This window comes from Suricata suricatta, chromosome 7 (genome assembly GCF_006229205.1).
Source record: "Suricata suricatta isolate VVHF042 chromosome 7, meerkat_22Aug2017_6uvM2_HiC, whole genome shotgun sequence".
Classification (NCBI taxonomy): Eukaryota; Metazoa; Chordata; class Mammalia; order Carnivora; family Herpestidae; genus Suricata; species Suricata suricatta.
In genome coordinates this window covers 60,958,588-61,065,201 of record NC_043706.1, presented here as the reverse complement: position 1 = coordinate 61,065,201, position 106,614 = coordinate 60,958,588, and the positions used below count along the sequence as shown (strand labels likewise).

General features: G+C 38.5%; 2 protein-coding genes and 1 long non-coding RNA gene across 4 annotated transcripts in view; 1 reads left to right on the top strand and 2 right to left on the bottom strand.

Annotated features, from left to right (window-relative positions):
• Positions 1-9,399: 9,399 nt before the first annotated feature.
• Positions 9,400-87,536, top strand: COL9A1 (collagen type IX alpha 1 chain). Of its 2 annotated transcripts, XM_029945508.1 has the most exons (34): positions 9,400-9,621; positions 21,699-21,782; positions 22,523-22,543; positions 23,958-24,032; positions 24,361-24,396; positions 24,515-24,577; positions 30,389-30,442; positions 30,705-30,740; positions 32,888-32,911; positions 33,744-33,797; positions 35,063-35,116; positions 35,737-35,769; positions 36,719-36,775; positions 38,200-38,253; positions 42,401-42,454; positions 44,920-44,973; positions 48,712-48,765; positions 50,589-50,642; positions 50,782-50,835; positions 50,963-51,016; positions 51,408-51,461; positions 52,434-52,478; positions 53,575-53,628; positions 53,734-53,787; positions 62,609-62,662; positions 63,275-63,346; positions 63,886-63,921; positions 64,827-64,871; positions 66,414-66,446; positions 69,704-69,850; positions 70,082-70,136; positions 71,857-72,045; positions 78,475-78,552; positions 86,995-87,536. In XM_029945508.1, exons 1-34 carry the CDS (start codon positions 9,475-9,477, stop codon positions 87,177-87,179), a joined length of 2,217 nt encoding a protein of 738 aa, XP_029801368.1. In that variant the 5' UTR covers positions 9,400-9,474; the 3' UTR covers positions 87,180-87,536. The 2 variants fall into 2 exon arrangements, with proteins under 2 accessions (XP_029801368.1, XP_029801369.1); XM_029945509.1 differs by lacking the exons at positions 9,400-9,621; positions 21,699-21,782; positions 22,523-22,543 and adding an exon at positions 22,302-22,454.
• On the bottom strand, positions 62,745-83,474 carry LOC115297029. Its single transcript, XR_003911221.1, has 4 exons — positions 83,326-83,474; positions 82,269-82,371; positions 67,334-67,449; positions 62,745-63,326 (listed from the first exon to the last, which is right to left on the bottom strand). It is a non-coding gene; the product is annotated as an uncharacterized LOC115297029 (long non-coding RNA).
• A 9,348-nt stretch (positions 87,537-96,884) lies between the features above and the next one.
• The window catches only part of COL19A1 (collagen type XIX alpha 1 chain), a 309,028-nt gene continuing 299,298 nt past the window's right edge, over positions 96,885-106,614 (bottom strand). Inside the window, exons 49-50 of the mRNA XM_029943181.1 lie at positions 103,669-103,797; positions 96,885-97,003 (exon numbers count right to left, since the gene is read on the bottom strand). Of these exons, the coding sequence (XP_029799041.1) occupies positions 96,885-97,003; positions 103,669-103,797 (248 nt within the window). The remainder of the gene's footprint in view (positions 97,004-103,668; positions 103,798-106,614) is intronic.

The window sequence follows — 106,614 nt, the reverse complement described above, 5'->3', positions numbered from 1 at the left end:
GAAACAACATAAAATAAAAAAATAACACCATTTATCTTGCAATTTAAAAATTGATTTAAAAAACTAAAGAAACTTCAAGAAAATAGAACTACTTTATGCTAGATACCATAACTCATTAAGATCATTAGATCATCTGAGCCTGAAAGCCTGTTTTTGGGTTGGACACTGATGTCAGCAGACTATCCTAAGTGGGTGGGGTAGGGGTTCTCTCTTGAAGTACTCAGGTTTTGGAGAGAAGGTGGGTATGTGTGTCATGGTGCTGATAAAAACCTTTCTCTTCAGGCAAGGCTTATTGAAACGTGCTTGCAACTTGTTTACAGAGGATAATATCTTGCTTATTTCCAAGTATATTCTGCTTACCTCTGGTAATTATAGGGTTTAGGAAGCAGTAAAAACTAGGAGCCTTGATGTTACATTTTACCAAGACTTCCAGCCACCATGTACGGAGAGCTAGCATGTACCAAGTCACTAATTAGCCGTGCAACTTTGATCAAGTCACAAGTTACTTGATTTTCTGGGCCTCAGTTATCTTACCTATAGAACAGGAATAATTTTAGTTTTAGTTTATAGTGTTGGGAGAATTAAATGTTATCAGGCTTCAAGCATGTTCAACATGGCAGGGGGCAAATAGTAAATGAAGTGTTAGCTATGATGATAATGATGATGGGGAATAATGATTGTTCCCCTTAGCTAGGCATTAGACTCTGCTTTGTTACCTTGTTTAATTCTCAAAAAAAAATGTCTTAGGTAACTGTTTTCAATCCATTTTTCACCTAAGCCAACAGAGTTACAGACATTAATTAACTTGCCTCCAAACATACAACTAGTAAACTTCAGAACAAACAGGAATTCAAATCTAGGTTGGCTGTGAACCAAGGCCCCCATGAGTTTCCACATCTCTGCTTTCCAATGAGTCCCTCTTTACCTTGGTCCTCTAAAAACACTCACTGTATTCCTATAGCAGTTCTAAAAGCTTCCACTGTATTTCTATAGCAGCTTGCTGAGTTTTTCTGGTGGTTTCTCCACATCCTGACCTTTTTTTTTTTTTAGCAGACTTTCCCTTGCTAATCCCTCCTTCAGTGTAACCTTGTTAGCTTTGGGGACACACCCCTGGCTAGGCCTGGGTTTACAGGGCTGCCTCTCCCCACCCCTTCCCTCTGCTGTGGTTTAAAGTGTCACCAGATGCCTCTGGTTCACTCCCTTTGCTTTAACCCCTCACAAGGGCAGGAGGAACCAAGGCTGGGCCCAGAATCCATTAGTCCCAGAGTGACAGTGAAGGGGTCTTGGGGGGAGCACTGACCCCCCTGCAACCCCTTCATCACTGGGACTGTTGGCAGAAAAGAAAACCAATTGGGAAAATGAAGAACTTCTGGTAAGACCTTGACACTGGAAAGAATGGTGGGGAGACTGGGTTGGGGGCCCTTGACACCAAGGGTCTATCTTTCTGCAGTGGTGGTAGAAGGAGAGGAAGTGAGGGGAGATGGGAGAGGGGAAAGGGGAGGGCGAGAGAGACTCAGACAGAGACACAGACAGAGAGAGCCATGGAAAGACAGATGAGAGTGAGGCAGAAAAGAACAAGCACAAGAGACAAGAGAGAGAGACAGAAAAAGGAGAAAGAGCTACTAAAGTTAAGAGAGAGGAAAACTAGATATAGGTAGATGTAGAAACAGTGAGATGGGAAGCTATGGAGAAACTGAGATAGAAAAACCAACAGTCTCATGATCGTTTTAGTGTAGGAGCTGGAAACATGAGAATTCATTAGATCTCTGAAGATTTCAAGTCAAATGGAAAACATAAACTATACTGAGATTTGATCACCTACATTAATTATGTTTACCATATTTTAAAATATTTAAGTAGTCCCCATCTGGAGGGACTCCTGTTTGAGTCATTTTCTTTTCTCCTCTTCAGGAAAATTCCAGTTTTCTTCTTTGTATGCAGTTTCCTGGAATCATGGGCATCTGCAGCTGTCAAGCGTCGCCCAAGTAAGGGCCATAGTTTCTGGGTTTTGAAAAATCACTTGTGCGCAGAAATGATCAGGCAGGGCTGACTGAGGGAGGACTCAATGAAGTATCCATGGTCCTTCACAGCCTCACTCTTCAATCCTGTTTTAGCCATGGGTTTACTCCATGGCTGGTTTTATGTGGTCGTGCTGGGTATGGAGAAGTCCTGGCTGCAGTCATAGTCAGTAGGAAAGCCAATCTGTGTACTCCAGTGCCTTCCACAGTGCCTACTTGGTTCACATGTGGTCGGTAATGTAGGATGGGTGGATGGATGGATGAATGACCTGGGGTCAGGATAGGTGTAAAGAGTACATTTGATGTACTGGGATGGATAGGACAAAACTTGCAGCTGGAAAATGTTTTTTCTGAAGTTAGAAAGTCTCTGTTGTCAGGTGAGTCTCATCAAGGTGCTGGGGTTAGACAGTCACAAGAAGTCTTCTTAAACTTTTTCCCTGCCACTTTCTACCTGTTTAATGAGCATCTAATTTAATTCTAGGATTTCTCATGGAATTAAGGGTTTAATCATTTGCATGATTCTTTTCTTCTTCTCATTACTCTTCCCCATTCTCAGATGCTAACAATAGCCTAGTTTGTAGCCCTTTTTGATCTCTTGGAATGAATTTGTAAGATTAAAAGCATTCTATATATTTTATTTTGGATTAATGAATCCCGTCTCCCCCCAAACTCCTATTTAACAAAGATTCTTAAGAACTCCACTCTCCAGAGGTCCCACTGAACTGGCTCAAGGCTGGCTCTGGATTCTCCTAGGAATTCTAAAATTTGTGGTGTTTAAGGAATATTTTCTAGCCCAAGCCACCAGAAATTTTCCAAAAAGGTATCTGACACTGTGCCATTCAGAATATTGTGCTGCTCTGGTTCCAAAAAGAACAAATTCCTAACTTCCCTCAAACGAATATTTTCCCAGCACAGATTATTAAAACAACTTTGCACCTTGCTTCCTTTCCAGGATGAGTTGAAGATGAAAGAATTATAATCATAGAGACAAAGAGTTAAAGCCAAATACACTATAAGCAAGCTGTTTGGTATACTATTCTCTTTTAAACAGTTGTTCAGTTCTTATTGTTATCGATCTACCCTCATGATCTCTGTAGGGGTTGGGGTACAATGAAATGCTATTTCTTTTGCAGGGTTCCCTGTTAATTCAAACTCTAATGGTGGAAATGAACTCTGTCCAAAGGTCAGGATTGGCCAAGATGATTTACCAGGCAAGTAGCCATATACCATATTGAAAACACATGTTTTCTACAAACTTATCTGATATAGTCTTTTATTTGGGAAGGGTGTGGAAAGGAATATAACCAATCTCATTTTAGACTTTTTATTTTGTGTTCCCCTTCTGTAGGGTTTGACTTGATTTCTCAGTTCCAGGTAGATAAAGCAGCATTTAGAAGAGCTATTCAGAGGGTAGTGGGATCAACGGCATTGCAAGTGGCTTACAAATTGGGAAATAATATAGACTTCAGGATTCCAACAAGGTATATAAAAATATTTTATCTAATTATCTGCCTAAGATGCATTTTTAAAAAATGAAAAGCTGCGCAATGTTAGAGAATCTTCTCATGATCAATGCTTCTTAGATCATGATTTTATTTAAAGATGAAGGAATTTATTTACTATCTATCTTTAGTGTCTAAACTTATGAATGCTCTTCATATTTTCAGTATATAATTTACTTTTCATTCCAGGGAGAAAAAAAAATCACTGAGACCATTATACATTGATTCAGGACATGTTCTTACTATTTTCCTCTCTGTTTTTGTATAATGTGTCTGGTTTGGGCTGAAAGGACCCTCTGTGAAGAGTGCCAGAGGTTAAGCATAAATTTAACTAGGAACCACGGAGTGGTTAGAAGGCTCACAATGGTGCTGTTCAACCATCCAGGTGCTGAAATTCAGCACACATCTACTGCCTGTCTCCTTGCAGGAATCAAACAAAAGCAAAACTAGAATAATGATAACTGACACAATGGTAGTGATAATAATTTTAAAATTCTCTACTTCATTTACCTCCCTCTCTAGAACTATGTTTTTTTATCCTTTAAATTATTCGTAACTGTGGTGCTTCAGTTTATGTATGTGCTGAGTCATGCCATTATGAGCTTTTTACAGTTTTATACCACCTAAATACCTTATATGTAATTATAACTATGCATGTTTCAGTGCACTGCAAAAAACTGAATTAAGATTCCTTTGATAGATGAACAAGAAAACTAAGGCTTTGATAAAAATTAAGTTGTAAATAATGATTAATTTGAACAGTAAAAGAATATTACAAAAGATCTAAATATTTATAATAATGAAAAATTTGTTCAAATTAGAATATTCTGATACAGTGCCAGATTGTAGATAGAAATTCATGTTTTGAACATATGAACTATATTTTATTTTTTCTAAATATGAACTATATTTTATAAAATGACAATAGTGCATTGTTTAAGCTCTCTTTATAAACTTACTAATTAACATTAAATCTCATCTTCCCCACAACCCTGTGGTAAACACATTATTATCCATATTTTATGAAGGAGGAAAGTGAGCTCAGAAAGTTTAAGGTACTTACATGAGGTTCCAGGGGCGGGAGGTGCTAGAACCCTTGACATTCAGGCAGAATGGTTCTTCAACCACTACGCAATACTGATGCTGGAAAATTATTCACAGGGCATGATAACAGATACTGACTCTTTCACTCTTGCTTATATTTTCTTTTCCTGTATGGAAGTGCTAGCTGTGTCCTTAAATAATCTTTAAAAACATTAATTTTTTTCTGTCTTTAATAAAATAAACATGATGGAAGACACCCCACCCCCAATGCTGACCTAATTCTCTCTTCTATCATTTGAAGTGCAATCTGGATTGCCATTAACTACCTCTAGGTTCAGAAACTGACCAATTTGAAGCTGCGTAAGCTCCCACCTCCTGCTCATCTTTGCTGTTGCTTTTCTCTAAGTGCCTAGAGCTGTCACTAAATATTTTTTACAGGATATAACCAATGTCCCATATTCTCTATCTCCCTGACCCCTTGCCTCCACAAAAACTAAAAACTGTTTTACTGACAAAGCTTATTAAAAGTTGAAAAAAGAATTTGGCAGGAAGTAGAAAGAAGTAAAAAGAGAAGGAGGGGAGAGCCAGAGCACTGACTCTCAAATAGGTAATAAAGTTTATTTTGGGGCAAGTTGCTTACACTGTCTCTGTTTCAGTCTCTTCAGCATAAATTAGGAATAATAATAACAGAATCATAGATTTGCCAAATGTTAATAAAATGGAGAGGGTTTGGATAGAGGCTGGCACACAGTGGTATTAGTTGAGTATTTATTCTAACTAGAGGAGAACACAGGAGAGAGTGTGTGCTTATGGGAACCTTCTCTCCTTAGCAGATACTTTTTCCAAGCTGCCCTCCTAGTCTTACTCACTCAAAAACCAGATGGCCAGAAATGCTCTCAGACCAGGCAGGGAGTAGACTGTCTTGATTTAAAGGAAATTTCTATGTTGAAGAATATAGGTTCTGAGGGAATGAAAAGAAAACCTCAATAGAATTTTTGTGGGAGGTGAATAAGAGTATCACATATAAAGCTGATGTGATAGAGTCATAATTTACCTCTATCTTTTCAATTTTTTGGAAGATTATGAGACATAATTTTTTGCTACTTTTTATGCTCTCTTTTAGACATAATAGTATCAGAGTCTCAACTCAAACTTACATTTTGTGTGTTGTTTACCTTAACAAATACAATTCTTATTTGGGTTAAGGTCATAAATAAATGTTTCAAGGTCTTATCTTTTATTTAAGCCTTACAGTTCTTCTTTTGAAGGTATGCTGTGCAGATCATAACATAATGAAATAAATCATTTATAGATCCAGCTTCTTCTACATTATGTATGCTGTCAAGTTTATTTATCGATGTGCATAGCATATTTGCAAGAACAGAATCTCGGGTGTTCAAAAAGACAATGGTACTGACTGCGATATAAACTAGACATGTGAGGACTTTTAAAGGGTCTTAAATATACACAAATATGTATATGTTTTATTAATCTGACTACTGAAAGGAGTTGTCTCCTCTTATTTGTATTAACCTAAGTTTAAAAGATTAATTAAATTTTAGACATTTGTATTAATTAGCCTAAGTTTAAAAGATTAATAACATGATAATCTTGATTATACTTGTATACTTACATGAACACACACATATATATTATCTTCATGTATATGAAGAAAGAGAGCCAATGGATACCTTTGATTTAACAAAATGTCTACAAATGAATTGTTCTTCTAGCAACCTTAGTCACAAAAACTCATTTTTTAAAAACGTTTTGGGTAATACATAACCAAGTCAAAGGTAAATGCGGACATTATGTTTTAGTCTTCTTTCAACACAATCTCTTTCCTCATTAAGCAGGAAAGATGAGATAAAGCATAAATTGGGTGAGATCCCTCATGAAATCATCAACCTCATGATATCTTTGCAAAAAATCACTTAAACAAGTTACAGAACCTTGTGGAACCAAAGCAAAATAGACTTGTTTTATCTAGGGACTGATGAAATTCTATAACCTTGTTTGGTACATCTGTTAACAAATACATTGGTAAAATAAGTTTACAAAAATCTAGAAAAAGAATGCTTTACTGAGAGAAGAGGACAAAATATTAAGAGTTATCTTCCTTCTGTGAAAGCCTCACACCTCAACAATAACTATATCAGATGAAAAGAAAAGTAAATTCTTTAAGCATCTGGTTAAATTCAGATCATTAAGTGAAAAGAATATGAAAATAACATATTCATAATTTAAATGGATTCTTGTCAAATTTTACCATTGAATAAAACTTTAAAACTTATCCCCCAACTCCAAGTTAATTGAGGTCAATTAAATGAAATATATAAACTTATGTGGGGTTTTCTAATTACATAGTAGGCAACATATTATACTGTCATCGGTGAACTTCAGCCTCTTCTCTAGAAGTTAGTCTGCAATATGTATTATTTTGAAAAATTTATAGTGAAAGGAAATATGTCAAACAATATCTATATTAAGTAAATATCAAAATAGATATGGTAGACATGTTCATTCTAGGAAAATTGTTCTTGTACACATTTTTTTTCCTTCTTTAGCTCCAAGCTGAATCTTTTTAAATGTATGTGTTAAAACCTCCTGTATACTTGACAAACATTTAATAAATTGAAAATTTTGCAATGAGTATAATACATTATTAGTGATCATTTATGAATGTGTACTAACAAAGGAATTCACCCAATATTATAAATAAAAAATAAAGTCATTTTAGAAGATAATGATTAAAAGAAGTATTTGGATGCTAAAAGGGTATTCAGATGAAAAGTTTCATATTTTTGTTATTTTTGTAAAACCATATTTTTTTAAAAAGCAATGAAATTTGATATAGTTGATCCATTTTATTGAAGGTGTGCAAAAATATATGTATTAAAGAGTTATATGTTTGTTTATGCTATTGTAAGGGATGATAAAGTTTTATAGTTGAAGTGAAGGCAGAAAATCTTAGCAGGTTGAGTATTTTACCTATTGCTAAACATTCTTGCAACTGAAGAAATTTGGGGTTTAGAAATTCTTGACCTCTGGGGCGCCTGGGCGGCTCAGTTGGTTAAGCGTCTGACTTTGGCTCAGGTCATGATCTCACGGTTTGTGGGTTTGATCCCTACATCGGGCTCTGTGCTGACAGCTCAGAGCCTGGAGCCTGTCTTCAGATTCTGTGTCTCCCTCTCTCTCTGACCCTCCCCTGTTCATGCTGTCTCTCTCTCAAATAAATATTACCTTAGGGGTGCCTAGATGGCTAAGTTAGTTAAATGTCCAACTCTTGGTTCTGGCTCAGGTCATGAGCTCACGGTTTCGTTAGTTCAAGTCCCACATTAGGCTCTGTGCTAACAGTGTGGAACCTGCTAGGGAATTTCTCTCCCTCCCTCTCTGTCTACCCCACCCCTGCTCATGTTGTCTCTATCTCTCTCAAAATAAATAAATAAACTTAAACATATGTGTGTGCGTGCGTGTGTGTGTGTGTGTGTGTGTATAAAACCTTCAAGCTTATGAGAGATGATGCTTACATTTAATATGTTCTGATTTTTAAAAATTGCAGTCTTCCGCTTTTAGCAGCTTGGCTTCAACAAACGATGATCCAGGTAGTTATTGCTGCTCCAGATCACAGTTTCTGCACACAATGGAGATGCCTAGGGACACTGACAGTCTTAGGTTGCCATTTAAAGCAATAAAAGAAGGAGCAGGGGCACCCAGGTGGCTCACTCGGTTAAGCATCTGACTCCAGCTCAGGTCATGATCTCATGGTCCATGAGTTAGAGCCCTGTGTCAGGCTGACAGCTCAGAGCCTGGAAGCTGCTTCAGGTTCTGTGTCTCCCTCTCTCTCTGCCCCTCCTCCCTCATGCACTCTGTCTCTTTATCAAAAATTAAAAAAAAAACATTTAAATAAAGCAATAAGAAGAGAAATAATACAGACTTAGCTGTCAGACTGTAGTACAACTGGGCTGGAGTAGAGAATTAGGAACTGGCCACCTTTCACAGCAACATGCAACCAGCTGCTACTTTAACACTATGCTTTGAACGCCCTGGAAAAAGATGAATGTGCTCAGTGTGAAGGAGCTTCTCAAGTCTGCACAGTTGCTGATTCTCAAAATGCATATGTGGGTCTAGGATACGATTGTGGAGGGGGCGTATGGAAGTAATTATGGAAATAAATAATTCTAATAACATGCTACATTAAAATAAAAAATTTAAAAGCTGCTTTAATGAAATGGTTTTATTAACTAGTAGAGCTGTTTAGACTCCAAACGATCTCTTCTTTAATTTGTGGAAGAAATGCTGCCAGGAACCTTGCAAGAATATGTTTTTTGGCTGAGATGGAATTGCTGAACAGGAACTCTGTAGGTAGCATAAATAGTGATATTGTTGGGGAGTATGTGGCATTGGGAACCTTCCTTAGCTATGAGGAAGGGCTTGTTTTTTCTAATGTGTATTTTAGGATGGAGCATTAATGTACATGAATGATTGAACTTCTGTGAAGGCCTTTATGGATAGTCATGAAAGAACAAATGGCACATAGTTTTTCACACTGTAGCCTTTCTGTAGGTCTAGAATCTAAAATAGCATAGTAAGAGAATACAGTAATATGCATGGGTACAGAAAACAAGAGTTTTATTTACTGTTTTAAAATTTTACTCAGGCATTTATATCCCAGCGGTCTGCCTGAAGAATACTCCTTTTTAACTACGTTCCGGATGACTGGAAGCACACTTGAAAAGAACTGGAGCATTTGGCAGATTCAGAATTCCGCAGGGAAGGAGCAAGTTGGCGTGAAGATTAATGGCCAAACCAAATCTGTTGCGTTTTCATACAAGGGACTGGATGGAAGTCTCCAAACTGCAACCTTTTCAAATTTGCCTTCCTTGTTTGATTCCCAGTGGCATAAGATCATGATTGGTGTGGAAAGGAGAAGTGCCACTCTTTTTATTGATTGCAACAGGATTGAATCCTTACCTATAAAGCCAAGAGGCCAAATTGATGTTGATGGTTTTGCTGTGCTGGGAAAACTTGTGGATAATCCTCAAGGTTCTGTTCCGGTAAGTATAAAATCATATACTATGGTAGATCAAAACAAAATTAGATTGCTAAAAACTAATATTTCAGGTATCTTTGATAATCATTTGAATGTCTTAAGCAATGAACAGTTACTCACCTTTTTAAAAAAGTTTATTTAGTTTTGAGAGAGGAAGAGAGATAAAGTGTGAGCAGGGGAGGGGCAGAGAGAAGGAGAGAGAGAGAATCCCAAGTAGGCTCTGGGCTGTCAACTTGGTATCTAACTCAGGGCTTGGTATCATGAACTGTGAGATCTTGACCTGAGCCAAAATCAAGAGTCAGACACTTAACTGACTGAGCCACCAAGGTGTCCCAAGAATTTTGTGCTTCTTGAACACAATGAACCTTGAAATGGAAGGATTTGAACTGGCAAAAGTGTATTCAGCTGAGGGGAAGAGCATCACATGAAAGGGAAGTGGAGAGTAACAGGGCCCATTTGAAGGTCTGGTTTGGATGACATATGAATGTGTCAGTGTGTGTGTGAGAGAGAGAGAGAGAGAGAAAGAGAAAGATGGGGGAAGTGGAGTGGGAGATACTAACTGCTGGCTAAGAGAGATAAGGTTAGGAAGCCATATGGTGTCTGTTCAACAAGAATGAAACGCAAATAGATGGTACAATATTTACTTAATAAGTCTCGCATGACATATTATTAAAGTAAAGGATTTTAGAGCTCTATTCATGATTTTACTGTAGAGTTCCATGGATAGAAAGCAAGGAATTATATAGTGACAGAGTAATTGTGCCAACTTATACAATACAGTTCTATCATTTTGAATTGTTAAACTTTTATTGAACAATCCTTTAAAAGGGTATTTTATAATATTATTAGAGGAATTTAAAAAATATATCTTAGATGATAAGTGTTCTTTGTGGGAGGGAATCTAAAAATTTAGAGCTCAATAAATAAACTGTTGATGCCAACATTCTCTCTCTCTCTATCAGAGCTATTAAATTCTAGTCACAAAACTCATATCATGGCATGTAGCAGGGGTGATACAGTGATTCTGAATTTTTCCTGTGTACTTCTCCAGGCACTCAGTAATGGAATTGTTCAAATAGCTTATTTTTAAGAGAAGAATTGTGATTAGTGTGAAGGGTAGTGTGAAATTTCTATATTCTGTGATGGATAGGAAGCAATTTGTAACTGCCACATTACTGCTCTGACTTGTAGACACTTGAGAAAGTATTTCTTCAACTAATGAATTATCACACCTCAAGTGGCTGGATTAAAAAGCCAGTGGGACCACTATTGTGCCACCTTGAAATTTTGTGAGGCAAGATTGTTGCAGTGGTAGGAGATTGGGATTAGTTTGCAGGCAAAACCAAACTTCTGCAACATCTGTGTCATTTCGGGACCATGGGTAAGGGTGGGGAGACCTTACAGTGCCCCTTCACTATAATGAACATCAATCAAGTGCTTGCAAAATTGATTATTCACTGGCCTTGAATTACATTTTGTTTGTTTTTGTAGTCTCAAGTTTTGACTTAAATCATAATTAGTTAACATACAGTGTAATATTAGTTTCAGGTGTAGAATTTAGTGACTCATCACTTAACACATAACACCCAATGCTCATCACAACCAGTGCCCTCCTTAATGTCTATCACCCATTTAACCCATCACTTGAAAAACATTTCAAAGAATTATAATTCTGGATGCCAGGATATTATTAAACTCTTTGATTGTCAGAGTGATAAAGTCTCAATCTTACTCCAATACATGATAGTTTAGCCAATACTGTTATAGCCGATTGTAGCTTTTCTGCCAGGTGTAGTCTCATATCACAGTGGAGACCAGTCAGGACCAGTTGGTCTCTATTTTATTCTGCCACGTGCAGGCAAGCAGCAAAGAACCCGGCCGCTGGTATGATATTTTGCTTCTGGTCCACCAAGCAGCTTTTTCAAAGTCAGTACCCTGTAACCAATGTTGAAAGTAATTGAAAGAGGCATGGACAATTTTTTCCCTTTATACTGAATTCTGATTCTCCCACAAGGAAAGACAAAAGGGACTTGAACTTAAAGATTCATTAAAGGTTTATATTTGGTGATTGAGTAGTGGTGGTGGTAATAACTAAAATAAGTCAGAGTTATAGGCCAAGAAAAAAATCCTACTTACATCCAAGGACTGACAGTGACAATGTCAAACTCAAACTTGTCACCAACATGTATTCTTCAATTTTTACTCTATATTGGACAAATAAACAGAAAATTCTACATAAGAAAAGTCCATGTATGCTTTTTAAGCACTCTTATACCCTTAATATGCCAATTTAAAGTTTCCAAAATACTTTCATTCCCACTAACCTATCTTATTCTTGCAACAATTTTATAACATAGCAAGCACAGATAGAATTATTTCCATTTCTCAGTTGAAGATGTGACCTCAAGTGGGCTTCCTGATTTGTAAGAAACCATGTTAGGCACAAAATATAATCTACCCATTTTCTGCTGTGCCAACTAACTTTCTTTTGAGAAAAGAAAAAAATATATAATTGCATATCTTTCCTTATAAAGCATTTCCTCACTTTCATTTTAGAAAGCTTTTGTGATTTGAGATTTTTTCAGAATTCACTTTGCAGTAATAGAATAAATGTTTTCTTTCTTAAAGAGGGAGGATTATACAGTATAAAACATGTTCTCAGAAATGTATTTGTTTATCAATTTAGTAAACTTTCATCATGTGCCTATATACTGGCTATGCAAAGTTAAATAAATCACAGACCTTGTCTTTTTCAGTTAAGTGTCCTTAGAGTGACGGGTTGAGGACAGTAAACAATAGCGCTAACAGGCAGGACCATGGCAGTGACTGGAGGCACAGGGAAAAGGCTCCTCACTCAGATTAGAGGCATGAGAGTAGAGGTCAAGCATGTTTACTGTGGAAAGTGATGTCTAGAAGAACCCTGGGGATGAATAAGTATTATCTAGTTGAAGACAGAGTCCATCTGGGAATTTCCACATTGATCAATTCTTCCTGTTTCAAATTTTATTAGTCTTCCCACACTGCTCCTTACATTTTAAGGCTAAGAATAGTCAAATACTCATATAAGTCCCCAGACAAAGCCCAAGTGCCCACCACTTGTCCTTAAGCCCTTGGGTTTTTTTTTGTTTGTTTGTTTTATGTTTTGACGTCTCACCAATTTGACTGAAATCTGAAGTTGCTGGCCATTACTGAAGATCAACAGTGACCATAGGTCCCTAAGAAGACTTAGAGAGTGATGAATAATAGTTTCCATGTATTCTGGGTGGTTCAAGTGTACTGATAGGGGACCCTTGTATCCACCTGAGGACAGCAAATATTCAAGATTGATGAATGACAAATTTTAAATTAAAGTAAAATGTACCAATAACATAAAACCAATTAGCAACAGTGTATTTTTCTATTTTTCTTCATGAAATTAGAGTCATTCTAATCTTTGACACTCTAGATTAATTGAATACCTTTTTCAGGATCAACACTGGCTTTTCTTTAGTAAATAAATCAAAAGCAAACATCCCTTGTAAAGGTATTAACAGATGTCAAAAGGTAGCCTTAGGAACTGCATAATAAAAAATGCAATTGGAAACATTTGATGGAGCACTAATGCTAAAAGACTCATTTATATTGTACTTGCTTGTGATTTTCCCCTGTCTATCCTATCTTGTGTCTCTTTCCCTTTTCTAAATTGGAAAAGGAAACCAATTTCAAGAGGTTTTCATAAAGCTTGCAATATAGCTGCTCACGTGATCTACAGCTCAAACACCTTCTCATCATTCCTGGTTATTTAGTGCGCTCAGAGCATTTTACATTTTTTCCCAGCGCACTGCTGTAATACATTGTTAGTTTGATTTTAAAGCAATAAATCCCATATTTCCTATTCTCCTTTGTGCCCATATTTTAGGATGGTGCCATTTATCCCACTGCAAAGCTCAGTTTCCTGGCAGCATACCATAAACCCACGTTACTTTATGACAGGTTCTTTATTGTTTGTTGTCAGTACGATTGCCTAGGAGAGTTATTTGGTGCAGCTCTATTAGAAAACAGTGTTAGCCTTTCTCCCTTCTCAGGGATGTACGGGAGGGGTTTGGGCTTAAGGAAGGATACAAGTTTGTGCGGTTTTACAAATACATGATTCAAAACCTTCTTCTTTTTACCTATGCATATTTAAAATAAACCAAAGTAGAAAATCATCAGAAGATATGATGCCTTTCAAAATATATTTAGAACGTGCTGCTCTATTATTTTTGTTAAAATCAGAGAAGAGGTGAGAGCAAATAGAAAGAACTGGCAGAACCAGTGACAGAGGAACTATGTGTCCTTTATTCTACTCTACACAATTAAATCCCAGCAACCTCCACGTGCAGAAACACGGAAAGTTTTATAAATGATAACAGGGAAAATTCACTATGAGGTTGTGGTAAATATAATTTTTGGTATTTAAGAAATATTGTAGGAGGGGCGCCTGGGTGGCTCAGTCGGTTAAGCCTCCGACTTCAGCTCAGGTCAGATCTCGCGTTCGTGGGTTCGAGCCCCGCGTCAGGCTCTGTGCTGACAGCTAGCTCAGAGCCTGGAGCCTGCTTCCGGTTCTGTGTCTCCTTCTTTCTCTGCACACCCCCCTCCCATGCTCTGTCTCTCTCTGTATCAAAAATAAATAAAACATTTAAAAAATTTAAAAAAAAGAAATATTGTAGGAAAGTTATGTTTTCAGTGATTTAAGAGATGCATACTATGACTATATATATCTAAACTATTACGTTTGCTTAAGTTGTTTTTGACAAGTACACCTTTTACAAATACTCTTTCACTTGTAAGTATGAAATAAATACAAAAGAAATGGTTATATTAACTACACATATCCATAGGAAATACTTTTTATAGCACTTTGGTGTGGTTTTGATTGGAATACTTTTGAGTACTGACTCTGAAGACAATGTTTTGGAGATAAAAACTGCTGCATTATAAACTGTATTAACAATATCAGCTGGATTTTCCACTAGGTGGCGATGGAATGAGACGCACACAGAAAAGAAAAAAGGTCTGCTAACATAAGAGGAGCCATAATTGGAGGAAGGGACTATGGATAACTAGCACTAGAACAAAAACTAGATGATGGTCAAACTTGCTTTCAATGGAAAATTGAAAACGCTAAAATTCTTTATTGGCCCCCGCTATGCCCATACTGTTGCAGGTTTTAAAAAGTCAGTGCTGTTAGTTTGTCTGTTTCTACTAAAATGTGTGTGGTCTAAGATCATGAAGAAATCTTTGTTATGTAGACTGGGTGGTTGTAAGGCAAGAGATGAACTCAACAGCATTTTTCCTTCTCTTTTTGTTCATCTCTGTATTTGATTTCTTTGGTTACAATGTAGTGTCAGTAGATCATGGAGTTTTCCAAGCTGAAGGAGACTTTGATTGTATCCACTCCAAATCTCTAAATTTACACATGAAGAAATTGAAACACAGACAGAAATTAAAACCCAGACAGGGGAAAGGGTTTGCCCCCAAGCCATAAGCAAATGAGAAGATAAATACTATCAATTTTAATTCACTATATTTCTTATTCATCTTTATATTCATTAATTAATATTTGGTAACTATTTATTGAACATCTCTTAAGTTATAGACAGAAATTAAAGCTCCAATGCAATTTAAGTTGAATTGGGGCAGGGGATATGGACACAAGTGATAAATGAGTAAATGCATAGTGTGCCCGTAAACACTATGGACACAAAGGAAGCAGGAAATTGGATGCCTGGGGAAAAGGCCTCATTGAGAAAAGAACATCGTAACAGAAACCTGAAGGGGCTGGGGGTATTCACATGTGGCTCTCTGAGGGAGGAAAGTTCTGGAAAGAGAGGATATGGAGTGGAAAAAGACTGGTGTTGGTGTTGCGTGTTCTGTTTGAGGAAGGCACGGAGACCAGTGTGGCTGGGATGAGACTGAGAGAAGAAGGCAGTGGCCTGGAGGCTAACATGATGGAGTGAGGGTGGGGAAATTGCCTTAGCAAATTTGACTTTCACTCTGTGTGAGATGGGAAGGTATCAAATGGTTTTGGACAGATAAGTAAAGTATTCTCATCTTTTGAAAGTATCTCTTTGGCTGCTATTTTGGTTATAACGTAGGGAGAAAGAAGGGAAGAACACTTAGGGGTACAGTAAAAGGAGACCTTTAGAGACTACTGCAGTAACTTAGGCAGGGGTGGTCTTGGTTTGGAACAGGGTAGTAGTGGTGAAGGTAGTGCGGAGGTCAGATCCTGACCCTTTTACTTTTATAAAGATTTTAAGTATTTATTTTTGAGCAAGAGAAAAAGAGGCAGAAGCAGAGAGAGAGTGGAGTAGAGGATCTGAAGTGGGCTCTGCGGGGACAGCAGAGAGCCTGATGTGGGGCTCAAACTCATTAACCAAACGGTGAGATCATGACCTGAGCAGATGCTTAACTGAGTCACCAGGCGCTCCAGATCCTGACCCATTTTGAGGGTAAAGTAAACAGAGCTGAAGTGTAAGAAAAAACAAAATCAAGAGTGACACCAATATTTTTGGAGTGATTAATCAGAAGTATACAGTTGCCATTTATTGAGATGGGAAAGACTATGGGAAGCACGGGTATCAGTGAGAATATCAAGAGTTGGCTCAATCCGGATTCTGAGCACTACTGGACAGCTAAGTGAGGAAACGAGCAGGCAGTTAGGTTCTGTTCTTCTGGAGTCCAGCAGGCAGGCCAGCTGGGGACAGAACTCTAGGAGCTGTCAGCATGTATGTGGTATTTACTTAAAGCCATGAACCAGGAGGAATCACTGAGAGATGAATGCAACGGACATTTAGAGGTTGCTGAGATGAGGGAGATTCAGCCAGAGAGCGCAGGAAGAGCAGCCTGGGATGCAGGAGAGGACCAGGGGATCGTGGCACTCTGAATCTCAAGGGAGAACAGAATTTTAAGGAGGATAGAATGGTCAAGTCACTCAAGTGCTCTAGATAGATCAGATAGGCTGAGGACTGAGATTTGACCATTGGATTCAGAGACTCATGACAGTGACTTTGAGAAAAGACTCATTGGACTGTTGGGGGTGAGACATTTTCCAGTTGGAAAGGGTTCAAGAGAGAATGGAAGAGAGAGGAATTGGAGGCAACGAATTTAGACAGCTCTTTTGAGTTTTAAATGGAGGGAAGCTGAAAACCCAGATGGCAGCTGAAGGGGGATATGGCCTGAGGGGAGGATTTTTTTTTTAAATGGGCAGAAAATTCAGGATGCCTCACCACAGTTCAAAGTTTAATATTCTTAGGCTCTACTAAAGTAGCCTCTTTTTGATTCCAAGGACTGGGCATTTATTACCACATGAATCCTCTTTAAGTGGCCTTTTAAATTAGGGCACCTTTCCCCATCTATATCCTTGGTGCAGAAAAATCATTGATGACAGTCCTAATTAGTGATCCAATACTACTCAAAGTCCTTATCTTAGAATTCAACAGAGGAAAAAAAATCTAATGTCCACTATTTGCCACAGTGAGTCTGGTCCCTTCTCTATATATCACTTCTTCCTCTTACTGTCACCTCTTCAGAACTCTGACCTGACTTTTACCCTCCCCATCTCTGCTTATGAAAATTTCAACTGCTCTTCCGGGCCTCACTCACACGTTACATGCTATTTGACCCCCTTGCTGATGACCTTAGCTATGTTGCACATCAACTGCAATGGTGTATATTGTCAAAAGCAGTTCTGGCCTAGATGCTGCCCTATGTACTCAACATTTTGGTGTCTTCCACAGTATCTATCTCAAAGCACATGAATGTGTTCTATAAAGATATGTTGGATAAAAAGATGAATAAATTATTACATGCCAGGTGTGCTAACTCTATGTTTACTGCTCTTTCACTGTTCTGCCTTTGCCCTTGGTGTGATTCAAATGACTGTCACCTTCTCATATTTAGTGACAATTTCTAGCACTGTGTCTGGAACTGCATGGCCTAGTCTACAGACAGTTGGGGAAATTTCTGATTTTGAAGCAACTCAGAACCTCTTACTTAGCAACTAGGAAGCTTCACTTGGAGGAGGTCCCTTGTGATGGTAGAAACCAACATTTTGTTATAAACTGAAAAGAAAAATGAGATTTCAGGAGTCAAGTATTTCTTTAAATCTCTGTTGCCACTGAGTAGACAAAAGCTTGATGAAATATTTCTCTTGTTAAAAAAACTTTATCTATGAAGAGCTAGTTTTTAGGTATTTTATACTTGTAAAATCTAATCATAATTCTGTAAGTAAAAAATCAAGCCTTGTGCTATTCTCATTAATTTTGAATCAAGTTCTATAGTTTGTCATTAGAATTCTCTTAGGAAGGAAAAGATAGTTGTCTGCTTTAGTTTTTGCTTAATTTTTATGAAGACCTTAAATACCTTAGTAATCTTTCTCAACAATCTAGGGAAATAAGTAGAAATCACTAGCCCTATTAAAAGAATACAGAATTGGTGCCAAAATTCCTTGTGTTTTTTTTCTAAGTTTTTTTTAATGTTTGTTTATTTTTGAGAGAGAGAGAGAGAGAGGGAGGGAGAGAACGAGGACACAAGTGGATGAGGGGCAGAGAGAGAGGGAGACACAGAATCAGAGACAGGCTCTAGGCTCCAAGCTGTCGGCACAGAGCCTGATGTGGGGCTCAAACCCACCAACCATGAGATCATGACCTGAGCCATAGTCGGATACTTAACTGAATGAGCCACCCAGGTGCCCCCAAAATTCCTTGTTTTAAAATGTTGTCTTCTGGACACTACTCATAAGCATTTTATGTTGAAAAGGATGCATTACAATAGGGCATTTATGTTCTAACGAGTTAAAAAAACACCCTTCTTATTTCTCAACTTGTATTTTTCTCAAATCTTAAAAACTGTAAACTCATTAGGGAGAGAAGAATATCTTTAGTTTTCCCTAGAATGTTTCCCTAGTGTATGGCTTATATTAGGACTTCAAAAATGTTGACTGAAAGACTAAATTAAAATATCTGTCACATATACTTTGTCAGTGGATGTTCAAAGACAAGAATGATTCCAGGTATGGAAATGAGAAACATGTGGAAATCAGCATTTTAGATGTGTAATGAAAGTGACTTTTAGTAAGGAACTCTGCCAATCTTCCTTCAAAATAATTAACATGCAAATTGGAATTCATATTGCATGCCGAGAAATGGGTGTTGTATAGATGGTTATTAGTGCGTGGTGGTGTTTCTGTGGCTGCACAGATGTGTTCAGAAACCTCTGATCTATGTGCACTCTGAACAACGCAGCTGGTATTCACAGATGAATTATAGTTCATTCCCCTATTATCCTGTGCCACAATTGCATCTTGCATATTTAAACAGGTGTACCAATTTATCCGGAGAATTACATTTTTGAGAAAATAGCTTAATGAATTACTTTGCATTTTACAATAAGTAACTTTAATGAACTATCTAAACAAAGGATATAGGTTTCCTGGTTAGCCATATAATTAACGTTTCTCAGTGTGATTAAGTTATGAATTATTTTGAGAACCAAAATATCACACATATACAATGCACACCTTGTGTGAGTCATCAATTCACAAAGGACTATGTGAATAAAAGTATTTGAATGGTCTTTCTTATTTTGAGACTTAGGAAGGGGAGAGACATCTTTTCTTATTCTGGTAATATTTTTATCTAATCTTTGAAGACAAAGCATTATAATCTTCTTTCCTATTGATATTTTATTATACAGAGGAATATGTAACTGCATGTAGAAATACTTGTCAGTTTTTGGAGATGCATTAGAAATTTGCTTCTAGGGGGCGCCTGGGTGGCTCAGTCAGTTGGGGGTCTAACTTCAGTTCAGGTTATGATCTCACATTTTGTGAGTTTGGGCCCCATGTCGGGCTCTGTGCTGATAGCTCAGTCTGGAGCCTGCTTCAGATTCTGTGTCTCCCTCTCTCTCTACCCCTCCCTTGCACACACTCTGTCTCTCTCTCTCTCTCTCTCTTTCTTTCTCTCTCAAAAATAAATAAACATTAAAAAATTAAAAAAAAGAAATTTTGCCTCTGGATATATTTCCGTAACAAGCAAATAGGGAGAGGACTGATTTCTTATGGAAGTTTCTTAATCTTGTTCTGAAGGTTTCTAACAGATGTTGGAAATAAGCTCACAAAGTTTTGACTTGTAGATCACTTTTCTTTTCTATTCATCTTTAATACGAATGTTCAATCACCAAATTCTTTGGTTGGTTGGCTTAGAAAATTATGGCTGTTTATAGAATTGGGATATATTCTCGGGGAGGCTGAGTGGGGGGTGGAGAAGGCCCTTATTTTACAGTCAGACACATTTGGAATGCGAGTTCTGTCTTTTACTAGCTGTGGGACCTATGGCAAATGATTTAATCCCTCTGCCTCACTTTACTCATGTGTGAATGGCTTCAAAGAGTTGTTTGAGGCCCCGCCAGATATTTTAATAGTCATTAAGGAAAATGTTCCATTCTTTCTGTTACCTTCCTATTAAAATTTCTATTGCAGTTTAGAACAAAAGCAAAATAAAATCCTCCCAAGCAAATGAGACTACTCTAATAAAAATAAAGTATTTGATGAAAGTGATTTTCTTAACTGGAAAATAATCATGTGGCTTAAAAAGCAATTCTTTTATATGATGTCAGTGTGCTATTGTTAAATAATTCATACCATGAAAACATAGACAATTTTGATACCATTTATAGAGAAGTTTCCATCTTAAAATATACCTTGGTTTAGCTCTTTCTTTTCCTCCCACTTATCTCATTTTCCCAGATATCCATATTTTCTGGAGAAAAGCTATGGTAGGGCTGAGAGCAATGAGGACAGTTAGAATCATCTAAGAAGAGGTGCAGGAATCTGAAAACTTAGTGTCTTACTTTTACCCTTTTATAAAATGGAAAACTTCCTTTTGTTTAACTTTCCCTTCCTTATGGGTAGAAAGGAAGGATTTCATCCTTCATCCTCTCCAATTCTGATCTTCCCATTCAGGACCCTCAACTCTGGATGTTTCTGTAACAATGAAAAAAGAAATGTATCTAACTTAATGTTAGATCCAGTAGATCTAGAGTCCATTTGGCAGGTGGGATGGAGTGTAAATCACTACTGTGGAAGAAAAGAGATAATGTTTTAGAGTTGGGACCCTGATACTTTAAACTAGACATCTGCATAATGCCAGGAGAATCAACTGACCAAGAAATATGGATATGAGATGACTAGCAAAGAACTTCCTCAATCTAAGAAGACAGAGCCAGCGCAGTGCCATGATGCATGGTGGTGTACATTTTTTTTTACCTTGTCACCTGAGGCCTTCAGCTTCAGACCTGGTCACTCTTCCATTGTCCTGTTTCCTTCTTCTTTCTCCCTTAACACCTGCTAAGATGTAAGAACTAATCAGGGCACATTTGACTTTCAAGTGGCTGAAAATTTTATATCTCTTCAGTCAATAACACCAAATGTCTTCTATTATCTTGTTTTCCCCTGAGTTCTAGATTTCCCTCTCAGCCTCTCCATTTCTAGTCCTTCCAATTTCCATTTTAACCTGTGAGTATTCCATGGAGAATGTCTTCTGTAGTATGCAAATTTCTTTTGAGACTGGATTTTCTTTCCTCTTCTTTCATCCTGGGGGTCAACTCTTTGGCTGCCTCTGTCTCTAACCTTCTCCCCTGTAAACGCTCAGCACATGTGTGCTGTGTCACTCAGTAGGCCTGGGTTCCAACACAGACCCTCACATAGGCTTGTGACTTGGACATTTCTTTGTCCTCTCTGAGCCTCATTTGAATAGAGAGTCTACATCTTGAGGATTTGGTAAGGACAGAAATGGAAATTCAGTGCCAGATGGCTGTTTCCTGCCTCGGGCTATGCTGGAGAAATGCAGAGCTACCGACATCTACATTCAATAATCTGAGAAATTTGGAAAGGGCTTCCAACCCATTTCCAACAGAAAATCTGTATTCAAGGAACAAGACTACTGGTCCACTGAATTGGTCTCCACCCATTTAACAACTGGACCACACTTACAAACTTCTCTTTCTTAAATGACCCATTTCTGTCCTCCAAGACAATCTGAACTGTCCGCTGTCTTTCTCCAGTTTGAACTTCAGTGGATGCTGATCCATTGTGACCCACTACGTCCGAGGAGAGAAACCTGCCATGAACTGCCAGCCAGGATAACTGTGAGTCCTTTGACCACCTGCGAAGGTCACTGCCTCCCAGCCTACCCCTCCCCACCTCCTCACTCTTTTTTTAAGAGTTCAGGCTTTACTGTACTGACCAGATAAATTTCAAGGAAGCACAGGTCCCACCCACAGGCAAGTAGAAACCACCTTGGGGTGTCTGGTTCTATCCTTGGTGGTTTACGACCCTCACTCCCCCTCCCCCAAACACCTTTCCAAGAACACTGGCAGTCCGTTCGCTGCCCACGGAGGACCCGGAGAGATTATCCTGGGGCAGACCCGCAGAGGCAAAGGCAGAGAGGCATGCATTCAGGCCTTGCCGGTGTGGCGGCCGGGAAAGGGTTAAGGGGGACTGTTGTCATTCTATCCGTCCTCCAGCTAGCAAGCTCTCCTCCAATCCCCAGGACCCTCTCCAGGGCCATTCATAAACTGGAGGAACGTACGCCTCCCAGGGCCGGGCACCTTAGCAAAGACTTCTTCTGGGGGCGCTTTTTGCTGGGGAGAAGGGCCACTTGATGCCTGTAACGGGTCCGGAAGCCTAGCGGGGCGGCTGGAGGCAGAGTCCGTGCAGGGGATTAGCTGATGGTGGCGGGCATGGCCTGGACAGCACGGGATCGAGGGGCCCTAGGACTGCCACTGCTGCTGTCTGGGCTCTGCTTGTGTTTGGCTCAAGTAAGTTGTGCTCGACTTTGGGCGGTGGGGAGAGCCTTCTCACTTCCTCCCGGTCTTTTCCTCTCCAGGTCATTGAAACCACCGACCAGGTAAGCGGAGGGCGAGAGGTGCAATTTGCAAGTGCACGCAGGGCAAAGTGGGGAAGCAGCCGTCGTGGGAACTGTGGAGAAGGCGCAGAGCTTTCCCTGGGCTCTGCAGCCGCGTTCTTGCTGCAGCCTTGAGCACCTGCAGCGAGTGGCCTCGGAGTCGGTGACCCTAAATGACCCTCTGGTCATCTAGGAAAGGCGTCTCCTCCTCGACTGGCCCCCAACACTGCTAGCAGATGCTCTAAAGGCCATGACTTGAGATCTGGGTTTAATTGTTAGCCTGGCTGCATCTTAACTCGCCCACCGCGCCCCTCTAGGTCTCAGTCAAAGGCAGGCCTGGCTGGAGAAGGCGGGAATTCAGGCTGGCTGCCCTAAAGCTCCCTCTCCTTGAGTCCTGCTAGCGGTGCTCGCAGCTCCAGGAGTGGAACCGGGCGGCCTTGGCTGGCACCAGTCAAAATTTTAGCAATTTCCCAATGGCTCTGGCATCTGCCTCCTGCTGGGAGAGGACCAGGCGGGGGCCCTGAGCCCAGCCTAGGTTTGAGGTTTCACTTACAAAGACCCCATTGTAACCTGTCTGGTCACTGGAGTTTAGAAAAACAAAGTTTTCCTTGATGAAAGAAGCTCCCCCCTCCACTTTCTTTTTCTTTTAAATTAGAAGAGAAAAAAAATTCCCACATTCCCTGAGCTACATACTCCTACCATTTTCAGTACGCCTCTAGCACTATCAAAGCTTAGCTGTTTGCAAGCAGTAAAAAAAGGTAACACTTTAGCGTCAGTCTCAAAGTTGGTATAGTTTTAAAGCAAGGTGCAAAGACCTTATGCAAGAAGAGTGTTACTGCAGGTAAATCTGAAATGAGACCAGGCCCTACTTGGGTTTCAATGCTCTTTTGCCCCACTCCTCCCCAGTGTTTCCCCCTGATTTTCACAGTTAAGTACAAAGATTCACAAACCGATCCTGTTTTGTAAACAAACCAAAATCCACCTGAGGTGGAGCACCTCCATTCTGGGCAGTTCCATTTTGGCCAAAACACTGTCAATTGCTAATCAAATCGAGGTATTGAATTTGCTGCATCCCTTAAAAAAAAAAAAAAAGGAGTCAGGCCCTCCCTTCTTCAAAACCCCCTTTTGTTTGGTTTAATTTAATGCGCTCTGTAGTGGTGAGCCCCTGTGACCCCAGTGCCCACCTTGGGGCCTACATCCTGCTCTAACCACATCTTAAGCCTCATTCAGAACTTGGTGAAACCAAAGAAACCTGAGGTCGCTTGGGAATTTGATACCTGTTTACCAGGTTTCAAAACTTCCCTCCTTCACTGGGAAGTGTTCTTACCGGGTGGAGGTGGGGGCCTCAGGACATCTCATTCAGTTTCTCCTTGTTGCTCTACGTGCTCCATTAACCTGTGTGTGCTGCTTTTGTCAGAGAGGTCCCCCGGGCCAACAGGGTCCCCCTGGGCCACCGGGCCCCCCTGGAGTTCCGGGCATCGATGGCATCGATGTAAGTTTCTATCGCCTCTGTTTCTTCAGTACTGCCTTTTCCTACCCTTTCTCCACGGGATTTTTTTTTTTTTTTTTTTTTGGACCGGGCCAGCCACCTAAAGGACTAGAGTGAGAGCTGGGGTTGGTTGGGTCTTAGAAGCCTGGAGATTTTCAGAGGGATGAGGTAGACACGTTCAGTTGTCCCCGTTGGTCAAGAGTCTCCACCATTTAGCTTTACCCTGTCCCTGTCCCCGATGTGTGCGGTGAACCCGCGCGGGAGGCTCCCAGAGGGCTCCCCAGCGCCTCCCACTCATGGACTGCACTTCCCTTTTCTCCTACCCCTCCAGGGTGATCGAGGTCCAAAGGGTCCCCCGGGCCCCCCGGTAAGTTAATCATATTCGCTCTAACTTTGCTTCCTTTAGACGTGGTTTGCCGACCCGTGAGTCCCAAGAGTCTCAACTTTGCATCTTTCTCTCTCTGCCTCGCCCTCTCCCTGCTTAGGGTCCTGCTGGAGAACCGGGCAAGCCAGGAGCTCCAGGCAAGCCAGGCACTCCGGGCGCCGACGTGAGTAGGCGCGGGTGCACGGGAGCGCGCGCAACCCGGGGCGCGCGCGCGGGGGAGGGAGCGACGTAGAGACACGCTGGAGGGGTGCAGACTGCGGGAGTCCACGGGGAAACAGGGCTGTTGACCAGCACTGGGCCTTGCACTCCGCGCAGCTTCTGCAAAGGGTCCTGCGCAGGTGGAGCGACCTCGCGGCTCCCTGGGGAGAACCTGCAGCGCTAGCATTACCTGCGGTCAGAAAACACCCGAGAGTCAGGCCCGGAGCGGAGCGCACTCACCGCCCACCCGCCGGCACTCTCAGCCCGACTTCCGGCACTGGGGCTACGGAAGGGGGAGGAGTCTTACCCGGCTCTGCGGGGGCTTCCCCGCCCGTAGGCTTTGCACCTGCCCGTTCCCCGGGCAATTCCTAGATTTAGAAAAGGACCTGCCCGCAGGGAAGGTGCAGAGTACTCAAAAGTCTTAAGGAAGAGAAAAAAGATACCTTTGAGGGGATGTCTTGAATTGAGTGGGAATGTGGGGAGAAGGGGAGGGGCAGGGAAATGGCCAACACACACAGAACAGAAAATTCAAAATTAGTTTTCCCTCTTTCCGTGTTTTCTTGACTGGCGTCACTGACCGAAACAGGGGATAGGGTTGCTTAAAAACTGCGAACTAGAAACCTTTCTTCAATTTATCCACCTCCACACTTCCCCCTACTGAGGAGGAAGCTCATACTGAGTTGTAGGATACACCTAACAGTAAATAATATTTTCTTAGACTGTCATTATTTCAGGACTCTTGGCTTCCCCATCTCTATGTGGTGGATTAATACTTATTGAGGTCCTACTACAGGCCAGCCCCTGACTGTAAAACTGGGATACAAAGTGAGGTAAAACAAGGATATCTGTTCTCAGAGAACATACAGTGGTGCATTCCTCAAGTTATCCTTCAAGTTACTTTATGTTGTTTCCAAAACCCGAAGACTTTTCTAAATCAGAGAAAGCACCTGAAAACCTATGATTGTAATTCCCAAGAATTTTTGACTAGAGTGTAAGGCATTTTGAAGGAAAAAAAAAGCTAGGTTTAGTGATTATTAAGATATGCTTTATAAAGGTTACCATTATGAGGCTATTTGCTTATGTTATTTAGTACTTTAGGAAAGACTTTGTTTTACATTTCAAAGCCTAAGTTTGAACTTGGCCGTGGGATGCTCCATGGCATTGCTGGAATCCTCCAAGAACTAATATTTGGATAGTAGGAGCTGAATATCAAACTAATGTTTGTATAAAACAAATGAAATTATAGAACTTGTTGGCTTTCAAACTCTTTCTGACACACTAAATTACTTGGAACTGTCACATCATAATAAAAATGTCTGATGCATACAAGGCCACTCAATAAATCAGTAGCCCAATATGGGTTGGATTTATTTCTGCATACCTATGAAACTTGGACCTGCCTTTTGTAAAAAGAAAATTTACGATTACATTATTATTATTGTTGTTATTGTTGTTATTGTTGTTAATTTTGTAGCGGTTGAAGCATAATCACCTAAAATCTTCTCTTGGCATTGAATGGAAATGATTTGTGATAGAGGGCCTGAGTTTCTGTGCTTCAGTTTAATGCTGCTTTGGTAGCATGCTCAGCCTGCTACAAATTCTTCCTCACCTTTTACCATGAGGTCATAAAGACAATTACCTTGTAAAGTAATTCCTGCTCTTCAACAGAAATTTTGGGTAAACAAATGAAAGTGCTTCACGATGTCTAGAACTACAGTGTGGTTGACAATTAAAAGGAGTTTTCATCTTCGTCTATAGCTGCAGAACCGTAGTAAGACCTCCATGTGTGTGACAGGATTTTAGTCATTTCCTAGAACAAAAGTTAACTATACTAAGCAAAAAGTTAACTATACTAATATGTATCTGTGTAGAACTTTCTTCCTTAAGTACAGTCACAAACATTATTCCCTTTAATCTTATAATAACCTGGAAGGCAAGTTTGGCTAATATTATTCTTCACAGTTAAGAAAACAGAATAATTTTGAGGACAACTTGGTCCTCAGGGACCAAGATTTATATAGTGGTTAAGATAGTGAAAGAAACTAGATTTCTTCATTTTTAACCTCACTCTTTCCAGATAGTTTTGCCTCCTGCAGATACAAATGAAGATCTTAAATAGATGAATAATCAGAGAAAACTGAGAGAAAAGGAATGATAGTGAATTATTAGCTGAGTTACCACCAAGAAAAATGATATGGGTAATTCAATGGGTAATAAAAAATTTATAATTAATATTTTATAATTATTTGTAAATATTGGTACAGTTCCACCAGATTTTGAAATGGAGCCATAGGGGACTTATAAGGTTCTGGCTTATGCTATTCTTTGGCTCATTTGACATTTTAAATAAGTCTTTTACCTAAATTGAGACTACACATTGAGAATAATGAAATATCAGTAACTAGATCAGAGTTTGATGTTTGTCCCTGGACACAGGGAGCTAAATACTTAGGACAGCTTCAGTGATCTTTTCTTGTCAGATGAGCCTGAGTGTACTGGTGGGACCTTGCTTCCAACCTCCTCGTTGTCTTCTGCTCTTTGGTTAATTGCAAAGCTGTTCTTCTTGGTAATGTTAACAAGTGGTTAACAGAATATAGAAGAATATAGAAGGATCATGATTTAAAGGGTAATTATCCTAAATGAAGTGGATTTTTTAACAGAAAATGTAAACGATTCATGGCAATTATGCTTGTAGAATTATGCCTCGAGTCTCACAAGCTGAGTAGTTGGGATGCTAGAAAGAAAGGACCACTGAGGGCTGGTGTTCTCTGCCAAGCAGCAGCATGAAAGTTCAGCGCACAGTCAGCCTCAGCATCATCCCAAATAGAACTTTATCTTCATAAACATTCATATGAAAGTTCTTTCTGCCACTGGTAATATTTTTCCTCTGTCAATTCTTTGACAAGAATAACTGCAAATTGAAATTTGCAGATATAAATGTAAATGTGGGAGATTATATATTTGTATATAAAATTATGTATATACACACACACACACACACACAAAATTGGAGAAGTTAGAGCTTGGTTAAAACCCTGCACCCAAAGGACAACTGTGTTCTATCAATAATCAACAGAGATAATCTTATAGGCACTATTTGCTGTAACATGGTCAGTGAGCTTGTAAAATAGTATTTTACTTATTCTTATAGCATCCATCTAAGATAGGGAGAAGAATTATTAGAATTAAATATAGGAAGTATAGTTGACTGATGTCACTTTTTATAGGAAAGAGGTTAGAACATCCTTTGGATGTATACAACTATTATTTCTGGCAGAAGTTATAGGATTAGAATAGTGAGTTGTTAAGAAATTACTCTGAAAGGCCAGTGTAAGTGGAAATAGTCAGACATTAAATGTGAGGAAGCCATGAAAGACAGCATTTTGCATATATCATTTAATTTTTAAAATTATATCAGGTAGATATTAATATTATGCCTATTTTGCAGATGAGGAAACTGAGGCACTATACAGTCAAGCAACTTGTCATGGTTGTACAGTTAATAAGTGGGAAAGTTAGGATCTGAACCCAAAATAAAGATGATGTAGAGGAATAAGTGTAACTTCCTTCCACCTAACAGGGTAACCTAAATTAAGCGTTAAGTACTCAATTATTGAGTTCGTGTTAGATGCCGGGGGGGGGGGGGGGGGGGGGGGGGGGGGAATGTGCCAGAGTTATTATAATGGACATGCAGTCCTCGTCCTTATGGAGCTTATGCTTTTCTACACAGCTATTTCATAACAGAGTTCACTGTAGCATCTGACACTAAAATGTATTTTCAATTTAATTCAGAGACCTTCCTAGAGATAGGCATATTTTATCATGTTGACAAGAAGTAACCTGGAAGCAGCCTCCATTTGTTCAACAGTTTACTTGGTTCTGCTTTATTATCATGCAGCTGAATTCTACCATATATAATAGGTATTGCCCACAATCTTGTCACTTATTCCAGTCACAGATCAAAGACTGTTAGTTGGCTGCATGTGTGGGAATTGACTGGGATTGATTTCGGAGGGTAATCGTGTGAGGGGGAGTTAGAGGTTCCGTTAGGCACCTGTGCTCTGAGGTATGTAAATCTGGGTGCCTCCAGGGAGCACTCCTGGATGTTTGCTTTGTTTGCTGGACTACAAGAGCCACATTCCATTACTACCGGTGCTCAGGAACTGAGATGCTGGGGCTTGTTCCTTGTTGTATTTAAAGACTAAGGTGATTCAAAGTCAAAGTCTGTGAAAAATTGTTTTATGTGTGTTTAATAATGTTCTTTGGTAAACTTCCTATAATTAGCATTTTCAACTCATTTTTTTAAACTCTGGAGTTATGAAGAAAATGGATTGATGTAGAGAATTGTAAAAAATGGCCCGTGAACTAGTTTTCAAGCATTTTAATGATATTTATGAAATGAAAACATTTTAGTGATATTTATGTAAACTATGAAAGATTAAATAAAGATTTTGTTGATCCATTTTTAAGCTGGGCTTTCATATTTGCAAGAAACCCCTCCTTCAATTAATACCATTTGAACCTTTTTCAAAATCTTGGTAATAGTTTTGTGAGATGTTTATGCACATATGTGTATATACTTTATCTATCTATATAGACACACATACACATATTTATCTTTGGCAAGGTATATTTCAAGATTACATTATAATTACACCTAAACGTGTAAAAGAGTAAAGGAAAAATTTTAAAGGCGAATCTTCACTAAATATGGAAATTCAGGTGTACACATAGTGTTATTATGCTTTATAATGTATCTTATATTGAGGATGGTAAAAAATGTATTGGTAAGGAAAATGGAAATGTTTGGGGCATATGCTTTAGTATTAAATATGACAGATATAAAATGTGTTTGACTGTAATTGGTTTAAATTCCATGTACCGAGTGACACACATGAAAATATATACTTAATTATACCTATTTGTACTAAGGAAGATAATGTAGAAACATGCATGCTTTCAAACATTTTATTTAAAAAAATTTTTTTAATGCTTTTTATTTATTTTTGAGAGACAGAGAGAGACAGCTGGAGCAGGGGATGGTCAGAGAGAGAGGGAGACACAGAACCAGAAGCAGGCTCCAGGCTCTGAGCTAGCTGTCAGCACAGAGCCCGACGCGGGGCTCGAACCCACGAACCGTGAGATCTGACCTAAGCCGAAGCCGGATGCTTAACCGACTGATCCACCCAGGCGCCCCATCAAACATTTTATCTTAAAAGTTAATGTTCTTCAATAAGCAATTGTCATCGCTGGAAGATGGCTAGACGGCTTTAGATAGCTATAAGGCAATAATGAGATTGAGTATTTTTAATTCCTACTGAAGAAACATTTTGTTAACTCTCAAGACACTATTAATAGAGAGTTATAGAGACATATAGTATTTCTATTTTATAAATGAAGTGAAGGAGGTGCATAAATGTGGGTAATTGACAGAGTCAAGATCTGTTGTCCCATTAGACTTAGCTATTAGAACACTATAATTGTTATGTTGCATATTTCCAAAGTGGAGACAAAAAAATACTAATTTACTAGACCCAGTGATAATGCAAGTAGAAGGAAGCTAGGAGCATGATAAAATTTATCAACAGAAAGTAACAGGCAGACTTCATTGTTAAACATTACCTTTGAGTAAGAATATAGGAAGTATTTCTTTGTAAATATTTGCATCATACAAAACTTACCATGCTGTACATAATAAATAGACAGAATGCAATTATGCACTTAGGGCATTGCCTAAGGATGCTGTGACAGTTCTGCCATCATCTTGCTTTGGTAGGGGTTAGCAGGACCTGATGGCCCCCCTGGCTCTGTTGGACCAAGAGGACAAAGAGTGAGTTATTAATTGGCATTAATTGCTGGTATTAGTTAGATGCTGAAGCATAATTTTATTGTGGTGTTTGTCAGTCAACTGAAAGATTAGTTATTTAATAATGGGAATATACTCGTCAACTAAAATCATGTTTTAGTTGAATTACATTAAATTAGAAACACCAAGATGGAGTATTTTAATGATTTCAAAATTCATGCAATTTACATATTTAATTATTCATGCTATAAGAAGCTAAGTACAATAAAGTTATTTTTATTTTTAGGGAGAACCTGGTGTTCCGGGATCTCGTGGATTTCCTGTAAGTAATTATAAAGTGACAGAATTGAAAATCTCCTTTCTCTGTCATTGTGAAATTTTTAAATGCAGTTTTGACATAATATGCATCACAAAGGAGTTCATGACTTTTCTGCTATGGTAAGCATTCTCTGAGCAGAGAAATTTTTAGAGAAATTTGAATGCACACTATAAATATATATGTCTGTTTGCAGGTGGTTTTTCCAAATAGACAACTCCGCCTTTACTCCCCTTGCTAGAAAACATTTCTTGCATAATAATAGTGAATCTAAATATGCAGTATTTAGACCTTAATATCACACCATTCCTTCACAACTGGTTTTATCTCTAATGAAATGTCAGCCATCAGATATAATTACCGACCTGATTCTCTGGCTAGTCTTTGCCTGCATTGCCTAATGTCACAATTTGTGTTATTTTTTTATCTAATTGAGGGTTTGGTTCTTAGGCTGCTTTTCCTTTCCATTTTACTCTTTATTCCTCTTTTGTTCTTATCATTAATCTGTATCTCTCATCTTTGTTTTCTATTTGCACTGTTTTCATGGCCATATTTCACTGTCTGTCAACTTTTCCATTATAAACCTACTTTCAGAAGTGAATAGCTTTGCTGGCCTTTCTCCTATATTTTTCTACTCAGAGCTCAACATTTTAGAGAGATGCTTTTTTAAAAATTTTTTTAAATGTTTTATTTATTTTTTATACAGAGAGAGACAGAGCATGAGAGAGGGAGGGGCAGAGAGAGAAGGAGGCCCAGAATCCAAAGCAGGCTCCAGGCTCTGAGCCAGCTGTCAGCACAGAGCCTGACACGAGGCTCGAACCCACGAAAGTGAGATCTGACCTGAGCTGAAGTCGGAGGCTTAACCGACTGAGCTACCCAGGTGCCCCGAGAGATGCTTTTTTAAAAAAAATTTTGTGAAATTTGAAATTTGTCAAACATGCAGATCTATGATAATGAAATAAGTTATTGTTTACTTTAGTATTTTCAAGCATGACACTTATTTCCCAAATTGATTTACATATTAAAATGTTCAAATAGGAATAATTCTTCAAATGCCTTGAAATGCCTTGGAAGAGCCCCCACTTACTATTAAAACATACTGCTCATGTGAAATTCTTGTTTGTTTTAGTTGCCTAAATAATTAGAAATAATATATCATAATCATAGGGTGTACATTGATTCTACTAAATGCTTCATATATGGATGTTTTAGAAAAGGGGATCTAGAATGAAAAGCTAACATGAATATTGGTATTAGAGATAGCTGTGAATAAAAGTTACTCAGGTCAGTATAGGAGAGAAAGGAGTAATAAGGATTCCTAATGGGGGAATATTGAACCTGGAAAGCAAAGATAGAGAAAAAGGGATTCTAGGCAGCTTATGTTCAGTTTTAAGAAGTTCAGCGAGCACATAGTTAGGGTTTAGCATATACTTGGCCCTGTAGTAGGCATGGAGGCTAGAAGGATGAATAAGATGTGGTGTCGGTCCTTGATTATATGCAGTTCAGTGTTGCTAAAGACATATAAAGTATAAAGGAGAGGGAGATGAAATAACTAGCTCTAAGATCAGATTCAGATGTCAAGTTAGGATCCTGTCATAAGTCATTTCAAGAGTGGCACCATTTTATTTTCACTATCTACTGGATTTGGTGTCTAGAAATGTAGTCTACCTGTCAAGAGGGGGTGGTTTCTGGTTTCCCCCCTTTCTTTCTGTGCTGAATGTTTTGGGAATTTTCAAACATCACATTATAAATTATAAAGCACTACACTATATTGCTTTTAATGTAGATTTCTTACAAAATATGATGAAAAAAAATCTTTAAACTGTTAGGATGTGATGTGTTTTGTGAGCGAGAGGCTAAATTCTCCTGAGGACAAGAATGGATGACTTCTTTACTTTGATTTCTTATAAGAACGTTTGGAAAAAATATTGGTTAGCTTAGACATCAAAGGAACATTTGAAATGCTGAAACAAACTTCTTCCTTATAAGTAGAGCCAACTTTGCTTTTCTTTATCCACTCCTTTGTTTATTAGAATGAGCATCATATATTTATTGACAAAGTTTATACTTTGTTCTTGCACTGAATTATGTCTGTCTGTATTTATACTATGTTTAAATCACATACCATAAAATTTTTTATTTTGATCTTTTAGGGCCGTGGTATTCCTGGGCCCCCTGTAAGTATCATCTCCTGGTGTGTTTCTACCATCTATAACAATGGCCAGTTTCTCAACTCCCAAGCTTACTCTCCAACCAACAGTACCCAGTGGTATCTGTAGTGTCTTACATACATCTTAGGTGGCTACTATGCCAGCACTTCTATCCTGCTACTAATTTTAAGTAATTAAAATTAGGCAAATGAGTTATTGCGGTATTAGAAACCAAAACTGACACAGATACATAATTCTAAATCATCATATTTGATAACATTCATGATATATTGTGAAAAATATCCATAAGTCACCACGTCCCTTTATTTATTTAGAATTACCTTTTTTTAAAAAAATTGAAGTATAACCAACATTCATTAACATTAATTAACATTAACATTGAATATTAATTATACTTAGTTTTAGTTGTACAATGATTCAGCAGTTCTGTACATTACTCAGTCCTCACCACAATAAGTGTGCTTGTCATCTGTCACCAAATAATGTCATTACCACCTCATTGACTATGTTCTCTATGCTGTACTTTCCATCTCTGTGACTTATTTGTTTTATAACTGGAAGTCTGTACCTCTTAATCCCCTTGATCTATTTCACCACCTCCTCCCTGCCCCACATCCACCTTCCCTTTGGCAATCACTAGTTTTTTCTCTGTATTTAAGAGTTTGTTTTGTTTTTTAGATTCTATATATAAGTGAAATTATATGGTATTTGTTTTTCTCTGTCTGAGTTATTTTATTTAACATAATACTACTTACTAGGTACATCTGTATTGTTGTAAATGGCAAGATCTCATTCTTTTCTATGTCCAAACCATATTCCGTTGTATGTCTACATACAGGGTCCTCCTGGGGCAGCAGGACTCCCTGGAGAGCTTGGTCGTGTTGGACCAGTTGTGAGTACCAAAGTGCATTTTGATAGACAATTACTGATTTAATAGAAGACGTTACTCAGGAAGGCCAATTGCCCTAACTGTATGCTTTCCTCTGCAAATCCAAAAAATGGCAGATGAATTTCATTCCAGTTCACAATATTGATGGGAATCAGGGATAATAAAGCTACTTCATTTTTGTAGAATGGTTTTAATTTTTTTCCAAGGTTTTCAGCTAAACTTATCTTCCCAATTTTCAGAGTTAGTGATCAAGTCAAGAGGTGTCACCTCCATTTTATAGACTCTCAGCTGGAATTAAGGTCCAGTATTTTTTGTATTAGGCTCTCTGTATAAAATGAATAGCTGAAAATTATTACCAAGTATATTTATGTTAGGATCATTAAATTATAATTGAACCAACAGAACTTAACATTAGGCAATAATGAGCTGAACTTCATAGCAGAAATTGTTGGTAATAAACTCTTGATGTTACTATCTAATATTTCAAAAATGTTGAAGTAGTGACACTATGTGGAGGATAGATAATTGTAAATGCATTGAGATTAGAAGCGATGTATTATATACTCTTTCTTGCTTCTCCATATGTCTTACTACTTGATACAATTATTTATTGAACAAATGAATAAATAAGAAATGGTTTTAACATTAAATTAATTGTAAGATGCTTTTGACTTCTTATGGTAGAATATTCAGAAGGAAAACATACCCAAGGAGTAAACTCTGGATGTTAAGGTGAATTGAAACCATTTTTCATTTGAATGGCTTATTTGTATTTAGCCATCTTTGATCTTCTGTCTCATTTGCAAGACAGTATGGTGACCGGCCAAGTAATAGCTTGTGGGTAAACAGTACCAGGGAGAGCCTGGCATTGCAGAGATTAACCTTCCATTCCATAGTTTCAGGCTGGGTGCAAGCCTTCTTTTGCCACCATTATCTGGTTGGCTGTTTCAGTTCCTCTGTAAATCAACTAGAAAAATACGTAGTGTTTCCAGAATAAAGCGATCATTCTATAGAAAAGAATTGGCTTTGCTTTTTACCCCAAACTTCCTTCTGCCTTGTTTTATTACTTTGGTGAGACTGCAGCTCCTTTATTCTTCCAGTTTTGTGGAGCTAATTGGATTAGGGGCCACCCATCGATTTTAGTGGCAGGTGTATGCAAGACTGAGCTCTGTAGGGGTTTCTAGTAATATTCTCTCATGCCTCACCAGTTTTATGCACTGCATTTTGACATGTGTATAACCACTGTGTAACAATTTTCAATAACTTAGGGTGACCCTGGGAAAAGAGGACCGCCTGGCCCCCCTGGCCCCCCAGGACCCAGTGTAAGTTATTTGCAGCTTAAATTTTCCTGTGTCTGCAAGTTGAGATTAAATAAACCTAAGAACCAAAAATGAAAGTACTTGTTAATCGAGTCATTGTCCTAAAATTCCAAAATGGCTACCAATTTTTTCACCCATTCAGAACATGAGTCGTCCTAGGACAGAAAAGTAGAGGAATAACAATAATTTAAAAAGTTGTTTCCTCAGGTAATGACTTACTCATATATTTTAAGTCCTTTGACTTTTGTGATTTCTCAAATGCTCAATACTGGGATGAATAAAAGGGACTTTTTCAAATGAACTAGTTTTTACAACAGATTTACAGTAAGCTCTTTAAAACAATAGGAGTTTAAGTAGGAGATAATTCATATTTTAAATTTATATTTGGAGTACCCCATATTTTTTTCTGTCTCTTGTTTTATTTCCCTTCCGTCTCCTGAAAGAAATAATATACTGAAATTTAGGGGTCTCCAAAAGGAACATACATATTATATGCAGCTCTTTGTTCCTTATATTTTATTGAAAAAATATATTGTATTTTTGTGCAATGAACTTTCTATTATTAGTAGGTCTGAATTCCATATTTAACTATATTCTTAACTTTAGTATTTTCTTTACTTTAGGGAACAATTGGCTTTCATGATGGAGATCCACTGGTAAGAATGAAATACAGTTTAAGTCAAAGACCATGGAATCTTCAGATGAAGTCTCCTTAAAATTACCTTGCTGGAATACGTTGTATTTCTTGTTTTACTTTACTTGGATGGCAGAGCAATCCATAGAACTAGTGGGCTGGTGGTTTGCATACACTCCCGCTGTAACTGGTTTTCAGTTTAGAAATGTTTTGTTTTTCCATAATATCTTTACTTATTGGCTTTCCCCAGAGCACCCCTCAATTTTGGTAGAATTCAAACAGTTCCTTTGAGATTTGTTTTACTTGGGGCACCTGGGTGGCTCAGTCGGTTAAGTGGCCGACTTGGGCTCAGGTCATGATCTCGCTGTTCCTGAATTTGAGCTGCACTTAGGGCTCTGGGCTGACAGCTCAGAGCCTGGAGCCTGCTTCGGATTCTGTCTCTCCCTCTCTCTCTGCCCTCCCCTGCTCATGCTCTGTCTCTCAAAAATAAATAAATGTTAAAAAAAATTTTTTTAAAAGAGACTTGTTTTACTTATAGATTGGTATTCAAATGATGTTGGTAAACTGTACTAAAATGCATTTTTGCCCCATTTGACAAGGGTATATGGATCTCAAGATACAGCTATTCTAGTGGGGGGAGGAGGGTCAGTTCATGGTACACTAGATTATCTGGGAACATTTTATTTCTTTAATAAATTAAATCTGGAATAAATATGGCAACCTATTAACATTTATTAAATCTAGATGATGAATACATGGGGAAAGCTTGTGATATTTTCTGTACTTTTCTGTGAGCTGGGAATATTTCTGAGTTTGTAAATGAAATACTGAAAAGAGAGGTAGTTAAAGTTATTCAACGAATATAATTATTTTGGGATTCTGTAGCTGGAATCCCTAAAAAAATACCATTTTGTCATAAAGGGACACTTTAATTTATGCTTTCCCTACCTGTCTCTCTCTCCTTTTGGCAGTGTCCCAATTCCTGTCCTCCAGGTCGCTCAGGATATCCAGGCTTACCAGGCATGAGGGTAAGAGAATAATTTCAGCATTTTATATTCAAGACTATTATCCATAGAAAAAATAGAGCCTTTCCTCTAAGCACTGGCCTTCCTGATGACAGACTGCATTCCGATGAACTTGGCAAGTCTGTGTTCGCTTATTCTGTGGCTTAGTCTGTGGTCCTTCTTCAGTCCTAGGAACTCCGGCTGGTGCCCCTGACAGGTACTCCTGTGGAGACGTGGATGTTTGATTACACAGAGCTTTCGTTGTTCAGGGAGGAAATACCAATACAATGTATTGGCTTGAGAGGCTCCATAACACCAAATTGATGTAGAGAAGTTTGCTTTCTGTGGAAGAAGATTGGGGGTAATTGCACACATAATGACTATTTTAGGGATAAAGGATAGGGAATACAGTGCAGAAGAGGCAAGAAAAAGACTTCCCCAAAATATTTCCTCTCACTCTATATCATAATTACTTCAAAATTTTCCATAACAATAAAAAAATACCAAATGTTGGGATTAGGCGGAATTTTCTCTAGTCTACGAGTCTGAAGTTAATTTGAAAATTCCAGACAAATGGAGTTGTGCTACGATCTGAAAGGCCTCAGGGCACTGCTTTTCCAGTCATGCTTTTCTCTAAGGTTAGTTTTAATGGGTTCCCACAACGGCAAAAGATTTGGTCCTGGATTGGTATCTTATTTTTCACAAAGACCTACACTCTTGGAACGAGCGTGGCTCTGAGAGAGAAAGCGCTGATGACTTAATTTTGGAATGTTCATTTCCCATTTGCCTCATGTTTCCACCAAAGGCACACATATGCTTAGAACAGGTGGCCAGAGACGAAGAGAGAGGAGATTTTCTTCTCGTGCTCTGTAGCTCTCACTGACTGCCCTTTATAGCTTTCCCTTTGCATCTAAAATTGTGTACAAGAAGAGGTGCAAGTTGTGCATCGGGGAGCTCCCCTCCGCTTCCACGGACGAGGTGGGAAGAGAGGAGGCCGAAGGGTTTCTGAGCCGCACTGAGAGCAGGAGGTGGCCAGCTGAGCTGGGTCAGGACTGTCATCTTTGGGGAAAATTTACTAATGCTGGAGAAGATTTAATGCTCTTACCCCACCTGTGAAAGGCAGATAGGGTAGAGGGACCTAGGGACCGGCCGGTAATAAATCATGTTACTGAACCAGGGAAAGAAGCTTTTGCTATTCTAGACCAGTTTTTTTTTTTTCTGTTGACTAAAACTTATATTTATCATCTACAACAGTCATGTAATACACATGGTATATTAAGGTCATTTAAGACAGTCATTTTTCTTGTGACATAACCTCTTTCTGTGTAGCATACTGACACAGATTTAGGGAAGCAAGATCACTTTATGAGCCTTCCGACCAGTTTCTGTACAAACCCAGTATAGTTATTTTATACTAACCAATTAATTTATTTATTATGCACTTTTAGGGTCATAAAGGGGCTAAAGGAGAAATTGGTGAACCGGGAAGACAAGGTCACAAGGTAAGGAAAATGAATATATAGTGGGTAAATTGTGATTAGGAGGAAGTGATTACTTTTATTACAAGGAATTACATGGAATAATAAAGTATATTTTATCCTTCCTTTTCAAATGATGATTGACAAGTTTTCAGTAGATGCATTAATATTCTAAGTATAATATTCTAATGTTGTTCAATTACAAAAAACAGTAACTTACCATACATTCCATTCTTTCCTGTGTTGCTACCCCTTGCTTTTCTTTTGAAATCAATCACAGTCAGCTTTTTCCCTTGATGCTTTTGATAGTCAAACATTTTTCAGCTGGTTTCTCCACTCCATCAAACAAAATTTTATGACATGTGAAAAATTTTATGACGAGGGTTGCTGACATGAGCAAACAGGAAATTGATAGCTGATAGCTTCTCATCTTACATTCTGAAATAATTTGTTTCTGATTTCATTTCAATAGAATTTAGATGTTGAGTAATCTGGAAGTTAGTGATAGGACTTCTGTTATTGTCTGGGTAGAAACATGGCATCCACAGCACAGCCTATATTGAGGCTGCCATGCCCTGCAGAAAAACCAACACAGAAATTTAAAGTAAGATGACTTACTTGCTTTTTTTTAAATCCACTAATGTCAATTCCTTTTTACTGTCTAAGAATTTGACTTTCTGCATAATAAAAGTTTTGTCCCTGTTAATTGTGTAATATTTTACAAAGTCAAACTGTTCTTATTCATGCGGGTTTTCTAGACTTTGTAGACTATGTCTTTTTACAACTTAATGGGGTGAAGGCAGAAAATTAGTCATTTTCTTTGGAGGAGCCGGAGAGGCAAGTTTTAATATTGTCAGGCATTAATATCCTTGAACTCTTTAGCTAAAATCAGTCTGTTGAGCAACCTCAAATAATCAGGATAAGTAAGCCCATTTTCTGTTCCTTATTTCAGTTTTGCTATTTATTTTTAAAGTCTTTTGTTGCTTAGGTGCTGAGTAATTAAGGCATTTTATTTATCTGGAATGTAACAGCTGGGTTAATGTCAGGTTGGAGAAAGTAGAAAAAAACTGAGTACTTTGGAAATTTTCTGCATGCTCATTCCTCCATTAAATCTTAAAATTCACAATAGAAAATATCCAACAATTATTTATTACGTTTCTGCTGTGTGCCAGGGTTTGTTCTACGTGCCAGGGGCACAGAAATGGAAAAAAAATGTCCAACCACAAGAGACTGCTAAATTAAGTATGGCAAGTCCCTATAATAGAATATTATCTAGCCACCAAAGAAAAGGTGTGTAAGAATATTACATTGCACCAAAAGGTGTTCATGCGGTAATAGTAGTAAAGCAGATACAGTAGACTTCTGTTATTTTTGATGCCATGCATACCTTCTTCCATCTTTTGGTGACCCCTTTTCTTCATGGAATTTTTACTTCCCCATCCCATGGGATTTAAGGATAGAGCTGTCAATCAGAGTATTTTTCCTCTCTTCCCAAGAAACCAGTATTTTTGATACCTATACACGTCAGTTATCCAGACTTTCAAATTTAGTTTAGATTTTAGTGAGGAACCTGAAAATTGTTTTGGTGTGTGAGATAACTGGCCAAAATTTTATTGGTAGGTGTTGAAAACTCCTTTAATTTATTTCATATTATGTCACTTACAATGCTCAGTGGTGTCTTTGAAAATTTACAAATGAAGATAGGATGACAATAGCTCATTAAAGAATGAATCTTGAAAGGGTATTAGATGCACTCAGCTGTAAACTTAAAGTGGATTCACAACTCTGCCTTGAATTTACAAATTAATTAATGAAGATTTTAAAATTAGTTGATAAATATAGAAATGAATAGTCAAAAATATTTCCACAAAATGATAATAAATTATTATTCCTAAATTTGTCATTTAATGCAGTGCTTATTGATTAGTTGTGTGCTATTCATCTGCTGGTGACATATTTAAATCAACTATGTTACTCCCAGGTTTATCAGGAATCTGTTGGAAAATATCCCAAACCTTGCTAATGGAAACTTACTGTGTACATATCAATCACTGTTGTCTTGATAGGTAGGGAAGTATAAGTAGCATTGAATTATACGCCTGTGTTGATTATCCACTCCAGTAGCTAATTCGCTGGCTTTCCCATTGGAACTGCCTCTCCTCGCCATCAATCATATGTTCTTACGGAATATAATCTGAATATAACTATGAGACTAAAACTGCTACGTAATACCCTCTTAATTCTTTCAAACATCAAGTATAAATGATTTAGGCATAACTTAGTTCTTTGTATTATATGCCCAAAGTTTCTATATTAATATTGCTATTCAATTTTTTATATTTCTGTGTGTATATACGTGTGTGAAACTCTCTATAAAGTATAGTCTATAGAGCAAGTACATGGGTGAATTGAAATGTAATAAAGAAACAACAGAAATGGGTTTTTATCTAATATTATATACATAATATTAAAAATGGAGAATTTTTCTCATGATTAATTTTACAATTTAAGATATCCATTACCACAGGAAATATAGGGCAGTATATTTATTCTAAAAAATAAAACGTTAGTCACAGGGAAAAATAATTTTTTTCAGAGTCAATAAAGTAATCTTTCTGTAAGAAATAGCAGTTGGCTTTCTTTTCAGAATATACTAACATTTTAAAGTATACCAGAGGTTGTAAGATTAATATCGAAAAGTTAAAACAATAATTATTTAGAAAACAAAATGGAAGAAGATTCGATTGGCAATTGTTACCAAAGAGTCAAGATACCTTAGAACAACTTAAATATTCAAGACTAACACGAAGAAAAGAATAAAACTTTACTGATAGAAAGAAAAAGACTTGATTAAGTAGGGAGATACACTGGGTTCCAGGATAGAAAGGCTCAATATTGTAAATATTCTAATTCTCTCCATATTAATTTCTTAATTTAGTGCTTAATACAAAGCAGGTAGTATTTTTGTGAAGATCTTCTTGATAATTCTAAAGTTCATCTGAAAGAGTAAGCATTTAGGAAAAACTGAAAAATAAGAGTAACTATAAATGAAAAATAAAGATAAAGGAATTCTGTCTATTTGAGATTAAAATGTATTATAAAATTTCAATAATTAAAATGTGGTAGTATTGGCAACATTATACAAAAGATCAGAAAAGCAGAAAGGGAAATCCAAAAACAAGTATATTTAACAAGTTAGTATGTCAAATATGTTAATTTTCCAGCCTGTGTGGAGAGATATCTGTTTGGAGATATCATTCAACAAATTATATTAGAGAATGTGGCCAGGAAAATACCAGGAAAAAAAGAAAGTGACAGATTTCTACCTTATATTTTACATTAAATCAATTAAAGATTTTAATGTAAGAAATTAAACTACAAAATTACTAGAAGAAAAATTCAGATGAATATTTATATATTTTTGGGGTGGAGAAAGCTTTTCTGTAGGTGACATCAAATGTATGAGCCATGAAAAAGTGATTTAAATACCTTAAAAGTTGTAGACGGCAGAAAAATTGTAATAAGAAAGGTTAAAAATGAAAATCTTGAGTTGCGGTGCCTGGATGGCTCAGTCAGTTAAGCATCTGACTCTTGATTTTGGCTTAGGTCATGATCTCACTGTTCACGGGTTCGAGTCCTGTGTCAGGTTTTGTGCTGACGCATGGAGCCTGCTTCAGATATTCTCTCTTACTCTCTCTCCGCCCCTCCACTGTTCTCTCTCACAAAAGAAAGGAAGGAAGGAAGGAAGGAAACCAAGATTGAATAATATTGTAGTTTATGGAAAAGTTTGCATAGCATGATACTTTCCTAAAAGTACACCTCCCCCCCGACACACACAACATACACACACATACTTGGAACATGAATGTATACATATTCTCTGTCATTTCCTCTCCCACCCCCACCCCTTTTTAGAGAAAGCATCTAAGATGTTACAGGTATTGATAGTTGAAATGTGGGACTTGGGTGACTTTATTTGTTTACTTCTCTGTATTTTCTGAATGTTCCACAAGTAATGTGGATTATTCATATAAGCTAGTTTAAGAAAGTACAGTAGCATAACTCAGGGGATGCCAAATGAATTTAAAATGTGCAGAGTTAGACTGAGCCTTTACCTATCTATGCTCATTTGCTGCAATAACATTTGGGGTGCTTTTCTGTTGTTTATTAGGGTGAAGAAGGTGACCAGGGGGAACAGGGAGAAGTTGGAGCTCAAGGACCTCCAGTAAAGTATTGTTTAAAAATATTTAACTAGGATATGCAAATATTCTTTTTTCATGACTTTTGGAATATTTCATGTTTAGCATATGGATTACTGGTATTATATGAACATGGTATTCTGTATTTTTCCACCAAGCCAGCACTGGGAGATTACAATTTTTTTTGAAATAGGAAAGAATCCCATTGTACATTCAAGCACCATTTTAACAAAAAAGTTATCTATAATTATATACAGCCATTTATTAGATTTCAGGGCTAAGCTCTCTGAAAGCAAATACTGAATGCAAGAAGATGGTATATGTCTTTCATATTCTATGGTACTACTACATGATATGGAAAATTTCAGGTACCCTGAATCGGCAGCAGATCATCGACTGGCTTTGATGTACCTATGCCAGCAATGTAATCATTATAATTAGAACATTCTTAATTGCTTATCATCATGGGTATTTTTTTTAATAAAAATTTGGTCCCTTGTGCTTTGGCAGATTGCTGCAATTATATGCACAGTGAAGTAATTTGGGGCATTGGCATACTTCAGTTTAAAGTGTTTGCTACATCAAAATTTACATGACTTTTGTATATGAAAGTAGAATTGTTACACTTTTTTTCTTGTCAGGATGAGTAGTAACAATTATGGAAATAATTTCTGAATATTCATTGAACATTGCAGCTAGCCACGGTCTTTACTATGTAAAGCACAAACTCAGGTCCTATTTCCAGAAACTAAAGAGTGAGGGAGGACAAGCATGGGGCCACCATTTCTTGCCCTGCTCTGCTGTTCCCCAAACAACTGTCCTTCTATGAACAAGTTCAGGGGGCTGTGCAGACTAGTGTTTCCCCAGAGCTTAAGGGAATGCCAGCTAAGGGAAGTAAGTCTGAACATTTGTAAGAAATGGCCTCAGCTTTTAAGCCACTTAAGAACTTTAAGGAAATCTGGAGGAGTACAAGAGATTTATTCCAGAAGCTTGTCTTTCCTGAGCCTTTGATAGGAGACAAAAAGGAGATGGACTCTATTTCACAGGAGGAAAATAGAAATAAGTAGTGTAAGAGACATATGCTTTTTTTTTTTATCTGATGGAAATTGGTAGGAACTTGGAGTTATTTTTAAAGCCATACCCTCAAATCCTCAGAACAGGATTTTGCAGGCAGCATTTAAAAGTGTCTTCATGGATTAAGGCTATCTGTCGGGTGTTGCACGGCTCAAGCATGGGGCTATCTTTAGCGCTTGCTGACCTTCTGGTGTTTGGGAGTGGGTTTGCCAAAATGTTTCTGGAAAACTCACAAATTTTCACTTTTTAAATGTACATCTTTAAAGTAATGCACAGATTTTTTAAAAATATGCTGTTTGGAACATTTATACTTGAGCTCTGCCCTTCAAAGTAGTCACCTTGGGAGACAATACATGGCATTCCGATGTCACTGCCATTGGCTCAAATATTTTTGAAATTCTTTTTTAGAATTACTTTCAGAAAGAGCAATTTAAATCTGAAATGGCCATATCTCATTCTACATCCCAAGTGGTTCTCCTAAGTGGATCATCTTACGTATCCGGGTCATTCCTAACTAGTCTGCATAGAATTTGTCACTTGTCTGGCCACGGAATTGCCCCGTTGGGCCTAAGAGAGAACACAAGAGAATGACTAGCTGAGGGCTACCTTATTGTAAGCCAGTTCGAGTGGACAGTTAGCAAATGGCTCAGAGCGACTTTTCCACTTTCCTGAAGGAGCACCCACTTCCCGCTGCTCCCAAGAGAACACCCAGGCCCACTCCTTACAGGGTCCACTCCTGGAGCCCTGCTGCTGTGACCCGAGAATTGAGAATGGTGACATTTCAGAATTGAAAGAAGTTCTGGAAATCACATCATATCCTTATTTTTAGAATTACCCACTCTCTGGCCTGGGATGGGCTGAGATGGATTCTTACTGCTCCAGATGGGAGTTAGTGTCTCTGTCATGGAGATGGTGTAGCGAATAGTGACTCCTAGTGGTTAGTAAAGACTTTAGCTCCATTTACAGGCCATAAGCTTTTGTGGGCCAGCCTGGAAACCTAATTGGCTTTGATAGCATACATTGGTGGGAAAAAATTATTCCAAAGTTTAAAATCACAACCATCTTACGTGTAACCAAGTTACAAGCCATGAAGGAGGTAGAAATGACAGTGTGTTCTCTACCTAAGTGAAACGATAAGTCCAATACACGATTACAGTTCTTTTATGCTAATGATGTTTCCTTTTTGTCATCAGTAATTGCTTCAACTCAGGTTTGTGTATGTCTTCAGGGTTTTAAAATATTTCTACCATCAGAATTCTCCTTGTTTTTTCTTTCCAAACTAGAAACGTTTGTTTATATAATGTCACTATTTCTCAGTGTTACCTTTGGTTATGTTAACATCCTTCTGGATCAGCTTTTGTGATGAGATAAACAAAACTAAACTAAAACAATTCACTGTTCTTTTTTGTATTTCCAGGGAGCTCAAGGATTAAGAGGCATCACTGGCATAGTTGGGGCCAAAGGGGAAAAAGTAAGATGATGATGATGATGTTGATGATATGATATCAAAATATTTAATATTTTGTAAATATTTAAATTTTTGGCCGTTTAAAAATATCTTATTTTCAGCAACACTTAAAAAATTGTTTGTTTATTTTAGAGACAGAGAGTGCACACAGTGGGGTAAGACAAGAGAAAGAGAGAGAAACAGAATCCAAAGCAGGCTCCAGGCTCTGAGTTTTCAACACAGAGCCTGATGCAGGGCTCGAATCCACAAATCACAAGGTCATGACCTGAGCTGAAGTCAAACGCTTGACAGACTGGGCCACCCAGGCACCTGAGCAACATCATTTTTTATTTTAGTTGTTTTGTAGATGCGTGGTTAGGTTTTCACATTTCTGTTATAAACATAGATGATAGAAATGAGTAGTACGTATGATACGTATTATATATTTTAAATTATCTTGAGTTAATAGGAATAAGCAGAGCTGTTACATTTCATCATTATCAATAGTTAATACTGACCACACTGACACAATACCTGGAAATCAAAGCAAAGACAAGGAAGGAATGGAAGGGAGAGGTAAGAGAAGGCAGGATATCCACAAGGGCACTAGGGACATCCGGTAGATGGCTGAGCTCTGCCCTCAACAGGGATCGTACACTTGATGGAGTTTAGGCTGGAGTTTATGAACCTGTCCTTAGCCCAGTCTCAAAGACCAGATTCTCCTTGCAAGGCACTGTGAGATTCTGGGGAGATTCAAAGAGGAATAAGGACTTCAAATGTGTTATTTACTGGGAGAAATAAGTGAGTAGATAGCTAACTACAATGTAAACAAAAGACCCATAAATTTGAGGGCAAGTGGTTTGAGGGAGTGAAGATGAAGGAGTGGTTACTCTTGATCAGGTAACCGGGAGGCCTCACAGAGGAGGTGGCATCAAAGGGACGCCAGACCTACCGGGATGACAAGCTCCCACTGGTGGAGGATGGAGGCTAGCGAATGCTCTGCTGAGTGAATATCATGAACGAAAACACTGGAAACCTGAACATTCATGCTTATGTGCTCAGAAATGTTTTTCTCACTGTGTGTGTGTGTGTGTGTGTGTGTGTGTGTGTGTGTAGGGGTGTGTCTACCTTTTCTATAAGATTTTAAGAAAACGGTTACTACTTACAGAGTATGTTAGAAAAGCCACTTTGTAGGATTCAGAAAAGCACTTTGCTTGAAAAGCAGTGACCCTCGCCTCTTTCCCTTTCGAATCTCTAGAGCTAATTTGTGTCATTTCACACAGAAACACAGAGACTTTTATTAACAGCCAAGTGGGAGTAACTTACACATTGTAGGTGCTCAAGAAATAAAATGAAATTTTTTAAAAGAAAGGCCTTTTTGGAAATTGAAGGAAGTATTTTGTGACTAATCTCTTCATTTTTTTTTTCAGCCTCCTTGTCCCTTCTGGGTATTCTTATTCTGCCAGTATTACTTTTCCAATTCCTCTATAATATTTCTTTTCTAAAAACACTGTATTTTATTTTATTTATTTATCTTTTTAAACGTTTATTGTCAAATTGGTTTCCATACAACACCCAGTGCTCTTCCCCACAAATGCCCTCCTCCATCACCACCACCTTTCCCCCCCTCCCCCTCCCCCTTCAGCCCTCAGTTCATTTTCAGTATTCAATAGTCTCTCAGGTTTTGCGTCCCTCTCTCTCCCCTCAACTCTCCTTCCCTCTTCCCTTCCCCCTGGTCCTCCATTATTTTAAAAAACATATTTCTATATTCATGTTACCTTAAGTAACATTCTGTGTGTATCTCTTCTGTTATTAATAATACATCCCATTTGTTTTGAAGTTGCTTTTTTGGAGTTCAAATCATCTAAAATATGTGACCCCACACTTTGAAACCAATTACTATGCTCTTTATTTGAGGCGTTTTTTTTTACTTGGCATTTTTCAAAATTTCTCATTTCCTCTGAATTCTGTCAAATTGCTTTCAATAAAAAATAAAAAATAAAGCAAGCTCTTCTCATGAACTCAGACCCCTGGAGTGGTTGCCTAGTAACAGCATTTTGGGTCTCAGCTCACGCTGAACAGCAATAAGAGAGAGGGTGAGTGCATCACAGCCGTTTCTATAATGCAAAGGCCGGCTCCGCTCTCACAATGCAGGGTGAATGATGAATTCAAGGTCTTTTTTGGGGTCTTTCAAACCTCTCCTTTCCTGGTGAATGTAAAATGCTTTCTGCTCTGTTCTAGTTTTTAGGGATCAAAGAATTTCAAGGCTCTGTGGTGCCTCTGCTTCAGTTGTGTCCTTTCTTTGATTCTCCCTTTTCTGAACTTTCTATCAAAGGTTTTCTAATTCTTAATTCTCACTACAGATACTGTCCACCTGGTTTTCTTGGGCTGATATCCATCCAATACTTTTTTGACTGTTTTCTATGTATTTTATCATCTCCTTATCTCAACCCATTTCATTAGGAGATGGCCTGTGGACTCCAGTGGCTCTTCTGCCTTGTCCTTCACTTAGCAGATGAGAAAAATATGTAAAGGGGTTTTTATTTTATCATGTAGCATATGCAGAAAGCACTAACCCCTCCATATTTTTGTTTTAAAATCACATTTTGATTCTTATAATTAAATAAGAAGGTGAAATGTACGATGTAACCAAGTCAGAATTGACTTCAAGACAAATAAATTTATAAAGCTCTGTAGTTTTTATGCCATCATCACTTGGGAGGGTATTTGTTGTTAAGTAAATAGAGGGGTTATTTCATATACACTGAACCTAATGTCTATCTGGGATGGAGGAGGGCATACTCAAATCCTTATCACAGTTCATTCTTCTAAGTCACATGGCTGGACTTCTGATTCTGGGTCTTGGTGGAAGTCTAGTGTCACAGAACCCTGCTCCCAGCTGTGGCAGCAGCAGATCCCTGCAACTATTCTTTGGGTGGCCCCTTGGTCTTCACTATTAATGAATTCCCATAGGAATCCTGAGAAGCCTGCAGGGTGAGTACCAAACCTCTTCCAGTCGGTTTGCCAAGTTCTCTAAATAGGCACTAGTGTTTTTGGTTCATATCATCAATCAAGAATGGATACAGTGTTAACTTAAAATATCTGGAGTGGTATCAAAGATTGGCCGTAAGTACTTTGGGTGGGATGAGAGGATGCAAACTAGTGTTTTCATATCTGAGGTGTCTGATTAAACACTCACCACGGGTGCCTGGGTGGGGCAGTCGATTAAGCAACCAACTTTGGCTTAGGTCTGGATCTTGCAGTCTGTGGGTTCAAGGCCCACATCAGGCTCTGTGTTGACCGCTCAGAGCCTGGAGCCTGTCTTTGGATTCTTTTCTCCCTCTCTCTCTGCACACCCCCACTCTTTCTCTTTCTCTCAAAAAATAAACATTAAAAAGATTAAAAGAACCACAACACCCCCTGGAGTTCACTGATGATTATGGTATATGTTGCAAACACAAAACCTCCTTTTTATCTGGCGATTAAAGTTCTGTAGAAAGACTGATGTGCCCTTTAACATAAATGATTAATCTCGGGGCCCCTGGGTGGCTCAGTCTGCTAAGTGTCTGACTCTTGATTTTGGCTCAGGTCATGATCCCATGGTTCATGGGACTGAGCCCTGCATTGACAGTGTGGAGCCTGCTTGGGATTCTCTCTCTCCCCTTACCCCTTTCTCACTCTTTCTCTGTCTCTCAAAATAAATAAATAAACTTTTAAGTGGCTGATCTTAATTTCATTTTTCTTTGTCTTGTTTTTTTGTAGGGTGCTAGGGGCTTTGACGGAGAACCTGGGCCCCAAGGTCTTCCTGGTGCACCTGTAAGTAGTATTCCTTTTACAAGACACAATGACAGATACTTTAGCAATGATCAGTAAAGAGTATTCGCTCTGTGTGTGTGTGTGCATGTGTGCGCCCACACGCAAGTGTCCTTCACATGTGAATAAAGTAGTAAAATGGGCAATAGTTTTTATATGTATTAAAATATTTTAATTAAGGCAAGCATCACTTTTGTGGATAAAGAGAATGTTTTTTTACTTGATATGGGTTTTTGTTTTTCTCATGGGTGAAGTCAAATTGTTAAGTTTTTGCATTTGCTGTTTTCCTTTTGTTCTGGTTGCCAGGATGCTTAGAATCATGGTAACTGTCTGTTACCATATTTTAGGTGCTTGGGTAATTCTATCTTTTTCCTTTTCTATGATTTCTGACCCCATTATTCTATATTTTGACTGCTGCGTGCACATAGGTCATTATTATAGGCTGCCTCACACCTTTTCTAGAAATAAAAAGCCATCTATTAATAACCAATTTTTTCCTTTTTTAATAAATAGTTTATTGTCAAATTGGTTTACATACAACACCCAGTGCTCTTCCCCACAAGTGCCCTCCTCCATCACCGCCACCTCTTTTCCCCCTTCCCCTTCAACCCTCAGTTCATTTTCAGCATTCAATAGTCTCTCAAGTTTTGCGTCCCTCTCTCTCCCCAACTCTCTTCCCACTTTTATCACAGAAAAAGTAGAAAAGGTATAACTAAAATAGAATCTCCAACTGTCAAGCTCCTATGGCCCAGTGGGAAAGACAGAATGTAACTACATTGTACATTACAAGATCAAGCACCAGAGTATGTGGTAGAGGTAACCCATGCAAGAGGATCTTAGAGGCAGGTTGACCTGGAAAGCCATTCTGGGGTGGGGAAGGGCAGCAGAGTACAGGTGAGAAGGAACACTGTTGGGGGTACGTGTTGCCGTAGGGGCTGTTACTATCTGGCATCGGAAGTTTCTATTGAGAGGGTGAAATTTAATAGGTAAGGTAGAATCATATTATGGAGTGCTTTTAATGCCAATCTGAGCAATCTGAACTGATATAGGAGCAATAGGAAGCCATTTGAGGTTGTAAAATAGTTATGCAATTCAACTAAAGCTGTATTTTAGGAAGACACATGCTCTCATCTATTACCGCCTATACCATAAATCAGTATTAGCCAGATAATTTTGACAGGAACCACTATTATTGCCTGGAGAATGAAATAATATGGAGAAAAGATTGGCAGCTGATCCAAACCTCAACCCACCAAGATAGTCAATGAATTTAGCTGATATGTAGACATAATTACTGGTGTCAAGGTTATCTGCAGCATGGATCTTAATTTTAGAATACCTATACATCCAAAGAGCACAGAAGCTTTATGCATTTAAAATGAAATCAAAACACAGGTAAGTCTCAATTATCCCTATGGCAACATAAAATTTTAAGACAATGTAATTTTTATAAAAAGATTTTTTGAGGGGCGCCTGGGTGGCTCAGCTGCTTAAGTGTCTGACTTCAGCTCAGGTCATGATTTCATGGTATTTGAGTTTAGCCCCGCATTGGGCTCTGTGCTGACAGTTGGGAGCCTGTAGCCTGTTTCAGATTCTGTGTCTCCTTCCCTCTCTCTCGCTCTGGCTCTGCCCCTCCCTTTCTCTCACTCTCTCTCAAAAATAAACATACATTTAAAAAAAAGATTTCTTGGGCTAGGCATCCATGACAGAGCAAAGCATTGGGTTGAAAGAGCAGCAGTAAGGTAATATGGATAGGGTTTTATAATTTCAAAAGCCTATCAATAAGTGACTTTTGGTCATATTAATAACATTTTATTTTCATACAGGGTGATCAAGGACAGCGAGGACCTCCAGGAGAAATAGGTCCCAAGGGAGAGAGAGTGAGTTCAAATTAGTGTTAACCACTATAAACATGGTGCTTTGTGGTGTCCTCTGCTGATTATGCTTATCTCTTTGGTGTGTTCCAAGTGTTGTGATAAATGAGCATGTCTTGTCTGTCCTTTCCTTTCTGCCCTGCAGGGACCTCAGGGTTCAAGAGGAATTCCTGGTGTTCCTGGGTCCAAAGGAGACACGGTATGTCCTGAGCCACAGTCATCAAGCACATTTTCAGTGATTATGAACTTGTGATAAAACTTTAGAAAATAAGGGAAGAAGACTGTGACTATTTCTGTGAGACAGTTGTTTCTTTGTCTGTCTTCAGGGCCTGCCAGGTGTGGATGGCCGTGACGGGATACCTGGAATGCCCGGAACGAAGGTAGCTGTGTGGCCCTGTTCAGCCAAGCACAGCATTTCCATTACTACACTCCTGGGAGACGTATTTCGCTGTTTTTGGCTTTTCTTCTCCTTTTAATTTTTAAATCAAGTGTCAACTCAAAATACTATTAGAATAGTAAGTTTTTTATACTTGGGATTTAGGAACTCTGTAAAATTGCCGTTAATGAAAGTCGCCGAAAGAAACATTAAATTTATGACCCAAGTCCATCGTCCTCCTCCCCCTCCCTGAACTGGATCATATTATAAAAGTGCCCATAAGGTCAGCTGTAGGGATAATCCTTCTACTTAGAAGGTCTGTGTCCTTTCTTTTCTTGAAAGAAATAAGGCAGTTCTTACACATTCAGTGATGCAACAAAAGCTTCTTTTTTCAGGGTGAACCAGGGAAACCTGGGCCTCCTGGTGATGCAGGATTGCAAGGGTTACCTGTAAGTACTTACATCTTTAAATGTTTACTGGTTGGGATACATATTTTGAAAATATGAATTTTAGGGAGAAATAATTTGATAAGTTCTGGAGAAGATATATGATGCTTTAATTTTGTATTTTTATAGTTTTACATTTTCAGTTTTTCTGAATAACTAGCTATTTCTCTAATAACTTTACTACCCTTTAATTTTATCTTCTGTCTTCAGTTCACTTAATCTGTTTTATCTTTTTACTAAGTCTGAGCTATGGGCCAGGGTCATATACTTCTTCCTACTTTTAACCAGTTCTGAAGTTCTTGTCAGCAGAGCTGAACCATAAGAGGATTGAGAATATGCTCATGAACAATGTGAGATATAAGATGCTGCTTATTTGATGTGTGGTATTTTGAATTATTCAAATTGGTGTTTCCCTGGAAGGGAAATGCTGGAGGTTAATGTAGATTATACAGATGAATTCTTGGAGACACACGTTTCAAGGTATTAAAGGAATACTTGGTGATTTGAGGACTGGCCACACTTTATTATGTTATTTGACATTTCAAAATAATCAGTGAGAGAACATTAGGATTCCCAATAGCACCAGATTTTAGTTAAAGCCAGCGTCCTCCTGCGATTTTTTTTCCTACTTAGGCGTTAGTGATTAGTATTCTGTACCTGAAATCCTGCTGGTAGTAGAAGCCCCCACTGACCTAAAAACAGTATTGGATTATAATTTAGAAATTCATGCTTGAAAAGTAACTTTAGTTTAGAGGTAGGATTTGCCTAAGGTGTTCAGACTTAACATGCCAGAGACAGGCAAGTACTTCCTTCTGAAGAACGGTTCAGAACTCGGGAACTAGGGAGAATCTCCCTCACACCAAAGCTCTGCGCTGTCGCGATCCCCTCGCCCCTCCCCCTCGGCATGCAGTGGGCGTGGCATCTCGCAGGTCCTCAGATGAAGTGTTTCAACCCAAGCTGTGTGCGCTCTTTCAGGGTGTGCCTGGGATCCCCGGCGCAAAGGGTGTTGCTGGTGAAAAGGTAAAAGGATGAGAACTTTTTAACTAATATTTTTCACTGTTTATTTCTTCATTACTGTGTTTTATTTATCACTTTTAGTATTTCCAACCTGACTTTTACTTTATTTTTTACCCTAAGAAGAAATGAAAAAGGTTTTATGGCTTCAAATCCTATTCTCTTTCCTAGCTGCAGAGAGAATACTTTGACAAAGTGTTGCTTATTAGACTTCCTTCCTGAAAGTGTCATCCTTTGCCAGTAGAAAACAGAACGTGTTACTGTTCTTTACCACTTAAAATAAGGAAATTGTTATTAAGCCATAGAAATTATGTCAGTGAATATTATTAACATGACTTCGCTTAAACTAAAAAGAGGTTAGACATTTTGTTCACAGACTTATCAACCAGGGCTTATAGTCCAGCAATTAAAAACAACAGGTGAAAGAAAAATTAAGGGAATAAGATATAGCTTTACTTTAAATAAAATAGATAAGATGTGAATAATGTAGAATTTACCAGGTCATTACCAGGCTATATGGCTACAGCTCTCCAGTTATAGGGGTCCACAGCATCTTTAAAGAGCAGAGATGTTCCCTAATAAGTGGACCGTGAGAGACTGATGGTGGAGGTGGCATCCCCAGACATGCGCTTCCCCGGAGCCTGTGGGCAGGGCTTTTCTCCACAGCACATCCTCTCATTCCTCATGTTCACAGGATGCTTTTTAACTTTAATAGTGTTGGTGTCAGGTAAAAGGGCACAAAGAAGGGTACTGGGGACAGAAATGGTAAAGGAAAGACACATATAATTAATAGTGTAAAGAAAGAAAAATTTTCTCATACTCTTGTCTGGCTAATGATCTTCATTATTTGGACATTTGATCTTCATTTTTGGACATTTTTTACACCTTTATTATACTTCTGGGAATAACAGAACATTACCCTGAATCTGAAAACTTTTTAATGTATCCACTAAGAAACAGATTCTACATCCTTCCAAATTCTCAATCTGAAATTGGGAAATTAATGCTACTTAGGTGTCAGAAATGCCTGGGTGGGCTAGACAGGTTGTGACTGTGCTTACTCACTGTCTGAATTGCTTTGAATGTTGCATTTTACCTTTAGGGTAACACAGGTGCTCCAGGAAAGCCTGGCCAGTTGGGGAATTCAGGCAAACCGGTAAGATGCCATGAGTTACCTTTCCTTATGTTATAACCTGTTGCAATCAGTAAGCAAAGAATTAGTGAGTGTTAAGTTTTTCTTTCCTTGCCTTCCTCATAACAGGGCCAACAGGGGCCTCCAGGAGAGGTGGGACCCCGCGGACCTCGGGGACTTCCCGTGAGTACTCCTTCTCTGTAGAATCTGCAAGGTGCCTTCTTAGGGTTTTTCTGGGTGTTCTTCCAATCATTTGTTCACTTTTCCGTGAATATGTTCTGGTGTTTGAGCATGTGCTTTTTTATTCAGAAAGTGGAAATAAAACTTTAAAAATGTTTAAAATATGTTTAAAAAGCATGATGACCCTTTTTGCTTTGATCTCATGTTGGGGAAATGTTTTAGTGTGGTTAAAGAACAACTTTCCTGAGATCTAATTCATGTACTATAAAATCCCATTTAAAGTATACAATTTATTGATTTTTAGCATATTTATAGAATTATGCAACCATTACCACAGTCCATTTTCAACATTTTTGTTATCCAAAAAGAAACTGTCCACTTTCAGTCACTCAACATTTCCTCCCAATCTTCTCTGCCCTGTACAACCACTAATCTACCTTCTGTCTCTGTAAGTTGACCTGTTCTGAAAATATCATTTAAATGGAATCATACAATTATGTGGCTTTTTCAGTGGTTGGTTTCTTTCAACATGTTTCAAGGCTGTGGCACATGTATCTGTACTTCATTCCTTTTTATTGCTGAATAATGTTCAATTGTATGGATATACCACATTTCATTCTTTTGTCCACTGATGGACATTTGGGTTGTTTATGCTTTTTTAGTTTTAATTTTTTTATGTCTTTATTTTATTTTGAGAGAGAGAGACAGAGAGTGAGTAGGGGTGGGGCAGAGAGAGAGGGAGACACCGAATCTGCAGCAGGCTCCAGGCTCTGAGCTGTTTGCATAGAGCCCGACGCGGGGCTCAAACCCACAGACTGTGAGATCATGACCTGAGCTGAAGCTGGCCGCTTAACCTACTGAGCGCTTAGGCATGCCAGGTTGTTTCTGCTTTTTGGCTATTATGAATAATGCTGCTATGAAAATTTTTCTATGAATTTTTGTGTGGACACATGTTTTTATTTCTCTTGAGTACAATACCTAGAAGTAGAATTCCTGGGTCATGTATTAAGTATGTTTAATCTTTTCAGAAACTTCCAAACTTCTTTTTATGGGAGTTTCTAAATGTGTCTAATTTGCAGCAAATACAGGAATGTAGATTTTCTCACTAGATACACTTTAACCTTTAGAGAGAAACTGATTAGGAAATTAAACATGCCTTTAATGTGAACTTTTAAAAATTCTCTCTGGCCTTCAGTGTCAGTTCTTGTTTTCAAAATTTGCTGGGTAACAAAAAGAATTCCAAGTGAGAATACAGAATTATTTCCAACTATTATTGTTACTTCTTTTAAAGCATTTCATAACCATGTTGAATGAGGACTTTCATGTTTCAGGGAAGTGAAGTATTACAGGTGTATTGTGACATGAGAGGGGAATTTTTCCACTTCTCACGGATGTTTGTCAACTGACCTCTACCAGGGGGTTTCCAGAAGTTTCTCTGCAGCCAAAGAAACTAGCTATTGACCCTCATTATGCTCACTTGCTGCTCACTTATACTTTTCTTCTCTCTTGCTTGAAGCCTGCAAATTTCTAATTAAAATACTTTCCTTAAATTGACTGCCAAAGCAATGAGTTTATAGCTTAGATCGCATTCCTAAAACAATGAAGATTCTCCATGACTGGTCCAGAAAGACTTAACAGTGTGGGAAAAGAATACTGGAACTTTGAGAATGTTGGCTATTAAGTCTAGTGCTCACTTTGTAGAGGACAAAACAGTAAAGTTGAAGGAGTACCTGCTGTGTGTGAGGACCATGCCCTGAGCACAAAATGTGACTCAGCAGAGAGGGCTTGGCCCATCATCAGTTAAGTGCCATGGGATATACAGAAGTCAGAGGCGCAACCGCAGAAGGAGATGGGGTGGGGGTGTTGAATTCCTTCGGGTGAGGGGAGGCACATCTGTTATGCCTTTATCTGTTCTGCCTATGTTTGAGCCTGATCCAGGATTTGATTTTTGTGTTTCTGTAAATGTCTAGGTTCTCACTGTGGCTCAAAACTTTGGTGTTTTTCTTCCGTCATGTTTCCTATCTCTAATAGGACCTGCTGATTCTACCACCTCCTTTTGAAAGTTTCTTACATTTGACTCTTCTTTTCTAAGCCCACTTCCACTACTGTAGCTCAGATCACTAGCTGCTGCTTGGATTATCCGTTGTCTCCCCAGCCTGCCTTTCCTTCCTCTCCCAGTGCTTCCCAACAAGATACTCCTGGCGTCTTGGCTGGGATAGTTCTGTGCTCCCCAGGACCTCACCATAGAATGCCAGGAGTGTTCCCACAGTCCTGGTGACACACAGAAGTATCGGACACCATTTCAGAGGCCTGGGGACTGGCTGTGACCCTGGCTGTGCAGGCTGCCATACTGGTCTTTTTGAAGTACACCTTCTGTCATCATTTTTCTTCTTTATTTACAAATCCTCCATGGACCGCCACTGGCAATTAAAGAAAGTGCCAAATTTTAAACTGTTGGTTTACCCTCTAGTTTTACGTTCCACCTCTGCCTTGCTCAGAGCCAGCCTGTGTTCAAGTCAACTGGACTCCGTGCTAATTTCCAAATAGTCTCTCTACTTCTCACCCTGCCTACTTTGTTTTGTCATGCTCTGCACTTAGATGGCTTTCTTCTCAATATCCCATGTACCTTCTTAGATGTGATCAAAATGTTAATTCTACAGTGAAACCATCTCTGACTATGCCCCATCCCCCACATAGCAGTGCTCTCTCTTTATTCTGAACTCTGCAACCCTGGATCCCTTAAAATTTTTTTAAAATTAATTTTATTTAAATCCAGGTTAGTTAAGATATAGTGTAATGATGGTTTCAGGAGTAGAACTTAGTGATTCATTACTTATAACACCGAGTGCTCATCCCAACAAGTGCCCTCCTTAACACCCATCACCCATTTTGCCCTCCCCCACCCACCTCCCCTCCAGCAACCCTCAATTTGTTCTCTGTATTTAAGTGTCTCTTATGGTTTGCTTCTCTTTTTGCCCCCTGCTGTGGAAACAGCAGGGGTGCAGGGACACCTCTGATCCACCTTTGTGGTCCCTACATCTTTTTACTCCAGGCCTGTCACAAGGTGGTGCTTAATAGATATTTCTTAAAATGAAGTGAATTGAAGGTATAATAAATCTTGCTATGCTGTGTATGTTGGTAATAACCAACATCTCACCTACTCTAAATTTTACAGAAAATTGTCACGAGAGGTTCTAAGTATTATAGTTCTGGAGCAGAGTTTTAACATCAAATCTCCCTACTGAAAGATACATTTGTTCTTTCATTTCACATCATTAAATTTAGTTTCATAGATAAACGTTCACACATTTTCAACTACTCCTCACAAGTTTTAGCAGTTTTTCCTGCAAATGTTAAATTGAAAAGCTGAGTAGAAGGAATGAAAACCTATTTCTAATGTGTCCTACTAATGGACTGGGCTGATTGGAGCATGTCTGTGAAATTAAGTGGTATTCCCCTTTCCAAACCATTGTTCTAACAGCTTAGCCAATGCCACAGCAAGACATATAGGACTTTTTTTTGGCACCTCCAGTGATGACATATGAGCACATATCTTCACCACTTGGCTCATCCTTCTGACTTTCTCAGTCACACTCAACTGCTTTTCACTTGGATCTGGGTGACTCCTAGTTTACAGCAGGCTTATGGCTGGGGCCTTAGGTGCAGTGGCTCTCGGTCCATCTCCATCTTTCAGGCTTCTAGAACTTTTGCCAGGGCTTTTGTTGAGTGAGTTGTGTTTGCTCTGTTCTCATGATCCCAACTGGGATGAGCGCCATGCTGATCTGCTTCCAGCTGTCTGAAGATTATACACCCCTGGAGTACAGAAGTCTCTCTCATTTTCTCTTGAAGTCCCCACCCCCACCATCATCAACAGCTCGGGGCACAGAGGTCCCCATATGGTGTGCTGTTGAAGGGTCCAAACTGCCTTCCTGTGCTCCCCAGGCCATAGATTATTATCCCTGTCAGTAATTTGTGAAGCAGTTGTGATGGATATAGATTTTGATCTGCCTCTATGTGCAAGAAAATTTAAACCTACACCATAGAGAAATACAAACTGTATAATACTGTAAAACTGAATAGATTTTTAAAATATCTTTGTGGCAAACCTAAAAATTATCATTGTTGTAGGACTAATATCCTCTTCCAATGTTAGTATGAAAATGGTTTTATAAAAGCAACAATCTGTAGAAATCATAATTGATCTTCTGGGTTAATCAGCATCCTTTTTCCCAGAGAGAAGCACGTAAGTATATACTCCAGACTAAGTATAATGATTTATCATTTCCCACTTCCAAAATTAGCACGGAACTAAGAGTAATGTTCATTCTTCAGCTAGTTAGCAATTTGGGTAATCAGGCAAATGCAACCACCTCCACAATCTTGCGCACAATGGAATAAAATCCAAAAATTGTTTTGCAAAATAATTATTACAAACAAGTACAATAAAATAGACTTTTTTCTGTGATAGTTTAAAATTCTAATAGCTCTACTTTAAAAGGGAGACTTCCAAGTGGAATTATTTGTATTTATTGAAATTAGTTTCACAAAACAGCTCCCAGTACTTATTTATAAAGAACGTCCTTCTTGGTGATCAGTGGTCTTGACAGAAACGCAGATTACAGACTTTTTTTTTCCAAGAGCAACTTTTACTTTCAAAGAGATGGGAGATTTGAAAGGCAAAGAACAATTTAATTAAAAATTGGTTAAAAAACACAATTCTGACTGATTTCTTTAGGCTTCGGGTAAAACCTTGGGTAAAAATAACTAATGCTTTTACAGTGCTTACTGTGAGGCAGACACTGTTCTAAGTGCTTTATGTATCTATTCAATCCTCTAAAACCCGTAGGAGATAGGTACTGCTTTTATCCCTACTTTATAGGCGAGGAAACTGAGGCACAGAGAGGCGAAGATACGAACCTGGAGCTGGCTGGTGCACAGCGGGGCCGGGACCTGGCGGTGGGGCTCCGAGCCTGTGGCCGCATCTGCAGTGCCCTGCCAGCTCTAGTCAAGGCTCTGCAGGATATTTGAAGTTAGCTTGGCAGATTCTAATGGTACAAGACATATTTAGCTAATTTAAAATTTTGGTGTTTGGGGTGCCTGGGTGGCATAGTTGGTTAATCATCTGACTTTGACTCAGGTTATGATCTCACGTTTGTGGGTTCAAGCCCTGCATCGGGCTCTGTGCTGACAGCTAGCTCAGAGCCTGGAACCTGCTTTGGATTCTGTGTCTCCTCTCTCTGTCCATCCCCCTCTCATACTCTGTCTCTCTCTCTATCAAAAATAAATAAAACATTAAAAAAAATAAAATTTCGGTGTTTATGGAATTTTCAAAAGTCTAAGTAAAGCTAGTTAAGACGAATATGACATAAACCCACACAGATTCCTGGGTCTTACCTCAGAACTACAGAACAAAAATACAGAGGAACAAGGGGGCGAGGCGAGCAGAAGGAAGAGTAGGGAGATGGAGTGGTGGAAGATGTCTGGTGAAATATAGTTTTTTTAAGTTTATTTAGTTTAAGAGAGAAAGAGCATGCGTGTCCATGAGCATGGGGGAGGGGCAGAGAGAGAGAGAGAGAGAGAGAGAGAGAGAGAGAGAATCCCAAGCAGGCTCCATGCTATCAGTGTAGAGCCCAGGGCAAGGCTTAATCCCATGAATCTTGAGAGCACGGAACTGAGCCGAAATCAAGAATCACTCAACCGACTGAGCCGCCCAGGCACCCCAAGTGGACTATGTATCTAAAACACTCTTTCGGAGGTTCTGATGCACAGCCGTAGTTGGGAATCACTGGTAGAGGGCCTGCATCATTTTTAAAGCCTTGACTGGCTTCTTAAACAGGGAGGAGTTGTGGCAGATGTGCCTGAACATATTGGAGATATATATGGTGGTGCAGAGCATCTTATGTTCCTCATTTTCTAATGGTAGGGTTCTGCCTTTTTTTCTGGTCCCTTACAATTTTTTTTGTTACAAATCAGAACTCTTAGTGTCACAGGGTGTGTAAATATTAGCCACTGAGCAGAGGAGCCGTATTCCTAGCAGTCTCCCTGACCATATCTGAGAATATGATTATCACGACAGCTTTTGAAACATAGGAGATTTACCATTTATTTAGCACACTTGTGTAACAAGATCATGTTTAATTGCTCCCTACAACATGCATTTAAATCTATGTTTTTAAAGATAACTATTTATATATTGAATACTCATGTTCATCTTACTCACAAGTGAAATTCTAGAACTCAGAGAATGTTTTTAGAATACACAGAAATCCTAAGAATGGCCATCAGAAAATCTTGTCCTACCACTTTAGTTGTAATTACTTGGTTATTGTTGTGAAAATAAACTTTTTTCAAACTTGAGATGATTTCTATAAAAATACCCATGTTTAAAATGGCCGAGAACTGGGGCACCTGGATGGCTCAGTCGGTTAAGTATCCATGCTCTCTTTCTCTCAAAATAAAATAAATAAAATTGATCTTTTAAAAAAGTCAAATAATATTGGGCACCTGGGTGACTCAGTTGGTTAAGCGTCCAATTTTGGCTTAAGTCTGATCTCACTGTTTGTGAGTTCGAGCCCTGTGTCAGGCTTTGTGCTGACAGCTCAGAGCCTGGGGCCCACGTCAGATTCTGTGTCTCCCTCTCTCTCTCTGGCCCTCCTCTGCTTGCACTCTATGTCTCTCTCTCAAAAATAAACATTAAAAAATAATAATATGGCCAAGAACTTAAAGGGTGGAAGAGAAATAAAAACAGGCTTACGCACGCTGAACAAATGCTTGTAATTTTACTGGCCATCTAGTCCCCTGTGTGCTGGGTTCTCATGGGCACAGGAGTTCACCAGAACAGACTGTCTACACTGGAGTTCAGAGCCACTCATATGTGTTACCAAGGACCTGCCAGCAGCTGGAAAACACTTACAGATTGACTACTAAGAGCTCATGAAAGAAAATAAGATACTAGGAGAGAAAATCTTTTAGTTTGACTGGAAAAATAATCATTTCTTAGCCCTTTGGCTTAAGAAAGAGAAAAAAAGTACACCAATCATCTTTATTTTGGCATAATGGTTCACTTATTTAGAAGTGAATACCTGAGGTTGTGTCAAGAACTGCTTTCCCCTTCTTTCTTTCCCCTACTTCCCCCATTAATTAGTTTCCCCACCAGTGACTATTACTTATTCTGTGAATTAAAGTCATGTTAGCCCTTTGATATTTGGGATCTTAATCATGATGCAGTTCAGAAATTATTGAAAATGACAACAGAGCAGGCATACTGAAGAAAATCTGTCTTGGACTTTCAAGTGCTGGGATAAATTAATGGGGCAGAGTCCAATCTTTATATGTATATTCACAGATGGATAGATCTATCACAGTGGCTGGCTTCTTACATCTTTTCAGTGCCCATCCTCAGGCTTCTAAGCTGCCCACAAGGGTTAAGGGCCAATGTACCATCCAAGCTTAAATACTAGACAAATTGCTTATGTAAAATTTTTTGTAAAAAATTTAAGAGATTTTCATTTAAATCACCTATAATTCATTTGCCACTTAATTATAGCTCCAAGCTTATAATTTGGCAAATATTTCTTAATCCTTTAAAAAAAGCAGAAAGTTCAGGATGATTATGGATCCTGACATTTAGTTCAACTTTTAGATAAATGAATAGTATATGGGGGCCAAATCAGGATAATTTTAGCAGAAGTATTTTTATATATCAAAGGGGTGCCTGGGTGGCTCGGCTGGTTAAGCGTCCAACTTCGGTTTAGGTCATGATCTCGCGGTTGGTAAGTTTGAGCCCTGAATGGGGCTTTCTGCTGTCATCCTCTGTCCCCCTCCCCTCTCTGCCCCTCCCCTGGTTGCACTGTCTCAAAAATAAACATTAAAAAATATCTATAACTATCAAAAATTAATATGAAGTTTTTGTGTCATTGTAAGTAAAATGAACTCAAAAGACTACTTTTATTTTTATATATACCATCCAAAAATGTGATTATTTATCCAATAGGCTCATGTTCAGCTGAGTTGAACATGTGTTCAAAATAAAACAAACTTTTATCAGACTGCGTAAAACTGTGTGAGGTTCTTGGGGAAAGAAATTGAAGAATTCATGCCTCCTTTTCTCAAAGGCTTAGAGTTTGAAATAAAACAATTGAAATTGGCTCAAAAAATAAAATGTTGCTTTTGGTGTATTTTCATTATAAATTGTACTTTCCAAAGGTTATTTAATCTTTTAAGATATGTTTAGAATAAGAATGTATAGAACAAAGAATTTTGTATGTCAGAAACTTCGTAAATTTCTATTATCTCTCTTTTTGAAGTTGCATTAGTAATTTAAAGGCCAACATCCCTGTCCTGTTTCTCTTTATTCACTCTTTTGCGGTTCAAGATCATTTACCAGATGCTGCATTAAAATGTACCATTGACCTGAAATTCACTCTGTGTTTTAGGCATTCTGTGGAATTCAAATGTAATATACCTATACCTCAAGGGCACATAATCTAAATGAGAGGGTTAAACATATACACATAGCCATAATATAAGTTATATTGTGATTTAGATGCTGAAAATTACTAATTGTCGTTTCACATGGATGTATCAGACATCATTTTTATCTAATGGTCTGTAATCACATTGAACAGTTAACACATTCACTGATGGACGGACACTGGTGAGGCTGTGGGCATTTTATGTAAAAACGTTAAACATGGGGAGAATACTTTGATGACTTTTATATTTAAACAAAAACCTAAGCAGAATGTCATTTTATTGACATAGTAATTAAGCATTTGGGTTTTGACAAGCTGTCCAGTTGATAGTCACATTTGTGTTTTTCCAGGGCAGTAGAGGTGAAATAGGACCCGTGGGACCCCCAGGACCACCAGGCAAACTGGTAAGTAATATTTCCAGTCTCTAGCAGTTTATATGCTTCATACAAAACATGGTAAATTTGTAAAAATAAGCAAAGAGAGAAAAACAATGCACAAAGTGATTTTAATCATCCGTGCTTGATTTCTATTGTGATGTGAATGTGTGAAAATGTAAATGCGAAATTTCACATTACATCTAGGATACCATCAGAGGGTATTTGAATCAGTATGGTTTGTAGCACACATTTTGAAATGAGGAGAGACATTAAGTGCTACATTTGACCTCTGGTTGTTCTTGAAATTGAAGAGAAGCATGCATGAATGCTGCCTTTGACTTTTCGGAGTAGGGCTTGTTTACACAGAGAAGCACGACAATGTCCTGGCCCCACTGAAAGAGCTCACTGTTGGGAGGGGCGCAGACCTGGGAGGTGAGGACCTCAGAGGTGGGCAGAGCTGGTGGAGGGACTGGCCTAGTTCTTCCTGAGAGTGTGGGAGAGGCACATTTGAGGAGCAGAGCTACACCAACCACAGCACATTTATTTAAGACCGGAGTCAACACACCCGAGGTTGTGTGTCTTGTGTGCTTACGGTGTTGCCGTAACAGTGATTCAGGAGACTCCATGTTTGTTTTTCAGGGTTCTCTGGGCAATCCTGGCCTCCCTGGCTTGCCTGGCCCTCCTGGACTTCCTGGAATGAAAGGTGACAGGGTAAGCTAGCCCTCCAAAATGTTCCTTATTTGGAAGGGATGATTTTTACTATGACAAACCAAGCTTTGTTTGGCCCAGTGGAGATTTTTATAGCCATGGTCATAGACAGTGATCAAGAAAGAGATCTTAAACTACTGAGAGTTGGGCTCAAGAAGCAAAAAAGAAAAAAACCTCAAAGAAACCAAAAAAACCCCACCAAACACCTAACATGATAATTTCTCAGAAGGAAAAAATAAAAGGTGAGAAAAATAAAAATTTCAGTTGCAATCATTCTTCCTGTTTAGTTTTAAATTTACATTCCTACCAGTCCGATTTTATGTGGGCGTGGTCAGAGAACACCCCAAGTTGCCAGTTTTTGGACAATTGTCAGTTTCTCCGGGTCTCACCTGCCTGTTGTTAGGCTGTGAGGAAAGGAGCATCTGTCACATTATTCATACATGTCCTTGCCTACCAGCCTGATGTGGGAAGTTGGTTCATTTGAAATTATGTAGTTGAGTATCTCAAAATATTGAAAAAGTATTATATTTTATTCAATACAGGGAGCAGTCGGTGAACCTGGTCCAAAGGGTGAACAGGTAGGTCCAATCAGAAGAGTATGAAATGCAGTGAGCAATGGGCATGAATGTGCCTCACCAGCAGGGGGCACTGGCTGGTTTATGGTGAGAGTAAAAAGACAGAGGCTAGCAGTTTTTCTCAATGTGCTTCATGGTGAGTGAAACCTAGAGTTTAGTTTGGTCTGTAACCTTATCTACTATTTTAATAAGCTGGTGCTAATGATGGCTCTGTCTCCAAAACTACACACTGTCCGTCCTTTAAGAGGAGTGTCCCTGGCTCTCATTTGCTGGTGTGTGTGACTGATAGAGCCTTCTCTGGCCACATCATCATATTTTGAGCCCTTCTGTATCAAGACCTTAACAAATAAACTGTGAACATGAATTACAATTAATCCTTTCTCTAGGTTCCTTTTTCTATAGTAAAAGTCTTTTTTCAATGAATACTAATTTTATTTACTTATTTTTTTAAGTTTATTTATATTGAGAGAGACAGAGACAGTGTGAGCAGGTGAGGGGCAGAGAGTGAGGGGGAGAGAGAAAATCCCAAACAGGCTCCATGCTGTCAGCACAGGGTCCTTGAACTCAGGAAATGATGAGACCAAGACCTGAGCTGAAACCAAGAATCAGACATTTAACTGACTGAGCCACCCAGGTGCCCCCAAGGAATACCTAATTTTAAAATTGCTGGATACAATCATTAATCCTTAAGTTTCGGAGAAACTCACCTCACCTTCATCTATTCTCTAGGCTCTCTTCTGATTTGGACTAGCAACTGACAGACTGAAATGTCACTGGGAGCATTTCGTATTTCTGCATGATGGAGGGGGGCCCTGTGGGCACTCAGGAATGCGTATCAATGTTGACTGGTTAAAACTGAGGCAAGGGACTAACAATTCAAAAATGTGACTTTCAATCTTAATTTTTAGGGTTCCTCTGGTGAAGAAGGTGAAGCAGGAGAAAGGGGTGAACTTGTAAGACATTTTTTTTGGTTAATGATGAGCTGTACTGATTTCTAACTGTATTAGAAACATATATTTTCTTTGCTTCTGTCACTTGCTAACTTCAATAGTGGCTACAATGTTTCCTATATAAACTAATGAATGACTTCTCAAGACTAAGATTAAGTAAAGCAGAGGGGAAACACCCTAAAATTGATAGACCTGGCCTTATGCCTTTGGAGAATAGAGTGTACTCTTATAGGTGATGAATTTTCCTATGGCTTTACACCTAGACATTCCAAGTGATTATTTTTTTAAACATTTATCTTAGAGAGAGAGCGCATATGGGGAAGGGGCAGAGAGAGGGAGACACAGAATCCAAAGCAGGCTCTAGGCTCTGAGCTGTCAGCACAGAGCCCGACACAGGACTTGAACTCACAAACTGTGAGATCATGATCTGAGCCAAAGTCAGACGCCCAACCGACTGAGTCACTCAGGCTCCCCACAAGTGATTCTTATATGACTATAGAAAGTGTATGAATAGTGCCTATCATGGAAACAAAATTAATTTTATTAGAGTTACAAAGCTGTGGCTCACAAGTTTGACTGTAGGTATTCTCTGTAGTCTAAAATCTTCCAAAGAAGTGACCTTCATCTCCAGAGGATGTTGTTGCTAAATCTCCACGAAGGCAGTAAGAATGAGAAAAAATTATCTTTACTGCGAGAACTGCTAGATCTGCTGGCTCATCTTTATGGTTTTGACACAATCTAACATGACCTAATGTGAAAACTTATGTTTGGTCTCTTGGAGTGGTGACAGATTTCTCATAAAATAGTTCCAGAGAGCACTTAGTGCAGTAAAAAATTTTAGTAATGTTGTTTTATTCAGATTTTTCAGGATTTAGAGCTAATATAAATGTAGTATCTGAATTAGGCAAAGCTCTCTATCAGGTAAATTTAAAAAGGATTATTTTAACTTTATTTTCTGTTAAAAATTTCCATTTTATGGACTAAGAGGATGTTTTAAGTCATTCTGTTTTGTAGTGGAGATGAACTGAGGTGCTAAAACTTGAGCTGAATTCACATCTAGAATTAGGGGTGGGAGATTTCCAAGTTTTATAAAAAATAAAGCATAAAACCATTCATATTTGGTTTGATAGACTTTTGGGGATGAGTTTTAAAATACTGTTAAAGTTTCAAAAATGAAGTCATCAGGTTAAAATGTCTACTGTGTTTTAAAATAGCATGCTAGTTTAGTATCTTTTGACTTACACATTTTAATTCTCACACCTAGCATTTTAGATCTATTTGGAGCCTTGTAGAGCTCTGATTTAGCCCTGTTATTTGACAGGTTAGCCAAAGGCTAGGAGGTTACAAAGCTCACAAAAGGTCACAAAGTTAAGTGGCAGAACTGGGACTAGAATCCAAATTTTTAATCTAATGTTTTTCTGCAGCGCCAGGATCCATCTGTTCATAGTTTTCTGAGTTCAGCAGCACAATAACCTTTGAAATGTTCTTAGTAAACAATCAAATGTGAATGCATTGTTCTAATATAAGTTTGTTTTATTGATTTAGGGAGATATAGGATTACCTGGGCCAAAGGGATCTGTAAGTACAATGATCAATAATGGTATAAAAATAAAAATATCAATAAAACTACAGAAAATGCAATATTCTGCTTTATGAAATCACTCTGTAAAATTCAATTCTTAAAGGACTTACCTTCAAGGAAATTAATGTATAAATTTATTCTTTGAGTAATGGATTCATCCAAAGGAAAAAAAATTCCTCATAACAGTGTAAATGGATCTGCCTTTTGAACTAATTTCATAAATGGCTCAATGGAATACATGGTAATTTCTTTCACAAATGGGTTATTTTTTAAATGTTTATTTACTTTTGAGAGAGAGACAGAGAGCATGAGCAGGGGAGGGGCAGAGAGAGAGGTAGACACAGAATCAGAAGCAGATTCAGCCTCCAAGCTGTCAGCAAAAGCCTGACATGGGGCTTGAACTCATGAACCGTAAGATCATGACCTGAGCTGACGTTGGACACTCAACCGACCAAGTCACCAGGTGCCCCACAAATGGGTCATTTTAAAAGAAGTGACTTGTCCTTTGTGGTGACAAGAGTATAAATAAATTTCATTGAAAGTCATACTGTTGCAAATATTTCAGCAACTTTATCAATCTCCTGCATGTTCTGGCTTGGGAAGTAACATAAAGTCATAATATGTAAGAGAATATAATAGACAATTATTAAAGCTCGAAACGATCATCTCATTAATCATTTTACAGAAACTAAATTGATGTCCTTAGAGATTAGATATATTCAGAATTATAGAACCAATAATAGAACCAATTATTAGAACAAAGTTAACAGAACCAACTATAGAACCATCAAACCTGGGGCAATTTGCTAGTTTGAAAGGAATGCACATCTAATACAAAGAAATTTAAGAGTACAAGGAGGAAAGATGAAGCTCAGACTCTAACCTCAAACGCCACTGCCACCAGCTTCCAGTTTATCTTTTTTCCTTCCTATTTCTGGAATCTCCTCCACTGTTCTCTGTCCCTGTACAAGACATTGTCCTCAGAGCAGCCAGTGTCATCTAGATAAAAATATAAAGCCCACAATTAATCCCTCCTCTGCATAAACCCTTCAGGGATAACTTTTGGTAGAATAAAATCAGACACTTAGCAGGGTATAAAAGTCTTGGATGAAGTGGACTCTGCCTTGCCAGCCTCATCTCTCCCTCTCTGGAAGAAAGTAGTGTTGAGTGCGTTTTACTAGGCCTGCTGTGTAATGCCATGTGCTGATCTCCTAGCTTGGAACACTCTTCCTCCTTCCTTAGAACAGCTAGCTCCTACGTAAGCAGTTAGCCCTGTCCGCAGCCCCGCTTTCTTTCATCAGACTTGGTTACGATGCCAGCCCTGGGCTCTTTACATACCATGAGTTAAAAATTATTACACTGTATTAGCTCACCTGTTTACATACTGCCTCTGAACACCACGGACAGTCTCAAGCTTCAAGTAACACCATTACGCCTAATGGCTTAGGCTTGACAAAAACATAGAGTAAACCTTGGTAGGATTTTATAATAGAAATCCTACTTCACTCTAGAATAATCAGTAATGTTCCATGGTAAGAATTCAAGTTGTAAAAGGAAAGAGTGAATGAACAATGCAGTGATCAAAATGAGTTAGTTTCATTTAAATTAGGGTATGCTACCAGGAGTTAACTCTTAGCACCTCCTTTCCTACCCCTCTCTTCTCTGACACCACCCACATAATACTGATGCAGATGAAGTGTATTTTCCCAGAATCAGGAGAAATAATTATGAGCAGACACACTTCACCTTCCTCGGTGATGTCAGCATAGACAAACCCGGTAAGTAGGTGAAGTCTGTACCCCAGTTTCTACTTTGTCATACCAGTCTTCAACTGAAGGATTCTTTCCAAGGACTCAGGGCCCTTGTGATGTCTTGGCCATGTTGGCCTTTGATTTCTTCATAAAAAATGTCCTGTCACTTGTTCTAGCAGTATTTTGGACATTGTCAACAAGATGATAGGCTCTGATTTGGTCTCTTTTGTTCCCTGCTAGTTCTTTAGTGCACTTCCAAACTCACTTTGGCTTCTCCTCTGGGTTGCTTTAGAAGCTGTTACAGTTTTGCACTGTAGTCATCCGATAACGCCCAGCCCTCCACAGCACATCCTTAGCGCTCTCTGCTGACACGGTCTTTCAGGAAGTCTTTAAGCCATAATTTTTTCATAGAAGCAATTCTGACAGCTTGACTTAGATGAGTACCATTTTTTTTTTCATAAAGCAAAGATTGGAAAAGACACTTGTTGAGCTGTATTCAGATGTGTCTAGTGAAAGCCCTGCCTCACCACCTTCTTCCCTTCGGTGTACAACATTTGAATGTTTGAAAGAGTTGGCGCTCTCTGAATGTTGCATATGAAAAAGCAGGATTAAGTTGCTTTATGAACTTTACCATTATCTTGAGCACTAGCGTTCCTTAATGCCTCCTGTCCTTTTTATCTTCTCATTCTTATTCTACAAACAATGGCACATTGTAACTACTATGCCAAAAATTCTACCACAGGGAGTTTAACAGAAAGTGAATTAAATTAGTCTCTTTTAAAGCAGTTATTGTAGATGGGAAATTTAAAAAATGCTTTTAGTGGTCTGCTTTCAGAAAAAAGATCTGTTATATGCTTTTGTGCTAAGGACAAGGTTTATTTTTTTAACTTCTTTGGTATTTAGATTTTAAATTTCCTCGATGCTTAGATAAATTATGGACTCACTATTTGTTCCATTTTAAGTGTATTCATGTTAGGTGCAGCATTTTAAATACATTTAGTTAATGTTAATATTTTAGAATTCTTGGATACATCTGGCTTCTTCAAATTCACCACTGTTATAAAGCTAAATAACCTATGTTCTTGGAAATATCTTTATTTTATGCTTTCTATATTGGTGATATACACAGCAACATGTCTTGTAGGAACTCAGTGGCCTTTCTGTGACCAGAAAGATGAACAAATCTTTATTAAAAAATAACTTGTTCTTAGGAAGTGGCTTAAAGTATAAAAACTGTGATTTGAAATATATTATTTCACTGAATATTTTGAAATAATAACTGTATCAAAAGGAAAGATTTTGAAAAACTTTACTTGAACTGGAATTCTCAGAGATAGAAGCATAATGTGTCTTTATCTTGAGAATTTGTAACCTCTGAGCAAATACCTCTTGGGAGATAGAATGTAAGCAAACCCAAAATTTCATATAAGTCTTGTATTAATACTAAGCAGACACATTACTCGTGGATAACCCTGGTTTTATAATGTGTCGTTGTGTTCTAGGTGGGTAACCCTGGGGAACCTGGCTTGAGGGGGCCTGAAGGCAGTCGGGGGCTTCCCGGAGTGGAAGGCCCGCGAGGACCACCTGGACCGCGAGGCGTGCAGGGAGAGCAGGGTGCCACCGGCTTGCCTGGCATCCAGGGCCCTCCAGTGAGTGGTGGACGGTCCCCAGGGTTTCTCTTGGAGACTCAGTCTCACAGCACCGGAAGGGGCGGGGGTTGGGGAGCCAGGCTGGCCCAGACATGAGCTCCTCGGGAGTGGGGCTGAGTTCTCTTGTAAATCCAGCCACCTGGTCGCTTGCCGAGTCTGTCAGGTTACCATTTAACAATGTCTTCTTTATGGTTCTGTGTATAAACCGTCTTTTTTTTTCCCCTGTCCCAGGGTAGAGCACCAACAGATCAGCACATTAAGCAGGTTTGCATGAGAGTCATGCAAGGTAAATAAATCATAATGTCTTAACTTTGGGTGTGCTTTAAAAGTGGGAGATCTTAAATAATGTTAATATTGTTTCATCCAGTTTGTTGCCACTCAAAACCTTATAGCCTCAAAAAAGTGTTACACACACACACACTTTCCCCCCTCTTTGGAACATGAATTACCACTTAGTGTATATCTGGCACTGACTGTGACTCTTTCTGTAACTTATGTGAGAAATAATTGACAGTCTTCATGCCCATAAGAAGCATAAGGACATTGTCTCTACTCATGCATAACATGTAGAAAATTAATAACTAGTATTTTACCAAAATGGTGATATGTTTTTACATTTGCTAACTTTTGTCTAAATTCAACATGGCGACAGCAGCTGTTTGCCAGAGCTGTTTCAGAAATGATCTAGTTCTAAAATCAGACAGCAAAGGAAACTGGGGACAAAGAAACCGGGGAGATCCTATAACATTGGGGCCTTCTAACAAATAATTAACTTATTCTGGTTGGAACCAATTTCGTCATGATACTCTTCTTTTGTATGCTCACAAGAGAGTCTAATTTGTCTGGTAGATTTGCAGAGTTTTCCTAGAATGAAATTGTCACTTCTATATTTGAAAACCAATGTCTCTTCATTGCAGACACTTAATCTTGAAAGAATATTTCAGGGGGAGGGGGAATAAAGAGTCAGGGAGAGGGAGGGAGGCAAATCATGAGAGACTCTTGAATACTAAAAACAAACTGAGGGCTGAAGGGGGAGGGGGAAAGGGGAAGGGGAATGATGGTCATGGAGGAGGGCACTTGTGGGGAAGGGCACTGAATGCTATATGGAAACCAACTTGACAACTATATAAAAAAAGAATATTTCAATTTTAAATGTTGTATCTCTATAAAATTATAATTTTATGCTAAGTCTTCCATAAGGCAAACTAGAATGTTCACATTTAAACAATTTTAAAATGTTGGTTAGAAATTTGTTTCCAAATCATAGTCTCCTTCACACCTTTAAAATATATTATAATGGCATATTTCCCTTAGAGTATTTTCATAGGAAGGATTTCTTATTCTTCATTATTTTAGTGGATGATTCTTAATCTATTTAATGGTTCCTGAAAAAGCCTACACAGTTATTAATTTTTAAGACAGACTATGAACATTCCCAGGAAGCAAGCTATTTTTAATGTCAGTTGTCTATTTCAAGCATAAAAAAACTTTTGAGAAGGGAATTTATAAGAAGTTGTGAATGCTCAGGGTATTTTAGGTTATTTCATGTCTTCAAACTAAAACTATGGGCTAGGTCTCAACTACTGTCTGAATGTGAATTCTGGACAATGTTCTTGGCTTTTCAAAAGCTTTGTTAAGAAACTCATTTTCTTCCCATACTGGGTTTTCAGATAACAAGTCAGAACTCAGGTGACATACTCCTCCTTTTAGCACACTACCCACCAGAAAGCCTTGCAGTGTACTTTTTTTTTTTTTTTTTACCCCTCCCCTGTCTCAAAGCAGCAGGACCAAATCTATCTAGGGATAGCTGAATAAGACAGCACCAGTGAAGCTTCTTGGCAGAAAGTCCATGCAAAACTGATCCAACTTTATTCATTTCTCACCACCAATTTTGAAACTCTGGGGACACATTTAGAAAAAAAAGACACTTGAAATACCCCTTTTATCATTTGAGTCACTTTCATGTTTCTGACTCCTCTTGGGCTGTTTTGTTTATTATCTTTTAGAGCATCTTGCTGAGATGGCTGCTAGTCTCAAGCGGCCTGACTCTGGAGCCTCTGGTCTCCCTGGGAGGCCTGGACCCCCGGGTCCCCCAGGGCCTCCTGGAGAGAATGGTTTCCCAGGCCAGATGGGACTTCGTGGCCTCCCAGGCATTAAAGGCCCTCCTGGTGCTCTTGGTTTGAGGGGGCCTAAAGGTAAGCCATTTTGCCCAGGTGGAACAAAAGAACATACACTGTCCTTTTTCAGATGTATTCACACATCCTTCCAAGATCAGGAAACGATGATATGTCACCTTCTTGACCTTGCTGGATTACAACAGTGGACCAGAAACTAGAATTAAGGTCCCTTGACTTTTAGTACTGATCTTTTTCAGTTACCCTGTGCCTCAGTCATAGTTCAAAATAAATTTTACAGGATCTTGTAAAAGATCATTCAGCTTTTTTTTTTTTTGAGACTCTAAAATCCTCGTAGAGTTCTTCTAAGATGGCAACCAGCCTTAGAATGTTTGTATCCTTTACTTAAACTAACAATTTGTTAGCAGGACATAAGACCAATTACATCGTGAACTGAAGCTGCCTCCCTCTTCTATTAAAAAGTGACAATCGATATTTAGTTGTGATGGATTTTTTTCAGCTCTGAGGTACAATCTAACTTTTTTCCTTCTTTAACATGTAAGGGAATGTGAAAAGGTTTGTTTCTTCCTCTTTTATTTAAAAGCAAGTTAAGCCCTTAAAATCAGTATTTTGCAGAAAGATAGGATTGTGAGAGTGTGTTAGGCATTCAGCAGGACCTGCAGAAGGACTGGTCGCCTCAGATGGTGTTTGCTGGTTGAGGTAAGTATGTTTGTGTGGGTGTGTGCCCTGGAAAATTTACAGAGAGGGCTGAATAAAATCAGGAATTTCTATATTATGGTGACTGACCCACACTTCTCTCAGGAACTTCAGGGAGACATGGCATCAGAAACCAGAGAGGGACTTTTTTTTTTAATGGTGGTGTTCCAATTAGGGGTAAATATTATGGTGTGAATGGTCAGAGGGCAAGCAAGCTGCCTTTTTGGATCTATAAATGAATTGCTGATGCATTTGGCTAACTACACTTTCAGCTGGAACAATTTTGTTAATTATATTTGATTCTTTTTTTTTTGGCATGTGCATTGCTGTATGTGAAAAAATGAGCCCTAATTGGAACCTCTTGTAAGACTGGCACAATTTCCAAGCTTTCAGGGGCTGGACAAAATGAAATATGGAGAGAGCTCGGAGCTCCTCTTACAGGGAACTGAATATTTTCTTTGAAAGAATCACATAGTCATTCATCTTTGTCCTGCTTTTAGCTACTGGTTCAGGAACTCACGAGCAGGTACTCTGTGGGTAGTCCCCATTCACTCTGTTAACAATTTCCAAGGAACTCTGCTGCCTCCAGTGGATTGCTGACGTAGTTGGCTCAGGTGCACCAGAGCCCACAGATGACTCCTCAGCCTTTCTTGTAAGTTCCCTGTAGAGCGGTGGTTCTGCGAGAGTGCTCCCTGGAGCACCTGCACCACCGGGGACCCCGTGTGGAACACGGATTCTCCAGCCACCCCAACCCCGCTGATCTAATCAGAGACTCTGGCGGTGGGTCCAGCAGTGTGCGCTCTAACAAGCCTCCAGATGATTCCGATGCTGCCGAACGCACTAGTGTAGAGCAGTCACCCATTTTCCTACTGAAAAGAAACATCTTGTAGGGGCTATAGAAATTACAGTCCTGTTTTCTCTGGCTACAAGGAAATCTCTGTATGTGGGGTAGAACTTAATTTTGAGTTAGTAAGAGAACTCCTCTGAAGTTCCATCTTATTTTCTAAGAAATAAGAATGTCTGTTTACTTACTCTGCTAGTACAGTCTGCCGAAAACTGTGTTTCTCAGCCTGCGGTGCACAGTGGGGTTACCTGGGAGCGTTAAAAACTGTCCACCGCTGGTCCCGTTCTCAGGGATTCTGATTTAATAGGTCTGAGCAGGAGGATTTAAATATATTCCCCATGTGATTTTAATGGACAACCATGGGCTGGGAGCCATAGGACACAAAGGTGAGATGTTCGGGAAGCTCTCTTGGAAGCTCTTAGCAGCACTGAATTGTGACTGGGTCGGGCTGAGTTGCTCTAGCAGATAAACTTTATTTTGAAGGGAAGAAAAATATATTTCTATATTTGGAATCTCGAAAATGCCTCTAGCACTAAGTTTATTCACCAAGTGTAGTTTGATCATATAAAGCACTTCCCCCTAATTTTTCTTCAGGATTTATGACATAGTTTGTACTCTAGAAGTCTTTTTTCTTTTTTCTAAAGGACTTTCTCTCCCCACCGTCCTTCCATCCCTCTATCACTGGGTTCCTTTAAATCAGCATATTCTGTCAATTTTACTTCTTAAAATTTGGGGTATAGGAAGAAAGGAGTACTATCCTCAGATCTCATCCACTAGTGCGATCATGAGTTTGGAAATGTATGATTCCAGGTAACCGGACCCGACCTTACTTGCCCTACCACATCCATTATAACAGTAATATTTAATTAAAAACATACAGTGTTCCACTAGCCAAAGGATACAGATCAGTTTTTCCCTGAGAACAAATAGTTCACCATTTGGAATTTAAATGTTCAGCTAATTAGAGAAGAGATGTATTTCAGTGTCACCTGCTGCCTTCTTCCCATGACTAATAAAGAAGGGACAGGCTGAATCTTGCTTGGCCATATTACTTTGAGAGTTTTTTTCCCAAGGATATTACTACATAAATAATGAACAAATACATTTTACTAAAGCTTTTAGCAGTTCAGGCAAGGCCTTTAATAAAAGCATTTTTTTCCCTAAAAAACTACTCTGCAAAATGCTGTGAAACATTTTCAGTGGGAGCTGGTAGTAATATGCCAGAAATTATACTCGAATCTTAAATCATATTCATACTGACATGTTTATGCAGTGCCATACAAACGTGTTAAGACCACGGCCCCTGCTGCGTGTACATTTTATAAATACTCAAGCGGAAACATGAGAGACTTCTAATTGACGTATGTTCACTTTGCCTAGTATTAAATTAATCTTCCATGTCATCAATACTGCTTTTAAATGTTCATGGTTTGGATCACCTCTAAGTTTTTTGGAGTAAGGTCATATACATATTTTTAGATGTGTCAATATGTAAACGAGGGCTTGAGAAAATACACATCATAACTGTGATTAGCATGTTTTTCAGTATTAATCTCCTCACATGGAGTTGGAGGATCAGTTATAGCTTTGTAATATGTGAAATAAATAGCAACTCTGGAGCAATGATGATTTCTCCCATGTTAGCCACTCTGTTCACAGGGAGCTGTTTTTCTTGTTACACTGCATATTTCCCTTCTTACCTTACCTCGTTTATTTTACAAGCTCTTCATGTATATTTTCCCATAGAGTAGGCTAGCTATTAAAGGTAGACCTGGAGCCGGTTTTCATCCATGTCAAAAGGAGACATGACTGGGTTTTGAGGAAGTGGGTTAACCCCGGGGATAATGGAGCCGGGGTGCAACACACTTTGCTATGGACTAGCAGCAGCTCGCATGTGGCGCGCGCTCTCTCTCTCTCTCTCTCTCTCTCTCTCTCTCGGAGCCCATCTCTAAAAATTGTTTGTCTATGACTGATCACCACAAGACAGCATCATGATGAAGACAGTAGTCTTAGTCCTTGAAAGCGACATTTTAAAGTTGATGTGGCTTTGCTCTATGTGTTTAACTTTCACTATCTGTGTGGAAGTTACATTTTAATTTATAATCTTCATCTCACAGCTTCAGAAAATGTGGCACATTTATTGGTTCTCTTCTCATTGCGAGCCTCCAGAATTACAGTGATATGACATTTAAATTGCTAAGTTAACAAGAGCGCTTAGGTTCTAGTTTTTAAAATGCTAATTATCATATATTCCTAATATAGTAAGGCCATATTGATGATGAGTGTAAAAAAATAGCTTATGTGAATGTGAGTTAAATTTGAGCTCTATATCCCTAGATGGTATTTATATAAATTTAAATTGTTTTTAAAATACAGTTATTCATGATAAAAATATTCATATGAGGACATTCACAGCTAAAATCAAAGTATAGTGACTATTTAAACATTCACTTCATAATTAGATTTTTTTTTACTATTTCAGCATGCATGCTTTTGTTTTTCAAATTATTATAAATGTGAAACAATACTGAATGAAGTGAGCTGATACAAATGCTTGGGAAAATGATTATATATAGAATTTGTTGCAAAATGCCACTGCATCCTCTGAATGAGTAGCAGAATAATAATGTAATACTGTACCGGTGATATAGTAGAATAATGCCTTCTCTGGGGAACAGGAGGACCAGTTGACTAAGGTATTAGGGCACTTTGTTAATGAGGCCAAGTTTCTAGGTTTCTCTGCAGGGGCCAGGATAATTAATGAAACTTGGTTTTCTGGCTGCTGAATCCCCAAATTCAATCAACTGTCTTGCAAATACACATGTTGGTTGCAGGCCAAAGCATTTTCCTTATAAATAATGAATCACAAGCTAAATGTAGGCACTTGTGACAGCACACTTTAAATTTTGATTCATTAATTTATTTTTAGTGACACTAAGTTTACACTGTTCAAGAATTTTAAAATATATTAACATATTTAGTGAGGAGTTATCTCCCACCCGTCTCCCATCTGCTTAGCTTCCTTTCCCCTTCCCATTGGGTAATCCCTTTTATTAGTTTCCTGCCTATCCTTACCAGTGACAATGGACAATACACGATTCTATACATTCCCTACCTCCTTTTAGAGGTAAGTCCTGTTGTCCTTTGGTATTGATCTGGACCTTGATTTTCTTCAAAGAACAGTATGTTTTGAGGTTATTTCAAAGGCTCCCTGGTTCTTCATAGCTGCATAGTATGTCATTCTATGGAAGTGCCATCATGCACGTAACCATTTCATGGACAGTTTCTAGTCTTTTACCATTATAGCAAGGCCGTAGTGACTATCACTGTGTATTTCATTTTTGTACAAATAAAACATAACCTCTGTACTTCTAGAATAAATTCGCAGAAGTGGAATTGCTAGGTAAAATGGTACTACCATTTGTAATCTTGACAGATATTCCAAGAAACTGCCTCGATTTACAGTCTTACTAGCAACAATATTGTATTTTTCCACAGACTTACTAGTATATGTTTCATTAAACTTTGTATTTTTGCTGATCTTATAGTTCAAAGTAGCTGTCTTGTTATTTTTAATTTCCATTTATTTTGTTGTAAGAGTGATGTCAGGTAATTTTTCACATACTTCAGAGCTACTTGTTTCCTTTTAATGACTTTCTTGTTTCTATATTCTCATTTTTTAATTGTTGTTTACCTTTTTTGTGTTGATTTTAGGAACTCTTCATATTCTGAATCATAATGTAAAAGCTAACTCAAATCTGAGGTTATAAAATAATTCTCCTTATTTTCTTCTGATTCTTAAGTTACATTTAAATATTTGATCCATTTGTAATTTATCCTAGATCATATTGTGAGGAACAGATTCAACTTTTTTTCCAGTTGGCTACCCATTTTTTCCAACACTATTTATTGACTTGTTTGACTGTTTTTCCACCTTAAGATGGCACATTTATTATAAAACAAATTCCTATATATAGTGGAGCCTGTTTTTGGGCTCACTGGTCTATCCAAGTGCCAGTGCCGCACCATTTTAATTGGTTTAATACATGGTAGGACTAATTCCCTTCATGTTGCTTTTCTTTTTGGAGTTCTTGTGGCTACTCTGACTTACATGTTTTTCTGTACAAACTTCAGAATCCTTTTTTCTGGTTAAAAAAAACTTTTTATTGAGATCATGATGAAACTTCAGCTTAGGGAGAATCATACCTTTTTGTGATGATGTCATTCCACCTAGGAACAATTATCAGTCTTTTGTATCTTTTAGAGATGTAAATTTTTTGTTGGATTTGCACATTTCTGATTAAATTTATTCCCAGTTATTAATTTAATTGCTGTTTTAAATGGGATCTATTTTCATTGCATCTTATTTCTGGTTGTGGTTTACAAATGTAAAAACTCCTAATTTTCATATGTTAATTTTATACTTTGCTATTTTACTGAATTCTCTCATTGTTTGTAGATTTTGAGTTGAATTTAAAGGATTTAAGACATACACCTATATCACCTGAAAACAGGAATGTTTTTGACTCTCAAAGCAAATGACAATAGTGATAACGTAGGCATCTCTGTAACGTTCTGTCTGTAGTGGGAGCACTTCTCGTGTTTCCCATTAAGCATGATGCTAGCTTTTGGGTTGAGGCAGATATATTTTATCAGGTCAGGGAGGTAACCACTGATTCTTATTTTACCGAATGATGTATCAGGAATGCATGTTTTATTTTGTCATATGTCTTTTCAGCATCTATGCATACAGTCATTTGATTTTTTCCCCCTTGGATCTCTTACTATAATTAACTGACTCAATTTTTGCCTTACTACATACTACAACCAAGTTTGTGGCAACTTCATGGCATTTTGCTTTCTCAATTTTGGGTTTGCTTAAAGTTTAAAAATATAGAACTTTCTTTTAATAAGCACACAGACAATAACATTTCTCTAATGAAATGCAGGTGACTTGGGAGAAAGGGGGGAACGTGGCCCTCCAGGAAGAGGTCCTAAAGGTTTGCCTGGAGCTACAGGTCTGCCAGGTAAGTGGGTTCTATGGCAACAGAGGGCTGAGGAACCGGTAGCAAGTGGGCAGTCTGAATAGGATCATATCTTAAAGAATTGCTCTTTGATTACTTAAGCATATATGTAATTCTCAATAAAGGCCAGCACAGATTTTTTAAGACCAACTTTAATGAAGAGTTAAATGATCTGTAAATCATGCCTGTCTGTGTTCCTTATGAGAAAAAAAAGTCAGAGCTTAAAATATTAATTTCTTGAATAGATATATTTTTTAAAAATTGTGTCAAAGTCCAGCCACAATGTACTTTCTAGAAAATTCTGAATGAATGAGTTCCTATCCATTTTTAGCCTAATTGATGGGTTTTATTTTTTAACCAAAATGAGCAACAAGAAAGTGTTTAAGTTTTTAAACTATTCATGTTGCACAAGGAGTAACTGAAATTTTCTTTTAAAAGCTACTGTTTCAAATATCCAGACCCTCCAGAAACCCAAATCCAAAAAAAATAAACCTGAACATTCCTACTCATATAGTCACAAAGAGCCATGCACAAGCTGCGTACCGCAGCTGCGCTGGCGGAGGTAACAAAGTCACCTCTGTGAGAAGAGCCTGGATCCCCTCACTGAGCGTCTGTTCTCTCTTTACACACTGGCTTCTCTGTCCGCACAGTCCCGGCTGCCACACACGCATCCACTGGGAAATGACAGCAGCCCAACCGCAGCAGCAGCATGGGCGGGGGGTTGGGGGGGGTGGGGGGGTGTCAGTTGGGTTTGACAGCATGAATGACCTGCAGCCTCCCAGCGAACCACAGCTGCTGAGGCAGTGGTTAAGGGAGGCCCCCGACCCTGGGCCCCTGGAGCTGAAGAGAGTCAGGATGAGAGGCTGTGCGCTAAAAGGTGGTCCACGCTCACTTGGTGGATTTGGAAAACTTGGTTTAGGGAAATTTACAGAAATAAATGCTCATTTTCTCATTCTGACAGAGGCTTACATATTCAATCATGGCTCTAATTGCAGCCAAAACCATCACTGCTTTCTCATTATCCATTTCGTTGCTCCTGGGAATTGCTTTCTCATTTAAAAAAAATTTTTTTAATATGAATACATTAGGAGATAGCTCACTGCTTTGCTAACACTGCGATTCATGAGTCTGTCAGGATGCTTTCACGAGCTGATAAATTTTTGTGATTGGAAAAGGAAAGAAAATCTGGTTGAAGATATATGGAACCAAGAAGATTTTAAGTGTTTGATAAAGTCTATATTCATGATGGATGTTCAGAAGAGGGAAGGGAAATGGAATTTTCTGAGTGCGTTCCTCCTTTATCAGTGGCAGCAATAGGTAGTTTAAAGCTGATAAAAATATCATAACAATGTACTTAATTATCTATATGTTACAGGATTGCCTCACAGTTTCTCCTTCTCCCATATTTTTGAGAAATCATGTAACAGCTCTTGGACCAGAAACTTGCACTCTTGGCAAGATTTTCCCTTATCAGAAATATATTATCATTTCTGGTGACTCTTTAAAAAAAATCTGTTGATAAGCCATGTTTTAAGTTTAAAGTGTAAAGCCTGACGCAAAACCAGCTCTGTACGTGCAGTGCCCCAGGCTGTCACGAGGGACACGTGTCTGCCGTGTGCAGGCCCCCGCCCAGAGCCGCCCAACCTGGCTGGGAGGGTGTCCATGTGCCCCCGGCCATTTCTCTGACCAGAAAGGGGCTCCCGTGATTTGCTTTTTAGTCCATCAGTCATGTCTGTGTGGGCAGATGGTTAAGGCAGGACAGGCGTATCACTGGCAGCACTGACGATGACTGGTCCTCACCTTGTCCACCTTATGAAAACACATTAATTTGTTATAGCTGGTCTTTGGTTTAAAGCCTAAATATGATTAGTTAAAAAATGTTATGGGCTATTTTAAGACTCCTAAACCTGTCCTTTTCCTTTTCCCCTGCCTTTTGTCAGTCCTTACCCCTTCCTTCTTGGTTCAATTTTGAAATCTCGGTCTTCTTTGTCATTATTTAAGAGGATATTTGACATTATTTAGTGAGAAATCGGGCTTCAGATTTAAGAAAATTTTTATTTATTTTTGAGAGACAGGGAGAAACAGCACAAGCAGGGGAGGGGCAGAGAGAGAGGGAGACAGAATCTGAAGCAGGATCCAGGCTCTGAGCTGTCAGCACAGAGCCCAACGTGGGGCTCAAATCCACAAACCATGAGATCATGACCTGAACCAAAGCCCGACACTTAACTGACTGAGCCACCCAGGTGCCCCTCAGATTATTTTTTAAAACTTGAGGCTACCTTTCAAAAGCATGCAGTTTTCCAAGTACTGTAGCACACAGGCACCGAGGCACCAGCTGGGTGCTTTGGTTTTTAGGCCAACTCACATTCCCTTGTCTACACTATGAATATGCTTAGCTAACAATGTCCAATCCATCGGTCCCTGAACAAGAGCTTTTGGGATCATTTCTCCCCTAAAGCTAGTACTCGGAAAGCAGGCTGTTTGGAGCTCCACAATTCAGACATCCTGGGTTCAAATCTAGACTCTGTCACTTACTAGCTTTCTGACCTTGGATGACTTCGACTCCAAGTCATAAATGCAAAGAGCTGGTTTACAGTAAATTATTCCACTATTCCACTTGTTCACTGAGCGGCTGAGCCCTTTAATTTCCCTGGCAGAGCCTGGAATGTGATTAGGAATGTGGTTTCTGGTCTCTCACAAACATAATAATAATAGGACGTGAGGGCCTGGAGTAACTTCTGATAGGACTCTGTGCAGGGATTTGTCTGGAGCCTAAAAGAACGAGCCTGTAGGACAGGAAATCTATCCTACATCCTTCTTTGTTATCTCTGTTGTTGGACTGAGGATGTAAATCCCCCTGAATAAAAACCGTTCACTTGATCATTCTTCCTGGTGCAAACATATATATTTAAAAAATATATAACACATTAATTATCTACCAGTAATCAGAATTCCTTGATGCTTTGTGGACAGTTTTAGTTTTGTTCTCCTCTCTGTATCTGTTTAACATTAACTATTACACGGCCCAGTGGGGTTGTAATGGTACATTGCCTAATATGGACCATAGGTCGTTATTATAACCATCACACTGACTACTGTGTTGGCTGTAGTGTTCAGTTGTTTAAAAAGTGCCCATAAATCATCCAGTTTGCTTCTCCCAGCCAGAGGTAGGCAGAATAGGTATTTAAGAAGGATGGGCTCTGGAGCCAAGCTGCCCAGGTGTATGCACGGCTCTTCATTTATTTTCAGTGACTCTACCTCTTAGCGCTTTAGTTCTCTGCTGCATCCCAAGGACAAGAACCACCTCTACCCTATGGAGTTACTTAGGAGGATCACATGTTACTACACGTGAAACACTTAGAACAGTGCCTGGCAAATGGCAAGCATTTTGCAAACTTAGCTGTCATTATTTTGTTATTCCTCTGTTTATATTTGAGGAAGTGCAGACTTACAAAGGCCACTGGCTCTGACAAAGACCTGTCAGCTAACAAGTGAGAGGCGAATATTCATGCCTTCCGTGTCCAGGTTCATGTAGTGGACAAAATGATGAACTGGCTGTCTAGTAATGTGATTAGCTTGCCCCTGCCATGCTAGCCACATAACTTCGTCATGTTTCATAACCGCGTGGGGTCTTGATTCCTTTTCTGCCTCTCACGAAGCAGTGATGAGAGATCGCTGGGACTTTCGATGCCTCCCCACCCCCACCTTCAGTTTCTTACCAGAGGCCTTTGTGGTAGTGCTTGATTGGGTTGTCTCATTAAGAGTAACTCTCTGTGCCTGCTGCCAGCAAACTTGCCCACTTGGGGCCAGTTCCTCGACGCTCTGGGGATTTTAAGGGAATATAGTTAATAATAGGTCCTGATCTTTCCCGTGCAAACTCATGAAGGAAAGGAGCAAGTTAAATAAGGAATCATATGTATGTGACCACCAGGAATGTGGCTTGTGAGCTGACATGCTTTCCCTTCTCAGAGGAGAGGAAGGTAGAGCTGGCTTTGTGCTGGGTCACACTAGGCAACTGGGCTATTCTGGTTTCTTACGTAAAGTTGGATACGGGTGAGCTTTGCTTGCGAACACTGAGTGGAAAAAACCCCAACAAACCCCAAACCAAGAGCACACTTGGTTTAGGCGTGTTTAGCAGTAGCCATTTATCCTATTTCCATTACTGCAGCGGTTTTATTTGGTTGTGGGGATCTCCTATAAAGAAACGCTTTACGCCAATTCCTTAAACATATGTGCTTTGTCAAACACACAAATGTAAGCAGCATTAAGGTGAGAAATGTAAGAAAGTCCCTGGAACACACATTTTACATAACCAATGGACAAATCACCAAATTAATGCTGAAAATTACTTGCAGGGTTTTTTTCCCCCCTAAAGGCCTTTTTACACAGTCCCTTTTACTTTGCAGCATGGAGTAGATCCTTCAGAATGTTCCAGCAGGGACTGGCCTCCATCAACGTAACATGACTACCCTCTAGTGTTCTCACAGAGAATGGCACATTCATTTTTAAAAATAACGAAATGTTTGGCAATAACATTTTTATAGGTCCTTGAAATTTCAGAAAACTGGGTAATCATTAGCCAGCTACTGCAGCTAACACACCCGTGAGGCAGACAAAGCATATGTTTTCTGAGGGGCTGGAGAGTTTATAGGTATTCGCTAATGTAGCTGCTAGATATCTTGAATGATTTGGACTGTGACGTTGTATCACCCCAAAATTATGCTCCGAAACAATAACAAGAACCTTGGAGAGTAAATGCCCAAGGTCTGGACTCACCAGAAACTGAAGATTTGTTAGTGAAGGCCGATGGTTTCCCTCTGGCCATTTTTACAGGACAAAAGCTCAGAGAAAACATCTTTAGTTTCTTTTTATAGTTAGAGCTCCAGAAGAATCAATACTAAGTCTTGGTTATGGTGCCGCTTTTTACTTCCTAGTTACTTTCAGGCTCCTTGAATTAACGCCCCACTACACACGCAGGCACCCGCGCACGCACACGCATGCACGCACATGAGTACGCGCACGCACGCACATGCGCACGCGCTAGGCAGCGTTAGCTACTCAATCGGTACGGAAATACCCTTAGGTTGAGTAGTGGTAAAGAGCCCTACTTTCTAGTTCCAACACCCTCTCGCTGTGTGATGATGGACAGTTATTAAGCCTTTAAAATTTTTTTAAGGCTAAATATTTTTACTTATTTTTAAGAGAGGGAGGGAGAGACAAAATGAGGGAGGAGCAGAGAGAGGGAGACACAGAATCTGAGCCAGGCTCCAGGCTCTGAGCTGTCAGCACCGAGCCCCAGGCGGCTTGAACTCAGGAACCTGGAGATCATGACCTGAGCCGAAGTTGGAGGCTTAATCAGCTGAGCCACCCAGGCGCCCCATGCCTTCTTAACCCTCACTTCACACAGAGGAAAGTGGGATCAATAGTGAACGCAGTTCAGGGCCACGGTAAAGCGAAAGCATTGTATAAATGTTGATGGTGATGATAATCAGGGTGAGGAAGATGACATCCAAAGCCTCAATGGGTAAATTGCTGTATTTGGGCAAGGGAGAATTGGACCAGAAGTGTTTTACATAAAATAAATCAGGGATACACAGGATGGCTTCATCAACTCTTTCTTCAACGGGTTAGCAGGAATCTGGAATAAATGTAGCAAGTGAAAAAGCCTCTCCTGTGATGTATAGACGTGGGGAAGTACATATGAAATCCTAAAAAAAGCTTTCCCTCTGCTTTCTAATATGATTGAATAGTAGGAAAAAAATCCCCGTAAATTTAAGGTTTTAGGCAGGAGTCTGGCTCTACAAATGTTAAATGAAAATTGGAATTCGTTGCTAATATTTAGAAATTGAGAGAGATTTATTCTAAAATTCAGCTGCTAGCTTCCCTTAACAATGACCAGAGGTTGTGCTGGCGCTGGCCCGCCTTCCCCATGGCTGCTGCTGGCTGGAGTGAGCTGCCGCCGGCATCCACGCCGGCCGTTCGGAACAGGTCTCTGACCTCCATGTTGCCTCCCTCAAACTTCACCAGTTTTCATTACACTTGTGTTATGTTTTCTTCTCATGAAGACAGCAGGGCATTTTTGGTTTGTTTTTTAGTTTATTTACTTAGAGTGTGTGGGAAGGGTAGGGAGGGAATCTCAGGCAGTCTCCCCACTGACAGCTCATAGCTTGATGCCGGGGTTGACCTGACGAACCATGAGATCATGATGTGAGCCAAAACCAAGGACTGAGCCGCCCAGGTGCCCCAGCAGGATGTTACTTAATGTAGGGCCATTTCTTTACCACCTTAAAGGTCAACAAGCTTTTTTGTAAAGGGCCATATTTCTTGGATTTGCGGGCCATGCGGTCTCTGGGGCAGCTCCACAGCTCTGCCCTGGGTGGTGTGAGAGCAGCCAGAGGCAATGCAGAAACAGCTCTGTTCTAACAGAACTATTTGCAAACACAGGAGTTGGCTCATTTTGAACTACCCCATGTTTGCCCACCCTGATCTGAATTACCTGTTTTGCTCCTCCACTGGTCTTTTGGGTCTGAACTCTCCTTTGGGCATTTCTCCTCTTAATCTTGATTTGATTTTGTTGAGGCCGACCTGGTATGTCCCTGATAAGATGTATGACAATTACACTTTTTATGTACTTCTATCTGGTCTTTTAAAGCTTAAATGAACAACGTTGAACAGCCACCTGTGTCAAGAGCCCTGCCTGGGCCCTGCTAAAGCCGTATTTATAGGTGCTGTTGATTAGGGACAAACGTTCTCAGGGGCCTTGTCTTTAGAGGGAAACATAATCATCTGCTTCATTACAAGTGAATGTAGTCAAATGGAAGCTTATGGGATAAATTAAGGAAAATTACTTACAGCTCTGCTTATCTACAGCCTTGCGATGGATAGAATCAAAGATAATGATTCTCCTAAAACTTAATAATTTTTGTCCTGGGGCACCTGGCTGGCTCAGTTGGTAGAGCATGTGACTCCTGATCTCAGGGTTGTAAGTTCGGGCCCCACGTTGTTTGTAGAGACTACTTTAAAAAAAATCTAAAAATAAAAGTTTTGTCCTATAATATTGCTTTGTGTAGATCTAACCGTAAGCATCAAGAAGAATGAGATCTTATTTGTAAAATAATATCTCTAATCTACCTTCCTTCTAAAAGTGTGTGAGATATGTAATAAGACCACTTAATAAGACCAGACCACTATAACAAGACCAATACAAAGCGTATGTTAATAAAACCACTAAAATAGAAAAAGAAAACGAGAACGACTGAGAAAGAAGGAAGGAGACCTCATCTAAGCAAATATGTAACTGACCATGCTCCCCGTCTTGGCTGAATGGCCCAGGTAAGAGGGGCTCTAAGAACTATATCCTCATGGCACGTACAGTTTGTCTTCCACCGATTTCTTACCACCACCTTTGCGCGAAGAGTATGAGAGCACTGCTGGTGTGATGCAGCAACTCCCCTCTGTCGTGGGGTGTCATTCCTCACAGAATGTGCCACATGGGGTGATGAAACAATCTTGAACATGACACAGGGAAAAAATGTTCCTGAGGAATTTAGGCCACTGTAGGGGTGAGCCCCTGAAGGGAAAATGTCCGGGAACTTGGTAGGTGCACTGCACAGGCTTCTAAAAGACATCAATCGTCAATGTCCTCATAATCATAATAATAGCCCCTATATATCAGATGCTTTCAGGCATGGAATTTAGTTTTAAGGAAGGCATCATCCTGTCTTGTAGATGAAAAACTAAGAGATTAGTGACTTGCTAATGTCACCCCATTCACAAATGGCAGAGCAAGAACTTAAGGCTATCTTTCTGTCTCTAAATCCTATTCTAACCTCTGAGCTATACGTACACACCCTGTCTGGACTGATCACCTATTAGGGATGATGCCAGTGTAGAAATATAATGTCAGTCACAATGAGAGTTGTGTACATAATTTTAAATCTGCTGGTAGCAACATTAACAAAGTCATAAGAATCGGGTGAGATTAATTTTAATAATACAATTATTTAGTGCATTGTGTCCAAAATATTATTTCATCATGTAATAACAACCAAAGCTATTAGTGAAATAAATTTAACATTTTTACGCTGAGTTTTCAAAGTGTCCAGGGGTGTTTTGCACTTAGAATTCATCCCAATTTGACTTAGGCACATTTCAGTGCTCAATAGACATATGTGGTTAGATGCTACCATACTGGATAGTTCAGCTCTACTGAACTGTGGAAATGTGGGTTAGAGATGCTCTCCTTCCACTTTTAATTTCTAAGAAACCCAAGTCCAATGAAAGGATTTTAACATTAAAATGATGTCTTCATCCATCATTTCCAAAAGCAGGTAGTAAGCCCCTGAGTGCACACTGCTGGGCTAGGGGAGGGGGGCCCGTGCTGTCGGCCAGTTTGCAGCCATTGGGGTTCTCCTGTTCACATGTGCAATCATTTGTGTGTTTCAGGTGAACCAGGTCCTGCCAGCTATGGGAGGAACGGCCGGGATGGTGAGCGAGGCCCCCCAGGGGTAGCAGGAATTCCTGGCGTACCTGGCCCCCCAGGACCTCCTGGGCCTCCTGGTTTTTGTGAGCCAGCCTCCTGCACCATGCAGGCTGGTCAACGAGCATTTAGCAAAGGGCCTAATCAGTGAAAAGCTTAGTGCTGCATGGCTGTCTGCATAAAGCATGCCTGGCAACGGAGCTTGGAGGGGAAACACCACCGAAGCTGAGGCAAAAGACAACAGTGCATTACCTTCAATGTTATTACATAAGTCTTATTTGACAGTTAGATTTAAAACAATGGTGCTATTCAATAAATCCTTTCTTTTTTCTTGGAGAGGAGACAACAGAGCCATCAGATACAAAAAGAAATCAGAAAACTCAAAACCCTCATTTTAAATAAATTTATAATCCCATTCCCAGGACCTTGAATTTTAGTGTGCTATACGTATGTGATGTGTGGTGGGCCACTGTGCCAATAAACAAAAACAACTGTTTGGTTTACCTCAGTTGCACTAGTTATTTTCATTTTTTATTTAGATGGTGTTCTCAGATTATTGTTTCAGCTTACAGAGGATTAGCAGACTAGTTATGAAGAAACCTCACTGGAGTCAATAGACTTGGTGCTTAAAAGTCCCATCAATGTGTCCTCTTGGGAGTGTCAAGAATGTGCTCTGCCCCACGCACTGATTTCCGTACATCATATGCTGGTTTTCGTAGGCAGCCTGGATTTTTGTTGAACTGTACTGTATCCCAAACCCATTTTTTTTTTTTGAGCTCTTCTATGTGAAAGCAAAGAAGGAATTTTAATATCCTGCCATTCATAAGTTTTATTGATAAGATTATTTATTTTCAAGGTTTGAGGTAACATCTCTGGTTGTACCAAAGAAGAAATAAATATGGTTTCTTAATCTCTTGCATGTTTTCTTATAAATAATCATGTTCAGTGAAGTCACTGAACTTATTTAGGTACATTGAAAATTTTTAAATTTTTGATATTTCTATAGGCATGTTTATAATATTAGTGCTTTGTTTCTATAGAGAAATTAAGCCCTTCCTGTTGCCGAGGGAGAGTTACCCTACCACAGTTCTTCGCATGTGTGGGTAGCATGGGGGCGAGCTTCAAGGACCTTTCTGAAATTCTAATGAAAGCTCTGGGGACATCATTCCAAAAAAACACATGAGTGCATATGTGCAAATAGGCTTGCAGACCATTTCAGAGACTTGATAGACCTCTTAACTGCTTGGTTTCTAGGTTAGGAATCACTGCTTTCATTTCAATGGTTTGTTAGCTCCCTCCTATTCAGAACTTCACTGCTGCAAAAATGACTTATGTTCCACCATTTTTCTTAGACATTTTATAATCACAGTTCAGCTAAAACACTGAATTTTTATCAATAAGATAGGTATTGCCTGACCTCTCAAGCACTTTATTATGATATTTACACGGTCACATTAACTGTTTTATCGACATTTCTATAAACTATCGACCAGACTTACTATACTAATTTTATGTCACAGTGCGTATGAGTAACTTCCCCCCGGGGCGTAGCGCAGTGCTCAAAACAGTCAATGTCTTCACTTAGTTTGTGGAATTCAATTCTCTCAAGTAAAGGGGTGTGAGCCCTAATAGGATGTTTGATACCAATTTTTCTCACATGTACTTGTTATACTTATAAAAATATTAGCCCTATTTGTTTGGCCAAATCAATCATTAGGTAATCTGTATTTGGATTTATGTTTTATTTAAGATTTGTTTATTTATTTAAGTAATCTCTACACCCATCGTCAGGCTTGAACTTACAACCCCGAGATCAAGAGTTGCATGCTCTACCACCTGAGCCAGCCAGGCTTCCCCCCTGTATTTGGATTTCTTTAAGTCTGCTTCCAGCACCTAGTTATTACGTGCCTTGAACATACATTGCGCTTAAGGAGAATGATTCCAACTTGGCTACATAAATCCGTGCCATTTACTCACACTGAGAAGGGTGTTTTTCCTTCTTGTGGAATAAATAACTCCTGGAAATAGAAATAAATGTTATGATTACTTAAAATCATTTTTATATAAATGATACTGCCATATCTAGTCAAATAAATGCAAAGAAGTTGTCTTTTCGCAAAGACTGTTTTATTTTAACCAGAGTGATATAACTAAATACAACAAAAGAAAAATTAGATGACCAAATAAGTGTTTCCCAGTTCTATAACATTGTATTCATAAGAAAATTTTTAAAAAATAAAATTTCAAAGAGCAGGTCATTCAACTGTTTTACAAACTTGGTATATAAAAGGCTGTACAGCCAGCTCCACGATAGCACGAGCGATACTGGAAACAACCACTTCACAAGTAGGTGAGGCAAACCCAGCACATCCCAAACGGTGGGAACAATCCATGGTAGATTCAGTCAAGAAAACAGTTTACAGAAGCAGCAAAATACTTGTCTGAGACACTGCAAAGAAAAGCATCCAGCAATTCTCTCCAGGAAAGAGAGTTGATAAATATTTAATCAAGCCAAATAGCGCTCTCTAGCAAAATAGAAATTTCCAAGCCTCTTTGAAATATTTTTAAAAGTTGGGTGAAGTGTCACCTAGAGCACAGAGAAGAGTCTGTGAGTAATTAAGGTTGGTTGGAAACTGGCATGTTACTCAAGGGCAAATGATTTCTGATTTATTTCTAGTCAGTGCTTCTATGGCATGACGATACGATTTTCATCCCCAGTACCTGACAGGTTGGTTAAGAACTATGGAAATCACCTTCCAGGTTGACTGAGCACATAAATTCCCTGGCATGGTTTGGGATAAGTGACTTCTCAGTAGCAGAAGAATATGAATGAGTAGTCCTATGAGTTACGTGATTGATTTGATTACAGACACTTTATATGACAATCTGTCTGAATGGATATTGTTATTCTTAAACATCATTAGTAAAATCTGATATATTTGCCACCTGAAATAAGCTAATATTGATCTCTGCTTTAGGAGATCACCTCTGACTCTGTTTGATTTTTTGGCTATGACAGTTTCTGACATAATATCCCTGAATTTTAAAATAAACCAGTATAGGGAGAAGATCACTAAAAATACATAAAATCATACCATATACCAAGAGAATTGCTTTTTTTCTGGCAAAAGGAGTGAAAACATACAAATAAAAAGTTAGCAAACTATGCTTTTTTTCTGTGGCAAAAAGAGTACAAGTGTACTAGGAAGAAAAAAATTAGCAAATTAGTGATTTTGCCATTTACAAGTTTTGCAATAGACATAAATGATCTTAAATATCTTTAATAAAGAATATTTGTGCTCAATAATATAGGTCGAGTCCCTTTTTTTCCACTAAGTAAAACAAATGCTTTTCAATTGTGTACTTAATCTTTTTTAGTGAGCTTATGATCTGGGACATGAGAGTATTAAGTGCATATGACTCAGTAAATATTAAATAAAAATTGGTTATCCATTGTAATGTAGGACTGTGAGTACACATGCTCAAATGCTCTGTAAGAAATATTAACTAGGGGAAGTGTCGTGTATCTGTTAGATTCAGACATCAGAAAGAGGACACTGACATATTTTTAGTCTTAATAAATGGCAACCCATGCTAACTTCTCCTAAACATGCTTTTACATCTTACTCTTAAGTTTTCTAAAAATAACTAGAGAGAGAGAACAAATGAAAGCAATTGGCTTCAAGAAACTACTGTTCTTTTAAGATTTATTTGAATTTTTCTTTGGCCTCCAAGCTGAACATCTGTATGTGAAAAGACTTAAGAATATTCCTTAGAGAGCACCGGGTTAGTTTATTACATCATAAGGAGACCTGAAGACAAGAAGAGTTAAGAACTATGTAAATCATTTCCCAGTCTAAGCAAACACAGACCCACTGGCATATTTTGATGTGATTAATCTCTGTTAAGGAAACATGCTATGTATTTAACTTCTTATTGCCTATTGCCTTATCACTAATGATATAAGAGCTTGTATTTATCATAAAAGTGAACTATGATATTTCTTATCTTGCTCAGACCCCTCTATATCAATGAGTCTTAAGTGATTTTAGTGGGATCACTTTGTGGGACAAAAGCTGCAAAGGATGGATTGCTCTCTGACTTCTGTTTCTGCATATTATTCTTATTCACAATCATTAGACCAGGCTTTTTATAAGCTGCCAGGGAGATGGGTAGTAGACTTAATTATTGTGAGCTAAGCACTGATTCCTGTGACAAACATAAGCATAATTTCTAGCATGGTATAAACATGAACCCTGCAATGGTTCAACTTACAGGTTCCCTGGACATCTGTGTGGCTCACACTTGGTATGTGAGTAATTTTTGGGGCATCCCTGTGGTTGAGAGCTGAGGTGTGGAGCTTCAGCCGCAGAATGGAGGTGAGGTGTGGAGCTTCAGCCGCAAGAAGTGAGGAAGAGTAGAAATGATGTTAATAACTGCACCTTAGAATTCCCTGATTTAGGGTCAAATCGTTTATTGCTAAGATAAGCGAAAAGTTCATTAGTTATCATGAGCCTATAGGAGTCAAGGTCTCAAAGCATTATATCCAAGTGGGATTTAGAATGAAACTAGTGCCATTCCACTTAACTTGAATATGTCAAATAAAATCTTAAATAGTTGGATGAGGTATGCTAGAGAACAAACAAAATGGGGAACAAATATATCCCAAATGGTATTTTAAAAATAAATAGTTACAAAATATGCCATAAGACAATCTGAATTTAAATACATTGAAAATTTAAATACATTGAAAAATATTTACCCCTAAAATATACTTTAAATAATACAGCAAAATAAAAAATAAAAAAATTATAAGTTAATTAGCATCTTTATACCCATAAGCTTATTATGGTCAAATGACACACACCCATCTTATAAACTTAATTCTTATTGAACTACCCCATAAGTTTAATGAAATCTCCTACCTTATTAGTATTCACTTTTGACAAACTCATGAAGCAAGTAGCTAACTCCTTGAATTGTACCATGTATCACTCAATCTATTATCTGAACACGAAATTTTTTCCATTTAATTTTCTTAGGCTTAGCTTTGGTTTTATAAACCTGACCTATATTTGAGGTAAATTTATGCTGTTCTGGGTCTGCTTATGTGAGTATTTTTGGTGCTCAACTGGTTCTTCATTCAGTTTAAACTGACCAGTTAGTTTGGCATGATTTTGTAGAGTAAAATGTTTGGATTCTAGCTCCAGCTATACCACACAGTAAAACTGAAGACATCCATTTGTCTTGTTTCCTGAGTCTCTTAGTTATTTAAAAAATTAGTAGAATTAATGCTACCACTGCCAGCCAACTAATAAATGAATTCAACGACTATGTCACTTAAAAGTACTGATGCATAAAAGATACAAATTCAATTCTTTCCCTCATTTCATCCTCTTAGAAGCCTGTGTAGTCTCTTGAGAGGAAAGGGCCTAAAAGGGGTAAGGGCAGGGGAGGGAGAGGGCACATCCCTTAACACTGAAGTACTAAAGAAGAACACTGGGAAGCAAGAACAATATACACTTGTGTGCCCTAAGAAGGTGAGCACAGGCAACGTGAAAAAAAAAAAAAAAAGAACAAAAGCAATGAGCTAATTTGCAAAACTATTCTGAGAATTCACTGAAAAAACTTGAGCACATGATTTAACCTAGAAGTTCTCAATCTCAGGGTATTATTACTAGTGTTTAGGACAATTAAAATGGTAATTTGAAAAATAGCATTCCTTATCTTTTGTAAATAGGGATATATTTCTAGAAAAATATAAACATTATACAAATCTAATTGTTAAATTAAAAAAATGTAAGTACCTTGAATGACACAGAGATTGAAACACTGTATAATTTTATAAATGGTCTACTTCCCATGATAGGCTAAATGCTTTTTACTTCTGTCAAAAGAGATTATCTTATCTAAAAAGTAGGATGGATATATAGGCATTTTCATGTTAATCACTAAAATATGAGGGTAGAATACAAACTAAAGTTACAAATAGTAAAGTTGCAAGTTAACCAGGTATATAAATCCACTTAAGAAACAAAATTTAAACAGCCAAGGAATCAAAAGTTATTGTGCCTTCTTCATAAAGATATTTAAAATGAGGAAGAATATAAATTAACAAAACAAATGAATAAAACACAAGTTAATAAGTTATTTACACAAAAAGTAAAAAAAAAAATCAAGTGCAAAGGCAAGGGTCTGATTCAGTTGTCCACTGAACTGTTTCTAGCCTTGTATTCTGCAAGTCTGTTCAGTTCTGCTTCAAATTGCTTTAAACACCATCTTGTGGACAAAAGGAGGTATATCACAGGTTCTCAACAGATGATAAAGACTGCAGAAAAGCTAAATCTTATTTAACTCCTAAGACATAGTCATAAAAAAAATATTTTATAATCCAAACATCCAATGACATTTTTTACAACATATCTTAAGATAATTACTTAAGCTCTACAATACGTGACAAAAATTGTATTTCAACAATGTCATGAAATAGAGAAATAGCATATGGGATTAAAGTCATTAATTAAATTACTGTGATCACATGGTGAAAATTTTCAAAGGTTAAGACTGGCTGTGGAAAAAATGGTTAATGTCCTCAATAGGAAAGAACAATGAACAAACTCATGAATTATTCTTCTTTTTTCTCTAGATTCTAAAGGCTATGAATATTAATTGAAGTCAGATCTTGTTCTTTGCATAGAAAGATTTCTATCTTGGTATAAAATGTTACACTTGAATCCAAACATACTTATATAGGGCAAACCCGGTTTTAATCACTGTCATCATGACCTATAATTACTCTGGAGTCTAAACAAGAGCTAATTCAGGACATCTGATCGTTCTTCCCTGCTGTGGACACTACTGACATCTTCTGAAAGTAAACAAATAACAAATGCTTTGGAATGGAATATCAGGATGGAAGAGATTTGCAACCACAAATTTCCCACCCTACTTTGAGGCCTTAATTATCCACTTTCTTAATATCAAGGGAATTAGGCAATTGCCAAATGTCCACTTTATTTAGTGTCATATTAGCTGGGCCCAGCCATTCTTGTCGCTCTTGGCCGCAAATCGTGAAGACAAGAACATGTGTGGGCGGGTAAATGATACAGTAGTGGGAGAGAAGTTCGTTCCCCGTGCACAGTCCCTTTCTCCACTTATGCCAAAGGGAGAGCAGGCCATGCAGCAGTTATGAAAAATGAGCTGAAATCAGTGAGCTCTACTTTGTAATATGCATCATATGACATGACATTCCCCATCCCCCTTAAACCACCTGAATAAATCCAAATTCTTGGAACAGGAATAAACCAGCCCAGCATCAAAAGAACTTAGAAAAAAGAAAGGTTCCTAAATATGCAATTTGTAAGAAAGGATGCATGACATATTCTGTGGAATCAAAATGAACAGAATTTATAAAACAAGAAAATGAACAGAGTCTTTTTATGGATATGTTACGATCCAAAGAAAACAAAGAAAAATACATTGATCACCATCAGCAAAAAAAGGTCATGAAGACATGAAAATGCCACAATAAGTACTTCTGAATTAGCAAAGAGGCAAAAGGATAAACAACCTGTTAATGTGAAAAAATAATCCTTGATAACATATAAAATGTGTAGCTTCATGACAAATTCAAGTAAATTAAGGAGTGGCAGAGGAGTTGTAAGCTTTTAGAAAATTCAAAAAATTAAAGTTCAACAAATTAAAAGCTCAAGATATACACATAGCACCAGATTTTATATCTGTATACATTTTTTGGAGGGATAAAGTATCATTTTACTAAGAAAATGCAAATGTGTATTCCAATTGTGTAAGTCTAAAACACAGCACCATTGTAGGTATTGCACAGGAAAAAAATGAAGAAAATCAATTAAAAGTTAAAAACATTTGAAATAAATAAAATAACCTTAGAGAATAAAAGAAACAAACTTGGGATTTAAATATACAACATAATTCGATACAAAATAACTAGAAGGCTGTATGTGCGCACAGCCATGTAGACAGGATCTGACCAGCAGTTCGTTCATATATAATGAAAAACAGTTCAAATTACGGGTGCATTTGAACCAAAGCCTTCCTACCCAACCCTGCTCACAGCTTTTTCCCATTTCAGTGGGTTCGCCTTTCTAAATTCAATTTTCAACCCACACGTAAAGGCAACCATTCTCGCCTCTTTTAGCCAAACTGGGATCTGCACTGCTCTTTGAAGAGGCGAGATCTCATTCCTGTGGCAGGAGGGCTCTGGGCATCAGGCTCACAGCATCTGTGGGACCTGCTTTTTAGACTTCAGCAACATCCTCACATCCAATGTTCTAGGAAATCAGTTGTTTTCAACCTCTCAAAAATGTACGACTAGGCAATACAAATAGCATTTAGTAAGTAACCGGGCTGGTGATCACTGTACTGTCGTTCCCTGTCAGAGGACATGGTCTTTATGGTGCCTGTTGTTTCCCCTGAAGTTACCGTTAATTCTTTGGTCTGAGTGCTGCTTGCATATCCGGTCCCATGACTTTCCTTTGCTGCCCTGTTCCTCTTTCTGCAGTTTCTGGGGAACATAAGAGCTTCTGGGTGTTACCTTCTCAATATGCACCTGCAGACATCACACAATCATCTTCTAGCGCAAGGGCTTTCTTTCCCAGGTGCCACAAATCCCATCCTTCGTTCTGATGGCCAGTTCTTGTCTTAAAATCTGAGAGTGATCCGGTTGGAGGATCCGGTTGGGCCCAAAGACCTTGCTAGGCCATTTAGCTTCAAAGGTACCGAAGACAGCTTGATGCTGTCGCCATCAAACACCTCTGAGGGAAAACAGCCTTCTGCTTCCCAGATGAGAAACTCCGTGGAGAGACTGTAGTGTTGGGCTTTGCTTGTGGAACTCTCATACAATTGGACTTTGTTCCCCTCTTTTCATGCAGTACATATTCATGCCAGTGGTGATTGCTTTGAACTGAGCTCATTATGCAAAATTAACAAATCATTTCATAGTTGGCTATGGTAGGTTTTGGGCTCCCTGATAAAATAGCCTCCTGGGTTTCTTCCAAAATGAGTTACGAAGTGAAGCTCTTATTGCCTATCTACTTCTCTGCATAAGCAGGATGGACATAAGATGGTACAAGAATTCTTCGGCTACAAAAGTAGTCAAAAAACATTGAGCAGAAGCAATGCACTATGTCAAAAAGGTGAAATCTTTAGCAATGACGGTAAATTTAAACCCCAAGAAAACTTTAAGTCTGAAACTTTAAAATTCAGAAATCAAAGGCCAAATACAAGGAAGGATTGATGAGACTAGAAAACGTACATCACCATCAGCCTATTAAATCATATGTAATTTCCTTTTGACGAAGAACTAATGACAAGATATGCTTGTGTTTTTCATAGAAGATCCTGAATAAAAATCATAGCAGTGGTGAAGCAAAACAAATGGAATGAATTTGGGAAAAGCTAAAATGCTGATATCCCAATTACTGTAGGAATAGGATTCCAATTGTTGCTTTTTAACATCTGGCCTGCCAAAAACAAAGAAAAAAAAAAGCCCCCGCATATCACGAGGGTTTGACAGTATTAAGACAGCTCCAATGCCAAGACTTCCTCAGCGTGTTTACTTCCCACCTGTCCGCTGACGGGCATGGGACACAGGATAGAGGCAATCTTCTGGATTACATCTTCCACTAGGTCCTGGGGGGCCCTGGGGCCCTGGGGCACCTGGTGAGCCTGGCAAACCCGGAGCTAATGAAATAAAAGACCCCCATCAGAATGCAGATCACATATGGCTCCTCCTCCCTCACTCCACCCAACACGGGTCATTCAACTTCACCTGTAGCAACACATATGGGCCACAGGAGAGAAGGTGTGGGTCCTGTTTTTAGAGGCTTGCTTGTGTTGTGAGGATAATACCACTATTACCTGAAGTCCCAGGAAGACCCGGACTCCCCGGAAGCCCAATTCCAGGCTCCCCTCTCTCTCCCTTCTGTCCTCGGTAGCCTAAATGAGAGATAAAAGAGAGACACAAGAAGTAAGAGTATTCTATGACAACAGAGCGCATGTCAGAATCATGTTCTTAGACTATCATTTTCATGTTATTTCTTCACTTAACAAAAAATAGCATATTAGCTATCTGTTTTGCATTATAATCATTTTAGGCTTACAAATCAAACAGATTAGGTGCAATAGGCAATGAGGAGATTAGAAATATGCAGCTACTGTACGAGTTCCAGCTAGTCAATCTATGGATAGTGAGATTTTTGGCACAAAAATGATACCTAAATAACTCAAATCAATCATTCACATCATCTTTCAAATAGTTTGACAAGGTGTGTGAACCCTCTTCAATAGGAATTCTGACTGGGGGCTAGATACAGGCTAAATATAAGAGGCACGCTGAAAAAGTTCGCTTAAAATGAGGACAAGATGATAGGACAAGAATGTGGACCCTAGTCCAAGAATTAAAGGGAATGAAAGGAACAAAAATTCACGATTTTAATAAATGACAGTAAGAGTGTGAGTATCTGTAGATCCATCAAGCTCAGAAGTCGGGAGAGGACAAATCAGGCCTTTGTTCAAATTACTTAGTGTAACAAATTACATTCTTTCTAAGGAAAGTTAAAACAGCAACCCCATGTTTAACATAGCAGTTCATAACTCCAAATGACTAGGTGCCCCAGTAGTGCTGTAGAAAGCAAGGACATTAAGGGATTCATCTAAGCTCACTTCATCAGTAGGATTCTTTAACCAAAACGAATTAGGTCTAAGGTCGGTATACATATTAAGATAAAATCATTCTTATTCTTGAATGTACTTGTCACCTGAGCCAGACTAGTGCAGAGGAGTTTATGCCTCTGGGAGCCCTGATCTCTGCTTTAAAAAAGCAGAAAGACAAATACCACATGATTTCACTTATATGTAGAATCTTAAAAACAAAACAAATAAGTAAGTAAACAAACAAAAGTGGAATCAGACCTATAAATACAGAGAACAAACTGATGGTTGCTAGAGCTAGGAGAGGTGGGAGAATCAGCACAATGGGTGAAGGAGAGTGGGAGGTACATACTTCCAGATATGGCACGAATAAGTCACAGAATGAAAGGTACAGCATAGTGAATATAGTCAATGGTATTGTAACAGTCTTGTAAGGTAACAGATGGTAGCTACACTTGTTCTGAGCACAGCGTAACGTACAGACTCGTTGAATCACTATTTTGTACACCTGACGTGAATATATCACTGTGTGTCAATAATACTTAAAACAAGAGAGATCAAATTGTAAAATAAATAAAAGGCATAAAACACTTTTTATCTGTGTTTTGTATATTGGCATCCATGTAAGACTTTGTTTGATGAAAAGGTTTTGTGGCTATAAGAGTTTCATGATGATGGTGAATAGAGTTTAATTTCCAGCTTTCCATACTGTTACACAGCTGAAAGACGACTCCACGTCCCAAATGAACAAAGCTGCCGTGCAGAAACAGGCAAACATACAACAGAGACAATAAGGAGAGTATCTCAGTAGGAAAAGTAGGCCCTGACTTAGTTGTGCCTTTCTGTAAAGGCCTATTATTGTAGCAAAATATAGCAAGAAGAGAAGTTTTAATGGTTTCTATGAGCAATATGTAAGAGAAATTATTTCCCATGATTGTTAAGAATTAGACATCAGTTTTGGGGTTACAATCTTCATTTTTAAGTGTCTATACAGTGTATACATTATAAATGAAATAATATTAGCACTGTAATCACCACACCATTATTTTTTTACTTTGGAGGTATGACAAGATCATAAATGTGAAAGTAGTGGAAAAGAAGCACATACATCCAGGAAATATTTTGAGATGCATATTGGAAATACATCCTGTGGAAAATTTTTACACATTTATACCTGAAAATTGTTATAGATATTCAATACAATCCTAGATTTGAGAAATAATAATAGTTTGAACACATGACACGATATTCTAAGTTGATACATACTCAAATTTAAAATATTACCAGAATTTCTTTTATATAAGTGACTTTCATTTAATTTGTGTGAACAACAACAAAAAAAATGCCTATACTTAGTGTCATTTGAAAGCACTCTTCCAATTCCATTATTTAGACATTTATACAGTAAAATAACATTTGTTACATGAGGTATATTTGATAATTCAGCCCTGGACTATTATGAAAGATTGAAAAGTTGGCCCTCAAGCTATCTCAGTAAGTGCTTAAGACCATAGGCTAAAGAGATGATGAAGAAAGAAAAAAATTAATGAACTTTTGATTATGAAGAGTATAAACAAGACTGTAACACGATTCCAAATGGAGACCATATCTGGTAAAACCTACATATTCAAATTTAGCTATCAGATTTTAATATAAGGCAAAAATTTATTATTCCATGGGGATTTCAGTGCATATGGTATCACAAAACAAGAAACAGTAATTTGCATATTTATATAATAGGGTAACATTTACATTTCTCCTGTCAAATGTAATTTATTTGTACAAAGCTCTCAGTTTATTAGGTTAATAACTACCTACTACTGCTGTTGAATTGTACAAGCACATGAGAGTTTTTATTCTCAAATCCCCTCATAAGGTCTCAAGCTAATGCCTTATGAAGGCTAACATAAAGCCATAGGGTCTTACACCAAAACTTCAGATAAGAATGTTAATAAAGTCCGTAAGAGCTTTCCTATTTTCTAGAATTAAGCTTTTTACCCCTTACGGCCTCTCTTGAAATTTGGAAAAAACTAAAAGGCAGGTATGTCAATAGATATGTATTTTCATGGCCTGTAAGATTGCAGGTGACAGTTTGATATCATTGTAGATTATGTAGGAAAATAAAACAAAGAAGAGTCCTAATCTATAGCATCTAGATATAGTAGTCATTCAAGAAACCTGGTGCTTGTTGTAGTTTGGATAATAGATTTCATGTATTTTCAGTAGAGATATCTGTGTCAACCCCAGGGATTTACTTCTACTAAGGTTGTAAAACTGTGCATCTATACCCATACTGGACAAACGAAGCCACGAAAGAAGTGTTTCCAACATTTTTAGGGGGGACAACTTTTCATATGGGGGCCTGCAGCACACCCTACAAGCTGTTCAGCCTCCTCAGTTCCGGTCTACTCACGGACTACAGTGCCCCTCAGTCATTTTGCCACACAAGCATCCCACTTCCCAAGGCCGTTAGAGATACAAAATCAGAAAGGTCAAATCTGTATCAGTCACATGAACTACGCAGTGGGTCACTGGTTTACAAATAACAGAAGGCTTTCTTCATTATAAACCAATAACGGCAAAACTTTAAACAACCACTCCCAGTAGTGTCCTTTCAAAATGGATGGGGGCACATTGAATGGCTGGATCAGTCTCCTCCTACTAACTCTGCTTTCAAGTGTAGCATCTATCCTTCAGAAGTTTCACAGAGGTGGAGAATCAGTTGTGTTTGGAAAAAGTTTAAATAAATTTCTTTCTCATAAAACCTGCCCAAGAGGATAAGGTCTGTTAGGAATATTCGCCTCTCTTGTTTATATACGGAAACCCAGCTGGATCATGCCGTTCAGGCTTCTCTGAGCCTAATGTGGCATATTCTCGCTCACCCCAGGTACACAAGCCATCAGGCCCTACCCTGCAGACCTGAGGTGGGAATGAACACCAAGGAAAGTCCTCCCAGTGTGCAGAGGGGAGGCAATTATCTGAACCCCACAGGATGGTTAAAATATAAATCTGTCTGGAAATGCTTTTGAAATAAAAAGATGTCAACAATCACCCTCTTTGGGAGTTCAGGGAAAATGCAAATGAAATGTCTCAACTCAGAATCATGGTGGTTTCTGTTTTCACTGCAAGAAGACCAGGGCACTGAAAGAGGATCCACAAGTTTTCATTATCAGAATCACAGCATGACCAGTACCTCCCTTTTTAACCAGGATGGAGTACTTAATACTAATGTTGCATCAACGTTCTCATTGCTCTCTGCACGTCTCCTGCTTCTCAGGACAAGCACAAGAAACTCAGCAGACCCCTTTAAATTTCTGTTCTGCTTTTAAGATAGCAAGATAGTAAAGAACTCATTCTATAGTCACATTTCAATACAAACCACTTTATTTTTTACAAAAGTTTATTTTTGAGAGAGAAAGATAACATGAGCTGGGAAGGGGCAGAGAAAGAGGGAGACAGAGAATCCCAAGTGAGATCCTTCCTGTTAGCACAGAGCCCAATGTGGAGCTCGATCTCATGAACCTTGAGACCATGACCCGGGCTGAAATCAAGAGTCAGATGCTTAACCAACTGAGCCACTCAGGCACCCCCAAACCACTTCATTTGAAATGAAGTAGGATTTCTTTCCTAAAAAAAAATACTGAAAGAAAGTCTCTTGGAAATTTCAGAAGAGTCACCATCAACTGGAGTCCATGAGTGGGCAGAACACGCTGGGCTGCGCTTGGTGCCCACACTTTCTTTCCCTTTCTGTGCTGCACTTCTCACTTCCATCTTTTCTCAAACTCAATCATGCTGTGTCACGAAGAGGACTAATTCAGCTAACAGCATCTGATGCCTGCAATGGATACTAGGGTAACATTTTATATGCATTTTGTTTCTTTTCTTTTGGAGAAAACTTTTAAATCAGGCAGAGCAAAACTTTGAACTTCATCTTCTGAACACTGCATATCTATTTCTCTCCCAGAGAAAAACCCTTCAATTACTTATGAACTCTTGGAGAGACACCAAAAATCAAATAGCAGCCTCTTGTGTTCTTTTCTACAGCAAGATTTCTTGGTGGCTTTATCAGTATAGCATGACTATAAGCAAATATTCCTTTAAAATGAACCTATTTTATCTAAGTTTTATTTTTCTGCTGCCTTTTTGGCAAATTTAACAAATACTAAAAAGGAGCTATCATATGAAAGTTGAGGAGACATCGAGTTACAAAGATATGTCTGTTACCAGAAGCTCCACAGTGGGACACAACTGTTGTCAATTTTGGTATATGTGCTCAGGGACAAGCAGAGTCTTGTCAATTTGACAATGTTGGTTTTAAAAATGTTGGAAATCATGTAGGGAAGTCCTTTCAATTCAAGCATTGCATCCAAAAGCTTTATCAGGAGTAGAAGTAGTCTAGAAGATTTCTTAAGCAAAATAGATTCCACAGAAATCTTTTGCCAGAGGGAAGGTAAGCAGATTGGTGAATCGAAGTCTTTTTCCAAAAGCTTCACTGACATGGCTGACTTCACATTGCTTCTGACTGAGTCTTCCAGATGGGCCTTCCTGTGGGGAAGGAGCCTGGGCACATGTATTTTGTGTGGACAGGTAACTCCAGTTCCAGAACTATTTTTCTCGATAATCCTGACTTTTCCACGGTCCTCTCAGACTACTGTTTGAAACATCAGTCCATATTTTTTCTGCCACTGGTGTTAACAGTTCTTATCCATCATGTGGCCTGAAAGATCACCCATCTTTAGATGGGCTTTCAAGCTCTTGGCTCCAGGTTCACAGACTATGGCTTCAGAACAACCCAAATAGTGAAAGAAACTACCCACTACACAACCGTGTACACACAGAAGGCTACGCCTGATTCTATACATCTTCTTCCAACTATTGGCCACAACTCCCTATAATCTAAGGGAAAGGTAGAATATACTGTTTAGTTTAGGAGAACTACAATGATGCTACTGTTGTTTTACATGGTGCTAACTAAACTGAAAGCCTTGTCAGCTGTGACTGAAGAGTAAGGCTCTAACAGACCCTGTGATTAGAGACATCGTTATTGTTCTACCAGAGGCGGGTGGGCCTGTCAATCACATGGGCACTTCCTGTAGAAAACCACTCATGTTACAGAGAAGCAGGAGGAGGACAGTGAAAAGAACTCTCCACATATATAGTATTTTGGACGGTATTCCTGTGTAGTTTTGATGTTTACTCTCTGTTTTCTCCTTTACACAAACTTCTGATTATTTCAAGCAGGACCATTCCCTGGTCTTATCTTTCATGGTATGTACTCACTGGATTTAATATTTCTTTCTCAGAAATGTGAATCCCCCAAACTAGGGGTGTTTTGGTCTCTCTGCTGATTGCTAACCATATTTCTAGAAAATGTCCTTGCTAGCTTTAGTCAAGCTATGCTCGAAATCATGTCTTCTGTCAAGTTGTCATCAGTGAAACAATAATTTTTTGCCAATTTAGTGAAGTTTTTGCTTTAAAAATTTTAGAAACCACGTGAAGAAGAATTCTAAGGTTTCTCAAAATTTTACTTGGACCTAAATCACTACTTACAGTAGCATCTCTTAAGACCGTTTCCTCAGTTTCTTCAAGATACTACAATGATTCTTGTTGTTGCCCAACTTACATCCATAGGGAGGCATAAACAATGCTGATTCCCACAAAATAATGATATATAAGCCCATATTGTTGGTGTCATTCTTATAACAAATCTATTATCAAAATACATTCATATTATCACGTAATTATTAGCCAGTTTTAAGCTTGACATAGTAAAAGTTAAAAATTAACTTCTTGAATGTCAGATATTAACAAAATAGTCTATATTAAATCATTATGTGTGTGCGTGTGTATATATATGGATACACATATATTTTTGCTTTAACAGTGCTTAACATGTTCTAAATACTGAGAGTTAAAAAGCTGGTAAATAAATATTATACTGTAAAACTTACCTTGTGGCCCAGGGTCTCCTGGTGGCCCAGGCAATCCATCCTTTCCTGGTGGACCAGGCCTCCCATGAGCTTGAGCAGCCAACATGGCTGCTGGCAGCTTGAGCTGCGACAGGAACACAGCCATCCTCTCTTTAATTATAAAAGAAAAAAATATAGCATGTAATAGAAATATTTTTACATCAAAATTTTTCAATTTTTTACATGAAATTCAACAAAAAACAATCCTACTTGGTTTTCAATTTAAGTGCATCTAATTTACTAACTGGCCTGACTGCTGGGAGTTGTTTTGTTGATTGGTCAAACAAAATGGATTGTACAAAGTTGTCTGAATATAAATGAAGACCACTTGTGCCGATCAGATGGTCTGAGAATTTTCAGTTGCTTCAGAGATGTAGTAAGTCTACTAGACAAAACACTAGCTTGGAACCTAATTATTAACCTTTGGTAATGACTCATGGTGAGAATTTTAGGTTTATATTAAAAGATGGTTTTAATAATAAATTTACCTCACTTTCTAGTAATGTTGTAAATGTATGTGGTCATTTAAAACATGTTTATGAAGACTTTGACATTCTCTTCCAATGGAATTAGGCTCTGCTTATTCTTGAGTGTGGGCTGGACTTACTTTTCATTTCAAATGAATAGGAAAAAAGCAGAACTGACAGTGTGCAAGTAGGGAAATTAAGTCATAAAAGGCACCATGGCTTCCCGGCTGCCCTCTCTCTTTGATTGCTCAATGTGAGACTGCTCACTCTGGGGAAAGCCAGATGCTATGTCGTGAGGATATTTAAGAAGTCCTACAGAGAGTCCTGTGTGGGAATGAACTGAGGCCATCTGCCAACATCCATGTGAGTGAACTTGGAAGTGGATGCTCCGGCCACAGTCAAGCCTTCAGATTACTGCACCTCTGGCTGACATCCTACCTGGAGCTTCATTATAGACTCTGAGCAAGAACCATAAAATTAAGCAACCTTCAAGTCTCTGCTCCACAGAAAATGTGAGATAATGTTTGTTGTCTTAAGCTACTGAAATTTTGAGGTATTTTCTTATGCAGCAATAGATAATTCATAAGGTATGTGACACTTTATATCCTTGAATAAAACTGCATTATTGATAGATCTTGTATAGAATAAAATGGTCATCAGCTTCCTATTCACTATGATTTCACTAATTAATTTCTATACTGGGAAAATATTGTACTTTGTCAGCAACTAAATTTTGCCTCTTTAAAAAAATATCTATTATTTACCCTTAATATTATTTGTTTTTTTCTGGTTTGATTTCCAGTTAGTTCCATTACTCAGTCATGATTTTAGTAGTGAGTATGTTAATTTGGCCAAAGGAAAAAAGATGCAGATGAGCATGGTCTCACTAACTTCCATTTGTAGACAGAGTAAAAACAATAAAAAGTTTCTATACATTAAAACATATTTTAAATGACCACATACATTTACAACATTGCTGGAAAGTGAGGTAAATTTATTATTAAAACCATCTTTTAATATAAACCTAAAATTCTCACTATGAGTCATTACTAAAGGTTAATTAGGTTCCAAGCTAGTGTTTTGTCCAGTAGACTTACTACATCTCCTGAAGAAAACATCTACACCTGAAGAAAACATTGAAACTAAGAACACACAAGTTATAAGAAGCTGACAAATTTTCCAGAACATTTAAAAATGTCAATAAAAATAACAAAATCTTCTGTAGGTGTTGAGTGATGTTACTGTTAGGAATTGAATACTTCCCCCAAAAGCAGTGCTGCCTTCCCAAGAAACATATTGTCATTTGCTCTTTTGTTCATTCACCAAACTGTCTGGAGCTGTTTGGTGAACGAACATGAACACTGCTGATCTGAGTCCTAAAGGAAGAATCCAGGGAGGGAAGAGAGGATTGATTAAGGGGGTTTCTATAAGGTGAGTTCAGTCACCTTAGGAAATAGGTGAGTACTTCCTATAATGGACGTATCTTTATAGGTGGCACAGGTGTCATGCAACTATTAATACTAAGAGACTTATTAATAAATCATTAATGCTTTGGATAAAAGTGAGTTTTTACAGAACATCAGTGTAACAATAACTCATGAAATTGAAAGGATCTGGAAACTGAGGAAGTTCAAAGAAAATGGAAATGCGAAAATATAAATAAGAATTTTCACTCTAAAATAAATTCCTAAACAAGACAAATCATTAATTACACTAATTAAACATTCTCTGTCAGCATAGTCCTATATTGGGCATTTTATACTTTCTACATTAAATGCTCTTGCTCAGGAATCCCAGAGAAAGCCTGAAAGACCGTATCATCCCATACCAACTACTATCCATGTTTTATAAGCCCCATATGCCATAAAGATTATCTGCTGCTAAACTTTATTTTATGACTGGTACTTGTTCTGTAATAAAGACATTCCTTCTTAGAATTGCTCTTTTGAATAATCATTCCAAGATTGCACTTGTTATTACTGACTTCTTAGTTATAAATCCCCCATAGGCCATCGTCCAGTTCAATTATTCCTCAAAACCATAGTCAATATTTTACTACCTTAGGAATTAATTTTAGTGAAATCATTAATGCAAATTAATCCAAAGCCCATTATAAATACAATCTATCATTGGATTCTTTATTTAAACTTCCTTGGCTTGTTTATGCTTTATATATCTTCCATTTAACACACAGAATATTGAATAACTAAGTTTAACACAGAAAGTGGAGCAGGGTGTATCCTTGGCATGACAAAAGGTATTCACCATATTCTTTTTTTTTCCTTTTTGCATATTTTCTTCCAAAAACAAATTCAAATGATTTCATTTGTAAAACTAATTTACACCCAATTTTTAAAAGATACACCTAGTGTGTAAAAAAAAAGTCTTTAATGTAAAAAATTCAGCATGGGTTTTGTGTAGACAAACCTTCTGGAAAAATCTTCTTACTGATTAAGTTAGT

Coding starts and splice junctions, on each gene's coding strand:
- COL9A1 (XM_029945508.1), top strand. CDS start 9,475: ATGATTGGTGTGGAAAGGAGAAGTGCCACTCTTTTTATTGATTGCAAC. Junction 48,766..50,588: donor AAGGTCTTCCTGGTGCACCT/GTAAGTAGTATT, acceptor ATTTTCATACAG/GGTGATCAAGGACAGCGAGG. Junction 78,553..86,994: donor TGGAGCTACAGGTCTGCCAG/GTAAGTGGGTTC, acceptor TGTGTGTTTCAG/GTGAACCAGGTCCTGCCAGC.